The 144,179-nt window shown below is 40.4% G+C and overlaps 2 protein-coding genes across 2 annotated transcripts in view; both read left to right on the top strand.

The window, feature by feature from the left end:
• LOC141009653 (collagen alpha-1(XIII) chain-like) overlaps positions 1-2,088 on the top strand; it is a 22,106-nt gene extending 20,018 nt beyond the window's left edge. The window contains exon 3 of the mRNA XM_073482340.1: positions 2,015-2,088. Coding sequence (XP_073338441.1) covers positions 2,015-2,088 — 74 coding nt within the window. The remainder of the gene's footprint in view (positions 1-2,014) is intronic.
• Positions 2,089-51,668: 49,580 nt separating this feature from the next.
• Positions 51,669-128,665, top strand: col13a1 (collagen, type XIII, alpha 1). Its single transcript, XM_073482212.1, has 37 exons — positions 51,669-51,673; positions 57,018-57,044; positions 62,761-62,796; positions 64,670-64,696; positions 69,987-70,037; positions 71,624-71,659; positions 73,369-73,395; positions 73,633-73,659; positions 75,063-75,089; positions 75,196-75,222; positions 76,293-76,319; positions 77,708-77,779; positions 82,595-82,675; positions 85,867-85,908; positions 86,016-86,033; positions 86,489-86,515; positions 86,944-86,988; positions 89,132-89,158; positions 99,389-99,475; positions 99,586-99,612; positions 99,735-99,770; positions 99,860-99,916; positions 100,011-100,034; positions 100,123-100,167; positions 102,246-102,290; positions 102,461-102,595; positions 104,735-104,806; positions 105,017-105,058; positions 105,178-105,228; positions 106,781-106,807; positions 107,177-107,263; positions 110,673-110,726; positions 110,806-110,859; positions 113,774-113,809; positions 120,683-120,769; positions 125,242-125,280; positions 125,407-128,665. The coding sequence occupies exons 3-37, from the start codon at positions 62,776-62,778 to the stop codon at positions 125,407-125,409; spliced, it is 1,590 nt and encodes a 529-aa protein (XP_073338313.1). The 5' UTR covers positions 51,669-51,673; positions 57,018-57,044; positions 62,761-62,775; the 3' UTR covers positions 125,410-128,665.
• The last annotated feature ends 15,514 nt before the right edge of the window (positions 128,666-144,179 follow it).

The following is a 144,179-nucleotide window of genomic DNA, read 5'->3' as shown; positions in this document are numbered from 1 at the left end:
GACTGGATGAGTAAAGCTATGTTCTGTATGTGTCACCTCTCACTCAGTATCACATGCTGTCCAGCCATACTGCCAAGAATAAAGCTTCTACCCAGAGGATAAGATTATTCCACAGAGCCGTTGTTTTCTTTGGCAGCCAAAGCATGATTTGTCAGGTTTGTTATAATGACCTGCGAACTTTTGTTCTAAACAATAACATACTCCACTTTGAGATGAACTAGGTCATTTGGCACTTGGATATAAATTTGGAGTTAGATTAAAGATCTAGGTATCAACTCACAGTCTGGGGTTAGGATTAGAGTTAGCATGTGTACCGTTTTACCATCACTAGTTTTGCTGCGCCGAGTTGAGCTGAGCAGCGCGGGCAGTGGACCTGCTCTGGGGTAACAAGCACCTGTCTCTCCCTCAAATCAATATTAAACTCCTGTCAGTGGAAACAAGGAAACCTGAGAGAAAGAGATTTTTAAAGTCAGTGTGTTCACCTCTCAGTACGAATCTCTTTAGTTTCTCTCGTCCTGTTTGTTCCTTCAAACATCTGCTGTGTTTTACTGTTTCACGGTGTTCACTTTCAGCTGGTTCAGGAGTCTTGTTTAGTTACTGTTGGTGAAAACACTATGTTTCCTGTGATGCTGCTTCATAAAAAAGCTTTTAAATGACTTCATAATTGGGGGCTTTTATTGTGAAGAAGTTATAGGAATGAAACGTGTTTGTAACTGAATTAGCCAAGCCACTTTTCGCAGTGATTCTGCGATAGCACTGCGGGATAGTACTACTGGTTTAAGACACACCTTCAGGTAGCCCAGTTGGGCTGGAAACGCAAATCCCGGCTACGCCGAGTCAAACTGAGTAGAGCCAGGCTGGCAGATATGATAGAAAAACGTCAATAGACGTCTGATCTGTCTCTGTATCTGCATTACGATAGAAGACTGGAAGTGGGCTTGGTTTTTACCAGAAGTCGGCCAAGTGTTATATTTTCTAACCTAATTTTCATTGTTGTGCCATTATCAAATTGATTTAATATTGGCATACCATTAATTATGAAATATTTTTCCACAGCCTCATACTGTACATTTCATCTCTCTCTCTCTTTTTTTATTTATTTCTATTAATAACTAAACGACCAGCGACCATTTATAGGAACAACATTATTATTGGCTACAAGACAAAAAAGGAAACATTTTGCCATTTTAAATAAGTTTTGTTAGAACTGATCAGAAACTATCAAAGGAAGTTTACCACCTGGTCACATAAACAGTGCGTGAGGATTGTCTGTGTTTCTGTGTTCTGCAATGAGATCAGGCTATTGTTGTGTTTCAGAACTAAGGATACAGTGTGTATACATTACACAGTGATTAATGGGTGTGAACATACGTGAGCAAGAGTTAATCTGCTGCATCCAGGACTAAACAATTGTCATAAACAATGTTTACATTTTATTTAGAACACTGAGAGCCAAAGGATAAATCCCACCAGCGAATGTTTCTGTGAAAACAAGCCCAAGGTCATATCTGTTTAGACAAGCCCAGGAGTACAAGTGAGCACTTCATCAGGTCAAAGTGAAAAGAAGAGGAACGTGGCAGGGATGTGATGGCAGTCTTGATTCCCACATACTGGCCCTGTTCAGACCTGGTGTTACAATCCCATCACAAGTGGATAGCTCTCAGTCTGTTAACATGCGTCTGATGCATTTCACTTCCCTGCTCCACGTATATGCAAATAAACATCAATGGAACAAACAGGAACAATGTATTTACACAAAAAAGAAAGAACTTAACGTAGAACATTTGCAAAATTTACAAGGAGAAAGAAATAATGAAGAATTAGTCAGAGACAGCATTTCATAAAGTGCGCACGTTTTGAAGGGAGTCTGGGGACTTTCTCCACGGGGACAATGAAGTAGCCTCTATTGGTTACTGTTTAGTGTATTTGTAAAATTTGACATGTTTAGCTCAATGTATCTTGTGGCCATTCACACTGTTACTGAGAGCTGTCCACTTGTCATCTGATCACTCAGGACGGATGTTGACACCAGGTCTGAACGGGACCATTGATGTCAGGGAGAGGGTGAGTGGCAGTTCAGCTGGATGAGAGGAAAGAGAAAGAGAAGAGAGAAAAAAGACTGTGAGACACCAATACCCCTCCTCCCTCTCCTGTCAATCACATTTCTGCCTCAGCAGAGAGGCGCTGACTTCCAGGATTTGGTTGCTTTGTGTGTCAAAGAACTTTAATCTATGGAGAAAGGTTCAGTATTGATGTACATAACGAGCCATGCTTAAGTCTGGAAATATGTGAGGTTTTAAGCTTGTTTTTTCTTGTCAGAATTCCATTTGTAACATTGTAATTTCTTACAACTTGGGTCCTTTTTTTCAGTTTTTTTACCCATCATTACAATATTTAATAATAACAATAGAAAATGATTTGATGAAATCTGGGACTGCAGCAGCATTGTTAAAAAAATACAGATGGGGTGAGATACACCAGTAGTCAGACAAGTCAGTCAGTTATTTTGAAGTCAAACTAGTAAAATCCTGACCCGAACTAGCTGTTGTAAACCTCCATCACAGTGTACCAGTCAACTTATGATTCCAGATCTTAGCAATTACTTTGGTAAGTGAGTACCATTTTATGGTAATTGATAGAAATTATGCCCACAACTCTGGGAATGAGACCTGAGTTGTCAAATTTCTCCTTCAACACCTCCACGGGATACTTAGTATAGTTTTCAGTCAAACTCAAACTAGTGGAACTATTCTATTAGTTTATGACCTCACATCTTCAGAAAAGCATACCATGAGCCCTCTACCCACACTTGCATGACAGGGCTGAGAGGGTGGATTAGTCCTGGGTACAGTCAGGAGGAGACAGAGTTCAGCAGGAAAGAGACAGGAGGGCCTTTTAAAGCCTCACACTTCTGAGGAAGGAAGTGGGCTTTGACAGTTTACCTGGCTATGATCCCAGAGGAAGCCATGACGGGATACCAGAGGCATGTCATCTGACCCCTCCACCCTGACCCTCTATCCCCCGCCAGCCGCGTGTCTTGGCAGCCTGGCATGGTTGGCATAATTCAGCCCTCACCCCATTCAGACCTGTTACTCACACACACACACACACACACACACACACACACACACACACACACACACACACACACACACACACACACACTCATGCCACAGTTGTTTATTGTGGTTATAGTTTCAGGTTACTAACATTCACGTTGATGTTCGCTGGTGTTCATTAGGTTATTGGCGCTGCAGCAGGGAAAAGTATTTCTTTCCCACCAAGTAAGATGCTACTGATTTTTTTCTCAGTTTGAATCCTGATAGTATCTGAAATGGATTATCAATCACGCAACTTGGGCACCTGACTCAAAGCCCCAAAAGCCTCAGGCTCACTTGTCAATTGTCTAGTGGGTATTTGATTAATTCAAAGGTGCAATGTGTAAGATTTTTCATTTAAAACATTCAAGGATTGTCAACAGAATGTGAAGAAATGACAGTTTTGAAGTTATTTTAAAGATATATTGTGTTGCAGAGGTGTCTGCTGAAGTTAGCATGCTAACCAGCTCGCCCCGGCTAGTCCCTGTCTTTTAACACCACTTGTATGTCAAGAGGCGACAGTCGGATAGTGTAGCTCAGGCCTCCTGAGGTGAGCACTGACTGATGCCCAACCTCCCTCTCTGTCACCCCCCTCTCGCCGCAAGCCTCTTCTGTCCCCGTCTGCTGTGTCTTCTCGTCCCCGGAATTATAGTCCTGGTCAGAGCCGCTGTGCCGTACCCCTGTCATCAAACGGGCCTCTGTCAGCCTCGGGGCTGTGCTGCTGAGCCTGGTTCCACTGCCTGCTTGCCCTGCTCTGATTCTGTTGCCTATTCCGGTGCCGAACCCTGTCAGCATTCCCTGCTGGGTCCCCCCTGTTCCAGACCTGAAAATGTCCTCCTTCATGTGGCCCAAAGCTCCTGTGCCAGCGTTGTAAACACCAACTCTCCACTGGTACTCGGAGCTCCCAATCCAGATCAGTAGCTGCACGGCTCGCTTAGCTAACTAGCTAACAGCAGCTACAGTTAGCAGCAGTTAGCGGTTACTCCGGTAATTTGCTGCTTTGACAGGTAACAAATTCTTACATTATGCCCCTTTAATATCTCCTGAAATATGGGCAAACAGAAGGTATGTTGTCTCTAGAGAATAGGAGATGTGGCTACCCCTAAACATCAATGATTCAAACTTCAAAATATACATCATATTATCAGTGAGAAATCACACTGTTTGTTTTGCTATGTCACTGTATCCAGAGCAACATAGAATCACAGAGTGTTTTGTCTCCAAACAGCAATCCTAATGAAGCCCCAGCCTGACTCTTCACAATGGGAAAAATCATATGTTGACATTCAGACTCAGGTTCGGCCCTCGTGCCCCGTTTAGGTGACTCACTTTACTGAATTCAAAAATGTGCTGTCCACAGCACTTCTGCCACAAGTTTCATCAAAACAACTATCCATCTGTCATGTCACCAGCAGAACTCGCTGTACGCTGTAAATAGCAAACTGGTTAGGACAGAAGGGCAACTTGGGTAGACAGTGCTATGCAGGAACAATGTGACTTTTTATAGGCCAAAGATACAAACCCTGGACTGAAGGGCTGCCAGCGTGGTGGTACATCGAGAGGGCAACTGGATCTCCGGCACTAAGAGTATTCCTAGCAGTCTGCTTGCTGACAGACCACTGGGTCTGGGATCAAAGAGAGCTGCAAGCTCAAGTGTGTGTGTGTGTGTGTGTGTGTGTGTGTGTGTGTGTGTGTGCGTGTGTGCGTGCGTGTGTGTGTGTGTGTGTGCTTGCGCGTGTGTATGTGTTGTATTTGATGGGTAAGTTAGAGTAGCAGCACAGAAAGAGAAACATGTTGGACTGTCGATCCATACTGCAGTTGAGAACTCTTGAGCTGCGCTCTACTGCTGCCTGGTTCTGTTCCACCATCACATCGTTGAGTTATCTGCTTCCTAAAAAAATGCTACACTGAAGAAAATGTCAGACATGTCCAAAGCTGCCTTAGATCTTTACACTGCATTTGTAATGTTAAAAATGCATGTGAAATAGTTAAAGTAAAGGCCAAGTACCAACAGTTAAGTTACCCACAGGAACCTTCCAGTCACACCAAATAATGAACCTCTTGTAGCTGATTGATGCTGTGTTAGTGTTTGGCCTCATTCAGACCACATCGAAGTTGTGGTAGTGTCATCCCATGGCCCAGTGGTGTGACAGAATGTTGTGAACTTTGCTTGAGTCAAATTATCTTTCACCATCATCTCATTGTCGGTTGTCTTTGAATCGTATCATGGGCCGTGGAGATGAGTATATACACACCCCTTCTGATCTGTGATGATAGCTTTTAGATCTCTTTTACTTTTCATGCAGGGACTAAAGTGATATTATCCATCCAGGTAATCTACAGGCCTTCCTTTTTGTTCTGTTTAAATGTTCTCTTTGCTGTAGATAAGGTTGCAACTAAAAAAGAAACCCCGCCTCCCTAGTAAACAAGAGGCTTCCTCTAATCTGTGCAGCTGACAGGGGGGCCGCGAGGGTCCCAGGGTCGCCAAGCCAGTTATTTAAGTCCCCCAAGTTCACCTTGACATCTGTGCTGACAGGAAGCGAGAACGGCAGATCCCCTTTCTTAGCTCGAGATACAGTAAGTTCACAGTGCAGCTGCCAGTGTGTGGCCATACTTGGAGGAATGTGGCAGCCGGAGGCAGGGAGAGGGAAAACACAGGATACTGACAGTAATACAGATGACAGAGGAGGAGGAATGGGTGAAAGAAGATAGAGAGGCATTGAAGACGTAATGTCTTTTTAGCTTAACAAAGTTTTAGTAAATAAAACACATTAGTGATGGTGTTAATATTGATATTTTTAACACATTTATACAAATTGGCATTTCATTGGTTTGAAAACACACAAGACCAGTTCTGACATAGAATCAACCGTTTGGGACTTTGTTACATCAGGAGATTTGTATAAGAAATAAAATGTTAACGCCCTCTAAGCAAAGGTGGGCAGCCCTCAGGCCCCATCCTGTAAAATGGGAGTCTGTCAAACCACGTGCATTTTCTAATATATGCTGATCAAGACCTATTGGTCAAAGGAATTCATGCTATTGTTTTTGCTCAACCTTTACTCTTTATTTGTCCGTTTTGGCGTTAAGGTTCATAATGCATGATCTCATGATAAAGAGCAGGGCTACAGCTATGCACTGACGCCACTCCACAGATGCTGACAGACTGGATAGCCTTTCTGAGCCGCCAGCTCAGCTACAACACTGATGCCTCACAGAACCTTTACAAAGGCACATGAATGCGCTCCTGTCAGAGCTCTAGCAGACTCCGAGTGTTTCCAGCGCAGACACAGAGGCCCGAATCCAAACCGGCTGACACACTTTCACTCCATTTGCATGTTTGTGTGGAGAGAGCGCCACATTGAGTGTTGTTCCAAACCAGTTTGTCTTATGGGCGAGTGGGTTATAAAGCCGTCCAACAGCGAGTCTGCATTGATGCAGGCTGACAAACCACAGTCCTCTCAGGTGCAGCGGCGGTTTGTGTCCATTTGATAGACTATTTTCATGCACACATGATGGAATTCAAGTTACATCATATGAATATGCTGTTAAGAAAACGTTACACATGTTGATACGATTTGATTGGAAAAAAACAACGACCTAATCAGATTGAAAATGTCTGATGAAAAAACTAAAGAAATAGGCTACTTTATTGATCCAAGGGGAGAATAGAGTCTATTCTGCATAGACAATGAGATCAGTAAAATAAATAAAAATAAGACTAAAAGAATTAAATAGAATACAATAGAAATGTGTTTTATAATATTGATAATGATATATAGAGAGAATAAGAAATAAAAATGTGTAACAATATGTGCATTGTATTCAGTCAGAGCAGCCAGTGAATTTATACCCTTCCCTTTAATGTAAAGACCCTCCGCAGCCGCGAGTCGCACTGCGTCCGAAGTGGGACTGGCTGAGGGTTTGGACTGGAAGTGGTTCAGAATCTGACAGCAGCTGCTCATGGCTGCTCAGCTCTGACTACTGGCTGTCTCAGCTACAAGTCTGTCAGTCACACACAAGGCCATGCCCCCTACAGTGAGTGTCCTGCATTTAAATATGCTGGGGGGCAGTTACACTGTAAGTGACTTTTATTAGCTGCTATCTTTGATTTGTAGGAACTGTGTCATTGACACATTAGTGAGGCACACCTGTACAATCTAATGCAGTCCAATACAGCTCAGGTATAAACACTGTCCTTACAGCTTTCTCATCCACCTGCATCTACATACTCTCAGTGTAATCCCTACAAAAAGTGTGCTTTCATTTGAATTTTTAAGTACTTATCAGAGATAAACTTAACAAAACTATACTTTAGTATACTGAGTTTATACTGACAAGTATACAGAAAAGTCCAACTATATTTGGCTAATACTTAAACTTGATCTTCTGCTCAAGATCTACTTAAGAAAAAGTATATATTTATATGTGTCCATTGGTATATGAGTTAACATGAAGTCTGCTTAGGTACAGTTAAAGGTATATTTCAAGTATGAAAAATTCTATCTAAATAGTAACCTAGTGGTAAGTACAAAATAATATATAATTATTCAAAATAAGTGATGATGTTAGGTTCACTATTGTAATAAAAACACACACAAAAAAACTAATAAAACCATAGATGTAAACTATTTGTGTACTTGAAGTGTACTTCTCTTTCACCTGAAGAATACTTCAGTTATCCTTCCATAAACTAGAAAGTGGACTAGAATTACATTACTAATAATATAACAGTACAGTTGTGGTCAAAAGTTTACATGCACTCATAAAGAACATGTATATGATGGCAGTCTTCACTTCCAATGATTTCTACAGCTGTCATGTTGCTGTGATGTAATGAGAGGAACACAAACTTCTTTGTCACAAAAATATTCATGAAGTTTGGTTCAATAATAAATGTATTATAGGTCTTCTGAAAATGTGACAAAATCTGCTGGATCAAAAATATACATACAGTCACTTGAACGATCATTATTAATTATAGAAAGTTGTGTGAATCAAATTATTATTGTAGCATGGCCTCTTAAATTCTTTCTGGGACTATTTTAATAGGGCTTGTTTGATACAGCCATTAGACTCAGCCACAAACACTACAATGGGAAAGTCTAAGGAGCTCAGCGTTGATCTGAAAGAGCACATTATTGAGTATTATGCTGTGGGGCTGTTCTGTTCTGCTGCTCTAAAGAAAGTAAATGGAATAATGAAGGAGGATTATCTCCAAATTCTTCAGGAAAACCTAAAATCATCAGCAGAAGATTGGCTCTTGGGTGCAGTTGGGTGTTCCAACAGGAACAATTACAGTCACACTACAATAACATTACAAACAACCATTATTTTAATCACAAATAATGAATTTTCAGTGTAATGAATATTTTTTGCATGTTTTTCCAACTACGCACCATATTCTCTCGTGACAGTGACCATGTGAGTCTCTCTCTGGGGTGAGCGCTGTCTTGCCTTTTCATATTTAAATTTCATATCTGTTGTTGTGATCTACTTGATACAGATGTTGCTATAGAAGTGGGCTGCTGTGTGTGGTCACACACTTGGACCGTGGACTTCCCACAGTCTCACCAGACTCCATTCATTTTAAGAGTTGTTGAATGAGGAGAAACCGGTTTCCTGTTTAAAGTGCATCCTGTCTGCTTCTGTGTGTAAAGTGCATCGTACCTCCCAGCAGCTGTTGGAACACACTGTTTCAGCATTTACATCACATTTACGTCAAATTTATTAAAGAATATAATATACTGATGATGAGAGTGGAGAAGGTCACCAGGCTCCCTTAAAAAATCCCCTCAATTTTGAGACTTGTGTAAGGACAAACTCTGTAAACTTTGTGAAAGCTGTCTACAACTATTTGAGCCTACTTGTTAATTTGGCAATCCTAATGCATATCTCTCTCTCTCTCTCTCTCTCTCCACCCTGACGTCAGTTAAGGGGTTAATTATTTACGGACCCTCATGAAGCTCTGATTATAACTCCAACCCTGTATAAGTTTACTTGTGGTTTACTTTCATAAACTAAAGAAGTGGGCAAGTATCTAACCAGCACCTTTAAGTCGATGTAAAATAGTTTATTACTCTTACACTTGAAGTGAATTTAGGAGTAGGCTTATACTTATATAAACTAAAATGTGGGCCAATGTAGTACCAAGAGGTATGGAAGAACACTTACTACTACTTTGATACTATACATAAAGTAGACATGGGAAATGTACATAAAGTATAACTTTACTTAATAAAATGAGCTTAGAAAGTATACTTCTTTTTTTGTAAGGGATGCACTGCAATAAAGCACCCAACTACAGAAACTAACATTACACACTGTTGGAGATTAGGAGCTAGTACGGGTGTGCATCGTGATGATTTAGAACAGCATGAAGCCATGAGGATTGATGATTTAAGCTATTTGTTTACATTCTGTCCAAATGTTGTAAAGTGTGGGCTGACTGACTGAAACATGATGAAACATGAAAGTCCATCATTTAGAGCATTACAGTGCAGTCAACAATACCTCTTCAGACTTTCCATCCAATGAACTTTGCAGCACTGACAACAAGCTTCAACAGTAAAACATTGGTTTTCATAGTCTTTTCAATAGGCAGCACCAGGCTCAGGCTAATAATAATAGTTAATAATGATGTTATGAACCGGATGTCTGTCTGTCTCCTTTCCAGATGCTGGCTGTGGTGCATTGTTGTTATTTACCAGCTGAAGAGGGAGTAAAGAATATGAGATGTTGTCCAGGTGTTTACAGTGGTGTCTGGTTAACCTGTTGAACTAGCCTCTATTTAGTGTCTCTGCTCGATTATTAACAGAGTGTATCTCTGCAACTACAAGGTCTATGTGAATAATTAAGAGCTCGTAATAAAGGGAACACTTGAAATATTTGTTCAGATGTGTAAGTATAAGTAAATATGTCACTGGGTCAGAGTATAGATGAAAGATTTATTTTTTTCAATTACAATTTTAGAATGAATATCCCAGAGGAATTATGCAGCTGCAGCTAGCAAACCATAGAAAAACATCTGAACATGACCTCTGCCAACTTTTATGCTAATTAAGTGAATCAGAACAAAATTCGAGAGGTTTTAGGACAGAGTACTCGGGCAGAATTGCCATTTTGGAGCATTTTGGTAGCATCTGTGCCATTTTCACCTATATGTTACCATAGGTGCTCAAAAAAATAGCCCAATTGTGCTCTGTTCGGGCTTAACAGGTTAAAACACTGATGTGGATGCAAATTGTTTTTACACACAAACCGTGTTTTATAATATAATGGCTTAATGGAAGCGTGGTCACACTAAGATATGCACTGACAGATGTAATATCCAGTGATATCCAGACCCTAGCAATGTGGCACTAACAGTTTGGCCGTTCGAATTCATTAATATGACAGAACATGAAATGGTTTATTGTCTTCATCACACATGTGGTAAATAGAAAGTAAGTGTGAGGCAGTGATTGCAGTAGATGAGTGAGGGGAACACACCATCTGGTTTCCTCATAATAAATGTTGCAGTGAGCTTTTGGCCACCTGATCTCCTCTCTCTCCCACTGTTCCAGCTTGATCACAACACACACACCAAGCACACCACGCACGGCCTGAACTTGTTAGCATCTTGTTTGGAAAGTGTTCAAAGCCACCTCAGAGAGAAATGTCTTTATGGCCCATTGGGCCTCCTCAAGCTTGAATTTGAGAAAAACAAAGACGATGTAGTGTGTGTTTGTGAGTGGAAGGCAATAATTACGCACAATGTTTAGATTTAGAAATCAGTTTATGGATCTCTGAAAATGAGGAGAATTTAAAACAAATCTTTTATTTCAAATCTGAACCACAAAAATACCTTTTAAAATAAAAGTAATTGCATGATACTGCACAATTAAAGAAATGAAAGATCCTCAGCACCAAAGACACTTTGATATGTTTGTTTTGTATTATTTCCTTAAATTATGTTATTTTATTGTGCACTTGAGGGAATATCATCAAACTAATGTTGGTTTATCCATTTTAAGAATGGCGCTCATCTGGTTTAGCAAATTCACTCTTCAGGAGCAAGATCCCACTTTATCTTGTTTTATGTTGGCCCATTCACTGCATGTGTGTGTGATTAAGGAAATACGCAGTTGTTGAGCAGGAGCTGACCACATTTCTGCTGCTGTTCCAAACCGAAGCATGCTAGTGAATACAGCAAGGTGAAATTAGATGGAATTGAATCTGACCTTGCCCCAGTGCTCCCCAACCCCCTGAAGTACAATTACTTTGCTGCCGCCTCTTAGGGGAAAAAAGCTTCCAAATGGAGTCTGGCTGTCCTGGCACGGTGCTGCAGTCCCACACCGGTTAAAATGTAATGTTGTGACTTTTCTATGTGTGTCCTGCTTTAATGCATAGGCTGCGGCAGATGGCACAGTGGTTTATAGAAAAGCTCAGGTTGAGGATGTGATACTCCAAAAGTTTAAAGCTTTTCTTGTTTTGATTCTGTCAGTTATGGTTTGTTGCATATAATCAGAGTTTTTGTTATTCCATTCTTTTGTCTGACATTTTCTGTTTGGGTTATTTTGTCATCATGATTAATTAGAGACAAGAGTGCACTGATCCAATCCACTAAATCAGTATCAGCCCCAACTCTGTCCTCATTAATTGGATTGAGTGTCGGCCGTGAGGTGTCCAATCCACATTGAATTTCACCTCAAACTGACCAATTTTGCAATTAAAGTCTGTTTCCAAGTATTGTGAAGCATTACTGCAAATGTAAACAAAGTCGTATAAAGTCTTTACTGCCTGCAGAGGGAGCTGTGGGAAGTTTGATATACAGTCATGGAAAAAATTATTAGACCATCCTTGTTTTCTTCAATTTCTTGTTCATTTTAATGCCTGGTTCAACTAAAGGTACATTTGTTTGGACAAATATAATGATAACAACAAAAATAGCTTGTAAGAGTTCAATTTAAGAGCTGATATCTAGCCATTTTCCATGGTTTTCTTGATAGTAACCAAAATCACTTAAGTTCTTACATCAATAGCTATGGCACTGTACTGCCAAAAACACTGCTTTTAAGCATTCCATGTTTTCTTTTCTGTTTGCTTTAAACACATGATACACACAGGAGTTAGTACTTGATTGCGTAACCATTGTTTTTGATGACTGAAGCCATGCGTCTTGGCATGCTCTCCACCAGCTTCTGACATTGTTCTGCTGTCACAGCAGCCCATTCCTGTTGCACAAATTCAAACAAATTTGCTTTGTTTTTGGGCTTGTGGTTCTCCATTTTGAGTTTGATGATTTTCCATAGGTTTTCAACTGGATTCAGATCTGGTGATTGAGCAGGCCAAGGCATGGTGCGAATGTTGTGGTTCTTCATCCAGGCTTTAACTGACCTTGCTGTGTGGCAAGGGACATTGTCTTGTTGGAAAATCCAGTCATTCGAGGCAGGAAAGAGTTTTCCAGCTGATGGAAGAAGACTGTTTTCAAGAGTAGCCCTGTACATGACCTGGTTCATTCGCCCTTCACACAATTGCATTTGCCCTGTTCCACTCATACTGAAACAACCCCAGATCATCACTGATCCACCCCCATGTTTTACTGTAGGGGCAAGACAGTCTGGTTTGTAGGCTTCTCCAGGCCTCCTCCTAACCAGTAAGTTAGCTGGAGTGGGCATCAACTCAAAATTGGATTCATCACTGAAGAGAACCTTAGCCCAATCATCAACAGTCCAATCCTTGTGATCCCTAGCAAAGAGTAACCGGGCCTTCCTGTGCCTTTCGTTGATGAAGGGCTTCTTCCGTGCTCTGTGTGACTTCAGACCAGCTTCAACAAGTCGGTTTCGAACTGTCCTTGCCGAACAAGTCACATTTCTCGACAGTGCCCACTCATTTTTAAGGTCCCTGGAGGTCTGACGACGATTCCTGACACAGGAACGGACGAGTGCACGGTCATCTCGTGGGGTAGAGAGACGTTTCCTGCCGCGGCCAGGTAGCAATTTGGTAGTGCCGTGTTCGGCTTGTTTTTTCTTGTTGTAATGAACAGCTGTCTTGGAGATCTTTAGTTTTTTTGCTACCTGTCTCTCACTCATGCCAATTTCCAGCAGTGCCAAGATGGCTGCCTTTGTGGCTTCACATAATTCTTTTGTTTTAGGCATTATGTGAGAGCTGACAACTTCTGAGTTGTGCTATGGCTTGAATGTAAGCAGGAAACCACTCTAAGCCTTTGCATGTGCAGTGCTGCTTATGACATGAAATGGCCTCTTATATACCCTGGGAATACAATTAAGCTTAAGAATGTCAAATAGGACATAAAGTATTATGTGATCAGCTGCATTTTTTGTCGTGTTCATTGTATTATACCTTTAGTGGTACCAGGTATTAAAATGAACAAGAAATTGAAGAAAATAAGGGTGGTCTAATAATTTTTTCCATGACTGTATGTCCTTGAGTGATGTCACTTGAGTCAGTGTCTGTTGGAGCTGAAGGCTTTGAGTTTGAGAATGAAGAAAATCTGGGTGTGTGGAGTCAAAAAGAAGTGAGCTGAGCAGAGCTCTGTAGCTGCTCCTCTCTGACCCAGCTGCATTTGCTCAATGTATTTTGATCCTTTTTGTCTTAAACTCTTTTAAACCATTTCCAACAACAGCAACAAGAACAATAACCTGTACAGCTGCATCAATCTAATGCGGGCTTGTTACCATTTGTGTTTGCAGCTCTGGCACAAGAAGATAGTGTCCCCGATCCTAAGCTCACGTACAAACCTCTGGTTGGCTCGGTGGTTTTAAACAGCTGTCACTGAGCATAAAACCATGTGGGTGGCGGTTATATATGGAAACATTTTTAAAGTGAAGTCCGAAAACGCTACATTTGGAGGTAAAACCAAAAGCAAACACATGAATGTTGATATTTAATCCTAATTCAACAGACAGCACAACTACAGTAGTGCAGCAGGTCAAAGCTGAAGCATGAAGTGAATGTGTAACCTGTGACACACACTTTGACCTGTCATTTTACCGATTGCCCTAATTTTTTCTTCCAAATAAGTTTGTTTGTTGTTCACCTGGAGGGTTGATTCTGCTTATGTTTCTTCTTCTCTCAGAATTCTCAGACCTCAACCAGTAACTTGGTGCATACATGATTACAGATAGAGACCATGGCCAAAACTACAACAGAGCCAAGTTGTAATAAATCCTAATGATCCTTTAATAAGAAGGGGAAAAAAAGTCAAGTCAAGTCTATCTCATGTTTTGTGATATTTGGCTGAAATCTACCTCACAAACGTGCAGCCAAGGAAGTGAGAGTAAAAAACTCAAATATGTGAATGCACAACAGTGTTTGTTTGCATTGGATGAAGACCACCAAACACACATGTACCTCAGCTTCATTTCCAAAGTCAGATGTTATTCACAGGGACAGCTGAGTTCTTTTCCAGATGCTCCTGAAATTCCCAACAAAACAACTTACAGGTTTCAGTAGTAACATCAGTGCTGGTTGATCTGATAGTTCACCTTATGGTATGAAGTCAATTTTACAATTAGCACAACTCTGCAGCCTGAGAGTGGAAAGTTAACAGCTTTGTAAGACAAATTGACCCACTGCAAACAAAATATGTTTGTTGAATTCACAGTCACAGCCAGCATTCAGAGTCGCAATGTTTATCACCTGGAATGCACATATTTGATTGGCTGAGTAGCATCGCTTGGGATGGCTTAACTCGCATGCAATTGGTCAGTGGATTTCCTGATCCGCTAAACCCATACCGTAAAGTCTAGAAAAGCTGCACTGGCCAAAATAGAAGCGCCCCGTCAAAATTTAAAATGCTTTTTTGAATATAGGTCCAGGTCCGTATATGTTGTGAAATTGTTTAATGTTGTTAAAAGCAAATTGTAATGCAGTTTGATACTGTGTCCTGTGTTAACAGGAAGTGACCCCTTTAAAAGCGCTTTTATTTTGAAGTGACAGGAAGTAATGAGTTTTTTTTTGTGTAACGTAAGTCTAAGAAGAAAATATGTCTGCCTTTCTTTTTGTTAACTGCAGTATGTTTATCAGTAAAGTGTTCAGTTTCAACATCATCTGTCTGGCTGGTTTATGAGGCTTCCACGACATAACAGTATAGGAGGGTGTCTGGTTCTGGACTTGGGCCGCGGTCTGCCTGTTAGTGACCTATGGCATATATTTGACTTGATAATATAATAATATAATAATTGACTTGACTGTAAGAAGTGGAGAAAAAATGGACTTTGTTAATTTGATAAAAGCCTGGCTTCTATACAGTATGTAATTAAGTAAGTAAACAAATTATGCATGGAATGAAGAATAATTAAGTAAGAGATTTGATTGTCTCTTTTCAGAAGCTAGCTCTGTTAAACCCTAATGGCTTGAAGAAAATGTGCTGCATCACAATATAAAGGTATTAATATTCTATATCTCAACATAAATTACACATACTATGATAGAGAACTGATTTCATTCACCTTCTCTCAATGACTCAGTGCCTGATGATGTCGTCCCTTTTTCTCTGTTTGTTTTCAAATGTTTGGATGGCTGATTAATCGACTTCAGAAGAAGTGCTGAAAACACACAATTAGTGTCTTATTTTGTATGACAATTTGCTTGAGAGATGTAAACATGTGGAAACACAAAATGTGTAGAGACCAACACTGAGTTCTTTCTTTGGCATCTACCCACTGTACAGAAAAACACTGCTGCTGTGTCACCACATCAGCTCTGTCAGCTAATGGCAGTCATTAAGATACGTTCATGCACTCATTACTACACGCAGCAACACCGAGCCAAAATCACTTTACTGTAAGCTGTCAAGAGAGTAAGTTATCCACAGCACACACACACACACTAACACACACATGCACGCACGCACGCACACAAACTCCCAGTCTGGTATACAGTGAGTGAGGCCTGTGTTGTTGTGCTCCAGACATCCTGTGGGTATCAGAGCGATTTAGCAAACCCAGAGGGAGCGTGCTCTTATGTTAACAGACCTGGGCAGCCTGCCAACAACAGCACGTTTCACAGGCATTTTTAGGAATCAAGTTGAGAGTCGAAGGGTTTTTTTCTTCACAAGGAATGGTAGTTAAAATTGCAGTAGCTCATTTGCAAAAGGTCATGTATCACTGCCAAAGTTCACTTGTAATTAGGAGCACTTGAAAGACTGAACACACACACTCACACACACACACACACACACACACACACACACACACACACACACACACACATACACACACACACACACACTGGCCTCTTCAACATATGGTGTTGAGCCACTGACCAAAGAGGGAATCACCATCTTCCAGTAGTTTTTAAAATGTATGATAGAAAATCTAAAATGATGACAGTCACAGGTCACAGTGAGGAATTTCTTAAGTTAACTTCTTACCCCCACAATACACAAAATACACACTACACAAAATATATGCTGAATACACATAAATACACATTTATGTACTGATGGTGATGGTATTATATATTTTACAGATGAACAGTAAACATTATTGTCCAAAATGACACTGAACTTAACTCAAGCACATATCAGACAGCATATATGGGTACATATACAGCAAATATAGTCTGACTAAAATATTGAAAACTTTATTTCAATATTTATAATTTAGTCATTATTTGAGAAAATAATCATTGCAGTGCTGCTATCAGTTGCAGGGTTCTACCAGCATATGCTCCCTATTTAAGTAAGGTTGTACACTGATTGGTCTATCTTTCTGTCAATCAGCATGTCATCCGTCCTTTACTTCATGAATACAATGAGCCATCAAATGGATCATGTAATGCTTTCCTTTATAGACTGATAACTTCAGTCTTTGGTGCAGACAGTCCTGCAGGCTGCAGATACTGTTCTATATACTGTAGTGTTACTGTGTCACTGATAGATGGTCCAAATGAAAACACTGAATGCTAAATGTGAACCTGATGGATGTTCCCCTCTATATGGAACATAAGAGCTGTTTTTCACGAGATCTGTCAGCTTCTTGAACACCCTTCAGCTGATGGGATGAATCTCACCCGAGGCCTGTGTGCCCAATCAAAGCTTCACTCTGTGATGTCTCTATTCATTCTGTGGCCGAGGATCATAGATGTTATTGGGATTCTGCTTCGCATTTTAAGTTGGTTGCTGGAGAACCAGTCGACATACTTGGGTTTGAAAAAGAGTGCAGGAATGTGGAAAGATGAAACCTCCAACCTGGAATACAGGAAAAGGAGCTGCACCAAACATGGCTTTAATGTTCGGCTACAGAGCTTCAGAAGCAGCAAACTGGTGACAAGTGATATTCTTCTGGATTCCATGGACTCTCCGTCTTTTTGTCTGGACTAAACAGCACCCACTGCACCATCAGACTGTAAATCAGTTAAGCAGCTTATGAGCACGGCGTTTCCTTTTCTTTTTTTAAGCATTTATGTGTTCTCACCTTCCATTGTGTCATTTAATTCAAATAGCAAAGGCATTTAAAGCAACACCAAGCAAGAATAGGTTGTCATAAAACCAAACATGGTAGTTTAAATATAACATTTTGCTTGTGGTCATCCCAGCAGACATCTCCAACTCTGACACCAGAAACAACCCTAGATTCTGTCTGTTTCACTTTTTACAATGTCTGTGTGTGATGACAACATTATGGTTAAGGTAAGGTAGATTTAGGTTAGGCAACTTGGTCACAGGTCTGTGACAGAATTTGAATTTTGGTCTCCTGCATGAAAGTCAGACACATTACGGGGCAATCCACCACTGCAGCCTTTATACCCTTCCTTACGTAAAGGGCCTCATGCTGAATTGTCCAATAGGGATGTCATTCCTATGGAAACTTCACTTGAAGTTCCACATCTGAGTCAGTTCCATATGCTGATAAAGACCCGAGATGCAGTTAAAGCTTCAAATAGCTGATACATTTAGATAAACTGGCAAAAGAAAAGTTTTTAGCTTGAACATATCATTATGAAGTAAATGGCATCAGAATCAGCATGAAGATTGGTTTCATATTGTGGGTAATGCTTTGTGGGTAATGCTGAGGCCCGCGGATAGAAAGTTTGCTGTGTGAGTTGTCCGCTGTGATATCAGCTTTTTGACTACTGTCTGGACTTTTTGGCTTACGATCTTGGATTCTGGACTTTGGCTAACTTTGGTTAGACCCCTGACTTAAAACATTTGGCATTTGGAATACGGACAAATTCAAAGGAACGGAGGAGAAGCAGGTCAGTACTGGTGAGTTGGAACAACTGATCAAGCTGTCAGCTGTCGCCGATCAAATGGCGCATAATGGGGCCGAAATAAATCCTGACCTTGACCACGGAGGAGGCTGATGACATAAAAAAGTCACTTGACTTCCTATCGGAGGAAGTTTCTGCTGTGAGGACGCAGCAGGAAAAACTTTGTGAAGGTGCTCCGTATGCAAAATGCAGAGAAGGACAAGCGGCTTGCCTACCTTGAAAATCAGGTCGCGGACCTCGAACAATACACCAGAATGAATGATATTGTCATCACTGGACTACCAATTAAACCAAGGTCCTATGCGAGGGCGGTGACTGCAAGCAGCGAGGGAGAACCTGGATGTGAGCTGGATGCGAGCTCAACCGAGCAACAGGTGGCTGCATTTCTGCAGTCAAAAGGGATTGCTCTGGACTTCAACCAGGTTGAAGCTTGCCACCCGCTACCCAGAGGAAACAACGATAAGCCAGTTGTCATACTGAGATTTGTTAACAGGAAGCACAAAGTTGCACTCCTTAAAAAGGGCAAGATGCTCAAAGGCACAGATGTTTACATTAATGAACATCTGACGAAGACCAACACTGACATTGCAAAGAAAGCACGTTACCTGAGGAGAATGAAAAAAATCCAGAGCACATGGTCGAGAAACTGCAAAATATTCATCAAGCTTAACGGATCACCAGAAGAGGCCAAGGTACTGATGGTGAGGAGCATAGAGGAACTGGAAAAGCTGGAATGAGTATCCTCATTATAAAAATAGACTGGAGTGGACTGGTAACAGCACAAACACAAACATAATGCTCAGTGATAGAGCTCAACCTACATTAAGTGACAATGGACACGTAATGCAGTGGATACAGGAACATGAACAACTGGAACTAACAACATTTGAATACAGTGAAAGCAGTACATTAGACATAGAACAGGATATCGATCCAGACAATAACTTCTTCTCCACCATAAACAACACATGCTATTACTACAACAATGATCAGTATAATGGTAATATTATAGCAACGGATAAACTATCTATAATTCACTTCAATAGCCCAAGTTTATATACAAACTTTAAAAGCATCAGGGATTATCTGCATACTTTCCAACAGCCATTTAACATAATCGCTATTTCTGAAACCTGGATTACCACTGAAAAGGGAATGAATTTTGAGATGGAGGGCTATGAATTTATATATAACAACAGACAGAGCAAAGAGGGGGTGGTGTTGCTATATATGTTGATCTGAACTTGAATTTCAAGATGGTAGAGGCTATGACGCAGGTGGTTGACAGCCTTCTTGAATGTCTCACAATACAGATTTGTATTGAAAAGAAAAAAGATATTATTATCAGTTGTATATATAGAGCTCCGGGTTCTAGCATTGATAATTTCAGGGAATGGATGGAAAGCATGGTAATAAAAATGGGTAACAAAAATATCTTCATTTGTGGGGATTATAATATTGATATACTAAACCCCAACAATCAGAAAAGTATTGAAGATTTTTTAAATTCAATGCATAGTTTGAGTCTCTTTCCTACAATCACTAGACCCAGTAGAATAACGTCTCATAGTGCAACGCTGATAGATCACATATTCACCAATGTAATAGAAAACAAGACAATAAGTGGGTTATTAATTAGCGATATCACCGACCACCTTCCAGTATTCACAGTATATGACAATAATTGTAGAATTGAAATAGAGGAACATAAACAACATAGACAAATTAGGACAGAGGAGGCAATAGCTACTCTAAAACATGAATTAATGGCACAGGACTGGGATGCAATATATAATGAAGCAGATGTAAATAATGCATACAACAAATTATTGACTACATTTACTTCATTATATGATAAGCACTGTCCCATTAAGGAATATAATAAAACACTAACATATAAGAGCAGTCCATGGTTGACTAAAGGTTTAAGAAATGCCTGTAAAAAGAAAAATTTACTCTACAGGAACTTAATAAAGCAGAGAACAGAAGAAGCAGAAGATAAATACAAAAGATATAAGAATAAGTTAACTAATATTATGAGATTAAGCAAAAAAGAATACTATAAAAAGGAATTAGAGGATAATAGAAACAATATGAGAGGGATATGGAATATACTAAACAATATTATTAGAGATGGTGCTAAACAAAACAATTTACCTAAATATTTTGTTATAAATGATATTGAAAATTATAATATGGATGAGGTGGCAAGCAGTTTTAATCGGTTCTTTGTAGATGTTGGTGTATTCATCGATCTCAAAAAAGTGTTTGATACAATTAATCATAACATACTATTCAATAATCTGGAAAAATATGGGATAAGGGGACTGGTACTAGACTGGGTAAAGAATTATTTGAAAGGACGGCAACAGTTTGTAAAGTTGGGTAATCGCTGCTCTGGATATTTGGACATTGCTTGTGGTGTCCCCCAGGGGTCAGTATTGGGCCCCAAATTGTTTATCCTGTATATCAATGATATGTGTAAAGTATCTAGGTGGTTAAAATTGGTCAATTTCGCAGATAACACAAATATTTTTGGTTCAGGAGAAAACATTAAACAAGTGGAAACAGTTATAAACGAGGAAATGAAAAAACTAAAAATATGGTTTGACTGGAATAAATTATCATTAAATGTAAGTAAGACTAAGTTTATGTTGTTTGGCAAATGCACAGTGAACACAAAGGTGCGAATAGAATTAGATGGGGTTGAAATTGAAAGGGTGCATGAAAACAAATTTCTTGGGGTTACAGTAGATGACAGGCTGAGTTGGAAACTACACATCAAACATGTACAGTCCAAAGTTTCAAGAAGCATTGCAGTCATACACAAAGCTTAACATTTACTGGATCATAATTCTCTTCGAACACTTTACAGTTCACTGGTCTTGCCATATTTACATTACTGTGCTGAGGTTTGGGGAAATACTTACAAAACTTTATTACAGTCACTTACCAATAAGGACTATTCACAAGGTCAGCTACTTGGAACATACAAATCCACTTTTTATACAATTAAAACTACTGAAATTCACTGACATTATATCTTATCAAACAGCAATCATCATGTATAAGGCAAAAAACAGACAATTACCAGAAAATATCCAAAATTTATTTAGGAATCGGGAGGGAGGTTATCAATTAAGAGGGGAACATAACTTCAAAATCTTAAACATGTGAACAACCTTGAAAAGTTTCTGTATATCTATTTCTGGTGTTAAGCTATGGAACAATTTAAGTGAGGAACTCAAGCAAAGTCCAAATATCAACCAGTTCAAGAAAATGTACAAAAATATGTTGTTTAGCGGGTACAATGGATAATGATCATTAATGATTATTGGTAATTATCATTTATTAATTGATATGGCATGGTGATGAGAGGCAGAGAAGCCTATGTGAATATGTGTATGTATGTATGTGTATGTGTATATGTTTATGTAAGTGTATGGGTGTATGCATGTATATATATATATAATTATATATATATATATATGTATATATATATATATATATTATTTTTTATCTAGACAAAGGGGTGAGAGCTAACAAGCTATGCTTCTTCTCACTCCTTTTCGAATATGTCATTTATTTATTTTTTTTCTGTGTTTTATTATTATTTTGCTTCCTCAAATTTTCATTTCTATATTATGTTGTGCAAAGAATTTGCTAAGTAGCAATCAGGAAGCCTTGCACTATTTGCATATTCGGAATAAATAAGAAAAAAATAAATAAAAATATTAACCTCACTTTCACGTTGCTATTTGTCTGCCACTGTGTGTGAAATCTCCCGGATAAATGCAGGCTGACTGGTGATCCAGGAGCAGTTGTCTGCTTCCACTTGAAGACAATTTAGTCACAATACTGACCTGAACATAAAGAACAGACCCCCATGCTCCAGACCTCTTATTTTTCTATGTGGTTTAGTAGAAAGTTGCAGAGGCCGAGGAGTTAGAGGTATGGTGTTTTGACACATGGTGGTGAAGTCCTGTCTGTTATTACAAAGGCCAAATCAATGCACAGATCAGTCACTGTAAATAAAACCTGCTTTCACGCTGCCTTTATACCAACAACGACTTCTCCAGATGCACTCAGTATGAGAGGCTTCACCAATGGATGGGTTACCTTTTGTGTCGGACATACGGCTCTGATTTGTCTTGAGGCTGAGCTTATTCCATTTCCCCTCACGCTCAATGGACTTTTCATATGAGGCCATAAGCCACAGGGTTTGTGGGGCCACTTCATATAGTGATTTGCCTTCAGATTGACTGGCAGAACTGAAGATTTTTACAATAATGGTGCTTAATTGTTTCTTTATTGGATGACCTTATTTGACTGGTATGAGTATCAGCTATCCATAGTCCTTTTACTGTCCATGCAACTGTGTTACTTCCACATTTTCATGCACAAATAGATCCAACTTTTGCTTCTTTTTCTAGAAAGACAATGTGTTTGTTTCGTGCAAAAAAAAAATGTTCTTCAACAGTCAATCTTTATAGATCTCCATACAAATTCCATATTTTAGATATGAGGCTGAATGTGTGAATTATATCTTGGGTCATATTGAAAGGTAAATCTGTCCTGGCTGTGATTTTAACGTCTCTTTGTTCTCTTTATACACTCTGCTCCACACTCAGTCAGCCAGTAAAATCACATTAAAATATAATTTGCTAGTCAACAGCTTAGCCTGTCATTATTTGTTTTATCCAAACCAGACACAGTTAGCAGACAGAACATTGGGTATTCTTCAAACCCTTTTCCCTCCTCACGTCGACCTTACCCCCATCATGCTCTCCTGCCTCATCACGGCCTACAAGGTTAGGCCTCTATCCTTTTATAGGCCTCCCCGAGGACCCAGGGCTTTTTCAGTGCTATTAGCATTGGCTATTGATAGAGCGGTGTGGGAGGTGAGGATAAAAAGGGTCACATCAGAAGCGGCTCAGTCGTGTAAAGGGGATCAGTTGCAGGCTCCACAGACTCTGCAAGGGGTCATTTTGACCTCTGACCCCCCACACACCCACCCACCCACTCTGGCCTTAAAAATGCTTGTGATAATCTGGGAGTATACTCGAGACATGATGATGGACATGCACACACTTTACTGTCTCTGTCCCTGTCTCTATTAAGATGGAGGTCTTGTCTGGTGCCACTGCAGTAATTTGGCATTAATGAGTTTCAAAGAGGTATCCGCTATAGTGTAAATGTATTTACCCTAAAAACAGAGACACACAGGTCTTATATTAAAAGTAGGCCCTTACTTCTAATGTATTTTTATGCCTCCATGCCAGTAGTAGCCATGGCTGAAGGCTTCATGTTTTTGGGTGGTCCATTCCTCCGTCTGTCCCGTTCTTGTGAACATGATATCTCAGGAACATCTCAAGGGAAATTAGCACATTTGGCACAAACGTCCACTTGGACTAAAGAATGAACTGATTACATTTTGGTCACTGTGACCACACAAAACATTTACAATTTATATGCTAATTACGACAAAATTTCACTCAAATGTGTTAGAAGATGAAATGATGAAGTGATGACATTTTATAAGGTCGATGGTCAACTTCACTGTGACATAATAATGTTCTTCAAAAACACTTTTACTTTTGGACATTATTCAACGCCATAACTAAGGGAATATAAGAGGAGGCCGTGAGCACATTTCATATTTGGTCAGATACTGAACTGATGACACTAATCTTGCCCTATGCTGATTGTATGAGATCTTGTGTGCTGCCAGGATGGACGTGTGTGTGAAGCATCCATGTTTTACAATTAATAGCAATTTGACTGTTTTTTGTTTCTCTCATGAACTCCACAGACATACGGCAGCAGTCCAATACAAGCTCGTTGGTTTTGCTGATATTGAGCGTCAGGTATTGAGCCTATGCACATCTTAGATTTTGGATAGTGTTATATCGTGATATAGATAAAGGCTGCTATATAGTAAAGTCATTATATCCACATTATTGATGATTATTGATCAGAAATGTCATCGTGTTCATATTTTGTGAAAGAACCAACATCTATATTGAAGTAGAGTCTGTTTGGTCAAAAATATTGTGACATTTGATTTTGTTGCCCAGTCCTAACATTTATGAAGGGCTTTTGAGAAGATTTAAAAATATTGAGGTATAGTTCATATGTCGTGATATGGCCTAAAAATATGGTGATATTATTTTAAGGCCATGCTGCCCAGGACTAGCTTCAGGTGATTGTTGTTGCACCATGTGATGAAGCTCCCTATCAAGCACTGTTATATTTCTATGAGATGTATTTTTCTTAATCAGTCTTATCTCAGCTGCTTCACTTGGAGGTTTTTCTTGGATGAGAGACAGGAAGGAAAAGCACTGTCCCATTGTGAGTTTATGATGAACACAGTGATTATTAATGGCATGAATGCTCTCCCTCCTGAAGATACAGTGATGTATAAGTCCTGTATTACACCACCCTGGTTAAAAACGCACAGAAAAGGCTCTACTTCCTACGGACTCTTAGGAAGGCTATGGTCCGGAGCCAGAGTCTGGTCAACTTTTAAAGAGGAGCAATAGAAAGCATCCTGACTGGAAACATCACAAACTGGCATGATTCATCATGGCCCAGGACAGGAAGGCTCTACAGCCGGTGATTAAAACCACCAGAACATCACTGGTACCATCTACAGAGCATCAATCAGTATGTTTCCATGCACACTTAAGTCGAGCTACGGTCCTAGCTCGATCAGGCCGTTTAATTGGACTGCTGCCATTATCCCAGTATACAGGCACCAGGGGAGAATTGATTAATTGATGGAAGTATGTCCGACCGTTTCAGCTAGTTGTTACTGGAGCTTCATCCGGTTGACCTATTATGTCACATACCAAACAAGTTTAGAAGCGGGCTGCACAGTGAATGGTGAAAACATGGATGACTGTTTGGTGCTGTACATTACATAATATATATTGTATAAATACCTTCGCCGTTGTCTTCTTTTGTTTTTTCCGGCTTCCTACTACAGATTTGTGCCATGGACAACTTCGTCAATGCCCGACGCGGGGACTTTGGTGCATGCACAGAACGCCGAGGCCAGTTCAGGCCTACTAAGGCATATATATGGAAAGTAAAGCGACTTCCAACCACATTATCTTCAATTTAGTACGATTTCAGTCTTTAAAAGTCCGGTTTCAGTCGGACTAATACAATAGTACAACTTTTTCTAGCATCATGTAAATATAGTGAGTGACATCAGTAAAGTGAGATGTCTGCACAGACCCCAAAGATACTCAAAGGCAACACCCACCCAGCCACAGTCTGTTCACCCTGCTGCCGTACCACCAGTCTACAGAGCAGCTTCACTCCCCAGGATGTGAGACTCATGAACCCATCCTCAACACTCCATTGCCAAAACACAAGGGCTTAAAACATTTAAAACATTTTAAACAACATCTTTCTCTCGGATGCTGTGCTTCATTTTTGTTTTTCTTCATAAGGTTTGATTTTATTTGACAGGTACAATGTCATTTCAATTTTTCTTTGCAATACAGAGCATGAAACAGATGTGCCGCACAGAGAATGTAAAGCTATTGCTAATTTTCAGCTCATGTCCCTAGCTGGGCTTTTACATGTAGAGTTGAATTACAACATACAGCATTCAGTATTCTAACACCATATTACACTACAGATATGGAAGTACGATAAAATACACACACACCATTATTATACCAACGTAAATACAGTACCTTGAATAGATTTAGAGGAGAATTAGCTAAAAATGGGTAGGGCTGTTATTTCCTTTTAGCCAACACTTAACCTTGGTTGTTAAGGATATCAGCTGGCAATGTGTTCCTTTATGGAGAAAGCTGATTGGCCAAATTGAGACCTAAAATGTGCTATTTTACAGTATTTTGCATTCAGCATGCTCCTAGTTACTCTGTTACTGTCTTGTCTACGGTTGCACACTTGTGACAAAGATATGTACCAGAGGCACGATATTTTACTCTTTAAAAATAATTTATCATCTAATCATCATTTATCATCTCTTTATTATCTAAAATGACATCAGTGACAGTAGACTTCACTGGGAATTTAATCATCATAAACTGGGTACGCTGCAGCGGTCATGATGTTTTGGTGACATATGTCGTTTTGTGAGTCACTGGCAATCGACCTCTTCAGTCATTTTGATATATATATATATATATATCTATATATCAAAATGACTATATATATATATATATATATATATATATATATATATATATATATATATATATATATATATATACTATGACTATAAATATTTATATAGTATGTGTGCTTTAATTCTATTTCTGTGCATTTGTGCACAAATCCAACAGAGAAACACTCATCAGGGCTATTTGTCTATTCAACTTCCCATTCATTTCTCTTATGCCATCCACTCTAATCCCCCCTTTTTCACACCCTTGCTGTCATGTGAATTTGGACATGGACCCAAAGTGCCTAAGATTCCTCTCAGTAGCACAAGAATGTACCGTACTCCCACGTAGGGGCTACTTCTGTGCTTCTTGTTGTCTTGTAAAGACGTTAGCACATCAGGTCTCTGAGGTGAGTTGAAGAATGCAACAGAAGTTCTATGGGTTTACCAGAGACACCAGTCAGCGAGAAGCTAAAAACTTGCAGCCATGGAACTGTGGAGGACCGGAGCATTTTATTGTGAAGGACTGAGAAGTGAAATAGGCTCTATGTGAGTACTCAGATTGCATTGTTATGTGACACTCCAATAACTGCACCGATTTGATCCAGGAATGGCTAAAGATGGAAAGTTTAGCCTGACTCGTACACATGTGAATAGTCTTGTCAATCCATTATTCAAAGGCCTTGGAAAAGCTCGCTCTAGTGTGGACCTCCACACACCAGTTCATCCATCTCTCTCTCTGTTCTCCTGGTCACAAACACTAAAGAGAGCCATCTGAAAAGCTACCAGCAAGGTTTGGGAACACAAATCGCTGGAGACTAATGATGCAGTCAGGTTAAGTCTTTCTCCAGAACTGACGCTAACCTCTCCCAAGCTTCGACACACACTCATCAATTGCCATGTCTCTTGCAGCCCTCCATCCAAGAGTAGTTACGTGTTTGCTCAGCAGTGCGTCAGTTAGACTGGAGCTGTCAGCTGACCTAGGCCTTCCCAGAGACTGGGCCTTTTCATACATTTGCAGGAAGAGTTCATTATTTTTCAAAACCACATGAAAGCCATTCCTCAAAAAAATTAACCCCCGAAAACGATGAAACGCACCCTGAGCTGCTCCACCATGCAAATAGTGTCTCTGTGCTCTGGTGCTATTTGCACGTAGTTAAATTTGATAATTTGCATACAGTTGGGGCAAATTGACACTTTTCTATGGAAATGAACCTAAAAAAATCTGATCCACATACACAAACAGGTCAGAGGTCAAACCTGTTGCTGCACCACCCCCGGACTGTCTGTGTGTGTTTGCGTGTGAAGGCAGATGATGACACCATGCGTCTGTTCACGATGACTTCCCCAGCTGTGAAATGAGAGAGTGTGTGCCAGTAGAGGGGGGAAGGAGGAACAGTTGGTTTGCTCATCTAGCTGTTAACCAGCCTTTTGATGTCCCCAACATAAACAGGGTTATTTACAGTGCAGGAGGAGGTAGTGATGAGCTGGAGGTGACGGGCACTCTCTCGCTCTTAGCTCAACGACCCCCCCATCAGTCATGTGTGTTTTTGTTGTTTGCCAGTTGTTTACTGAGAGGGAAAGTCGAATGTTTTTACACAGACTGCTGTCCAGTTCAACCACAGTGCTCAGCCACTTGAATTTAGAAAGTGAGGCCACATACACAAAAAATCTGTTTTCATTTTAAAACCCATAACTTTTGCTATGTTTACGCCTAGTGTCCACACTACTCCAACATTTTTAAACCCCTAAAACTGAGACTTTTGGAATTCTGCGGAGTATGTCTTTAAATCTGCATTTTATAATGCTACTAATTCCTATATGCACAGCAGGCAAGATACAATTCAAGCGCTTTGCGTCAGCTGCGTTTTCAGCCATACGTGGGTTTGGTTGCGTTGTGGTTCCCAACACAGGTTGACTGAAGTATAAGAAGGGCCCCAGCATACTACATACAGACAGAAGACTCGGTCCAGGAATAGGCCTGCAAATCGGTTAAGTGACTGTGCTAAAATTGTTGCTTTTCTGGAGTCATCATGTCAGGTTTGTGCCGCCACCTGGGCCTTTGTTTTTAATGTTGCTGGGTAATCTGCTGCCTGTGGTCACAGTTTGGCTGCTGTCAGAGTGTCCCTGCTGCTGGAATGGCATGGACTATGGAGAGCAGATAAACACAACCACCTGTGTTCAGCAACAGGTTCATTTCATTGTGTGTGTGTGTGTTTGTGTGTGTGCGCGCACGCGCGCGTGCGCACATACGTGTGTGCGTGTGTTTAGGTCACTGTGACTTTGACACATGGAAAGTACAAACTGCTGGACCATAACCTGAATATAACCAGGAGTATCACGCAAAGGATTTCACAGGTTATTCTGTCCTGCGCTAACTTAAAGCTGTTGCACGTTGACTTCAAAGTTAAATTCAGATGTTTGGCAGCATCAGTCAATGGACACATTTTTCAGCAGAAGTTTAATAAGAAACAACAATCTACGATTTCATTGCACAAATGTCTTTAGTGTGCAAGAAGCCATACAGACACAAGCATTTCATTACCTGCTTGGTGAAAGAATTGCTTTGGAGCTGCTGCTTTCAGGCTGCCTCCACACTGTTGGGTCACAGACATTTGAGAGACACATGCCTTGCTTCTGTTGGATAAAATACGTCTGTTTGATGGATTTACTCCATCATCAGATGGAGTAAATCCATCACCTCCAACCAGTTCAGTCTGTTCAAACAGACGTATTGGACACAGATCAGCTGGAGTTGGATTCATCATCAACCCTGCACAGGGAAGGGACGGTTCACACTGAAAAACAATTCCAAACAAACTGAGATAGACAGACACACCTTAACAGTTAACTGATGAGATCATAGACATCTATGTGTCCCCAGCTGATCATTCAGTGGCCCAGGATGCTGTCATCAAGTCCAACATCTCCTCACATCCTGAAGTACACATTCCACACTCACTCTGTTTTCCAGGTTGTCCACTTCTGACAATCAAAAAACAACTCACACCCTCTATGATAGATACCAGATTTGCTGGTTTATTTATTATTTTGTGAGTATTGTGACTCTTGACCTTTTATTACACATGTAAACAATAAATTAAAATCTAACAGGCCGATGGGTGTGTTATCCATTGAGCTCACTCATGCTCCCAGAAGATGAACCCTCCATGAGCTTTCCTGTACCCTCTGGATTCACTTTACTTTATAGCTTAAATTCTTTGCAAGGCTTTGTGAACCCTAACCCTAAGTCATACGTATGTGGCTGAACGTCTGGACTTTGCTGCATTTAAAGAATTACAGACTTTTTCAGAAGTTCAAGAGTGCAGAGGGATATCCACATGTACAGTTATTCAGGTCCAGAACAGTGCTCAAGCAACATTTTTGCAATCTCAAGGATAAAGTTAAATCATAATTTCTTTAGTTTTGAAGTTCAAATGTATTCATGGTATGAGGTTTGATGTAGCACATATACAGACCAGTAAAACACTGCAGACCATAGACCTAAATATCAGGATGTGTGAGATCATGTGATGGGTCAGACAGGCATGGCATTCAAATCTATGCAACCAAGTGAGGTTTGAAGTCCCCACTCATAGCACATTTTAATCCCTCATGCCTGCACCCTCACAACAACATGTTAAAGGTGAACACAGACATTGATGTGGACTGAGTCGTTGCTAATGGTTACACAAGCTCAGGGAGCTGTTAGTCTTATTGTTGGGTTGATGGCTTGCTGCCTCAAGCTGAACAGTAGATCTTTTTTTATTGTCATTATAGTGGACACGAGTACCTCGCTCTGGAGCACTTGAAATGTTAATATATCTGTGGGAGTTAAGATCAGTAACCCTGTGATGCCAGAGGAGTCCTCTACTGACCCGCTGCTCTGTCAAAGCAGACCCCAACCACACACCTTTACCCTCCACCGCAGTGGCCCCAGTGTTTGCTGTCACGGTTGACCCTCTTGTGCCAATTCACACCTGATGACATAGATATCCCAGCTTATGAGGCCTGATGACACTAAAGGGGGTTCAGACAACCAGTGTGTCCACCGTAGTGGTTCAGTCTCGCTCCAGCAAGCCAAAATGGACACATAGCTCCCCTGCCTGCAGCACAGTGTCAGTGTCCCACAGGGCACCAGAGGCCTGTTTGCTCAGATGTTCTACTCTGCTGACCTGAGACTCAGAGACACAACAGTGGCCTCCGTTTTTTGTTCTTCAGGTAACAATTGAATAGCAGATGGTTGATCTGAACTAACATGGTCAGCACTGAGCAGAGGCCCAGTGCTCATGTGTCTGAGCCTCCCCCTTCCGGAAACCCTGGAGTCATTTTTTTATCATCACCCTAAGAAGTCGGCAGCAATTTGGGATTGTTTGATTTGATTTTGTGGCAGGACTGAGGTCTGTGTTTTGGAGTCTGTACCTCTTGGAAGTGCATCAGCAGTGACTACCTCCAAGTCTAAATCACTCATCCAGATCTACATGGCCACATGAATCTCAAGAAGAAGAAGAAGAAGAAGAAGAAAAGGAAGAAGAAGAAGGAGAAGAAAGAGAAAAAGAAGAAAGGGAAGAAGAAGAAGAAGAAGAAAAAGAAGAGGAAGAAGAAAAAGAAGAAGAAAGACAAGAAGAAAGACAAGAAGGAGAAAAAGAAGTAGAAAGAGAAGAAGAAAGAGAAGAAGAAGAAGAAGAAGAAGGAGAAGAAGAAGAAGAAGAGTGTATTTTTTATATGTTGTTGGACCATCCCCTGAAACCCCCACAATCACAATCACACACAGACAGAGTTTGTGTGAGTTTGTAGAATGCCCTGGGGCAAGTGCTGCAGCACTAGGGGAGTGGTGAGGGGGGCGTCATGGTTAATTTCTGTGACTGTCTGTGAAAGTCCACATGCCCCTCTCTGAAATGGGATTGAGGAAACCCAACACCTGTCTCTTGTTTGGTAATGTAGGATAATGATTCTGATTGTTTTTCAGGCTTGTTTTTGTCCTTAAAGGTCACAATCCCTGGAGACAATCATGTTCTTTGCACTGAACTCTTTGTATGCATGGTGTATGAAGGGATTTAAACTAATGCTGACATGTAACAGACCAATAGTACCACATGTGTGCTACTCAGATGCAGTTTGTGCATGTGGGTTTAAAGTATATGGCCCAGGTTTGACCTCTGCTCATCTGCACTTTTTAAATTGGCACTTGAATGAATGATGTTTAGAGATGGTTTGTAAAAAAGATGCAGGTCACCTTTCAGCATCTTCTCAACATCTTAATATATGCTGAAACACTTCATGAGACCACAGAATCTCAGCCAAACCAATCATTGTCAGTGTCACACTCAGTTCACTATTGCAAGGACAGAAGACTCCAGATAAAAATACTGTTCAATCCAAATAGTGTTTACAGTGCTAGAGGGATTTTTGGCCCAGTATGGGCTGGGGCTAGCTGGTTAGCATGCTAACTTTGGTAGATATATCTGCAACACAATAGACATCATGATGTGACATTGCTATTTCTTCACGGTCTGTTAACTTTAGTTAATTTGTGAATCTTGTGTTATTGAAACATAATTTAATTTTAAGTTTATATCAACATGTCAAACATGATCATAACATGATTGTCTCCGTCATTCAGTGTCATCCCAGACTCAGTCCTCTCTGCTATGAGAGAGATAAGTCCCAGAACAGAAAAAAGATAACCAGATCTCAGGTTAGATACAAATATTTACACCACAAAACTTCAGAATGTAGTAGGGAAAAAAATGGCAAAAACATATGTACAGTCCTGCTCACCATTATTGGCACCCATGAAGTTTAAGTACATAATGTGGAATATTTTCTGAAAAAAATGAATCAAGTGAAACATTTTTTTTCTATAGAGAACTCGTGTTTGATACAAAAGAGCAAATGATAAACAACAATATAAAACAATTAACAATGGGAGGAAAAAATAGAAAAACTTAAAGCTTGCTGTGTCACTGGTATTGGCACCCTTTGCTGTAAATCAGTATGGAAACACATTGTGACTCACCTGTGGTAAATCACAAATGAGAATCATCTGTGATAAATTGTCTGTGCCCATGTGACATGAATTAGCCAATGAATGATGACTTCCCTGTTTTAAAAAGCCATCTGTTATCCCCTGTTCCTTTGTCACAATGGTGAAGACAAAGGAGCTGTCTGAGGACATCAGAAGTGCGATAATTGGCAAACACAAGACCTCCAAAGGGTATAAGGCCATCTCCAAAGACCTTGGTGTCCCTGTTTCAACAGTGCGTAATGTTATTAAGAAGTTTGCCAAGCATGGAACTGTCAAGAACCTCCCTGGGCATGGGGGGAAGAGAAAAATTGATGAGAGAAGTCTTCGAAAGTTGGTGCGAATGGTGGAAAAAACACCACGTCAAACATCCAAAGACCTGAAGGCCAACCTGGAACAGTCTGGAGTCATGGTTTCAACAAGTACCATACGCCGCACACTAAACCAAACAGGGCTTCATGGGCGAAGGCCAAGGAAGACATCACTGCTGAGGAAAAGACATAAAAAGGAACAACTAATCTTTGCCAAAGAATACCTGGACAAACCACAATCCTTCTGGGAAAATGTTCTGTGGACAGATGAAACAAAAATAGAGCTTTTTGGCAATGCACACCAACAGTTTTTTTATAGACGACGCAATGAAGCCTACAAGGAAAAGAACACCCTACCAACAGTTAAGCATGGTGGAGGATCCATAATGCTGTGGGGCTGCTTTGCTGCATCTGGTACTGGAGGCCTTGACCGTATCACAGGAATCATGAAATCAGAGAATTATCAAGAGATTTTAGAGCGAAATGTCCTACCCAGTGTAAGAAAACTTGGTTTGAGTCGAAGATCATGGGTCCTCCAGCAAGACAAAGACCCAAAGCACACATCCAAAAGCACGCAGGAATGGTTGAAAAGGAAAAAATGGACTGTTTTAAAATGGCCAGCCATGAGTCCTAATCTCAATCCGATTGAAAATCTTTGGTATGAGCTGAAATCTGCCATTGGGGAAAAGAAACCTGCAAACGTTCAAGAGCTTGAACAATTTGCAAAGACAGAGTGGGAGAAAATACCAGCTGAGAAGTGCAAGAAGCTTATAGAAGCGTATAAGAAACGTTTGGAGGCTGTCATCACTGCCAAAGGGTGTGCAACCAGATATTAAAGAGGGGTGCCATTATTGCTGCACATGCTGTTTTTTCTGTTTCTTCTTTGAAATTACAATATGTAAGTTGAAAAAACAATTTTCTTTGTTAAATTACTTTGGACCTCCAATTAAAAGATCCTGATGATATAAATTTGGTACATTTCCATTTATTTCTGACGATACTGTAGAGGTTATGCAAAAAATGAAGGGGTGCCAATAATGGTGAGCAGGACTGTATATGTTATAATTCCCTCCATTGATTTATAACATTTTAAAATGAATACCCCGAACTTGATTCCTAGTTGTAGCTTTACCTGGGTTATCTCTGTAGTTTAGGTACAGAACTTAGGTGGCATGCAGAGCTCCTCAATAGTGTGTGTGTGTGTGTGTGTGTGTGTGTGTGTGTGTGTGTGTGTGTGTGTGTGTGTGTGTGTGTGTGTGTGTGTGTGTGTGTGTGTGCTTGACTCTAGATCAGATAGGCAGATGTGTAGGAAATCCCATGAAGATCATACAGCAGACCTGTGTGTCGATGGGCAGAAGACATCTGGAAAGAGATGCACATAGAACTCACATGTTTATGTGACAGGAAGAGAAAGGTAGAGAGGAAGAAAGACAAACAGGTAGTTGAGACTGGATATTTAGAGGAAAAAGAGCCACAGAAAGAAAGTCCAGAGCATTCTCTGGGTTTAACATCACCAGGACAGAGACAGTCAGCTGGTGACTGTAGTTCCATTTCTCTTTTCTCTGATTTCTTGTCACATCTTTACTATCGAATCAAAGAAAAAATATGAAACAAGTATCAGAACAGATTGTGGAAACCGCTACTGTTAATTGTGGTTCAACTGTCAATGGTTTATCATGGCCAATATTGATATTTCAGTCTTTTCAAAAGTTTGCTTAGAGTCAATGTGTCGTTTAGATTTTAACAGGGCCAGCACGGTGGATGTATGGATGGCAACGTCTGCTGGTTTGTCAACCACTTTCATCAAGACTGAGGCGGCACCTTGCATGGCAGCCTCTGCCATCAGTGTATGAATTTGTGTGTGAATGGCTGAATGTGACAGTGTTGTACAGCACATTGAGCGGTCAGTAGACTGGAAAATCCTGATAGAAATGCAAGTCCATTTACCATTTAGCAACAATGGATGGCTTGCGACTTTGCAAAAGCTCCATCATGAAGTCGACATATTTGGTTTTGGGTGAAACTCAGATAGGGAATGGATTACCGTGGAATTTGGTACAGGCAAGGTGCCAAGAGGATGAATCCTAAGGATGTTGTTGATCCCCTGGTTTGTACTCACTCATAGATACCAGTCACCTAAAATCCATGCACTTCTCTACTCTGGGCTGAGACCCATCCTCCATGCAAGGTTGGTGGAAACCCGTTCAGTGTTTTTTGTGTAATCCTGCTGACAAACCAACCAACAAACTGACAGGTGTGAAAAAGCTTTCACTGGTGGAGCGACTGTAAACACAGTCAGTGTATCACTATAAGGCACGATACACGATCACTATAAGGCACGATACAGAATGATCAGATACAACACATGCGTCAAGCCTTGCAGAGGTGATTTTAACTAGTGCTGCACGATTAATCGAATCGCAATCGCAATCGCGATGTCATTTTGTGCAATTATGTAATGGCATAAAAGACTGCGATTTGCGATTTAATGTAAACAAATGTGCATGTGTGTGCCTGTGAACAGGACTCTCTCTCTCTCTTTTTTAATGAAAATCTTTATCTAACATTTTGAAAAATACAGACATTCAACATGTAGCCTACATGAAAATAGAGTTATATCAGTACAAATATTACAATGAACGGGACTATCTCCCGTGCGGTGTGGAGCACGGTGATGCCACATCCACATTGTGTGCAGCTGCAGCTGCAGGTATAGTCACGTGACTATCCGGCTTTCAGCAGAGCAGAGCAGCCGACATGGACGCCGAAGAGGAACTCGAGGAGGGACAAGCTCAGTTGGTGGCGAAAAAAAATGCAACTTCTATTATATGGCGATGCTTTGGATTCAGGTACGACAACACTGAACAGCAAGATGTGCTGTGTAAAACATGCAAAGCTAAAGTCACTACGTCCCGCGGCAATACGACCAATCTATATCAACACTTGAAACACCACAAAGAAAAATACGAAGAATGCATTCAAATGAAAGCCCAACAAAGTAACGTGAAAGATACAACTGAAAAACGCCTGAAACGATGCACAATTACGGATACATTTGCTTACTGTAAACTTCAGGTTTTGTATTTTTTGAGAAATATACAATCTATTGTAATTCTCTGTGTTGTCCTTGATATTCAAGCAAGTAGACTCATGACACCATTCATTTATAATATCGTAATCGCAATCGCAAATCGCAATATAGTCCAGAATAATCGCAATCGCATATTTTCATCAAATCGTGCAGCACTAATTTTAACCAGAATCACAGCACCGGAGCTATCGATGACGTGACTCCAGTTAACAAAGAATATTTAACAGCTACTGGACAGATTACCATGAATTTGCTAAGGACATTCATCGTCCCCAGTAGATGGTTCCTTGTGTTTCTGGTGACTCCCGTGACGTTTCCTTTAGCAACCCTGTCAGGTCCACTTGACCAACACATGACAAGGTACTGTAGGTATCCATGCCTACTGTATGTAGCATCAATAGTGCATGTACAGTGTGTGGTGTCATAGGGCAGTGAAATGTTTGTGGTGTCCCAAACTGCTTAGCATGGGTTTTCACATATTATCAATGCTCTACTTTAAGAGCCAAACATGCGTGGTCCACATGAGAAAGTTAGTTTGTTGTTAGATTATTTCCTCCCTGGACGGTAGAGGGGTGGGAGAGAAGAAAGTGCAGAAGGGGTCGCTGGTGGTGCGACGAAGGAATGCGAGAATGTCTTGTCAGTCATAACTCTGCCAAGCTGGAGGTAAACTGCCGTTTTTGTGGCCAGGCCTGTTTTTCTCATTTGGGGCTGCTCCGTATGAAACCTGAGTCCATGGTGTGATTGAGCTTTTCATTTTGTTTGTCTTTGCAGCGGACGTGCCATCCCTCATCAGTCGTTACTATTTATTTTGATAGGCTGTTTGGGAAGCCAAGTGAGACAGTCCACTGAGAACTGCCCCAAAAGTTTACCACGGGAATTACAATGTGTCTCTGTGTGGGCATTAACTAGCCTGCTGGTGATACTCTGTCAGGCTAAATAGCAACAAATAGATTTTGTGCAGTCCATAAGCACATATAGGTGATGAAACACAGTATAATGATCAGTTTGATTATTATTTCAGCTTGAAGTTTTCCAGCTGTCTTCATTTCATTTGATCATCTTCCATCATTTGTGCTCCATACTTAAATGATAACATGCCGTGTACAGTACATGTCCGGGTGTGTAGTTATACCCTTACCCTTACAGTCTTACCCTGGTTTAGAGTTATGTCATGGATTACTGTAATGTGGTATTTAGGGCCTCAACACATTTAAATGATTCATTAATGATAATTATTATTATATGTATAGTAATAACTTATTTTCAATTCGTTGATTACTCATTTAGTCTTTAAAAATGTTGCTGAAAAATACCATTCAAAATGTCCCAGAGTCAAAGGTGATGTCTTCAAAAGTCTTGTTTTAAATATTTACTTTGAACTGACAAAGCAGCATATCCTCACATCTAAGCACATTTAGCATTTGTGCTTTACAAATGACTTCAGCTATAAAAAGATGAATTGAAACTGATCAACCCATGTGCTCGTTTCATTGGTGCTCATGTGACATAATTTAAATTTAAAATTTCCATAATAAATAAAGCATCATTCTCATATCTCCCTCTATCATGGAGACCTGCTGGAGCATTGGCTGTGCGAAAATACACATTAGAGAGATATTTGGAGAGAAACCTTAGAGATGTGTTGATATTGATGTCTCAGGCATGGACGGATTCACCTGCAAAACTGAGCTGCTAGACCCACTTTAACCCAACTCAATAAAGTACCCAACACATCCTCAGACCAAACCACTGGATAGGTTGATTACCAGTGACTCCCAAAAAACAACATGACCGTATAGCTTACGACATACAGCAGACAGATGTACTGGACCTTTGTTGTATGCTCACAGTTTAGACGCATACACTCAAAACATTGTGGTTCGGCTTAAAATAACTACATTACTTATGTAACTTCCATAACTCCAGCCCATATCTCCAGCTCTGCATTTTGTGTCTTCGCATGTGTAACTCTTATGTATATTTGTCTTGTCAACTGTCAGCTTTCTGACCACAGGGTAATTATTTGGTCTAAGAAGTCTATCAAGCCGAATCACCCTCCTGGCTCCACAGGAACACACGCCCATCCGTGTGAATGGAGTGACCTTTAAGCATGTTGCATTTCCTGTGTCCCACAAACATTTTCTGCTCATTTGTCTTTGCTCTGACATTATGTTCAGTGTAAATATGGGTTTTGCTTTTCACCTGAAGATACATGTAGAGTTGCTATGGGCTATTTTGAAGTGATGTTTACACCCATCATGTCTCCATGTGTGCTGACTAATGCCTGTGATGACAGCTCCCATTCTGAGCCTGGCCTTATGACATTCAACTGTCCCTGCTAATGGCAAACAGCACACTTAAATATGGATAGATGATTGAAGCTGTTTCTCCAGCACAAACATTGCGGCGTGACTTTTTGTCTGGTCAGGGCCAGTTTCTTGGCTACTCAAACTTAAGTGGAGGATTGATATCAAAGCATCTTTCATGGCATATAGATTCAACCAAGGTGAGCAAGAAAATGGGAGCTTCACTTTCCCATGGTCTAATAAGCTGTTTCAGTGGTAAGGGGTCAATAGATATCAAGATACATGTTCCATGATCTGATACAAAAACAATAGAGACAATTTGTAATGACAAGGTGCCAATAACCCGTTACTCGCCACTACCTTTAATAACTCTACCATTACTGCCCATGTTGCCCTCTTAATTTTGTATCGAGGTGTACATTTAAAGACATTACATGATGTAACGTTTTGACCTTAAACTAACAGCTTCAGTCATGTTGATGGTACAGTGTGTTGTAACAGGGTGAATGGTGTCTCTGTCTCTTGTTTCTGCTCTGTGTTCTAACTTCAGTGAGAGGGGAGGATCACAGCGTTACATACATGTTTACTTCAACATACAAGTTTTCAACACATCACATTGTTATGATGTCATGAGTTCTGTTGTAGTCAGCACCTACATTACACCTGACAAACTGTTACACACCTGGGATTTGTATTTACATTCAGGAACTGTGGGGGGCGCCAAATCACATAAAATGACCATTTCTACATAATGTTGCTTTAATTATATAAGGCTACTCAATATTCTAAACTTGAACTTTCATGCATACATATGTTCATATGTTGGTCCAGACATAGGTGAGCTGATCAGAAAATATTCACATGGATGCAGAAAGTATAATTTGGGATGTATTTCACAGCCATTTTGACAGTTTTTGATTTGTTGGTTGTGTATTCATGTAGCTGTATGGTAATCTTCTCATTATAACTTATTAAAAGTATCAGTTATCAGCAGCTTTGGTCTAAATGTATATGAGATTGGTTTTGCTTTTTCAGAACCTATTCTTGCCGGAAATGCAATTCTCAGTGCTGGCTTCACTCCAGATTTACTGGCAACCGCATCGGGCTTCAGACACCCAGAGCGCTGCTCTGTGTAAGGTTTTAGAAAGAAGGGTGGGTAGCGGGTGTTGGGGGGGAGGCTGCACGGTTTCTTGCCTGGGTGTTCAGAGAAACTGAAATCCAAGCTTTGCTGTGGTCCCACCATCAGACTACACGAGGGGGGCTTAGCAGAATCTCAAGCTCATCTTTCAGCTTGGTGGAGCCACAGAAACACTTCAAGGACGTGGGTGTACAGTGGCCAACTATTAATAAAATGCACAGGGAAGGCCTGGAGAGATGCTGTGGCCTCTCACTTTATAAAGTCAGGACCAAATCTAATCCGCATATCCACATTCCATTCACATACAAAATTATTAGAAATATAATTTTTTGTGTATTTTCTTTCACTTCCTCCTTCACAGTTTGGTTTAACCCTCTGTGATTAGAGTCAGACCCCTTTGGTCCCCTCGAACCCATCAGACTTGTTATGTTTATGTTGGTGGTTCTGCTTTTGTTATTAGCCTGACAGACGAGAGCTATTAGAGCGAGAGCCTTCGTTTAACACTAAGAGTAGTATAGAGCGTGAAGCTGGACAAATGCCAAACTCCTTCAGCACACATGGTAAAAGCATCAACTTAACCTCCATTATTTCAGCAGTCTCTCTCCCTCTCTCTCTGTCTTAGCTTCTGTTTTAATAGCTTGCATAGCGTACTGTGCCAGCTACCATTTCTTATGGCTGGTGATTCGATTTAAGAATGAATTGCCACTTTAAATCCTCACAGCACCTCATTCTTAACGTTGGCAGAAGACTGATTTATAAAGTCACATGGGGGATGAGTGTTCCAGCCCCACTGGTCCTCAGGGACATCTGATGTTGGTGATATTAGCGACGTGACAAAGCTGAACTAGAAGTATGGGCCTCACTCAGCACAGTAAGATGACAGAACAAAGTACACATGGGAGTGATTCGGTTGTGTTAAGACCGCAGAGTGTCAGGGAAGCGACTAATTGACATGTTGAATCCATCCTGTGATTACATTCCTCAAAACTATGATGTATGTCTGCAGTCCTGCAGTGAATAACTTTGAAAAACTGACATGAATTCCTGAGGCTCACAGTTCCTCTTAATGTTTTAATGAAATGTAGATTTAAGGATAATTCATAGATCCTTTGGAGTTTTAAATGCATCCAAACTAGGCCTACCTGTGTGTCGCATTTTCTGGCTTTTTTGACAGTTTTCCCTACAAATCATGCTCGCCTATTGTGTACATCACAAAGAAGTTTCTGGGTGTACTTCCTGGTTCTCAGCCCATTGCATATGCTTGGTAGAGTTTATACCTAGAGTTCCTGCTCAGCCCATGGACTTTACATTGTGATGATATCACTGATTTTTAAATTGCTTTTCTCAGCTAAAGGAGCTTTTAAAACATATGAAACCTCCATGGATCAGAAATTCAGGAGATAAAGAGTCTTAATTGATTGCAGTTGGATGTGTCCCGTCCACAATCTTTCAGATATCTTGTGTATAATGGCAGTCTGTGGGGAAAATGCTTTTAAGGCTGCACAGGGAATTTTTTGCTGCAATGCTGCGAGTGGCCACCGGGCAAAACTGGAAGAAAGGCTGAGGTCCACTGAGGTCTTCAGAAGAGCTTCATGGTAAAACACTAAGAAGGAAGCTTTACCTGTAAACAGCTGAGGTAAAAAGCCACTGCCACAAAGTATTTTGATTTGACTTGATTTGAACTAAACACTGCTACAGCTGCTTTAATGTGGCAAAAACACAAGTTCAGTAACCAGCAGAGCAGACAGACCACAGCAGCAACACTATCTAAACCCTTTATTATTAAAGACAAAACTCAAAGTGAATGCACCTGAAATATGTTGGTGATGATTATGACAAGTAGGATGTGGTCTTAGATGTAAGCTGTGATGGAGGTTTGTTTGCCTGTTAATGAAGTTGAACTAACCTGCAGACATCTTAGAAACTTGTCCTGTTGGATAACTGATCATGTTTCTAGCCCTGTCACCAAAAGAAAGGTTTTTCTTGAGAAAAATCACCACATTTATAACTGATTTAAACGATTGCTAAATTATGAAATTAAGACCCAAGTTAAAATAAAGCAGAATTAAGAAGGCAGTGTTATGAATGACTAAAAGACATCATAACTGCTGCTGCTTCTTGTTGATGTTATTTACTGCCTTCACTTCTTGTTTTATTTAATAGAGCTGTTTTTGTAAGACTTCACTGATAACTTATTAATCAGCTTCTAAAAACAATCATACTGTTTTGATAATGTCTCAGAGGACTCTCTTCATGAAAAATGTGGATATACACACATTAAGCATCAAAAGACAGAGTAAGTATGCAATCTGCACAATGCACATGCTGTTGTCTTAACCCTTACATAAAGCATGGGTGGGTTTACCTCAGTGAATTTGTTGTTTTAACCTTTGCTGTGATGCCATTTGTCTGGGCTAAGTGATGGGCTGCAGGGTCAGGCAGAGGTGGGGTTTCCCTCCCATGACAGGCTCTTGTAAATGTGAGGCTGAGAGGAAGAGAGTGGCGCCTGCTCATATCAGATCTGCCACGTGCTCAGCATATTATTAGAGATTGCCTTCAATAGATGATTGAGAATGATGCTATCATGTGCTTAAGATAGAGGGCGGGATTCCTGCACAGCGAAAGTATGGAAATCTAAGTAAGACAAAGCAGTTTGTAACACTGGTATTTCACATTATACATCATTTGTGGGTGTGACATGAGTCAGTGGGGACAGGACTGTGAGAATCAGTCATTACTAAACACAGTTAAATCTATCAATCAAACAATTGGGAAAATCTGGAGTGTGGGTTGTGACACTGATACTCCAGGAAACCTGCAAGGGTTTGTGATTGACTTCCTTATTTGCATTTGTTAAAGACATTGTTTTTTGACTGAGATAAAAAGATTGATACCACCTCCATGTGGCTGCATTATTGATGGAGTAAGAACCAGGAAATTTAAATCAGCATAAAGACTGCAGGGGAAACAGCTTGCCTGGCACTGTCCACAGTTCAAAAGTACACAACACCTCTGAAGCTCACTGATTTAAACTACACATAGCCAAACAACTGAGTAGGTCCTTTCCCAGTGATTCCAAAAACACCATATAGTGTATCACCGTTCCCATGACAACATGACTGTAGCAGCGCACCGGTGACAGGTGTCCCGGGCCGTCATGGTACACTCAGTCTGGTTTGGCTTAAATTAACTATCAATTAACTCTAATTAACTTCAGTTATGAATGAGCCAACGTTACATATTACTTTAGTTCTTTAACATATGTGACGTAACTTTACTATGTTAGTAAATAAAAAAATAATCACCATTGACACAAGCAGCAGTCTGCAGTCTCTCTTTATTTACCCTTTACACAAACAGAAATGTAAATCTGACTATTTGTGGATTGAGGGGAATTTAAGTGCTGCAACTAGTTTGCTAACCGTCTCCTGGATCTTGCGCCATACTTAACACACAGGCATGGAAGTGGTTTTCTTCTGTTTCTCCAGCCCTCAGAAAGAAAGCTAATGAGCGTAAACTGTACTCCTTTCCAAACTGTTCCTTTACTAGATGTCTTCAGTGTGTTCATTCTTTCATCTGGCTTTCTGTTTTGGGAGAGAAGTCATCAAAACATCAGATTATCTGGATTATCCATTTAGAGAAGGATGCATTACAAATAATCTGAACATATTAATCAGAGCAAAGAGAAAATGAAGACACTTGACATCATGGACTGACAGATAATCTGAATCACATCCCTTTCTCTTTAGTAGATCTTCCTTTGGTGCAGTGTGTGAAGTCCCTCATCTCCCCCCTCAGACATCCACCTGCCCCACCCACAGCCTCAGGGGAACACTTCCAGAAACCACAAAATCCATTTGACTGAATCTTGGTGATTTTAAAACCCCAAAGCAGATGAATTGTAACTGCTATCTTTTTATTTCCTCACACTGTCTCTCTGACTTCCCATAGCTCTGCTGCTTCCTTAGCTGGTGACATCCAGCAAAGGAAGTGGGAGCTGGATGACATATTGGTTTTCACGACAGAGGCTGCTGGACTTTTGAAGGTTATTTAACAGCAAAGGGGCCCCTCTTGGGTTACAGTGTGGGAGCTGGGCTCATCCCAGCCAAAGGCATTTAGAAGGAGATTTTTCCGGTGGCTCTGTTGATGAAATTCTTTACATCTTTCTTTTTTCCACTTGGTGAATTTCCTGAACATAATCACTGTATAAAGACAGTCTGTCTCAATCTCTTGAGCACCTCTAAATGTCTAAATTCCTACTTTTGCTTATTCGGCAACCTGAATTATCGGCATTTGTTTCTTCGCTGCTTGTCAGTGAGGTTTTGCTGTGAATCAGTTCACCTCTGTCTGTTTCATAAACCTCTGACCTCACCACATGGACAGTCAAACTCATTCCTTCTGCTTCCACAGATCTTTAGTCTCTTAATACCTGCCCTAAGGTCTAGCAACAATTCACTGTGTACAAAAGCAAAACTTGAAAAAACCCTCAGTGTGCCTGAATGCAACCCCACAATTAAGTCAATGAAAGAGGAGCAGGGACCCTGACTGTGCATATCTGTTGGTTAGATGAATTAGCGAGTGTGTCCTGGGGCACTGATGTTCAGCCTAATTTCCTAATGATAAACTTTGAACTTTGGTAACTTCCCAGGCTCTAGGTAAAGTGTTTGTTGCATGAGAACTAGAAACTAATGCAGTCAAATATAATTTAAAGGACCTGTGTATATGTAGTAAAATTTAGTATGCCTTTCATCACCCAACAGGTTAGTCCACAGAGCTGTTCTCGTAGCAGCACATTGCTCTGAAAGCTTTCAAACTCTCCAACTTTGGAACTTAGCCTCTACTTTTTACCTGGGCGTAAAAATAATGAGGGGAACAAAGGACAAGCCAGAAATTCCCTGTCAGGGGGAAGTCAGGAATGGCTTGGATCAACAGTAGGGTTGGGTACCATTCACATTTGAACCAATACCGGTTTTGAACCGATTGAGAAATTTGAGTTTGAAGTTTGACCTCTTGAGCTTGCTGTAACGGCTCAGTGTTGAAGCCACACTGCAGCAGACTGACTTCAGTCAGCAGTTATGAATTCATTTCCAGAGCATATAGAATGCTGCATATGTCTGCAAATATAAGCACACGTGTGGTTTTATGTTCAGTAAGTGAATTAAATATACTTTTATCACGGTCATGATGCTAACCATAGCGCGCTAGCTCCATGCTAACAAATGATGGGAATTCCCCCATCATACGTTAGCATCAAGCTTAGCGCTCCTTTTATAAAATCAATTAGGGAATCAAAGAATGCATACTGTAATATTTCCTCATAGATAGTATGCAGTTGGTTTCATACCGAGGTGTCAGACATACTGTTTTAAATTAACAGCTGGTTGGTAAGAAACTTCAGACGCAGCCAGTGGCTGACTTATAGGAAGACATCTCACTCTGTCTCTCTCTATGACCTTACTGTAAAGATGCACACTCAGTTACCACTCAGACAGTCAGTCAGTCAGTCAGACAGTCAGTCAGACAGTCAGTCAGTCAGGGCTTTGACATTTATATCGCTGTAGTCCAGTTAAAAACTTCTTGGACTCATCAGACATGACTGTTGGAATGCTATTCTGTGAAACTTTACATGGTGATCATATGTCAAATGTTGTATTTTCAGCTTGTTCTGCTGCCCCCAAGTGGCCAAAGGAATGTATTATTGCAGCTATAAGTGTGTGATTTAAGTTGAGGAAAGAAAAGTGAGAGGGTAAATAAAGGTATGATTCAACCCCAGTCCCACTCATTGGCATGAATTGCTTAAGGAAGCTTGACTTCTCTCCAGAAGTGGAGCAGTGGGGGGTTTAATAGATGCCTTTTCCTTCTACAGAGAGCAATTTCAGAGAATAATCGTTGAGTTAGGTTAATGGTGGCTTTTTTGGCATCGGTACAATGTCGTCATTGTGGCGGTCTGCTGTAAGGACTGCTGTGTAATTATTTAATCCCAGGCTTACTGTTGTTTTTTGTGCTCCAAGGCCCTGTGGAAAATATTCCAGGACCCCTACAACAGGATTGGGCTTTAAGGGAAAAACAAGTTGACCTACTCAATTGTCCAATTGATGGATTGACAAGAATGGCATGAAATTAAACAGCTGGAGAGGGTTTAATGACATTAGATGCTGTTTGTATGAGACAGCGTAGGTAATTTTGCCTCCAATTGATTTGATGCATCAGATATTTTGCAGAACTTCCAGTGGCAATAAATGGTACTTTTACGGTCTACACATGGATATTCCATCAGTACGCACAGCATACTGTTCCCAACCTTAAGCATATTGGCTCCGCAGTCTGGGCTCCGAAGGTGTCACATCCCGAAGAGGCTATAGATGCGAAATTCTTCTCTGTTTGAGACCTTTTGTTGTTATGACATCAGGTTAGCATGGAGCCAAAGAAATCACAGTCAGCAACTATGACTTCATGTTTTACAGGGCAACAAAGCTATAAGGGCTCCATGAGAATGGCTGTGCTGTCTTGTATATACTAGGCAGAGGATGGGGATGAAGAATGGGAGCCTTTGTCTTAACTCCATCTGCTAAGCTGTGTGCTGCTCAGGACATTTCATCTTTTTACTGGACAGGCTGGAAATGAACAGTGATGAGCTGATAGTTTGTCTCAATGAGATATTTTGTAGAGGGCTCTGAACCTAATATTGATTCATCTGGGTTTTATTAATTCCCCTGTGGATTTAGAAAGGACATTTTTTAAATAGTCAATTAAATCCCCAAGCCTATCCACATTTTAAATGTTTCATTTGGAAACTGAAGGCCTTCGTGTGAGAGGGGAGATCTTTACAACAAATGGTGAAAACTCATGAAATTTAAAAAATGATTTTTCCAGGACTCAATAAGAGGTGGAGGCGTTTTTCCTCCCCTTGACAGAGAGAAGTGCAAAAGTTCACATAGTTTTATCCTTTGATAGAAACACACCCTTCAGTAAATCCCCTCAACTGTTTGCACAACCGCAGCTAAAAATCCTTTAAGTGTGAAAGTTAATTTACATAGCGTAGTATTCTTTTCCTCTGGAAATCTGCACATTTGAATAGTTCTGGCTTCACAGCCAGGTGATTAATGCATGGCTGTGGAGTAGATTGGACATGCTCTGCTGACAATGCAAACAGGCCTTTCACTTTCCTGTCACCATATCTTTAAATGAAACCTTTGACGTCAGAGTGGATTGAGTTTTTGCATAACGTGGACTAAGATCTCAAACACAACTCACACCACCTGCACAATCCATCAGGCTACTTATTGGTCCAAGCTGTTTGATTTACAATGAGACATCTCACATATCCAAATGCAGCACAGGTTATATCTGCACCAGGGCTTTATAAAGGTCGAAGTGTCCCCTATTTCACTTAGTTAATAGCTTTTGTGTTGTTGTGAGGCTGGTCAGACTGTGTTGCTATGTTCTAGGTTGCAAGTTGTATAGACATCATGAATGTGACAAATCATTATCATTTCACCGCCTACCGATTAATCACCAGCTACAAAGATGCTGGATAGTGAACGCAGGGCCATATTTCAAGGTAAAACAACATTTGACTAGCTAATGGGTTAGCTAGCTACAGTTAGACTAAAAGCTTTCAAGCATTTCCCAATTACTGTTTGATAGTGTTACACTAGACTGAATCATGTCATCATGATGCTGCACCAACAACAGTCACCAACAGTCACTTCCATGTAGACAGCTGGTGGTGGATTTGCATTGTGCAGATATGTGAAATTAGCACATCTATGGATCTAACAGAGACGCCGTGATCTAACTGGGTAAACCCAGACTGTCATTTTCTTTAGTCTGTGGCCCAACGGATTCATGTTCCTGGGGGCTTGCCCTGAGAGTGACATCAGAGGAAAGTGGCCCCGCGTGTGTCTGGTCTATAGTCAGTTCAACATCCAACACTCAGTCCTTAAAGCATGTCATATGGCCTTCATGTTTATCTTCCAGGACTAAAACTGTCCATGTCTGCTTTCTGATGTTTTATCTTTCAATCATCATATTTCCTCGGAGTCTCTGTTGTACTCAGAACAGAATCCTGACAGCCAAAACATTTGCACCGGCTGCTGCTGTGTGTTTACAGGGGCAACTGGAGAAGCCGGGAATCTGAGAGAGCAGGGCGGTGGGTTTTTGGGTTTGGATATTTTCAGAACTGAATTCCACAGCTTATTCCTGGTTGCATATGCTGGACAGAGATAGTTTCATGATGGCAGCCCACCAGTTTACTTTTTGTGACACAAAAGGTTAAGTGAGCTAAGAGGGGACACTTGGGTTGATTTAAGGTTAAGAATTATTATTACAGATGCAGAGGTGAAAGCCATTATATGTTGCAGTATTCTAGTAGAACACGGGGGAACTAAAGTTTATTTTTATTGTATATTATTCACTATTACAGCAGAGTATCTCTTTATCTCTGCTTCAAAAACATGCCAAAGCCAGTCTTGAGTAATTGACTGACTCTCTTAGGAGAAGAAAAGGGAGAACACCGATGACTTTGCATGTTGGCACGCAATATTAGATCTCCATTTCCACCACATCTAACCAGAACCCTTACATAAGCAGAAACAACAGGTGTTAGCAATAGTTACACAGCATTAAGCCCAGCAGAGGAGAGGAGAGGGCTCGGAATAAATGATATCAATGCAGTCCAGCAGATTCCCTTTTAGTGTGTGTGTGTGTGTGTGTGTGTTTATGAGTGTAAAGTTTGTTTCATGTTGTGCCCACTGCTATTTTGCATGTAAAGCTGTTGCCTCAGTGCCCCCATGTCAGGCGCCACTTGCCGTGCTATATTTGAAGCGCCTTTCCCCAGGCCTTCCAAAGTGCCTTTGGATCAAGGTGCTCTACAGTCTGTCCCTTGGGTGAGAGGCTCCAGCCAACAGGAAATGATGGCAGGCCCAGAATGCAACAAGAATCTTGCTTTCATGTTGGCCTTCCTCACACTTGCATGCAGAGGTTTAAGCTTACCCTTTAGAGTGGATTGCAACTGCAGGAACGAGAGGAACAGCCATACCCTGCTGTAACTGAGACTTCATGATCTTATAACAGAAACCTCACAGACTAGAAGATTGTGCGTGCTTTTATTTTTTAGCAAGTAAGGTAGCAATTTAAAGTTATAGTCCCTAAGAGTGGTGGTGGTGTGTTAAAGTTCAGTTCAGTTCATTATCTACCGCTTTTCCGTGAGGGTCGCGGAGATGTTGCCGCTTTATCGCCCCTTTCAGGGGATTGCGGGTTGCGGGTTACTGGGGCCAAATCCAGTTCACATAGGGCGGAGGCCAGGGTATATCCCTGGATTAGTCGCCAGCTCATCGTAGGGCCCTCTGACGGCAGAGGCTGCCACACAAGGTGCCAACTGCGCGCCAGGAGCAGTTTTGGGGTTCAGTATCTTGCTCAAGGATACTTCGGCATGTAGCTCAGTTCCGCCCAGGGGAGCCGGGGTTTGAACCAGCGACCTTCTGGTCACTGGTCACCTGCTCTACCCACTGAGCTACAGCCGCCCCTGTGTGTTAAAGTGAACTTGTTTATTTCTCTTTCAGTTTAAGTCTAACTGTAACGTTTAAAGATGCTGCTGTGCTTGCTTCATGTCGTGTGTTGCGTTGCAGCGTCTTTGATATCTACACAACAGCGACATCTCAGACTAACTGCTAGTTTTGGGAAAACTCAAGCTGTAATTTGTCTGTGGCCCAACAGGTGAATTAGGTCTCCAAACTATGTAAGTGAAAGAGCTGTTATTAATGAGGTATTAATGCAGCAAACATGCATTTTAGATGAATAAGATGTATGTAATTTGTATTACAGGGAGCAACATGCCTCGTCCCATTCCATAAGGTCGCTTTGACAAGGTCACTAGCACACAAAGGGCGAGAGAGGTGACTAAAAAATGTACTGCATTATGTATGCATTATTGGTTATGATTACTGCAGCACTGGTTTGGGGGCCATCGCTGGCAGTCAGTGATATCTGCTCCTGTCTGTTTTAGTCAAATTGATTGGATTCTGTCACGTGGAAGTTTGACCGAGGGTTGTATTGTAACGCTTAAATGCAGTTAAACCTCACCTTTGGCTTTGCCATTTGTTTGGCCTGAGGTCTGTGTGATAAAAACAACACTTTCCCAGTCAGCAAACAACTCAACTGCTTAAATAAGCACAAGAACCACACCTATAAAAACAACAGGAAAAGGGGAGAAAAATGTTCAGGTCCAGAGCGGAACATTCGTCACCCTGACTGCATCGTGGCTAACTCCTGAATGTTTCTGCTTGTCTCAGAACTGTCCTTGGGGCTGAAGGACTGACCAAAGGTTCTGCACTCCCTCTGGTCAGTTGTATGAAATCATTCATGCTGAGCCTTTGTTTTTTTCTCTCTTTGAGGAAACTGAAGTCAACTGTATGACCCAGCATTTGACCCTTTGCTACCCTTGCGACGACACTTAAACTCTAAACACCTACTTCATTCCTCTCCTCACCTATTTGACTTATCCATAAAATCCCCTATCCCCATATTTTATGCGTGTATAAAGTGTATACATTGAGCTGATAGCAGGCTTCCAGGCGAAGGATCAGACAAAATAAACCTGCTTCGAAGTAAAACAGGGGATTTTATTTGACATTTCACAGAAGAGATTTGTCTTTAGTGATTTTGCCCACCTTGCTGTGATTGACGTCACATGTTAAGTGATCCCTGTCTGGATTCAGCAGTAATTGATTTTTTTGGATGACTCCCCGCTCTCTCTTTGTGCTTTTGAAAAGGTCAACAGGAAGAATATTGGTTCTTGTGAAAGGTCTATTTCACGGGGCTGCGTGTGCTTCAAGAGCAGGGCCATATGTGTTGGATGAGAGTTGCTGAGCCAGGTACAATCTGAACCACCAAAGAGGGCAGAACTGTGATCAGGTTTTACATACTCAAAGAGTTTCACATTTTTTTTCCACATACGAGAAAACAAGTTTGTTTGTTGGACAGTCCACTGTGGATTATCAATGCCAAAAAACAAAAAAAGAAAAATGTTGTAAAATTTACAAAATGATAATATTAACATACTAATATAGCACAGTCAAACATGTGAGACGCAGATACTTTTAATGGACATAACCCATCCTGTATTCCAGATTGAACCTTTGACAATAGCTGTTGATGTACAGAACTTTTGTCCCCTCCTTCTGGCAGTGAGAGTCATTACACACACACCACAACATTGTTATGACGCCATAGGCTCCACCTAGAGTTAACTTAAACAGTTGACCAGTAACAGTGAACATAATAAACAGGTAACATAGAGCGCTGTGTGCTGGCGAGGCTCTGTAAGTCCAGAGGGAGTTTAATTATGTCAAACTGACAAACAAACAAGAAAACATGACTTCATTTGACGGGTGTTCAATAACAAAAGTTGGGTGCCACTGATTTAAACCTGTGGAAACATATTAAGTAAGGAATGATAAAATATACATTTATGTAGTCAATGTAGTACAGGTGGATTCTCAGAAGAGTATCTCATTGTCACATCTACATATATGCAGTGACTGACAATGATTTATTATATCCCATCTCCTATAAAAGGAGCAGAAGACAGGCAGAGTGATGAATCAGTTTAACCCTGCTTCTTACTGGGAGTTGGACCCTGTGCCTGAATGACAAAGGCCTTGCTGCTAGGGCCAAGGGCCTTGCATTAGTTTGTACTGGGCGTGGTGGAAATTGTTTGAGCAGCGATGCTGCTCTTCTGTTTGTCCCCAGGTCAGGCTGCAGATGATGATGTATCATCTGGCATCTCCCTCACTTTCTCTTTCCTTCCATCAGTCCCAGGATTGATTGGTAGGCAGAATATTTCCAACGCTGCCAGGGTAGTGAAATGTTTTCAGGTTTCAGGGTTCACTGTGGCAGTCCAAGGGGACCACACATGCAGCTTTTCAGATGCACAACGATCGAGAACCCTGAAACTGATACTGGGTTAATACTTTAATGATTCAACTTGGCATGTCATTGAAAACACGGCCTGGCTGTGTCTGGGGAAGAATTCCTAGTGAGGAGAGTAGACATTAGTAATGCCCTGTTGTTGTACTGTCATTTTTGAGTGTTCTTAAAGTTTACGTCTCTGCTTTTGTCTTGGAAAAAGAAAAAAAAAAAGGCTGCAGAGAATATTTCTAAAACATTATAGTAACAGCCGACTGTTATGGGGGGAATTGCAGGTTAATATGTCCAGTTTATAGTATTTGAGGTATTCATACTGCCTGTATTTAATATATGTTGTCATGAACTATAAATCTAAGTATTCTCTCTCTCTCTCTCTCTCTCTCTCTCTCTCGTTGTCTTACAGGACCTCCAGTAAGTAGACCAGACGCCTTGTGTGACCTGCATGTGGTAAAGTGAATGGTTATTTTTGCACTTTGATGTGTAGTAGATAAACTGCAGAGTCTGCTCCAACATATCTGATGTCAGTGTATGGCCTTGTCTGGATGCAGTGATAATCACCACCAGCTCCATGACAGGGGGCGTAGCACAGATTTTAGGCTATTGGCTACTGTTAACACCAACCGATCAACCAATTTCTGCAACAAGTTCCTCCAGTTGCCTGTTTTTATAGGGAACGCCTAACTGTGCCAAAGCAACTTCTTGACATCTTGTTAAACTAGAGTGTATTCAGTTCAACTTCATAATTCTTACTTCACATTCCTAAAATAATAGCAGTCATCTAAAAAGACTACTTATGCAATTAGCATGAAAGCCTAACAGAGTAAAGGATTTAGGGCACAGATTTTTACAGATGGGTCCTGACGCTACAGAAGCATAAAGGTTTGCAATGACTCCCAAACTGCTTTGGCTTAGTTTGTGTAGGGAGTGAAGGCAGGACTCAGGCTATTTCATGGATGAGTTAAAGCGAAGCTGGCAGAATGATAAAGCATCTAATCTAATCTAAGAATAATAAAGCTAGACAACAAGAGTCAACAGAGTCAAAGCAGCTTTCATGCCCAGTCACACCAGAAATGCAGAAACAATGCAAAGGCAAACATTTGTGTAGATGTTCTGGTGAAAGAGGTGGAGCTCAAAGCTTGGTGATAATTATCGCTAACCTGGTCATCCAAGCTAATTTAGTCTTACTGCCTACGGCAAACCAGCTGGAATAGCTTTTGTGGAGCAGTAGTTGTATAAAATTGGACCAACACAGTAATAAAGTACTGTTCTCTCAAATGTCTGCAATGTTTGCACATGGTCAACAGTATAAATTCTCAAGTCAAGCTTTACAGAAGAAGCACTGTGTGAATTAACCTCCAGTGAATCCAGCGGTTGCAGCAATTCTATTGAAATGAAACCATTGTAGGACCAAAATGCAGCTGTTATAAATCCTGCTCTGACCTGCCCATTACTTCTGCTTCTGTTCGTCAGATTAAGAATATTTCCAATGTGTGTGTGTGTGTGTGTGTGTCAGAGAGATAAAGAGAGAGAGTGAGAGAGAGAGAGAGAGAGAGAGAGAGAGAGAGTAAATAAAATAAAGTGAAATAAGAAGGGACTCTTTAGGGAGATTCACATACTCCTCAGCTCTTGGGTCTAGCGTAGTAGACTATGCAATCACTGACATGGACCCCTCCACTATCAGTGCATTCACTGTCAGACAGCAATCCCCCTTTTCAGACCACAACCAAATAAATGTGTTCTTTAAACTCTCAGATCAAATGAGTGACACAAAAAGGGAACCCAGCAAGCTGTTTCAATTAAATCCTACTTACAGATGGGCCCCAGACAGTGGTGACAAATTCATCATGGCCTTGAAGTCACCTGATCTGATGAATGACATATCAATATATGACCAAAACCAATATGTCTCTACCAGAAATGGTGTAAACAAGGCCATTGATGATATCAATATGATATTTCATAAGGCAGCTATTAAAGCTGACCTCATCAAACAAAAGCGGAAGCCTGTTAAAAGGCAAAACGCTGACAAATGGTTTGATCAAGAATGCAAGACCATCAGAAAAGAATTTGAATTTGAATTTTGAATTTGAATTTGAGAGAGAGAGAAAGAGAGAGAGAGCCAAGATGGCCGACACAATCTCTTAGGAGATGATGTCCCGGAGGGTTAGGGTGTGGGTTAGTAGAGAGAGAGAGAAAGAGCTAACGCTGGGATCGCAGCAAGGAGGGAGAGACAATACTTGCCTTCATATCACTCAGCAGCCGGTGAACGAACTCAGGCTTAAATCACCTTCAGCTGGTCCTTGATAGAAGCGTGGCTTATTGTACGCACAGCGGCAAAGCTAACACTTTAGCTCCACAGAGTGGAGATGCTCAAATCAGCTCGTGATGGCACAAAGAAAAGCAAGCAAGCACAAAGTTTTACAGTGTAAAACCAGCAGCAGATAGGACTCGACAGTGTAGCTAGAAAGCATACAGTACACAGTAGTCTCTAGTATCTGCCCAGACACTGAATAAGCCTCATTTGTGACCGCACTCCTGGTGGCTAGCGTGTGTGTCCGTCTCCTCCTTAATCCAGTTTGTTTCCTCGGTGTGGATAAAAGGCGTTGGCTGGCTGCAGCGCCCTGCGACCGGGCTGACGGTGGCTGTTCTCCGCGTTGTAGCGGAGGAAACAGCAGAGTCGTTTTTCTGAGGGGAATTTTTTCTGCAGGGATGAGGGAGGCTGGTTGCACAGCTCTTCTCTGGATCCAGAACGTGTTCGGTAAACATGGGACAGTCTTGGCTCATCCAGCAAGATGAAAGAGTGCGGCCCAGGCGGGTAAAATCCAAACGTTTGTGTGCGCAGACGAAAGCTGATGCTTCCTGCAACATGTTACAATGGGACTGCGGTGAAATGGGCGTGCAGCTGTTTTTATCTTCTTGTATCCGGTCGCTGCGAGGAACTAACGATGCGTTGATGTGCGCTCTCAAACAATGGGAGATGGGAGTTTTCAAACGTAGGGGGACTGTGACAATCGGCGCCACCTACTGGACATTAGGCTCGGTGCACTTTCCTTTGTTTACCAGGCTTTGTAAAGGGAGGGAGGCCACATTTAGGCTTCGGTCTACATGCAGGCAGCTACATTGTTAGAACCATGTGGTTAGGTCCCAACACTAACACAGCTGTAAGGTGATATGAAATACCTCTTATTTGCACATCCATTGAAACTGGCTTGTTGCTGTTCTGTAGAAAACATAAAATATCTGGACTCTTCACAGGTCTCATCGCAGCCTCTTACTGTGATTAAGCTGAAGCAGATAGCGACAGGGTCATACACGAGCTGTCATACACAATGTGCATACAATGTGCAACAAATGAAACAGATATTCAATCTAACACAAGAAAGTAAGTGGTCTTATTCACTGACCATCAGCAGGTGATGTTTTCATATTCAGGTGTGAAGTTCAGTTGTAGGGTAACACCAAAGTCAGCTATTGGGTAAAATAACACCAATAAGAAAGCAGTAAATCAACCCTCTCTCTTATACATCCCAACTCACTTCTTATTAAGCAGAGGAGGGGACCCAGGGGACCATATATCCCACCCCACCCCCTCGTCTTGCTATTCATTCAGCAGCACTTTGCCAAATGGAAGCCACGTGTTTTATAAGGTTGCTGTGTAATTCAAGTGAAGGGTTCCTTCCTGAAGAGGGTGACCTCTGCCCCCAGCAGACAGCCCCTAAAGACCCAGTAGCTCACGGGCAGGCATCTACGTGCAGCATGTTCACGCTGGGCAGACTGACTGACAGACTGAAGGACATCTCTGTCACATGGAAGAGGACAGAGTATACAATTAAAAGCCTACAAAAAGAGAAGAGAAGATTGTGGCTTTGGTTCATAAACCAATCAAGTTTTACTTGTTCTCACCTGGCTGTTATATTCAGTCTACACCAGTGAAGGAATGTAACTACGTGTACTAAATGTACTTAAGTACATTTTTGAGATACTTGTACTTTACTTGAGCATTTGCATTTTCTGCTACTTTATACCTCCACAAGTACACTACTCATACTTTTTACTCCATTACATTTGATAACTTTTTACCAGTTACTTTGCTTGCCCATCAGAGACAAAGTACAGTAGTGCACTTAGATAGAAAAGAACTGTTAAGTGCACACCTCTGCCAAGGCCCAACTCTCTTTTAATTCAATCAGGTCTAATTCAGCATCCTATTAGTTAAAGATACCCTCTATGAAAACATAATTAAATCCACTTGATCCACATTAGAAGCATCAAACTGTACTCACTCACAGATACCAGCCACCTAAATGTGCCTGATTGTTTTTCCTCAAGATCCATGCATTATCACCTGAGAAATGAATGACTGTGAGTCTCACAATGTTAAAGAAAGTGAGAAAAATATTTCTGGATCGGTCCGTTTGTCTGAATCCATACCAAAACTTAATGAGGTTTATTCTGGGCTGAGACCATCCTCCATCCAAGTCAAACTGTCAAGCAGTTTGGCAGTTTTTGTGCAATCCTGCTAACAACCGGACGTAAGGACACAGGTGAAGACAATACCTGCTTGGCAGAAACACTACACATAAAACAAAAGCTTGCAATAAAAACAAAAGCAGAATTGTCAAAAACATAAGCAGCATAGTGGATTGTACTGTAGGAGTGGTATGAGAAGCATTGATGGATGTTTTGATATGTCAGTAATCTGATGGCTGCTCTCTTTTCAGAGATGCATTTTGGTGCTCACTCAGCAGAGATGTTCAGTTTGGTGTGTCACAATGCACCTTTGAGCCTCCAACTATTTCAATTCAATACACGTGAACAGTATATTCATTCATCAGAGCCAATAAACAAGAACTCACATCATTATTATACGTTCTTTCCATCCAGGATTACTGATGAAATGACTTCCCCTCTCCTGCTGTCAGCCAGCAGTCGCCCACACACACACACACACACACACACACACACACACACACACACACACACACACACACACACACACACACACACACACACACTTCCTCTCTCTCTGGGAAGTGCAACACTCTCACTGGCCTCCTCATGGAGAAATATTGGTGACATGCCAGTATTCAAGAGCAGGCAGTTATCATTCTCCTCAGCAAAGTCTCAACATCTCAGCAGCTTTTTGGAAAATGTCAAGAGTTCCTGTGAGTTCCTGATGTGACTTCCAACCAATTAGCATTCCATCCTTTCCGTAAGTGCTGCTCACACAAGGAGCATTGATTTGTGTTTCCCTCTCAATGAAGACAAAACACACTTGACTGTTGACAGTGTTCCCGTTCTTGTTCTTAGAACCTGAACATTACTGAAAGCCATTGTATTCTAGCTCCTTGTGTTTTGCTTTCGATGGAGGCCACCATCCTAACATGTTGTCATATCCGCATTAGCAAGGTGCTTGAGATGAGTGAGGTCAGGTAGGAGGTTTGAATAGCAGAAACAGAAGGACTTTCAGCATGTGTTCTCTTTGCATGAGTCTTTGTGGTGAAATGAAGAAACTGTTCTTAAATGTTCGGAAACATCTTGTGTCATGTCGTCATTTGATTCACTGACTGTTTACCATTTTTAAAGAGGCATGCTCTCTCTGTGTCACTGAGCTGTAAAGGCCAAAAAAAAGCATGTTCATACAAAATAATTTTATTCTGGCCTGGTTCAGTGCAGGTTGCTTTCATTATGTGGACTTTACCTGTAAAATGTTCTCTTTCCTTTTTGTACCAATTCTCTCTCACCCCTTTTTCAGGGTCCTCCTGGACGAGCAGGCTTTCCGGTAACTGTCTTTTAACTTGTGTCTTTGTGTGTCTCTATATACAGTATTTGCATGTGTAATTAGTCATCACTGCAGTAATGATCTCTCCACCTGAGTTCTTGTTGTCTTTATTTGGATTTTCTAATATTTTCAATGATTGTTGATATAGTGGAATTAAATATATACAGCTATTGTTATCAGATGATAGCCATAGCTGGTTCTTTGTTTCATTGTACAAATATCTTTAAATAACTCTGGCTCCAACAAAATATCCTACTAATTTGCTTCGCTAAATTTGTTTTGGAGGAAACATACTTGCTCTGTCTCAGTGAGGCTGTGGAATAACACAAAGTTCGTCTGACCTGGTCCTGCTTGGTAGCTCATGTATTTCATTAGTATTGACCAATGGTAGCCAACTTATTTTCAAAATCAAGGATTTTTTGTCCCCTTTAAGTAGCCTGATATAAGTGTATGTAAATGCACTGCATATGTGAGTCTCAATCATTTTATAAATAGCACAAAATAATGAGTGTTTGTTACATTCAATGTGTTAAGCTACTGACGTTCTCTCTGAGTAGTTTGGTAGCATAGCTTAACGCTTTAAATAAAATGAAGTGTTGCTGTAGTTCCATCTTTTTTTATTGACACCATTATTGTAACAAACAAAACAGTTACAGCAACAATAACAACAGAGGAAGGGGGATAGTACACATACATGTGTGCACATGCACAATTATCTACATAGCGCATGTATATTATCGAGAGCTGCAGGGATGATGTATTTTTGTAGGCCAAACCTGAAGGTAGCATCGCCCTGGTTCTCTCTATGGGATTATTGAACTGTATACTGGATTATTACAGAAAATAATCTGTGTGTCAAACACAAGTGTATGATACTTACACATTTTGTTCATCATCATAATACCTCTTTGTGATGTTTGAAGCGTAAATTAAATGTGTAGCAGTAAAAAGCTAATGTTAGGGCTACAAACAGATGACATCACGGTCACATGACTCACCACCACTAAGCGTCTTACTACACAATTACTATACAGGTTTTCTATAAAGTGATCAATGTACAAGTTGTAAAGTCAGAGTTAGAATAGTTTGTAATTAAAGTGGGCCTGTAAAAACGGACTATTGAGTAGATGAGTCTCCGTGTTCGCTGTGAGGAAGTTAATGTCCCCGACAACCTCTGTAGTCTCATTTAGACACTTGTTAGCAACCGCTAACCGTTTTTAACACACGGAAGAGCTTTATAATGAAACTGTGGGACATTTAATAATGGATTTAATGATGGAGAACAAAACGAACAAAGCACACCGTAATTCAGACATTTAACTGAAAACACATTGACTTTGAGACGAGGAGACTGGAAGTGCAAAAATGATGACTCTGATTTCTGGGTTTTAGGACTGATTACTACAGCTCTCATTCCACCCCCCCACCCCCCCACAATATATCTCTCTCTATCTATATACACACACACACACACATACTGTATATATGTATACACACACGTATACTCAGCCTACCAACCCAGTTTCCATAGTTGATGACCTGTAAATGAAAGTCAACAATCAACTGTCATTCTCCTGAATAGCTTCAACAGGCAGTGGCATGATAACATTTTGTAGATTTGTCCAGTAAAAGTTTCCTCTTTATGTAAATAAAAATGTAATCTGGGCAGGATTATGTTTCCTACAAAACACATTTGCTGATGCAAACTATTACTTTTGTAATAATGTATTTTTTATTTGACTTGAACTCTCTGCACTTTAAATCCAGCAAACCATTGTGATTCATTCAACACTGTAAGATGTCAATACAGCAGTGGAGTGCTTATAGCTTTACAACCTCAACACTGTCTTTTCATAACACCTTGAGCTGTTGGCTGGATTGTACCATGGCCTCTTGGTTGTTTCATTAAAATTCATTGCCTATTTCTGCTACACCCTGAATATAACGCTTCTATAACCTCTCAATCTGCTTCTGTTTGGTTTCTCTTCAATTTGCCACTCCCTTCCTCTTTCTGCTGAAGCAGCGCTGTCAACATGTCAAACCGACATGGTTCCTATCATGACAACAGGTGGCAATCTAGTATCTGACCTTTGTCCTAGGTTGCCAGTTACAACCAGAAAACCCTTCATATGTTTCTGACAAGCAGTCAGAAAACAGTCTCAAGCAGCGACCGGCCCCATGTTTGGTCCCTTTGCAGGAGTTTCACTGACAGTTTCTGTCAAAGTGAGGAAGAGATTTCTTCCAGGATTTGTGATTGATTACACACGTCAAGCAGTGGGAAATTAAATCAGCAGCGGTCTTTGACTGAATGAGGGCGGGAGGATGTGGTTTTTGGAAAGAGGACCTGTAAGAACTGACAATCAGGGAGCCGTGTTTTCCACTGAATGTGGTTATTTCAGAATGTGACATTATACTGTAGGTCTTTATAACCAGACGGGTTGGACCCCACTGATATGATGGATGGATCATAACACATTCTTCCCCTCTCACCTCACACACACACACACACACACACACACACACACACACACACACACACACACACACACACACACACACACACACACACACACACACACACATTTCCCCACATGCTGGTGGACAAAACTCACAGTGGGCAGTATTCCTAATCCTAATTCCTGCTAACTCTATGGATAGCGACCTGCAATTTAAAAATGAATAATTCCCTCATAAGTAATAAAGTTAATGCCAGATATCTGCCCGTCTGCTCCGATGTAAACAACAAATATGGTGTCATGGCTGTCTATATTACAAGTGGTACTTATACCACCATTGAAACACCGTCTTGAACACTGGTCTTTGGCTCGGCTGTCGTAACTGCCATGATCCCCTCCACCTCCAGACATGAACGTCATGTATGAAATATTGTAGAAATGTCAATATGCTGCGTATAATTAGTAATAATGAGTACAAATGTAAAATGTCAACATATTATTCTGGGGACTGGACTGCTTATACTGGTGGTGTGTGTGTGTTTGGCCTTAGACAAGCTGAGGCTCATTAAGGCTGGAAATATGCCGCAGACAACTCAAGATCGCACCACTAAGGACCTGCGTAAATCCTTTTGACTGTAGTGTGTTTGTCAGCTCAAGGTGTATGTATAGTATATGTGTGTTTTGAGACACCAGTTAATGGGAGACTACCAAGGCCCTAATAAATCTGAAAACCACACAAGAGAGTGACAGCTATGACAATGGACACTGATGGGTGTGTGTGTGTGTGTGTGTGTGTGTGTGTGTGTGTGTGTTTGTTTGTTTTTTGACAAATTTTAGACTAAAGATGAGTTACTTGGGAAAAACGTGTGCAATATGGATAAAAAACAATGTCACTATTTGGGAAAGAACTGATTTGTGGGTCAGAAGATAAGGTTAAGGTAAAGTTTAGGGTTAGGAAAAGTCTTCAGGAAACAAATGCGAGTCTATGTAAAGTCCTCAGAAGTTAAATAAATCAACTTATGTCATCAGCCTTCCTGACGATTGTCTATTCTGGCCAGTAGAAAGTTAGTAGAAACATGTTTGGGACATACAACAGGATGGTTAGTGCAGCAGTGATCAGGTTTCTGTCTGTGGAATGTAGTGCAACACATGAGCTGAGGTTTTACAAAACACTTGATTCATCTCATGGATATTAAACCTACTTTAGTAAAGGTTATATTTTGTGGTTACAGCAAATAATCACATTAAGGACTGTGTAGAGCCCTCAGCTCTGGATCACAACCATTTTTGGTGGTGGCAGATTCTCCCCAAGGCCTGGGTTTAAATCAGGACCTTGGACAGGGCTTCAAAGAGTCTAGTCATAGCCTGATAGTATTTAAAGGCTTTGAAAAATATACCACATACAAATGACAGATATACCAGCACAGCTGATGTAAAGGAGCTGAAAACAGTTGAATCTCTGTCCGGACTCAGTCAACACAGATGAGATGAGTGTTGGTATTAGTTTGACGCAAGTGTGAAATGCAGGCACAATATGGTCAACACAGATGGTTATGTTTCCATTTTGTGAAAGATTTTGTCTTCCAGGCAACACCAGGCTTTAGTCTGGCCATGAGTCTCTCCTGTCCCTGCCTGAATTTTGCTATTGCACAATCTGATATCACAGTGTTGCTATACTGTAACTTAATAATGTTGTTCCAGGGCCACCATTGAAACTGGCTAACCATGTTTCTGTAATGTCAATGGAAGAAGTTATCATTTCAAACACATTTAATGTTGCGAAAAGGTCTATGGTAACTCAAACCATGATTTCCTAAACCTAACCAAGTATTTTAATTCGCTAAACCAAAGCAAACAGTGATAGAAAACTGAAAAGAGACAGAAAATCATTAGTGATCTGTGTAATAATGTGTTCAATGGGATACAAAGCCCGGTCTGCTGAGTGAGAGCATTGTACACAACACAACGGCTTGCTCCTGTTGTTGCTGTTGTTTCATAAGTGGCAATGATGGTCCTGAAGCAACATTAATTATAATGTTCCAGGAACAACACTAACACGAGTCACTTAGCTGTGATATCAGAACAATGTGATTGGTCAGTTTTAATGACGGTCTAGGAAAAACTACAACATGGCAATATCAGATACACCATAAATCACCACTGTACTGTATCCATATCATCAAACTGGCTACTGAGCACAGCTTTGGTGCTAATTCTGGTGCTACTCCTTGCCAGTGTTCCCTGCTGGGTAGCCACGCCTGAAAACCTCATTCACCCAGCAGCCCAAAGCTCCTGTGCTAGTGGTGTGAACAGCAACCCTACCCTGGGATCTGGCTGCTACATGGTTAACATGGTACAATCCACAAAATCAAAGGCACCCTTATTTAAAAAAAATACAGTTCAGCCTGCCTTTATCAACATCAATTTAGTCAGCAGGAGAACATAACAAAAGCTTTGTTTGTGCACAAAATCAAGTTGAACACAGGTGAACACTATGACTTACAGAGCAGGGCTCTACTACGCTCTTTACTTCCATGACCTCCTGCTGCAGTGAGTCTTCAAACAGCTGTTATCACCACAGCATTGCCAGCCCAGATCCTCAGACTCTGGTAGAGCTGCTGTGATCAGAGGGAGGTGCATCAAAAGGCTTCAGAAATAGATAGCCTCATCAGAGTTATTTTAAAAGCTGTCCAGTGTATGGTTATCTGGGTAGTCAAGTGTTCATAATGTTAGGAAGCAGGGCTTTGAATTGTCAGAGTAGAATTTTGGTCATGGCCACTAACCACTTCAAATGATGTATGGAATAGTTGATGTTCACATACATTGGGTTGGGCATCAAAGTGTTTTTTCTTCCTATCACAAAATCATGGCACATCTGTTTCAAGTCTTAACATGAGGCATGTCATGGCATGGTTAACTGACTAAACCATCTCAACACAAATGATTCTCTCCCTTAAATGGATACCATGGCATTAGGGCTTTTACAAATTCTGTGTACCCGGTCTTTCTCAGCAGTGGCATCCATAAGGCCCACTAATCTTTTCTAACAGTGCTAACAAATCAATGTTATTGATGTGTAGCAACTGCTCTTCTTATAATGTTTCATTCTTTTGAATTGGTTGAGATTAGATTCATGCAGTGTCTTGACCTATACTGACCTATAAGTCTGCATGTCGAGGTATCCCTTTAAGAGTTCAGTTCAGTCTTCAGTCTAACCTTCTTGTTGATCCTGTTCCTTCTGAATTTGCATTGGTCAATAGGGTGACAAAGGAAGTATGGGAATTCCTGGGAGAATGGTGAGTGACTTGACTTTGTCCATCAAGCACACTAAAGTATTTGGTAAAATCATCATGACATGGCAGGTGACATTAGCTACATCTCAGTTCTAATGGAAGCACAGACTTCAACCTGCAGTTTTAACATTAGCCGGGAGAACTTGTTGAACTTCATCAAGTGTTACAAAATGAGAGTGTAGGACCAGCCTAACAGAAAGAAACTGCACCTGTTCAAAGACAGGCAGGCAGATGTGACTCATAAGAGGTAGGACATCAGTAGAGAATGCATAAACTCATATTTTAGTAAGTACAGTGATACTGACAACGTGCCATATTCTCATATGCACACAAACAACATCAACCCCCAAATGCTTCCTTACAACTGATAGTTGTGTATCTAATCTATTCTTTAGGTGTAGATGTTGTTATGTATTGGCTCAGCCCATCCAGACTCTAGTATGTGATGTAACCACTTATTACAAAATCTGTTTTACTTTGCTATTACTTCCAATCATTACTGTGCCGTTAACAGCCTGTAATTTACAGGTTTACCACATAATTCATTTGGTGAGTGTTGAACAGTTGGATATGGCCATATTTCAAGCAATTTGAGCCCTGCCACGTGTGGATAATATTTAACACCAGATGTATTTTTTACTCATATGACACTATGGCCTCCCTAGCTCACAGGCCTCTCACATAGCTAGCCTCTCACTCCAATGCATCAAATACAGCAGCCTAATCGGTGGCCCTATACACTTCTACGTATGACTCTCATTTCTGGAGACACCCCTCTGGTGCAGTGATATAAAGAGCCAGAAAAGTCAGAGTCACAGGGACGTCAGGGTGTTGGGATGAGTCATAAACAAGACTATCCCCTTGGAGAGCAGAAGTAGCTAAGGAGTGAGACATCTTGCCTCTTTGTAATGACAGGCACTAATGGTGGTTATTTTTTAAATATCTTTTACTTCAGTCTCTTTTTCAAACTCATTGCCGACTCAATGATATTTGAGTGCTGCTTGAACAGATATAGATGGAGAAGTGTTAACAAGCCAGTGTCCTTAACTTCTTTGTGTGTCATGGCGTAGCGCCTGAAAAGGGGAGAATATTAGCGTGTTTACCTTAGTGTCGATCTGAGCTGAAGCTGATAAACACCTGTGACTACCGCAGAGTCATTTGATGCAGAACTGAATGCAAATTGTACACATTCACATTAAAGCCAGATGTTCAGACAGCTCAAGGCCACTGACCAAGCTGCTGTATTTTGCAAGGTGGGAGTGAGAACTCTCTTTTAAAAGACAAGCCAGCATTGGCGAAGTGACATGTCAGTTTAACTCTACCCCCAACATAAAGCTGTGTTTCCTTTATGCTCCTTCTCAACCGTAGTGAGGTGAAGTGACATGTTTAGCCCTTGATCAAAATGTTGAATCACAATGTCTGTTAGAAGAGTCCATCTTGATGCTGCATTTACTGTATCTCAACATGGTTATACGAAATGCCATCAGACCACATCTTAAGTCTATACAAGAGCTATCTTATGCATGAAACTGCCATGAATGTGAAATGATCTGTTTTGAAAAGGTACAAAACTAGCTGAGTTGAATAGTTGGACTCTTGATTGCACCATCAGAAAAGATTTTTCAGACACTGTAAGATGATCTGACGAGCACTTTGTTTGAAGCACACTGAGACCTTTAGCTTCCACTTAGTTCCATTTAACTTCCACATACAGTAGCTCCCCTTAGCTCTTTCACCACCTCCCCATCACTAGTCCTGAGGATGCTGCATGCCCTGAACCCCCTCCATGTCTCTAACACTGGTTCCTCTCTCTCTTGTGTCTCTCTCCTCTTCACACCTTTTTGCATGCAACTGTGTCTGCTGTGACTGATCCCAGGGCTTAAAAGGACAAGCTGGGGAGAAGGTAAGTTTAGGAGCATGTGCCATTAGCAGGATTATTGTACATACAAAATGTAGCTATTTAGAACCACTTGATAACTATAATAACTCTGGCTTCTGTTTGGTGTCCGATGTTACTTTGATCATCTGTGGTCAAACCTGTCTGCTTGTGTCCATGTATGCTGCTTGTGTCAGTGCAAGGGAGAAGAGTCTCAGAATCAACAGCTAAATATAAATAGGTTGTGATTTGAGACATTGCTTTAAAGTGACTTTGTGGGTGGTGTTGGTGGTTAGACGTGCAGAGCTGTGCAGTGCATTGTGCGTACAGGTAGCATGTGATTTATATCAGAGACTCAGGTCTGTATTTTCAAACAGCATGAGGGTCACATTCTGTAAATGGTTTCCCACCCTGGTTGGATTACCTGAACTTTTTAAACCATGAAACACAATAGTAACAATTTGTCACATAAGCGTCTGAAAGGTCTAATTTAAGACTCCCCAAAGAAAGTGGAGAGACATTTATGGAGGCCACCACAGAGTACATGAGGAGATTCTCAAAGAGAACTCAGAATGAGTCAAGTTATATATTCAGATAAGTAAATGTTGTTACTGGTGCATGGTGCAACAGTTAAATCTTAGCTCTCTGTCATGTTGAAGTTACCATAAATATGAGCTGCCAGCTGGGAGAGGAAAGATTGATATTGGCCTCATGGTGGAAATTACATGTAAGACAAATTTTATTTGAGGCTGTGATATCTCCCAGTTGGCTTCATGAATTGCTAAAGTGCGTCAACAGAGACGGTAAACATGCAGTAGACCTGCCAATGTCAGCAGTACAGGAACATAAAAATCAAAATGATCACTTTTACTCACATCAACGTAATGAACTGTACTCACAAAGAGGATGTGATGTCTGCTGCAGGTTGTTGAAGGTTGATTTTGAGTTCATCAAAGAAAATGAACTCAGTAAAACTGAAGGGTGTAGTGTGTAGGATTTAGTGGCATCTGAAGTGTGGTTGCACATTGCAACCACACTTCCCCTCCCTCACCCTCCCCTTTTAAGTGTGTATAGGAGATCCTAGTGCTGCCTTTAAAGCTAGGTTAATTATTTAAATAAGTTATTAGTTAAAAAAAAGTTAAACAAGTGATCTTAATAAATTAAAAACATGAGAAACATTTGACGTATATCCATTAGTTCAGATTGTGTCCTGCTACCTACTGCTCACTGCTAATTCTTCAGTTTTACTTGCAAGATCAATGTGTTTGTTAACTTGCATTTATGTCAAACCATTTTAATTCAGTTCATCCATCACTAATGTTTTGCACTTGCTGGGTTTTTGATTTCCCTGTAACACCAGTAGCTACTGACACTCTGACTTCATCAGACTCACTACAGCTCAAGTTATGCTTCCTCTGACAGCCTTTTTTCAGGACATTTCTACAATTGTTGGGCATGTGCCAGAATATATGCACAAAGCACAACACCTGCCCTCTTATAGTGTGCAGGAGGCATGACCTATGCTTATCAGCCACACCGCTCCAATTTATGCTGAAGTGGGATTTATCGTTCAGCACAGCGGGGTGACAGCAGATTTGAATGGGTTAACTTTTCTTATTTTTTCTATGAACATAAAATTAAGATGGATATAAGATTAGTTTAAGAGAATGTTGCTGTGAGAGGCCCACTGAATATAAACTGAAACTGTGTTTACACGATCCACAGGGCACCTTTTAAGAACTAGCTGAATATTTCTCTGTCTTTTGTTCTAGCTGACCATATTTCCCAAAATATTGAGAAATTTCGAGTCAGTTGCACCAGTAACATTTTTCATATTAACACTGACTAAACTGACCACACACAGCATGTAGCTTATTGTGTAATCTGCAGCGACCTCCACAGAGCTTTTTCGCCTCTTTTACCTCAATGTTTTGGTTTTCCAACCAGCAAATTTCATTCCTATGAGGTGTTCTTCCCAGCAGTAGCACCTGCCCAGCCCTTGGCAGACAGACAAGAGAGGAAATAATTGGTGCAGAAAGTGTAACATTCAGCAGCTAATGAGCCAGTTACTTTTTTCAGCAGTTGGTGGAGACCAAAGCAGAGCTAAAAGGATGACACATGTTAGACATACATTTATATGCTGGACAGAAACAGCTCTCTCCTATGAGATGATGATGTTGGTTGATGTCTGCAGGATGTGTACAGAGACGAGTGTTTGCTAAGATAAAGATTCCCCATAACAATATGTGTGTGCTCACAGTGTTCCGCTGCCCTCAGGTGGGCAAAAAAAAAAGGTCTGTTGGATTTGAAGTCGAAGCATTTGGTAAAGCAATCACAACATCTACATCTATCAGCTGCATCAAAGCCACAAACAGCAGATTTACAGGTTTGTTCTCATGAAATACAATGTGATTTGTGATGTGTGGCGCCTGCAGTGAAAGAGGAAACACTCCACACATTTTTGACTGTCATACCACAATGATAAGTGCGGTCATTGTTTAGTTTGAACAGAAATAGTAACTTCACCACCTAGACAGGAAGCAGAGAAGCAGACAATGCAGTGGCAGGATCACTCTACAGATCACCATCCAAAAATAATCTGTTGGCTTCCTTTTCCTTTCTAGGCAGGGAACATATAGTAATAGTGGGATTGGGATTTGTCTCATGTGTGGTTAGTCTCTCACAGTGGCTTCCAGGACGGACTATCAAGAAATCCAGGAATTTTATACTCAGCAGACTTGGCTGTAGATCGTGTCTTAAGAGGAAGCATCTTCTCCACTGAATTCTTCAAACAAATGGCTCCTGTGGTCTTTTTGTGGGAGAGCAACTGGCAAACTGAGCCAGTCTGAAAGAAAAAAACAGAATGACATGATGGACTGGTTTTTCAAACACAAAAAATAGCAAAAGAACCACAGCAGACAGATGCTCCACTCTTTACAGGCTCAAGAAAATGTCATTTAGAAGGAAATGAGATCTACATAGTTTTGTCTGCTTGTGATTCCACAGCAGTTGATTTGATGTGTGTGTAATTGCTCTGAGTGGGTTCTGGTTTTAGTTGTGATTATAACTCCGCCTTGTTACCTTGACCTCGTACAACCCAAGTAATCTAATCTGTGCACAAGTGTATCTGTAGATTTTTACTTGTCTAATCCACTCCAATATGTAGAAAACCAAGGAAGTAAGTGAAAACTGCCTCACATGACATGAGCCTCCCTTTCCATCATTACCTTTGCCTTTTTGTCCGAGTAATGCATCTGCCATTAAACCAACGGTGAGAAAACACATTCTTGGCTTTCCTGAGTATAAATTTGTTCAGAGATATTTAGAATAACCTTTGTCTTGATGGATGACTTGGACTAAGATATGTCATTTTACCTTCAGGAGGAAACAAACTAATATGGGAAAGTGCTAGAAACCTGAGTTGGGCCAGTATGGCCACAGTGGTTTGTGGGATTGGGTCAGAGAGTCTGCACAGGTCGCTGCTGTCACAGTGCAGATTAGTTATTTTGAGCCGAATCTAAAGCCCAGAAAACCTCCACTGTTTGTACAGCACTGCTGACCTTCTGAGTCACACTGTCGAGTTATGAAGAACAATCCTGACATCAGATTCAATTTGTCTGGGATGGAAGTGATATGAGCATTTTTAACAGCAAAAATTCAAAGCAATATTACGTAACAAAATAAAAAAAATATGGAAAGGTGGCAATCAGAGATCTTCCACACAGTGGCAAATCTTTCGTTTTGAGTTAAACTTTGGTTGAGATTGAACACATCAGTGTGTGCCATTGATTAACAGCAAATTGTCTTGGGAGTCAAACAGAGGAAGGCTATCAGCTATGTCGCACTCCTTTTGTAGCCTATGTCCTCACTGTACTGGCATGTAGACAGCCAGAGAGGGCAGGAGGAGTTGATACACAAATATGTCAAATAAGATTTCTGCATGACAATGTCTGCAAACGACAAGACCTTTGTAATATACTATGTTGACTTATGTACTTACATTATCCTAAATGTTGATGAAGGTTCTCAGTCATCCAGGTCATGATAATTCTAAGTGCTGTATCGGAGGCAACTGAAACATGTCCAGTTGCCTACGATACAGCACTTAGTATTATCCAAAATGTGCAGACCATAGAAATCCACAGGTTTTCTCAAAGTAACGGAGTGTTTCATTAGGTCACCTGTCACTATAACTTCTAGGAGAGAGTCAGAGAGTGAGGAAGGAAGTAGGCGAACAAGTAAACAACTAAAAATGACGTGAATAAAACTGAAACATTACCTGAGTCATGTCAGATTTCTTTAATTTATCAACATTGGTGGTTGTTTAACGGTGTATTCACCAGTTTTGACCTCATTTTATGCAAGTTTGAATGCAGGATCATTTGTCTTAAACCATGTTACTCATACGTGTTGATTTGCCCAAACAGCCAGATGTCTGTATTTAGCCATAAGCTAGTGAGCAACTGCAAGGAGCACGGGTGTGTGTGTGTGTGTGTGTGTGTGTGTGTGTGTTTCAAATCAATTTTATTTCTATAGCCCAAATCACAACATTGCTTCAGTGGGCTTTCCCCTGTCCTTAGACCCTCGATTCAATTTAGGGAAAAAATCCCAGAATTCAAGTCAGCCTCTCACAGTACTCAGCACTCACCAGAGACTATATTGTCTCTCTTCTTTTTCCCACACAACACTCTGCAAAGGTCTCTAGTTTTGTTTCCAAAGGGGAGAGCCCTAGCGGCAGAAATTGGATATTTTTCATTTAAACAAAATCCTTCAGTGAATCAGGATGCTTTCAGAAAGTCTGGGGACTTGATAAACAAAGAACCGGTGTAGCAGAGGCTAAGATATCTTCACTTTTACCCGATGTGTGGATCAGTTCACGGTTCTACATTTCCCCTAATGCCACTCGAGCATGAAATACAGTGGACTCTACGTATCATACTAATGTCGACTAATATCGTCCAGTTTGTAATGCAGGCTGATACATCTGAAGTGTAATAATGACATGGTGATATCACCATGACATCATCAGGGTTGCTCTCTTCAGCTTGGAGCCACAGAGGGCTGAGCAGTACTCCACAAGACATCTGACACTTTATTGCATGTCCACTACAGTGCAGGAGGTATTTACTGTATGTGTTGGAAATAAACAGTGTATGCTGAAGTGGCTAGTGGATGTATTTGCTCCTGCTATTACCTTCAGCTGACTGCATCAATGTGCTGAACTGCTCTAATAACATCTGTAGAGGTGACTGGGAGAGTAAGTGAGTCCTCTGTCTGAACTTTTGGTCATGTTTTCATCTTATCTGTCTGTCTGTAGGGAGCACCGGGCGAGCCAGGTCTGTCTATCATTGGACCAAGAGGACCTCCTGTAAGTGTCTTCACTTCAACCTACGCTCCATAAAAGTCTTATCTTGAATCAGTGCTGCTTACCTGCATGCCAAGAACTTCTATTAGCTGCTATTTTAGCAGACCTCTGCTTCACACATCAGGTTCTTAACAGACTTCTCTGTTTAGTTGATGACTAGACAGTTTGAGAGAACTGCTCTTTCCAGGCTTTTGTAGGGTACTGGGCTAAGGTTTATGTTAGCCCAGCCAAAGAGAATCATAATCACGACTGGGTGAATGAACCCCAAATGACTGAATAATGCTGTAGATTTACAGACTATGGAAAAGCAACAATTGTTCAAGAGGACTTGAACTGTGATTTGGCCATAAACTGGATCATTAATCATGTTGGTTTTATCAGGAAGCAAAGTGAGAAACCTATCCTGGTCCAACTTGGGTCAACGTTAGTCATCCAGACACCAGGTTTTAATGGATCCTCTTGTTATAAACCGAATTTCTTGGGAAGCTGAATGAAAGTGTTTCCTTTTTTTCCTCTTTCTTGTTTTCAGGAGTACAATATGGTCTCATAAGTTACATAGTATTCAGTTTTTCTTTTAAAAAGAGGCATAGCAAAAGTCTAGTCAACCTTAGTTGAGCACACATCTGTTCAGCTAATTGATGGTTATACAATCTATACATGACGGTCCACTCCTCCTGGATGGTATTGGCATTTTTGATAAATAACAGGGTTTGGAGGAAGCTCTGTGAAGTAGGAGCCAAGTCCTGGACTGAGTGGGCCAGTCAGTCAGAAACACTAAGAAGCTAGCTTACCACAGCAGGTGAGATTGACATGGAGACTCCTGTCATGACCTCCGAGGATGTTAATTCTACAGAGAGGTGAGGAGGAGGAGAGGAAATGACAGCTCAGACTAGCCAAGCCCTTTGACTTCTGCGCAACATTGTCAATTTGTTGGTTGGATGAATATTTTGCATTTCAAGAAAGGTTTTCAATGTAACAGCTTGACTATTGGCTGCAAAGGAGTAATATCCTAGTGATATGTAAATGATGTTTTATATCACATGACCAGGGACTTCTTAAATGCATGCAGATCTTTAAAATCTTGATCTTGAAAAGCACTGCTTCCAGACAATCTGTTTCATTAGTCACCCTCATCTTTTCATTGTCTTCCCCTACATCTTTATGTTCCCCTCACTCCTTTTCTGTCTTGTACTAGTGTGAGAAGCAGGGTAGAACAGCTCAAACAAGCCACCATCAGACTACGGTGGCTAACTGTTATTGACAGACACTCACGCTCACATTTACAGGTCACCTTCTCTCCTCAGTCATACATCTTTATCAGATTAGAGCTCTTTGTTCTTTTCTTTCAGTACTCAATACCAGTGTCTAATTTCCTCCTGTTCACTCACACATACTTCATGTACTCCCCAGAGTCCTCAGTATCAGTCCTTGTGTCAAAATCAATTTCAGTACTCAATGAATACCTGTGTGCAGTGGAGGCATTGGGGAGGAGAAGTGTATATTCTTTCACTGACCTGCTTCCAACTGATTTTTATGTCAGACTTTCAAAGGTAAAACAAACACACTGATTGTTTTCCACTTCTCTTTAGGGACAACCTGGAACAAGAGGCTTTCCAGGCTTTCCAGTAAGTCATGACCCTGCTGTCTGTCTGTATACTGTAAATGATGTGTTGGTGATATGTGTAAAAGCTGAGAATTTTCAGATTTTACCTTTAAAAAAAATACTGCAAAATGTATAATTATTCATGTGAAAAACTCTTGGCTGGATATATAGTGAAAGGAGATTGTAAATTACTGAGAACTGATAGATAATATATTAATAATTCTGAATTCTGATTACCTCCTAAATGAACTGTTCCTAATTATTGCTGACTCAGCTCCCCAATGACAGATAACCAATGACTAATTAATATTTCTTTATGACATACTTAGTCAGATAGTAGTAATATCTTCGTAAAACAGAAAATAATTACCTTTTGTTCATTTTTGTGTCCCATTGTGTGAATTGGTCTTAGAAAATCCATCATTTCTTCACAATCACTTATCAACTTTTGTTCTTTTTATCACATAGATTCTGCTGAACAATATTTTCATCTAAACATAAGATTTTATAATTTTATTATGTTTAAGTTTTTCTGTCTTGCTGACCATTGTGTCATGATGTGCACATAGCCTACTGACAAAGATCAGATTCTGTTTTGGAGCAGAGCTACAAGGCTAAAGACAAGACATTCTTAATGTAGCCTGGTCCAGGACTGTCCTGGATAGCCATTACATAGTTACTAAACATTTCCGTCACTCGGGTACTCATAGAATGTGTTACAGCCAGAAGTGGAAATAGACAACTTTGTCTCCGCTGTGGTATTCCTGTGGAATTATTGTTGGTGCTTCTTTCGCCGCCTACTGTCCAAAGCAAAAACCGACCATAAGAAATCCAGTTTGAGCTAGAACCCCTGATTTCAGAGCTGTGAAAAGTCAGAGTAGAACAGAGTTTCCACAGTTCTTCCAATTGTTCCACTGTTACCTGGATATAGTGACTGGGGAAAACAATGTCTCTTCCTGTTTTGGTTTTGTAATAGCAGATGTGCCTACTTTTTACTAGAATTCAACCTTCATTTTCCAAATACAACAGCTTGGTGGCAGACTGAATAACAATGAAACCAATCTTCACGTGGATGGTTTCATTTTCTACAGCCATTACACTGTGACATCATTGTTTACTTCAGAATGAGAAGTTACAGCAAACAAGTTGTCTATTGCCAGTTTAGGGTAAAGTGGACATTATAAAGTCACAAAATCATTATGTTTTCTATCAAAGTCATTACAAGCCATGCAAAATCAGAAGTGGCCTCAGAGTTCATCTTTGCTAACTCCCTCACTGTAGTGCTGCTCAGTCATACTGGACTGCCAAGCAATACTCAACTCAAGAGGGTGAAGAATACTTACATTTTACATTTTTTTACTTTACACCCACCTAATGTCTTTTTTTCAACTCAAAAGTTGCTCAGAACTATTCCCAATATTCCACTTGTAACTAAATTTAAGAGATCCTGATGACTGACATTTCTAAACCCTGTGAGAAGCCTCCCATGATAGTGTGATAATTCTGAATCAGAGCTAAATGAACCTAAATGTCACTTTCCTGACATTTTTGAATTGTTGACAAACAAACACACACACACACACACACACACACACACACACACAAACTTTACCTTGTCATGTATTCAGGCAACTTCTGTTGTGAAAGAGCCAGCTGTTGGTGCAAACATTTATAATGCAATGGCTGGTTTTCATATGTGCTCTAACATCTCCTTCTCTTCCTTTATCCTAGGGTCCAATTGGGTTGGATGGCAAGGCTGTGAGTTTCCCCAATGCCTGTCAATGAAATAACTGAGAAAATTTGTGTTCCTGCAGTTCCCAGAACTGTGATTATCAGTGATAATGAGCATAATTAAGCTAAGAATGATTACAGTCTAATAAAAATATCTATTAGTGTCGTGACTGTTGGGGTGGGGTTTGACATGCTGTAGAAGTTTAACCAAGAAATCAGGTGAAGTGTGTTTAGGTTGATTCAACTGTTTTAATGTTCACACAGGGACAGAGCGGGCTGAAGGGAGACATGGTGAGCATTCCTTACATTTTCATAAACATAGTTAAACCATTAGCACTTGTTTGAGCCCATATATAAATTCTGTGCATGTTACATGAAATTGAACAACCAAGGCAAAGACAGTCACGTACAGTCATTGTGTTGAACCTTGTTTTGCTCTTATGGTCACTTTAGCTGCAAGTTTATTTTGGACACACAAAGAATGAAGGAAAACAGAGTGAGGCCAGTTTTTTATGCAGCACAGTAATAAGCCAACAGTCAGATGGGAGCTGTTAGCCACACACTGGCTGTCAGACGCTGTACCGTAAAACTCTAACCAACTGAAATGGGCACTAAAGGATTTAAGACTGTGCTTACTGAGGCATGAAAACATTTAACGCCTCAACATTTTCTTCAGCATCAACATTTTGAATCTCATTCACATTATATTTTCTCTGCTGATGGATAGCTGTGTAGCATGATTGAAGTGTTTTAGTTGCCTAACCTGAAGCTTACCCTAACCAAAGTTTATTTCCCTAACAATGATTGTGATGAACTCTTAACCATACTGCTGATACCACATGCACTTATTGTAGGTCACAACAACTTTGATATTGAATAGAACTCAATATCAGAGTTGTTGTCTGGCCATAGGGTTGACAAAAACCCTCACACTGTTCGATCTCCTTAACTGGCCTTTTCTCACACCAATTTGCATCATGCTGTGGAATTATTTCTAGCTTCCATACATGTTTGCAGAATAACAGAGCTCTGTTCTTCCTCATGATGTGACTGCAGAGGTCATTTCAGTGTTGATGGTGATGCTCTGTCCCACAGCTGAATTCAGTAGATCGCATGCCTCTGCAGCTTGAGGACAATTACTCTGGGTCAGACAGGGGGACCTCATCATGCCAGAATTTGTTTTTCGAAGTGGGGGACTTTCAGCTTCTGCATCCAGCTCCAGTGAACTCAATGCCAGTACAAATGACAAAATTTCCAGGAGGCCAAGTGGGGTTGGATACTGTTGAAATGATGTTTAATGTTGATAAACGGCCCTATTGGAAAGGGCTTTGAGAGCTTGTCTGGTAAATGTATAATGATGCTGTTGCCTTCACAAAGTGGCTTTGAGCTCCTGGGCCTGTGGGGTCACCGGCTTGGGGTGCACTGGATATGTCCTACTGGGCCTTCTCCCTCAGTTCATTAATCAACCAGTCACTGAGCCCTGACAGCTACTTACACTGGGCACACCCCAGGGCCTGATGGGAAGACAAACTAAGTGCTTTGCCTACAGCAAGTAATTGGGAAAGACACATGTAACAGCTGATTCATCAGTTTGTTTGAAGTTTTTACTGATTTCAGTTTGTCTTCAGTCATGTTGGATTCTTTCTAAGCTGCAAATCACATTGGAGACTGAATGTGTTGCGGTTGTTTTTCAGGGTCAGCGTGGTCCTAAAGGACTCCCAGTAAGTGTCTGAAGTCTGTTATGAGATCATAACTTGCTAATCTTTTAACTGCCAGCCACTCATCTGTTTCATTCACTTCTGTGTTGTGTCTTGTTTTGCTCTCTAGGGAGAACCTGGACCCAAAGGGGAGAAGGTGAGACCTGGTTTGCCCTATAGTTTAACAGCCAGCAGTGGTGGAAGAAGTATAAAGATCCTTTACTCAAATAATGTTTAGAGGAACAGTTCAGCCAAAAATGAAAATCCAGTCATTTTCTCCTCCCCCCATGCCAATGGAAAGTCTGATGGAAGAAGTTGAAGTTTCACAAAACACTTCTGGAGAAAAAACAGCGTTGCAGCATTCTCTAAAACATCTGAAGTAGCTGGGAACTTGTTTTAAAATGTAAAAAATAAGATCGCAAAACAGATTTGAAAAGATGTTAATTAAACCCTTTTTCTAGCAGAAATCTTCACTGTAGCTGAAGCTCAGCTTAAAGTGTCTGAAGTGGGTGAACAAGCTTGACTGTGCTCCAAGGGTTATCTCGGGGCTTTGCTGGACGAGCTGTATGGAGCCATTTTATGTTGTTTTTTTCAGTCCTCAGCTAAGTCAGTTGTTTGGAGAATGATGCAACGCTGTTTCTCCAGAAATGTTTTGCGGACTACAAAACTTCACCTGATTTTACATCAGCATGAAGGTGAGAAGATAATGACTGAATTTTCATTTTGGGGTGAACTGTTCCTTTAAAGTTACTCCAGAAAATAAGTATTGCACTTCTATAAAGTTGTGGCTCTCACAGAAGAGGAAGTTGACTGCAAAAAGAGTTGAGTTTTTTTCACTAGTACGAGTCAAACTCCAAAAACATTGATCCTACATTTCCCATAATGCAACATGACAGCTTCTGTTCATTAAAAACTCCATGCCTGGTAAACATCGAAGTCTGCCCACAGTTTGAAACAAGATTTTCTCGTTGAAATTTGTCTCCTAGCACAAGATGAACATAAGACTGAAGACATGTTCAGGGAGTTTTCTCAGAATTGCAGCACAGAACACATTAAACGTTTTCACAGGCTGAACTGCTTCACATCACGTGAAGTAAATTGATCTTCGTGTGTAAAATCAGTGGACTTAAATTTGAAGCTGATTATAAGTAATTAATGTAAAAACATGTGAAAACTTCGACCATGTGTGGTCTTACTTCTGATTGGACTTGTGTGTGTTCTCTCCAGGGTGTATGTGGAGACTACACACACAGGGTAAGTAAACAACCGATTCTTTCTCATCACTGTTTCATCATCAATGTTTGTGCCTAAATTCAGAAATCATTTGAATCTGCCTTTTGTATTGCAATGTAAATGTTATGATTACATCAAACTGAACCTGTACTGTTGTCCATCCCACAGTGTCTAACATTATCTCTTACAGGTCCAGTCATATGTACAATTTTGTGACGTCAGAGCAGAATAGAAAAGTAATGCTGGACAGACAAACGGCGGGTTGCACAGAAATGGGTAGCACATGTGGAGCTCTGCACTTCTTTGAACTGGCTGTCTCTGGGGTTTGGCTAGTTGAGAGAAAACAAGGCAATTACTGGAGGCCTGCTGGAGCATACAGTCGGACGTGATAAGAGCCTGTGTGTGGGGGTGCCAAGAATAAGAGTCTCCTGTGTAAAGGGGGATTTTTTAGATAGCTAAGTCTATTTTCAGTGTAATTCAACCTTTCAGTTGTTGCACCGCTTCTGCTAGGATTATCAAAGTCAGGGTATTCAGAAGCCCAACCCCCTCTGTCCATTAAATTCATTTTTCTTACCCTTCTCAGAGCCTCCTGTAGCAGTCTGTACGGGAGGTCCCTCCCCAGTGTCTGCTGCCCAAGGCCTCAATACTATACTGAGACCATTTTGGGTTACTGTAGATGGACATAACAGAGCTGACACAGCCAGCAAGATCAGCAAATATTTATTATGTTTTGTATAATATGTAGTTCATCAGCAGCCTCATTGTTCAAAGAAAAGTTGAACATGTTTGAAAATGTGCTTTCTTCATGACAGTGAGATACGATGATTGGTATCAATCACATATGTGTGCGTAAGAACAAATGACTCAATTAGCCTAGCTTAGCATAAAAACTTAGTGAAAAACAGCTTGCCCCACTGTGGTCAAAGTGAAAAAATACACATTCAATCAACTACAAACCTCCCTATTTAACAGACTGTAACTCTTTTGTTTAGCTCATACAAAAAGTATGCATACCTCCGCCAAGACCCAACAGTCCCCTTTAATTCAGTTAAGACTAATCCCATGAATCCCTAATTCTGCTACTGTTACTGTTAATAACCAGAAGTTAAACTCCCTTTGCGGAGGTAATTACAATTTTTGATTGTATAGGTAGTCACATTTTGTAACTATTTCTTGACGAACCATACTTTATTTCTTCTATAGTGCATGTAGTAATAGCCCCAGCATGTCCATATCATAAACATATCGCTGTTTTCTCTTGCTTCCAGTGGAAATGCAAAGCTAGGCTAATCACATCCTGAATTTAGAGCTACAGTGATGTAAAGTCAGGCTGTACAAGGCCGAACTCAGTAATGGCTCGATACCACCGTTCCCAGCACTGACTAAATAACCACTTCCCTGGTGTGTAGGGCCTCTTTGTGCAGGATCTTCCTCTGAAAACCCTGGCTGCCTTACGCTCCAGTCAGGCTCTGATGTTGAAGGTTTGTGGGTGCCTCCAAACACCCCGGTAGATAACCTCAGCAGGGGTGTCACAAAGTCGTGCCGCAAAGAGAGCCAGTGCCCAAGAGCCAAGGCACTCATCAACCCTCTGCTCTCCACCCAAAAGAAAAAAAAGATCAGTGTGGTGACGAGGTCACTACTGTTTTGGTTCATGCAGTTAGTTAGTTGAATTGTTACTGGAACCACCAAGGGGAAGATGTCAATATTAAAGTTAAATCATTGATGTGAATTAAAAATGTCATTTTCCATGTGTGTGAACATGCAGTAAACATAATAAATGACAAAATTACATTTCCAGAATTTTTAATTTTAAAGCTACTTAAAGGAACTTTTATTTTCTGTTGATTCTGAAGACCCCTGTGGACAAAATATAACTCTAAAGAAACAGCTGATGGTCTCATTTGATGTCGGTCATATCACAGGATCAGTATTAAATTGAGACTGTCTCATAAACTGTTAAACGTTCTTTCGGTACATTTAATTATTCAACTCCTACATATTTTTTAAATATGAAAATAATTTAATTGAATAAATTAAATAATAAAATTTTAATTTTAATGTTAGTTTTCTCATACATACATAACTTAAACACAACTGCAAATTAAAAAATGAGTGTAATGAATTGATTTCACTTTAATATTGGCAACCCTTGACTTTTATACTTTGAAACCTGTCTCCAGTTGTGGTGGATAGCTGGTGAGGGACAAAGCAGCACACTTGCCTACTTTTACTACAATTATACCCCTACTTATATTTACTTATACCATGCTGTATATATTTCCATAGAAATAGTACTATTGTCAATTTTGGCTCTCAACTGCTGGACTTAAAAGTAGTGTGAGTGAACACAATGAAATGAAGATCATTTCAAAACTACAAATATGTAGTTTAAAGTAGGCGTTAATACTTCTTTGGGGTTTGAGGTATCGGGTGAAGCTAGTCATTGTCTTACTTTTGCACAATAAAAATGGTGGAAATATGTACCCTTTGTAAAAGTGGGCAAGTTGCATGCAGCTGGTTCTTCTTGGTGTGAGTGGGGAAACCAGTGGGATCATCCCTGTCCCGCCCTCAACTAAACATGTGCATGCTGGTCATCTCAACAGAAGCGGCGTATTGTACAGCCCTGTGTTGGACAGTTGGCCACAGTAAGTCTGGATGTGCACTGTAACTGTACTGCTGTACTCTCTTTGTGGCAAGACTGGCACCCACCTCTGCCTCACTGCAATCTAGGGGCCTGGCTTGTTGTTAACGGGGACCTTGATGCACACAAATCCTGAATAGTTGCTGCTTGATGATATGCAACCAACAGACTCTTACAGCATCAAAGAAATTTGAACACTTTCACATTCTTTGAAAATAAAAAAGTACACAGTACATCAACACTCCCCTTTGCTACTCCAGGCCAATAGTTTGCTGTGCTGGTGCCTCTTTTTGTATTTCTTTTTTTCCCCTTTTTCTCTCCTTTGCTGTCCCATTTCCTTGCTTTTCATGTTCTATTTCTCTTTTTCCTCCATATCCCTCCCCATTTCTTCCCTCCCTTTCCTGGTTCTGCCTTGTTTCCTTTCTCTGGCCTCCTGGTGACCTTTGCCCTGTGACCTTTTTGCACCGCTGGCCACCTGTGCTTTGTGACTGCCCCCGGCAGATGTTGCCCATCACCGTGCGCAACATGCCCTCAATAAGCCCTCTAATCCTAAAACGCCTCAAGGTACAATTCTCTCTGCACCCTACTTGTCCCCTCCTCTCTGCCCGCCCTGTGGATGCCAACCGCCGCCATCCGTCATCAAAACCTCCCCAAACTTCCTCTGCCGTCATGCTGTAATTAACCAACTTTTGGCTGCTGCTGCTTCTGAATGTTTAGTGAGAGTCAAGGCTAAAGGTCTTTCCTACCAGGAAATCAAACAAAAATGCTGAATGTTTTTAGGTATCAAGCGATCCACAAAGTCGTTCGATGTATTGAAATTGAAAGACAATTACATTTATATAATCTTAAATAAAAATAGCTGTAGTTGAAACTATTTATTAGCTGCGCCATCAGTGTATTATTTAAATGCGCAATAGAGAGCGTTGATGGAGACCACAAAAGTTTTTACGTTCACCTGATGTGCTTTTTGCCTTTTTCAAAGAGAGTTAATGCGTTTCATGGGAGATGACAACATCTTCCGAATAAGTTCTGATATAACAAACAAGAAGGAGCTGTCTCTGCTGCCGGTCTTCCTGGATATATAACAAAGATCTCCCTCCATTTTTCTCTTGTCAGTGCAACAGTTACTGTTTTTTTTCTTCTTCTTCTTGGAAGACAACTGGTTTTACTTCTGGTTTGTGACGTCTACGTCTTCCACTCTGTTTATCACAGCACATTGTGTTTGCTGCCAACTTCTGAAAAAACTGCACTTTGTGTTGTCTCGTTTATTTATTGTTGATGAAAGCATGCCTGAGGGGCATTTTCTTTGCAACATTTAAAAAGATGCCAGTTTGCTTGACTGCTACATGGAGACACGGCTGTGAAAACAGACAAATACATGCTAACTAAATCCTACTAATAGTGTTAACCTCACCTAATCAAGACGAAAGTATGTCTATAAAAACATGAATGAATTATGTAAAAATTTAAATAGAATAAAATGTTGTAATAGATGGTATCGATGGTAATGGAGAGAAATCTCCAAACTGTAAATAGGTGCTATAATGTTTAAATACTTTTTTTTAAAAATCTAATGAAATTCATGAACAAGCTCACAGAAAATACAAAGTACATGTTGATCTGCAGCTGGTCACATTACAATCACATATAAAGTTATCACATTGTCCTGCAGCCTTTACTCTAAAGGAGCCTCAGTGTGCTGCCTGTGGGTCAGTTGGTGCTCAGCTACCTTGTTTGGAGAGCAGAACCATTCACTTCCATACATTGAAAACACAAGCTGGACTAACAAACTGTCTCCCTATGACAGATCAGATACCAGCCAGTCAGTCATCCCATTATATGAGACATTTTCATCATCTATTTAATTATCAGTGCTGCAGTGCACCAATAACAGTTTGTGGATAACCCCTAACAAAAGCCAGACATGCCCAGAGACATGAGTCATGTGGACACATTCTGCACTGCAGTGCAGAGGAGGAATGATAAAATACGGATGTAACATGGATGGATGTTCTCCATTATCCCAGACTAGAAGCTTGACAGCACTCTCTGGTCATGAGCTTCTGTACATGGGTGCTCTCCTACAGTCACACAGAGATTGTTGAGTGGCTGAAGTAAGGCCAGGGCTTTGTGTCGGGAACTTCTCTAGCTGACCACGTTTGCATATAAATCATGTACTGTCATTATTTCCCTCTATGATTATGGGTATTTCCATACAGCGCTGTCTTTTCTATGAAATATTGACCTGTAGCAATCAGGAAATTGGTTTTATGAGTTCCACAAGACGAGAAGCTGGAATGATGTCAGTATGAAACACAGCAGATTCAAGACATGCATCATGTATTTCCGCTGTCGACGTGTATTTATTCTCCTCATATCGTGTGCTCATTGTAATTTTCTGTTGTTTTTTTATCTTGGCTTTGAGGTAATGTTCCAAGAATCTGGCTGTCAGTGAGCAGTCTTCAAAATAACCACACACACAGATTTATTGAAAGAGCTTGAAGGAAAGACAACCCTGTATCACGCCAAACCGTGTTATAGACCTGCCGGTCCACCATGTCCCTGTGGACTTTGGCCTCTCCAACTTTGATTAACAGAGTCATTGTATGAAAGTTAGAAATAAATAACATGCAACGTCTGCTTAGACTTAAGAAATAAGGCTCCAAAACTACTCACTATGTGTACTTTTTGTACCTAGGCGATGCAAACCAGCACTCTCATATTCTGTCCTCTAGTGGTCTCTTACATGCTTTGCCATGAGACTGGGCTGGTAAAGATCAGGGTCAAAGCAGCATTTATTCATTTGAAAAATCAACAATAATAGTTTATGCAACCAATCTTCTGTGTTCTCCAATTCTAACTGCTACTTACCCAATGAAAATTAAAGCTAAACTTTAAAAAAAAAAAGTTGGAGTATCTGACAAGAAGTCACTAAAACAGAAGAGATCCAGGACCATTAGCCTGCTTTCTGCGTGACTACATCAGTGCCACTCATTTCCCTGTGCCATGCTCTCCAAACAAAGGTAATAACAGCCTTATCCTCACATCTGTGATGAAATATTAACTTAAGGTGCACTTACCAGCTTTCTCCAGAGCTCCTATAATCAAATAATCATAGAATTATAACTGCTGTCTCTGTTCAAAGAATGACTCTGGCGTCAGGTGAGAATGACCTCCTTGATCTTTCTCTAGCAGGCCACTGTCCAGGGTCAATGACTCTGATCACTTCCCAGTTTCTGCTGTTTTCGGTTTGGTCACAGAAAGCTCATATTGCACTTTCAGTTGGTCCTCAGTGTTTTGACTGCTTTCCAGTTTCTTACCCAGAGTCCGGGGTACCTGGAGTACTCTGGATACTTTGACCCAATGTATAGAGATGGGCTCAAAGTTAGCAGGTGATTGGAGAAAGCCCTGGAAAAGCTATTAAGTGAACCTTGAGTTTAGATTATTTGATCCCAGATAGGAGTTCCCCATGTCAAGAATGGAGCGTCATGCTCAAGCATCATAACCACTTGCCGTGCTCCCCAGCTAACCTCCCTCTCTGCACCCCTCCCTGCTGCAGTTATTTGCGGTGTAGTGTGAGGTTGTTGTGTTGCCATGGCCAGTGAGGAGAGGCTGGCTTTAGCATGGCAGGTTGTAACTCAAGGTCTCTCAGCAGGGCGAGCCTGGAGTACAGGGACCTCCAGGGCCACCCGGACCTCCAGGGACTGCAGGTCTGAATGGAGCCAGTGGCCCACCAGTGAGTTCACCCAGAAATTTAAATTCAACTGTTAAGTAATAATTTCAGCTTTCACACAAACAACAGAAGTTGTTGGACAGGGACCGGTGTTAACTTCATTTGATGTCAACTCAGAATCAGCCCATTTGTTTGCATCAGTGGCCGTTTAATGTTTGGGTCTTTCTGACTTCCCTACCCTGGCCACCACAAATCTTAACAAGATGGTATTAATCAAAAACAAAAGAAAATGATCTGTGTGATTTTGTTCCATTTGTCAATTTTAATTTCCTGTGACCGGCCATTAGCCAGGAGCAGCCTTAAGTTAAAGCTGGATTGGCATGGCTCGTATCCCGGGCGTTCTGGCAGGTCATGTTGGATGGTCAAAAGATGCCGTGGGTGGTGATCTGCTGCTCTTAATCCAAAACCCCATGCTTTCTTCTTCAATTGTGATGAATGTATTTGTGTCATATATAATACTTGTTTCAGCAACAGAGTCAGAAAAAATAACAGTTAAAAATTGAAGTTTGAAGGAACTATTGGCCGCTGCACACAACGGCAAGATTGAAAGAAACACACAAACAGTTACCTGTAGAAACACCGCTGCCACCAATGTGACAGTGTTGGAAGTCTGATTGGGCAAAAAACAAAAGTGCACTGACTGTGTGTATATGTGTATATATATATATATATATATATATATATATATATATATATATATATATATATATATATATATATATATATATATATATATACATATATATATATACATATACATATATATTTGTTTTTCCTTCTTTGTAGTATTATTATTATTATATATTTATGTATTTATTGATTGTTATATACTATATATACTATAACCTATAGTCTATTATACAACAAAATTGCTTCAGCATATAGTGTTGGGGTTAGCAATGGCCGAGGGCTCAGTGGTGGATGAGGCCCGGCCCTATGCATGAGTTACTAAATTTTTACAGTGATAAGGACATCAACAGAGCATACATCCCTCAAAGATGGATTTACTTTTAAATACTTTTTCTAACAGGTTGTGGGCTTTGATTCCTCCCTGTACATTACCATACATTCATGTCATACAGGAATTACCATAATAACCAGTTAATATCTTGTAAACTGGCATCAGAACAAAGTTGCTCTACATCTGATTGACAGCCTAATAATCCAGAAGTACTTGAAAGGCAAACACATGGATGGTCAGGTCAGCTAAAACCTGTTGTTCACAGGAACTAAACCGAAATTTAATGAAAGTTGTGAAAACTGTGCATGCATAGTATTTTAAAGCAACACTAGGTAGTTTTTCGACCTTAAAATAATGTTTCTAAACTCAGTCAAGTGGTAGAAAAACCGTTAATAAGATGAATGGTGACGTCTCTGCAGCCTGAGGGGGGTCGCGCCGGCAGAAACCGCACTGTGTAACTTCTCAGAGCGGGTAGGAACCTATCTGACGTAAAGAAGTCTAGTGCGACCTGCTTTACGGCATACGTCAAACGTTTATTCATCGGTGGATTTAGCCAGCAGCTACTTGGATTTTTCGTAAACCAACGCCATGGCCGAGCCAGCTAAAAAAGCCTAGAAGGTATTGTCTGAGGAGGCGAAGAAAAGAAAAAGAGAAAGAGATAGAACACGAGCCTGGACGCAGATAAATATTAGACCAGCTTACACTCGGTGGCGCGAGCTGACTAAGAAATGGGTTTCAAGACTGATGGCGACCTAGCCTTGATGCTACTGGATTTGTAAGTCATATATTACATATATACATATTTATTATCTTACCGACTTTTACTTTGAGTTGATTTGTTGTTATGTGGTGTTCATTGGGGCACTATCTGACCACAGTTTATAACCGTAATAAAGCCGGGAGAGAATCTAATGCTGTCGGTTTCGATAGTTTGCACGTTTTCATGTAGTGACTGTAAACGATGACTAACTTACTAAAACACTATGAACGTCTTGTCTCGAAAAGTTGCAGATTCCTAAGTTCATGCAGATAATCAACGTAATTGTTGAACAGTGTGGTCGGGAGGTAACGTTAGGCTATTGTTGTTATCGGTAACGTTAGCATGCTACTTACTGTTGTCGTACCGAGTTGGTTGTAGTTATTACACCAAACACAACGTCAACTTGCGATTGTATTTAGTAACTCCCGAAAACATAGTTATATTTTCAGACGTTACTAAACACATTCACACCCAAGCGTCGTGTTTTGGAAGTAACTTAGTCGGTGCAATCACTATAACCAACTCAGTATGAGAATAATTCTAGCATGCTAATGTGCTGTGTAGCCTATATGCTAACAAACTACCAACTGCTATCTCTGAATCTAGCTTGTTGTTGGCACTCGACTGAGGTTTTTTCAGACGATTTCGTGATTCGCCGGCTCCGTCAACAAATTCACGTGTATTCATTTTCCCCAGGGATGCTCATACAGCGACAGTATTTACGACACTGGTAACAGATGTCGCTTCTCAACCAGCTGGGGGTAGTAATGAGTCCAAACTACCTAGTGTTGCTTTAACCCTCACCAGCCAACTCTACAACAGATTTGAGCTGCCCAATGTCCAATCAAGTCAAGTCAGTTTTATTTATAGAGCTATCACAATTAACAGTTTGCCTCCAGGGGGTTTAAAATCTGCACAACGTACGACACCCTTTGTCCTTAGACCCTCGATTCAAGGTTCGATTTAAGGGAAAACTCCCCCCAAATAACCTTTAATGGGGAGAAAATAAGGAAACCTCAGGAAGGGTGACAGAATGCAGGAGAGTCTTTTCCGACCTGACATGTTGTATACACACTATTTGTGCTTTATAAGCTCAGGCAGCTCAACAGTAAACAGAAAAAAATTACAAATATTACCCTGGACTGCAAATAGAGTCACAAGTTCACTTTGCTCAGGGACACCATTAAAATGTGGACATGCTGCTCTCCATAACTCAGCTAGTTCAAAACTGACATCACTTCCAAGTTGCAGCCTAACAATATAAAACTATGACAAGTTTAAGGTGTAAAGTTCAAGCACGATTCATGTTCACTTTACTATTGTGTTACTTAAATATTGTAGTGGGAAAAATGAAAAATACCAACAAAAGGCATGGTTTCAAATCCAAATGTCACGGAGCTGGTGTTGTAGATGCAGTTCTGTACATTCTGTGTAATGATTGTGAGATGATAATTGTGTGCTGTTTTCACACAGGGAAAGCCTGGTGAACCGGGTAAACCAGGAAAAGACCCTCGGGTAAGCTGTCCTGAGTCCTCCGCCTTTATTTTTCCAGAACTTCCTCATTAGTGAAAGTTTGTTGGTGTGACTTTAACCTTCTTGTGATTTCTACTTTGCTTCTGCAGCTTTTACCAGGACTGAAGGTAAACACATTTCTCTCCTTGTCCAAACAGCAAAATCACAATTCTGAAAACTTGATTAGCATCACTGTGGCCTCTCAACATGACTCTATAGAGTTATTACAGACAAACACCCTCAGGCCCAAATAAAACAAGCCACATGAAACAGGGATCAAGTCAAGATGTTTCCACTTGGTCTTCATGCAGCTGCTCTGCCCCACCGACACACACTACACATCTCGTTTGGGCTGGAAGACCATTTCTCCACATGATGAAAGTAGTGATGATTCAAAGTAATGTAGATTGAGATGTCAGAGAAACATACAGAGTCCTGTAAACACCTCTCGCTATGTAAAACAAGCTGACAGAAGTAGTTCTTACTTGTGATTGTTCTTCTGTACATCTGTCAATGTCAAATACACTGACTGGATAACTGCAATGTATGTACACACTTTGTCTCTCTCTCTCTCTCTCTCCAGGGTGAGCCAGGTGTGCCAGGACAAAAGGTGAACTCTCTTCTGTATTTCACTTATGAAAGAGAATATGGGCTGTAGAATCCAGGATGTGATTAGATTGGCTGGGAAATAACTATTCAGAAATCAATTGATTTATTTACCCCAGGAATGGTGGACGCTTCTCTATCATGTTCTTTCAGATGGAGGCAGGAGGAAGTTGTATTTTGTATCTTGTTGCTTTGCTTTGGATGAAAACATACAGTTTTATTGTTTTCAAAAGTCAAAGGGTTAACCTATTTCTGTAGCTGAAGTTGGTGCCTGGTGAAAGAAAGTAGACACAATGGAGAAGATGGTAGCGGGACCCCTAAAGAACCCACGGGCAGAATACTTTCAACAGATGTCTGTCCCTTTGCTTGTGTTGCGTGTTCACTCACAGTCTGTTTGCTGTGAGTCATCTGTGTCTCTCTGTCTCTCCACAGGGTGATCGAGGTGATGTCGGCCCACCAGGGACTGAAGGCCCAAAGGTATTTCACTCTCTACTTGTTTTATGACTTTTCCCGTTAACTGTGGTGTTTTACTGAAAGGTTCATGACGAAAATGTTTCAAATTAAAGCCCCACTCCAGTGTATATTGGTATGTTTATGATATACGGTATGGTGACTAGGGCTTTACACTCAAAAAGATGTGCTCAGATTTCTTAAAATGTATCTTAATACAACAGTCACATTGGAATGGATCACTGTTATCATTCTCCTCCTCAATAATGGCTGTGACTGATCCTTTTCTAATGCCATTACACTGTAAGAAATAGGGTCAAAATCCACATGTTCCATGTTTCATACAAAAAATTTACTTATTTTATTTAATTTAACACTTCACAATACCTCGAGAGAGTGGCTGACACATACGCAACACTAAGTCCCAATAACGGTGCCAAACAAGAGGAAAGACTGAAGCACTGTACAAAACTGGTCCAGTACAAATCAAAACACAAAGATTCAAATCTTCAGAAGGGTTGGGACGCTGTGTGAAACATAAATAAAACACAATGTGATCATTTGCTAATCCGTTTTGACATAAACTCAACTGAAAACGGTACAAAGACAATATATTTTATGATTGATCTCATCAACTTCATTGATTTTTTTATCTGCTTAATCTGAATTTGAGGGCTTCCAAAAGAGTTGTGTCCAAAAACACCTGTAACTTGTCGACTAGTCATCATAGTTGTCATCTGGTCCTTCCTAGCAAGCCCCACAATACAAACAAAGTATTAAGTGAAGCTTTGGGAGTTGTTTAGAACTGGTATCATAAAAATACACAGGCCCTGACCTCACAAAATGATACAGCTAACATCTGCTGCCACATTTATGGTTTTGACATTTACTCAATGGAAAGTGTTTGTTTGGTTATTTCATAATAGTCTTCCTACTATTGAATAAACAGGGATGAATAAAACACACAGACACACACACACACTCACACACACACACACACACACACACGCTGTGGATGGCAGCTTAAAGGATCTAACCTTGGCTTTGAAGCTGTGAGGGGGCAGATCGAGCTATGCCCGCCACACTCTCCACATGCCTGTCCTCCTCCACTTTTTCATGGCTTAACACACTTCCTCTAGAGGACACACACACACACACACACACACACACACAGAGAGACACACACACAGCAACTGTTCTACACTAATCCAAGTCATTATATGGCATTATGACCTCATATACACAAAACATTCCAAGCGCAAACACTAGGAAACAACATCATTCAAACTACGACGCTCTGCCTACCCCTGTAGTGTCACTTTTGCACGTGAGGGGCTCTGCCCAACACTTTGGTGTGAGACTGGGCTGCCGGGGTCAGAGTGATCAGGTCACCACTTTAAGGTTGGTGATGATCCTCTGCGGTTTTGTATTTTGCAGATACATTTTTAATGTCAGACAAGATTCAAGAGCTCGCCTGATGCTAAGTAGTGCCTTCAAACTGTGTTCAGTTTTTCAGACTCAGTAATTCATAAAGAGAGATGACTTTGTTCAATGAATCATGTGTTCATAACCTTTACTCTTACCCTTCCACTAAACTCCACAGAGCTAAAGCCAAGCATCTCAGTCCTCTGGCTATCATCAGCAGTTTGTTGTCTGCTGTCAACAACATGACTCTCTGTGAAAGGGATTTTGTCTGAAGCCACTGTGTTTTCATTGAAGGTCACAGTGAAAACATAATGTCTCTCTGAAGTTTTTACCTCAGCTTCTTTGAGGCAGGGACCGCTGGAAGAACCTTGTTGCTGTGAGCTTCTGTGCAGATAATTGCCTTGTAAACTTCAACTTCCACCATTTTTCCATCTCGCTTTGTTTTCCCTTGAAACCAGCCCAGAATCCTGTTTCTGTTTTCTGCTTTATGAGCACGTCAGGGCAGTGAGTTAAAGGTCACGAAGAGGACAGAGGAAAGGGCTGTTATCTGGCTTTTTTTCTAGGGGTTGAACAAAAGGGTTTAGATAAAGTCTCAGATGAAAAGCAAACTGCTACTGCACATCATGAGGACTTGTATATAGTCTTCAGTGGTCATAGTAATGCTTATAGAGGATTTGTGCTCCATCTAGTGGGCTGCTGTGATTGTTGTTACATTTACAGTATTTGTTTTTGCTTTGATTTACAGGGAGTTGTTGGAGACCAAGGAATTCAGGTAAGATTTATTTTACCTTTCAATATTCCGAAGTGTCACAAAAGTCTAAGATCTGTCAGAGATGTGTACCAAATCTCTGACTTATGTACTGTGTGATATGGTTTAAAGATCAAGAAAAGCTTGATAATTAGTTGGAAATGTTTTAGTTTTTCTTTTCTTAGTTTTAGAAAGTAAAGTGCACTACACCATGGGACCAAAACCTTCAAATTTCCATCCATAAACACAAAAGACACGACCTCTGTGTTGTCAGTAATAGATGCAGCCCTATTATGTGTCAGCTTTGGCTTCTGTTTTCGACTCATGCGGATGAAACAAGGAGAGTAATCTTGTATCTTTATTAACTAGTTAGTCAGTTTTTTGGAAAGAATAGAAGTCAACAACAGACAGAATCTTCTTTCCAACTTAAAGTTAGTGAAGGTTTGGGAGTTTTGCCATATAGTTCAATATAAAGACAGAGTTCATTCAGTAAAGACAGGGTTCAGGTTATCACAACCCTAACACTAGAGTTGGGGTTAGGGTTGCCCTACTACGGTGTAAGCTCATTTTTGTGCATGGCCAGTTTCTTTCCTATATGCCTTTCACTCAAAACATGATCACTGAGTATGGATCTGTATCCAGAATAAACTTTTGGTCTTCGTGTTAATCAAAGGACATTTACGTTGAGTCAACTTACTTGCTTGGCCTGGATGAGAAATCAGCTCTCCGTTGGCTACTGTTTAATTGCTTTAGCAGGCAACCACTTGGCATGTCTGTGCAGGGACCAACATGATGGAAAGCCCCTGATGTCGTCTCAAAACATGTAGATCTCCTCCTGTCAGGTCCATGTCGTGGAGCACTCCCTTTTCCCCCGAGCCTTTGCTCGTCTTTTGATTTTGCCCTGGTTGAAAGGGTGTGTCTGTTTTTACTGCCCCGCTGCTTCTTTGAGCTGATGTCCTCTGTAGGGAGATGAAGGAAAGGAGGGTTTCCCGGGAGAGAAGGTAGAGTGAGAGTCATGCATGGAGCTGTGTGTGTGTGTGTGTGTGTGTGTGTGTGTGTGTGTGTGTGTGTGTGTGTGTGTGTGTGTGTGTGTGTGTGTGTGTGTGTGTATGTGTGACATGTTGAGGTCTATTCATGCATGGCACGATCATAGACATTGCAGCTGGGGTCTGGATGAAGTGGAGCGGCACTTTAAAACTTTGTATTTTATTGAAAGAGCTGCTGTCCGTCTTTGAACACAAATAACCTCAAATCCTTCATGAATTTAAATCCATCTGTGAGGACATGGAGTTAAAAACTAATATAAGTCAGCATTATACGGCTATCTTAGAAGCTTTATCTGGCAGGAATGATCATTTAGCAGTTGTAGCTATTCTTAGTTCAGGGTGTCCGTGCATCCTTAAAAAGTCTTAAATTCATGTATCTAAAATTAAGGCCTTAAAAAGTCTTAAATACGTCCATATTTTGCATATAGGTCTTAAATTACATTTAGTCAGGTCTTAAATATGAACGTTCATTTACCGCTTCCGTCATCGCCTTTTTTGTTTTTTGTTTTTCGTTTTTGGGTTAGTAGTTAGCTCCGTGTGTTGTACTTCTTTCTGAAGTATCCAGGAACGTAAGTGGCATTTAGCCAACAGTCCGGTCGGAATTTATCGCCATACACTTCGCCAGTTCCAGAAAGACTTCGGAATCTGCTACAACTATGGGAAAGTGTAAATTTAGTGTGTTGGCTTGAACAACCAGAATTCAGTTGGTTAAAAGCCGCATAATAATGAATCTGAAGCGCAGTGTACACTCTGCAAGAGGGGGTTATTAGCGTTAAATAAATTAGGTTCAATTCCTAGATAAAAACTAAACTAAAACTATTAATCACTTCTTAAATTAATTAAAACTCAACTGAAATAAAAAGCAAACTGAAAAAACAAATTAAAATAAAAACTAATGAAATTTAAAAACTATAATAATCTTGACACACACTCACTCCATTCTTCATTGTTTGAGCTTCTCTGTGAATGGCAATAAATTTAGTTATTTTTGAAAGTAATTCTGTGACTATTTTTCCTTACTGTTTCATACTTGGTGTAGGTCTTAAATTTAGTTCAAAAAGGTGTTAAAAAGGTCTTAAAAAGTCTTGAATTTGACTTGTCCAAACCTGCAGAAACCCTGTAGTTATCGATCTATTTATTTTTTGTCAAGATGGTTCATTCAGCTGTTTCTTTCAACTCTTGATTGATTTGGATCCTGTTTATCTAACAGGAGTGTTTCAGTGGTACGAAGATGTCTGGTGGTGCTGTATATGGAGGCTCTGTTTTCTGAATACTTTCACTGGGCTCTATAATTCATCAATATACTACACCTTTTTAAATGCATTTAAATATGCAGATACCCAGCGAACACCACTTCATATATATCCTATGATTTTCTATATATATATGTCACATGCTATGAGAAGTAACAGCCAAAGCCAGTGTAGTACAATACTGCATTTCTTCAAATGGAGAATATGCTTCCACCTATTTCTTTTCGGTTGAGTTTTCAGAGATTAACTTGTTTGGATGTGGTAACTTTGAAATGTCCTCTCAGTTTATGTTTTAACTGTGAATCTGATCTGAGAGGAATGATCTATTCCACTCAGTCAGGAGTATTTAACTCAGTGTAACTCAACGACGTCTATGTCACTAAATCAATTAGTGAACTTATTTCTCTGACATATGTTCTCCTTCTCTCAGGGAATGCAGCACTTACAGCAGCTCTTTTGTCCCCAGTAGCATGGCAGTAACTGTCGCAGCCGTGTGTGTGTGTGTGTTTTCTCCATTAAGCCTCACAAATGGACAGATAGGGGGAAGAGGAAGAAAAAGTAAAAAGCAGGAAACTTCAGTATCGCTGGTCTCCAAAAAAAAAACAGCAATCTGGAAAGGCTTTTATTTTTTAGTAATGAAGAAAAAGTGCTTTTACAGGCTGATCTTTCAGTGTAAGATACCTTAATATGTGAGGTCGCTTAAGGAGTTGAGGCTTTCATCAACCCAGGGGATGTCTGTTCTATATGGAATCTCAGAGAGCTGGCTGCTTTGTGCCAGAGTGAAATATATGGGCCAGGTGGAGGTTTTGTGGTATACTCAATAACCATTAATATCTGCGTGGTGCCGACCACAATGATGACTTCTCTAGACTCAACCTCCTCCGTTCCAAAGCTCTCAGCAGGCAACAGGCCCATGTCTAGTCATGAAGGAAGCAGACACAACTACCACCTCAGGACCTGGTCCCATCTGTCAATGTGCTGAAATATCCTCCTGCTTTGCTTTAGGTTGATCTAATAAGCTTTGTCATTGAAGGCAGCTTTGATTTAACTTTCCCTGTGGGAACTGAGAGCAGCAACAGATGACGCTAGATGGAGTGGATTACATGACAAAGGAGAGTGTGTGCCAACACTCGCACTTCTTTGACTGATTGAAAATGTATCTGTGCCTTTTTCCTTTCATTACAAATGAGAAATAATGAGCCCTCCAGCTGGAGGAAATATTATGAGCAGAGGGAAGACAGCAATTACGTTCTTGAATCACCCACCTCATTTTGTTATTCCTCACAGTGACCATACATCTGGATGCACAACTTCTTCTGGCTCTAATAAGCAAATTGAAAAGAAAAATGAACCAAAGTATATCCTTATCTTGAACGGGTCCATATCCATTCTAACAGTTAGTTTAGCCAATTATAAAAAATCCTAGCCTTCTTTGAAACACAGAATCTCCTGTACTGATCAGAACACATCAGAAATAAGTTTGTGTTACATTTATCCATCTTAAATTTGTTCCAGAGCAGGATACCATACCAATATTTTGTTATATATAGTATATAGTATATATAGTTTATTATATATAGTCCCCTGAGGATTACTCCTTGATGAGTCCATTTCTCTTTGGGACACCCCATGAGCCTTCCTCTACTGGCACTCTCAGACCAACATATATCAACTTTACACATAATAAAGAAAATAATCTGATTTGCAATGTAATACTCATTCTGGTCATTCCTGGTCCCAAGAGGATGTAACCTTTTGGATGTTAAGTGAATTTACAAATTCAGAATGAAGAATACAATTCTCATAGTTAAAGCAACACTAGGTAGTTTGGACTCATTACTACCCCCAGCTGGTTGAGAAGCGCAATTATCTGTTACCAGTGTCGTAAATACTGTCGCTGTATGAGCATCCCTGGGTATTTGTTGAGGGAGCCGGCGAATCACGGAACACGACGCTTGGGCGTGAATGTGTTTTGTAACGTCTGAAAATATAACTATGTTTTTGGGAGTTACTAAATACAATCGCAAGTTGACATGTTTGGTGTAATAACTACAACCAACTCGGTACGACAACAGTAAGTAGCATGCTAACGTTACCGATAACAACAATAGCCTAACGTTACCTCCCGACCACACTGTTCAACAATTACGTTGATTATCTGCATGAACTAAGGAATCTGCAACTTTTCAAGAGAAGACGTTCATAGTGTTTTAGTAAGGTAGTCATCATTTACACTCACTACATGAAAACGTGCAAGCTATCGAAATGGACAGCATTAGATTATCTCCCGGCTTTATTACAGTTATAAACTGTGGACAAATAGTGCCCCAGTGAACACCACATAACAACAAATCAAATCAAAGTAAAAGTCGATAAGATAATAAATATGTATATATGTAATATATGACTTACAAATCCAGTAGCATCAAGGCTAGGTCGCCATCAGTCTTGAAACCCATTTCTTCTTTCAGCTCGCGCCACCGAGTGTAAGCTGGTCCAATATTGATCCATGTCCGGGCTCGTGTTCTATCACTTTCTCTTTTTCTTTTCTTCGCCTCCTCAGACAATACCTTCTTGGCTTTTTTAGCTGGCTCGGCCATGGCGTTGGTTTACGAAAAATCCAAGTAGCTGCTGGCTAAATCCACCAATGAATAAACGCGTGACGTATGCCGTAAAGCAGGTCGCACTAGACGCCTTTACGTCAGATAGGTTCCTACCCGCTCTGGGAAGATACACAGTGCGGTTTCTGCTGGCGTGACCCCCCTCAGGCTGCAGAGACGTCACCATTCATCCTATTAACCGTTTTTCTACCACTTAACTGAGTTTAGAAAAATTATTTTAAGGTCGAAAAACTACCTAGTGTTGCTTTAAAGTAGAAAAAAAAAGTAATTGCACAAATTAGGAAAAACTAATTACACCCAATACATGCCTGGCTCTACACAGACCATTGTTGGGCAGAGGATTTTGGAGGAGCAAGCAGAAATCCAATGTAGCAGTTAATCCACATGCAAAAGGAAAGGGGCCCCAAATGCAGACACCAAGGCAAAACAGAATGACTGAAGGGACACGGCTGAAGAAAGACAGGAATGGACCCAAGTGATGTGCAGACAGTCGAGGCATTGTCTACATTTAGGTCCCCACCAAGATGCCCCTCCAGGACAGTCAGGATGCAGGACAGTGCAGGTGACACCAAGCTGGGTGGGTTGAGGGGAAATCAGGGTGAAGATAGGAAGATGAGTTGCCTAGGGACTGAAGAGAAGTGGAGCAGGAAATCTAAGGTGGACGGCCTAGGGTCAAGACAGATGAGCGGATGAAGGCCTGGATGCCTGTGACACAGATGGAGCAACTCTGGAGGCTGGAGGAACTTGACCTATTGAGGAAGGTCTAGCGGACGACTAGACATGCAAAGTTGCTCAGGAGGATGACCATACGGGAGGAGCTGCTCAGCAGAAAGGGGAGAAGGACTACTAAATGGGTGGAGCCATTCTGGAGGATGCCTTGGAGGCCTTGGAGGCTGAGGATACAGGGGGGACCGCTCTGGAGGTTGGCAACTAAGGCTGGACCACCATGGAGGTCGCAGATGGGGATGGAGGTCAGGATCACCAGCGGGCACCAGAGGATTCAGCTGTAGGTCGGGAGTTCAAATGTCTTATTGCAGTGGGGAAAAAGCTTTTGCAGAACCTGGATGTTCTGCTGTGTATGGACCGGTACCTTCTCCTTCTCTTCGTATCAGCACACTGATCTGTTAGTGAAAGCCTAATCCTGTCCATCTGTTACCAAGTAAACTATTTCACTGGTTATTGTATACATGGGAAGTGTTCTTGTACTTTAAGTCATTACAGCAAACCTGGCAATGAGGAGTAGTTTCTCCATGGCCTTCCTGTGAACGGGAGAGTGACAGAACGACTTGGCTGCAGCACAAACAGAATGACAACAAGTGATCCTGCAGCATCATTGCATTGTGATTACAGCTCTTTTCTGTTTGATTGTGACCAACTGGTTTGAACTCATCCCTCTCTGTACCTCTCCTCTGAAGTGGAAAGCCTGTGGCTGCATGGCTTTAATAAAGAGATTACATTTTGATAAATCAGGGCATGGCACTGCAGTGTGACACATCAACTCCCACTGTATGTCACAGAGAGAGAGAGATTTTAAAATAGAAGACTGGTGGACAGAGTAGAAGGTTTTGAAGCGACCAGAGGAATCGATGAGCAGTCATAGGTCAAAGGTAGATGCTGCTTCCTGCTTCTTTCTTGTCGGGCAGTTGTTGAAGAGCATCTCTAGTGAACCCCATCACCACCCACACCCTCTTAGCCGGGATGATGGAGGTCCAACAATTCTTTCATTTGACCGCAAACTCATGTATGCATGCAGACTTTGTCCTCATGTTGTCTGTTCCATCTCCACCTTAGTAGTGACATGAGTGTAAAAAATGCATCCCTAATGACACCGCACTTTGAAAATGTGTGATTGGAACTTCAGTGTCTCACAGTAATATCAGAGAAGGCAATATCAGAGAAGGGATGCTTGTCATATGGGCTCACCTGGCAACTAATCAGAGGCTGTGCTTCTGACCGAGAGCCTTCATTAGGTTATACAATATCGCCCACCATTGGATTTGCAAAGAATTGCAATCGACTTGAGCTTCAGTACTTTGATCACTAGATATGAAACATTACCCTCTTCCATTTTATAATGCTAAATTGTACTTATGAGCAGGGGGGGCAGCAGTTCCATCAGGATGGCTGTGGCCATCCTTTAGACGGTGCCAGCCTTGACACAGATGAAATAGCAATTACCAAACTGACAACTGTTACTCGAAATGGAAGCGTTACAACCTTGAGCAGTGTCTCTGCTCTGTAGTGGCCTGCAGGGTGCACAGTTTCTACTCCAGGACCTTGAATATTCCCCAAACTCAAACGTTTGATACATATGGGGTACAAATCAACAAAAGATTTGAACTTCTGCCACCTAAACTAACCAGCCAGTGAGACAATTTGAAGGTTAGTTGAAATAACTGAATTATTTTAATGCTGATGTGAAAGAGCTTGTTGAAATGATTCCTGTTTTCCATTTTCATGTTGCATTTCAGAGTCCTCTGTGACTACACTTGTAGTCTTTATTTGTTATCCTCTGTCTACATCTATGAGAAAGTATCTAAAGCATCAACAGACACACAGTTGACAGCATACCAATTCAACTGGGGCCAGACTGTAGGAACTCCCTCTACCAGCCAGCTATGTTGGCTTGTGTGGTCACAGCTGTGACTGTACATCATCTTTAAACCATCTATTCATTAATGTGAAACACTAAATGACTCAAACTTGTTTATCTTTCTATTTTTAACAACCAATTTCAGAGGATTCGACATGCTGTGGTTGGCACTTGACAAATTCTGATCAGTCACAGTTTTTCATTTCATTGTATACTTTTTATGTATACTTTGCTTTCTAGATCTATCTGCATGCATTTTTACCATCTTGAAGAAAAAAAACTGTTTCTCTTTTCTTCCTTTCCTCCATTTTTGGCCTGTATGCCTTGTTGGCCCATGTAGGGAGAACCAGGTTTCCCTGGCGCTCCTGGGTTAAAGGTAACGTTGTTTTCTGGTCATTGTGTGTGTGGCAGTTAATACATACACAATCAGATCAGTCTGTCATGAATGTCTTTCTTCCACTGCAAAGGGCCAGACTGGCATCCCTGGTACCCCTGGTATCCCTGGCAAGAGGGGCTACAGGGTAGGCCTGGAATGGAATGAGCATCCTAACTGTCTTGTGTCTGTCATCATTATCAGTAACTGGGCGTCTGTAAAGTCACATATTCGTCACTACAGAGTTTTGTGTTTGTGACTGACCAAACCTCAAGTTTTAATGTTGTGTTTTAGCTGACTGTGCTGTTAGCTGTGTGCTGTGGTCTTTATAAAGGATGGTATACTAAGCCAGCATTAATGCTGGTTCAGGATTAGTCTGGCTAAGTCCCTTTTTGTTGCACTGTACAAAACTTATTATACTATTTGTCAGTCATTTTTAACAGCGCTCATACATGCATTCTTCAATTGATTCTGAATCAAAGAAGATAGCATCATCACAAACCACTCTTTAATGTGCTGTGATCTGTGGTAATGTAGAGAAATGGGTAGCACTTTATAATAACCATCAATAAAAGGAGAATTTATATGAAATGCTTTGTCAACCATTTATTAAACAATTGTAAAGCTTCATAAACATCAACTTTATGATCTTTACAGATGAACTACACAGTATTTATTAACCATGTATTAAGTATTATAAAGTTCAGTTGCCACTTTACAATAAATAGTGTTAATAAATGGTGTATAAAACATTTCATTGTTTGTTAACAATTAACTATTAACTATAGTTATCATAAAGAGTTATTGAGAAGTCCACTTCCTGGCCTACTAACTCCCTACAACTACATCTCACAGTCTCCATTAGCAGATTTAGTGTGCTCAGTTGTCATGGAGATGACATGATTCATAGAACAAAACATCCAATCCCTGTTGAGGAGGAGGAGGAGGATAGAAAATAGGAGGTACAGCAGATCAGGGGGTCACTTCAGGCCAACCAGAAGAAGTGAATAATGAGAATTATTTACGCCTGAATATTTTATTTTGAAAAGGGACAGTGTGCAGTAATCAACATTCAAACAAAAGTAAATGCACCTGAGTTAGCTGAATGGGAGTCCCTCTGCCGGATGTTAATGGGCATCCCTAGAATACATAAAATTATACCACAGGTACAATAATTAAAAAGCATATTATGTTGTCATAAAAAGCATAATGCAGTTAAACAACGTGAACGCAAAAAATCCTATAACTTCCTACCATGACGTAAGACATGGACAGACCAACAGAAGCATCCCAGCGAGTCCTGCATTACATGTCTGGACTGTCAGAACTGCTAGAGTCACAAGGAGTCATCACACAAACCATTACTTGTGATCTAGTGGGACAGTTTTTCATCAGCCTTCAGTCTGTACAGGAAGTCAGATAAACACCCACATCGTGTTAGATCTGATTCTGATTGATTTATAAATGTTATCAGACACATTTATCGGTCTGTACAAAGTCTTCAGTTGTTGGTAATTATGACACCACAGCCTATTAAAACTCTGCCATTTTACATACATTGTCATGTAAATCAGCTTCATATGAATTTGAGCTGAGCTAAATCATCTGAGCAGACCCATCCCTCTTAGACTACAATAATGAATGGAATACATTAACAGTCAAACACAAAGGAAAGATTGGGCATGAGTGCACAGTGAAGACAGACAACAGTGACAGGAGTTACCATCTCTCCCCTGTAATTAACATGTACAGCCACCTAACCAAAATGTCAACTAAGCAAATAAATCACTGATGAAGAAGTGAGATGCAGATGTGAGATGTCGACACTGAGTCAAGATGTCTTTATTTACAAGGTGGAAATGAACTTTTCTGCTCTAATCATGCTGCATCTGTCTTTCAAAAGAAGTAACAATCTGTGTTCCATGTAAATAACTTTGCTACATTTCATTGTATAAATGTGTTATTCATATCACCAGCTTCACTGTGTACACTTAAGAGGCTCCCAATGGCCTTGTATTGAATAGCTTTTATTTGTAAAAAAAACTACCATGTTGATTGTTTTCCTCGTGTATTCCATCCATTCATTTGATTATTCAGTAATTGTTGTCAGTAAATACTTGATTTAAAGTTTCATTCATCAAAATTGTATCCAGGATCACAATGTTAGTGTCCTGTAAGGATTTTTATGATAGGAATGAAACATTTAGAAATACAGAATACTGAACAAAATCATCCCTGACTGGCAACATTGAAAACATCAGTATTCAACGCATGAACAGTATTGATATTGGAAATGTTGTTTTTGTACTGGTCTGATTAAAAGTAATAAGTTGTACTGTACTAAGTTAAGACTCTCTATGTACGGCAGGGTGAAAAAGGAGAGCCAAGTATTACAGCCCAGGGAATTAAGGGAGAGCCAGGCTCACCTGGACTGCCAGGCCTAATGGGACCCAAGGTAAAGGCAACAATAAAATTTGATAAGAGGATTGATACCTGCACAAACAGTATGTGGATTAACACTCCATCAAAAGCTCATGGAAGTCTCTGATGCTATTACTCTTCCAGGGTGACAAAGGTGACCAGGGAGAGATGGTAAGAAAAGACGACATCATTAAAGAACTTTAAAAGAACATTTTAATAAGAACTGTTTTCCAAAACACAAGTTGAGAGTGTTTATGGAGAATCTGAGTGTCATATCTTCATTTAACCTTTAGGGGGATGCAGGCCCTGAAGGCCCAGCTGGACCAAGAGTAAGTCAGACTCTTAACAACATGTTGCAGATATTGACACACATGTATAGTATCATTATATTGATGCTAAGGTCTTTTTCTCCTTATAGGGTCCACCAGGCCCAACTGGGGAGCCAGGAAAAGCTGAAATCCACAACAATGAAAATGTATGTCATTCTTATTGAGCTGCACTTTTCTTTCATGTAGAAAAATTAAGGAATACAATAAAGAGTAGTGTTAACTGTAAATATTCCTCCACAGGATATTCGCAACTTACCCCTGATGGTCAGTAATTTCTACAGTTTTTTTGTGGCACGTACAAACACATCACTACCATAATTCAATCAAATGAAATGATCTCTTCTCCTCCTAGGGCCCCCCTGGATTACCTGGATCTCCAGGACTACCTGGTGCCAAGGTAGGAGACATTTTAGAACATGGTTGAGGGGTGGGGTCCACATGGCCAAATTTGGCCTATCATAATGCCAACAATGACTGGTCGAGGCAGATGGCCTCCCACCACTGAGTCCGGTTCTGCTCCGAGGTTTCTGCCTTCTAAAAGGCATTTTTTTCTCACCACTGTCACCAAGTGCTTGCTCATGGGTGAAATGTTGGGTCTCTGTAAATAAATTAATCAAGCAGTATGATCTAGACCTGCTCAATCTGGAAAGTGTCATGAGATGACTTTTGTTGTGAATTGCCGCTAAACAAATAAAGATTGATTGATTGGTTGTTTGGTTGTAGGCCTGTCACGATAACAAATTTTGCTGGACGATAAATTGTCCTAGAAATTAATGCGATAAACGATAATATTGTCGCTTTGAGACCATTTTTCAACTAATATAATGATAATGGCATAATAATGCAAGTACACCCTTTCAAAGATCAATAAACCTTTATTTCTAAAGAATATTTAACATTGGAATGTGAAAAAGACATTTTAAATATCCAAAATAAATAAAGATGGAGGCTGTGGCCAAAGCAATTGAGCCATGGCCAGCCACGGTTCCTTACTGCAGCAACAATGTTAGCACCATTGTCTGTAGTGATGCGGAGGCGTGATGGTACACGTGATGATGATGACGTATGTGTTTTTTTTCAAGGTGTTTCCCCGGTGTCCTCCTGTTAATCTAAACATGTACCAGCTGTCTGTTTATAATCATATGGATGCTGTTATAATGTGTTGTAATTGAGATCCTGACACACCATACATCCTGGAAAGTGACAAAGTTACGTTTTTCTATAATTTACATAATTACATAATCACCATCAGTAAACTGGACGCTGTCTGACTATTTCACTCGCGGGGTTCACTAAGTTCACTGAGTCTTGTCGGGAGGGCTGACCGTCACCATGACAACAGTAACTGACCGTCGCGCGACAGACACTTGTTTTTCGGGCAGAAATGTGACGAAGAGTCGGTCAGACCGACAGGCTGACAAACACTTGGTGAGTTAAAGTTTTTTGCCGGGGACAGACGCTGTTTTTCGGGCAGAAATGTGACGAAGAGTCGGTCAGACCGACAGGCTGACAGACACTTCTCCACGAATAACTGCGGTATTTTTTTCCTCACATAAGTTGCCAAAGACACGACCAGTTACTACGTTCCTGTTGTTTGGTCCTGTAACGTTGCTTTGTGGGACATTTATTTTTAAATATTACATATTATTTTTTTGTTGAGTGAATGATCTGTAGAGTTATCAGACACCAACACCATCAGATCAACACGCCCTCGCTCCGCGCCGCCGGCTCGGTTCGCCTCTGATACTACCTCCGGAGGCGCAGCGAAATTTCACCCCTCACCGCATCTGAAACTTTCACACAAAGGCGGATGCGGAGAATTGGCGCAGTATCCCCGCATGCAAACGGCTGCGTGAATGGGGCTAGTGACTGACAAGAGGGTTCTAGTGAGAGACACGAGGAAAACAAACAAGCATGCAAATGGAAATTATCGAGGCCGGCAAAATTATCGAGCTCATTTTAATTTATCGTATGATTAATTGATTTATTGATTATCGTGACAGGCCTAGTTGGTTGGTTGGTTGGTTGATTGATTGCCCAAAACACTGGCAAAAACATTGACCCCAGTTCACTTTGTGACGTCCCCCAGGAAGTGTTGGTCAACACTCATACATGGTAAACACACATTCCTGGTGGATTACTTTGTAATGTGAATGCAGTATTTCCACTGTTTCCAGAGTTGGAATCCTATCTGTACTATGAGCCACTGCCATCTGTGAAGTCTTTGAATTTATGGTTCTGTTCCTCAAACAGGAAATTTAATTGTATTTCATGTCATAGCAGTACCAGAAGCAACACCCCTTTTAGTGTTTAAACGCAGGGTTGATTTTGTTCTGAACAGCCACGAACAAATTTGCAATCAATGAAAGTACTAGAAACTAAATGACATACAGTGAACTGGAGACCCTGGATGAACTTGCCCTGGTGCAGTTGTCTGCTTTTCCTCATGGTAATCCAGCCTTGGTGTGTCCTCAGGGAGAAGTGGGTCTACCAGGTGCACCAGGACTGGACGGAGAGAAGGTAATACTTAGTTATTAGTATCCTTATGAACAGACAGTCACTTTAATTGTTACATCAATATTGTGATAGAAGCCTGTGTAGGAGTAATGATCAAAGCTCCCCATTGTAGATTTAATGTAAAATATATCATAGCTTCCTTCAGGAAAAATTGAGACATCATGTGTTTTCAGGGACCCAGAGGGAAGCCTGGAGAGCCTGGTCCTGCAGGTCTAGCTGGTCCTGAAGGTCCCAGAGGGGAGGGTGGTGTCATGGGCTTCCCAGGACCCAAGGGAGACAAGGGAGACATTGGTCCATCTGGATCACCTGTGAGTGACTGTGTTAAGCACACACCACACCACATGATATCCCAGCCTGGGGTTCCCTGACCACATAGTCCAACATCTGTCATTATCCAGAGGGAATGCCTCGGTTTTCCCAGCTGCACTCTTATTATCTAATTAGAGACTTGCTGGCTTAGAAGAGACCCAAGGAATGACATTGAGTTTAACTTTTAATTCACTGTGGCATGGATCCCAAATGTGCCCCCATGTGAAGGGCTATGCTATGTATAGCTTGGTCTAACTATAGTAAATACTGTTAGTCCTGTGAGGTGAAATGTGATTTTATCTCTCTTATACATCTTGTTGTGTTTGTTTGTTGGCTTGTTCTTGAGGTGGGGTGAGAAGCAAACTACAGCATCAGAAAATGGATGTTTGGGTTGTTCAATAAGGTGCATAGCTAGGTGCTTTATAAGTGTGGTCTATTGTTTTATTCTTTTTACTCTTTGAAATAAAATTCAGAAAACCCAGCAGGCAGTTAAGGAATGCTCTTGAGTAACAAGTAAGATGCTCAGTTTTTATTATTAGTAATGTCATCCCGACCATTTCTATATGGTCCCATCACGTCCTTGTATTGTGCACTTTCCAAGTAATGTTTGCAGACAGCATGTCGTCATGAGTTATCAACTCATCTTACTTGCTGTTCTGCGGGAATATGTGAGTGAGCCTGTGGAAGATGGTCATTGATAGAAAAGCTAATCAACTCAACAATATAAAAATATTCCATTGCAACTAAAAGTCCTGCACTCAAAGTTCAGTAAACTAAACATAAGCAAGTATCACAAGCAGAATTAATCATTATGCATATTAGCCCTTTTAGAGTGTTCCATTTTTTATTCAATGTGTAATATTGGTCACTCACATATTAATGTATAAGAAGCATTATAACATTGATTTTAACCTCTTTATACACTGTTGGGTAGTTTAAAACAGAAACGCTGGAGTAAAGTACAAGTCCCTCAAATAAAATGTTAATGTAGCCTATTTATTTACTTTCCTCATCTGAGTATGGAATTTGAAACATTGTGCTCCAATAGAGTGCCACAGAAAAGATCCAGAAATCAGTCAGACTTTTTGCACCTCAGGGTCCCTCATCTTAAAGTCTGTGGGTTTTTTTAATTAGTTTTTGGTTAAATACCTGAAATAATGTCTGTGCTTAACACAATCTTAAGATATGTTCACCTTTTGTTTAACAGCATAAAAAACATCAGTACATTCCCCATGTTTAAATCGTAAAGGGTTTACGTGTCTTAAAAAACACGGTTGCTAAGTGTCTAAATGAGACTACAGAGATTCATCTACTCACTAGTCCGTCTTTACAGGCCCACTTCAGTTACAAACTATTCTAACTCTGACTTTACAACTGTACATTGATCAGTTTATAGAAAACCTGTATAGTAATTGTGTAGTATGACACTTATTGGTAATGTTGGAGTCGTGCGGCCCCTTTGTTTATAGCCTAACATTAGCTTTTAACTTCCGGCGATTCCATTAAGACTCGTTAAAATTTCATCTGTGAAGATTATCTTGTGAGTATCATAAGCTTCAATCCAATACAATATCCAACTAAAAAATCTCATAGGGCTTTTGTGGGGGGAACCAGGGCGATGCTAACTTCCTGGTTAGCCAACAAAAATAGGTCGTCCCTGCAGCACTCTATAGAACAAGTCCTCATTGATGGAACTTGATAAGTCCTGGTATATAATGGACCACCAGCAGTTGCTGTGAAGGAACTTCACTTTTGGAGTTAGCCACAGCAGTAGTGGCTAACTAAGACTGAGACTTAGCTACCCACACAAGTAAAACACAAAATGGGAACTACACAAGGGCATAAAGGGAGTTTAGGGGATAGGCCCTTGAAAACCGATCGAAATATTAAAATAAAAACATGCAGGGCACGTAAAAATTATGGTCTTTGCTTAACATGGACTGCTTCAACAGCTCTGAAAATTTTAGATTTTCATTTCAAATAGTAAAAAGAAGTGCCCCTGCTGCTGACTGGTGTGGAGAATACAAAGATTGGATCAAAACAAAACTTTCTCATTTGTCTTTAATGCTTTGACTCTAACATGAAGATCAATAGTCCCTGTTATTGTGATGTTTTATCTCCCCTTCCTTGTTCTGTAGGGTTTAGATGGCCCTACGGGTGAAAAGGGGGCTACAGGGGCCCCTGGCCCTATTGGATTACCTGGTGCAATGGTACGCAATGGTGCCCCTCAGGCTGCATCTCTGTGGATGCAGTGTCTGACCTGGCAAACGGGGAACAGTGCGATGCATTTTGTATTCACCCCCAGTGCTGTGTGAAAAGTGTTGTGCTACTTCATTTTTCATTCACTTAATAATTTGTCTAATGAAGGAATATATTGTCAATATTGTGTCCTTCTTTGTCTTTGCCACCTATTGTCACAGGGTCCTAAAGGTGAATCTGGAGAAGGAGGAAGGTCAGAAATGGTAAGGGTCAGCCGTTAGCCCACAGGTCTGATCAGTGCAATGAGAGCACAAATTGTTTTATGAGTAATATTGTCTGAATTAAAAACCTGTCTCTTGTGTTTGTGTGTGTCTGTATTTAGATCTATGGTCCTCCAGGGCCCCCAGGACCTCCAGGACCAGTTGGCCCAGCAGTGAGTCAAATAAGTTATTCAAATCCTAAATCTAAAAACTACCTCATGCCTAAAATTTTCACACACCTCCAAAAAGTTTTCAGTTCATTTGGCTGATTAAGCCTCTGCTCAGGTTGAAGCTGGGCAGATTCATGTTTAGAATTACAGGATATCTCCAAACTTAACAAATTAGCAAGAACGATAAAGATGTCACACTTTGGGATAGATGATAGGTGATAAGATCTAAGTAGAGGTCTAATTAGGTAAAATAAGTGAGAACCTGTTGAGGGGACCCTCAGTGTGTGGGGCCCTTCATACAGAAACTGGTGTAACACATTTTAGTATCTGCATCCAAAGTGACTGACCAACTTCAAGTTTTATCTCCCTTACCGAGCCAAGACTTGCCTTGTTACTTACCAAAATAGCAAAACAGTCTGGTTTCTTCTCTCCATAATCAACAACCACATCTGGTTTGAAATAAATCCTCAAGCAAAATGCAAAATTATTCCAGCTATACACAGAGTTTTTTACTTTTGCTGATGTTCGCCTCTCTCCTTGTCCCACTTCACCTCCAGTGTTGGGGAGACTTAAACTACATGTAGTTGAACTACATAGCTTAACTACAATTTGCTGTAACTTGCTGGTAGTTAAACTACATTCATATTTTGTGCTGCGTCAAGTATTTCAACTACTTTTTGGGTCATTTTTTGTAGTTTAACTACTCAATTTACAAACTACAATTTTGGCCAATAACATGCAATATTTTTTTTTATAAAAAAGACCTATATAATATAAATTTTATTTTATTTTTCTTTGAAAAAAGGCATGAAACATGTCATGACATGCTAAGCCAACACTGCCTCTGACTGGCTTGCCCTGGCAGCACTCAAATGCTTCACAGAGTGGGTGGGTGTTTGTGCCAAGGAAGGCAGTGCTCATATGGCACAAGCACGTCATGGACAACCATCCCGCTACCCCCGATGCGCCCCCGAACACGCCAGCCCAACCATGGCCATTTGAGCATGTACAACTTTGACAGACGGCTAATGTGTCGTGTCAACAAGCGATTCTGCCCTGGCATCTAGTTCTAGTAGTTCAAGTGTTAGTGCCTCTGAAGTTCCTGTGATGTTGACCAAAAATGTCAGCTTTTGTTCTTTAAGAAATAAAACACTGACCAGCGTCACCCTGAGAGGCTGTGTTCAGTCCCAGTCTGCTGTCCAGCTGTGTTCACTGTTTTTAGCTGAGCTCAGTTGCATGCGATGACTCCCTCCGTGAGCCTGTGCCACGGTCCAGACAGACTCCTGTCAGCTAATAGGCCTATTACCTTCACAGCTTACTGAACAAATTAGTTAACAGTAGCTAACTACAGCCAGGTTATCCAGCTAAGAGCAGCAGTTGGTGGTTGCTCTGATGATATCCTGCCCCCTGATGTTTTGGAGCTACATTCAAATTCCATGTTTTACAACTTGGACCTTTACCTGATGCCCCACTCATAGATGTGGCTCAAACATGCCAAACTTGTATGTCTTCTATTCAGTCAGTAATCACACTTTTTTTTATTTGTTCCATCCAGGGATCCCAAGGATCTTCAGGGCCAAAGGTAAGATGTTATTTTCCTCATTATTTTCCTTTATTGAATGTGCCTCCATATATACATATATGTATATATATATATGTATATGTGTGTATATGTGTATATATATGTATATATATGTATATATGTATATGTATATATATATATGTATATATATATATGTATATATATATATATATATATATATATATATATATATATATATACACATACATATGTTAACATGTTGTGTTATATATAACAGAATGGCTGTAATGTGTATATATATAAATACATATATATATATATATATATACACACACACATTACAGCCATTCTGTGCATGAAAATGTAAGAAAATGTAAGAAAGGTTTTTTTTATTACTCTGTCTTTTAGGGAGAGCCAGGCATAGGCATCAGAGGAGAAAAGGGAGCGACAGGTCAGAAGGGTGACAAGGGAGACAGAGGCCATCTTGGACTCCCTGTAAGTACTCCAGACTTGATATTTTAGAATCAATTCACGCCTTTCCTATCATACAGTGTAACACTATAATAGTAATGTTAGCTGGTTGAATGCTGACGTAAGCTATTGTGTAACTTAACAATGACTAATGGGTTATCAAATATCTTGATGAAAGATGGCCTGATATCCCTCCAGATTTTCACTATCCATGGTCTTTGCGGTCGCTGATCAATTAGAAAGTGATTCAATCATAACAATTTGTCAGATTACCTACATTCATACCACTTGCAACCTAGAGAAGAGCAGCATGACATTATCGCAGCATTCAAGCTTCTCACCCTGAGTGACATCCGAGGAAAATGTGAATATGGTCTATAAAGTCATCCCCAGGTAAAAACAGACCTTAAGTCAGACCTTAAAGTGACATTCAAATCCTTCCCTTAAAGTCTGGTGATATTCTTTGTTCTCTATTGCTAACAAATCCTTTTGAAATGACCTGCTCCAACAATCCTAGTGTGTGTATCTGAATCCTGACATATCTTCTTCCTCTGTGCCACAAAGCTCCATTGTTGTCCAAAACACATCAGTAAGCCATACTGTTGCATTGGCTGACATATTCCTAAATTACAATGAGCACACATGCTGTAGTTTATTTTGACTCAGTCCCACATACATTCTCCTGCTGCCCCAAGTACTCACTTAACCAAATGTGGATTCATCCACAGCTGAAAATAGTCCCACATAAATGCACTTTTACCTCCTGTGTGAGCAGCAGAGAGCAGCTGTTTTATGACATTTCTGAGCCGTCATAGATGAAACTATATATTTGTGAGGTGTTTTTAGGTTATTTCTTCAGTAAGAACCAGTGGGCTCAGGGCTGAGAGCCACAGACAGAGTAGAACAGTCTGCAAGTATTTGAGATAGACCAACACATCAGTGGAGTTGGTCTTATCAAGGGATTTGTTGACAATAATATACAGAAAAACACCAGACTGACCCTTTAAAAAAGAGTTGATGTTGTGATGTTGTATCATGACAGTGATGAAGTGTGGTCAAACTAGCACTGCTATGAAGGTGACATGGCTGTAGACTTGATGTCATCATCGACATGACCAGTAGAAGTTACTCACGATTACTGTCACTCACTTTACCTCCACCTCCAGCACTTCATCACCCCTCACTTGTCATCATCTGAATATGTTTTTTATGTCACTTGAGTCACAGCTTCACTCACCCCCCACCTCCCCATCCCAACCCCACCCTCCACCCCACCTTCCTCCCACCATCTCCCCATCATCTCTGCTCTCTAACTATGTACAACGCTACACAGGGGGCTCATGGGTTAGACGGCAGACCGGGTCCAGTGGTGAGTGGTGCAAGTCCTGCTCTGGTCCCCTCACACTTCTCCTCCTCTTCCTCCTCCTCCTCCACCCCTCTGCTACAGCTTGCTAATTGTCTGCCTTGTCTGCTTGTCATGTCTGCTTGCTTTCCTGCTTCCCATGCCTGTCCTGTCTCTTTTTCTTCCTGAAGTAGCTCTGTGAGGACAGGCCTGTTCAGGGTTGGGTTCTGAGGATGTAATGGCACGAAGAATCTACTTTCAAACATGGCAGACACAGTACATATATCACTCTTATGCCCCCATAGTTTATAAAATGTCATGTAAGGGCCAAAAGCCATCATTAAAGTGTGTCTAGAACAGAATTTTGTTTAAAGTCTAACTTCCAAACTAAGCAAAGAAGACACTCTATTAGTACTATCTGGACAGGCCTGGTAGACATAACCAATACTGGCTTACTGAAGAATGTCACACTCACACATATCTCATCATAGAACGTTTTAAATGGATAGACCTGTAGCCTGTTGGCCTAAAAAACTCAAGCTATTGTTCATATGATACACCCTATGATTAAAGGTGTCCAATGTGTAGGATTTTGGAGGATTTAAGGGGCAGAAGTGGGATTTAATATTCATAAATATGTTGTCATTGAAGAACGGTTGCGTTTCCGTTACTTTAGAATGAGCCTTTCAGATCTGCAGTGGGAGCAGTACTCTTTAACGCAGTCCACCATGTTGCACCACCATGTTTCTACAGTAGGCCAGATTGGACAAACCAAACACTGGCTTTAGGGCTGTTGTGTTTTTCTTGTATTTAGCGGCCACCGTAGGGAAGTTTGAGAGGAAGGGTATTGCAAGTTGTGGTTGCAATCTGTAACTATACTGCTAAAAAAAACACTAAATCCTACACACTGTACCTTTAATAGGAATGCATGAATAAATGAATAAATAACTAAATAAATAAATGGCACTCAGTTGAGCACATACCTATGCCAAAGCACAACGTTCCCTTTTCTGCTCACTCACCACCACATAACTACGCCTATCCTGCAATGTTAAAGAAGGTGAGAAAACATTCCTGGATCCCCATCGAAAATTAATGACGTCCACCAACAAAGAAAAGGACACGGGTGAAAACCTGACCCCCTTGGCGGAGGTAAAATTCTAATTCAATGAAACTACAAACTACAAAAGCTTTTGATGGGAAACATCTGTAGAAAGTTAAAAAGAAAAGAAAAGAAAAAAAAACTGTCAAAGTAGAACAGATTGACTCTTGTTACGCTGATGCAATGAATGCTGTGGAAATGTACACTGTGCTAATTGTGCCCTACACTTGCCTCTAATTCAGTTTGCCTGAGACTGGATAGCTTTATTTGAATAGCAGCTTTTATTTTAGTTGTTACTGTTTGAGCACCATAACATTGTAATTTGTTACCTCCAAATAATGATGTAAGCAATTGTAGTTATGAGATAACATTATAATACTGACAGCACAAACATGAGAATCCATGGCCACTCTGGGTTTGTAGTTGGAGGCGTTTCATTACTTCAGAATAATAGTCAGATAGTAATAGTTCATTATCTATCACACTGCCTGGGGCCACATACTGTAACAGTGTAACTCCTCAGTCCTCAATCCTGCCTCAACAGTTTCCTGCCTCATGATCCTGTATCAGCAATGGGTTTTCGTTGCTGAGAACTGTCCAAAAGGAGCATGCAGGGATGCCCATGCTGCATGTTGACATGCCATACAGTGCACTCCACACAGCACTGTATATACTGGATATGCCTGAGATGCAAGGTCTTCCTCTCCAAGACTGCAGCTGTTGACATCTGATTCATTTTCCCTCCTTTTTAACGGTTTGGACAGTAGTTCAACAAGCTTGGTGTGTTAATGATGAAGGTGTCAGGACAGAAACTTATGTCCTGACACTCCAGATTAATTAAAAAGAAGGTCAAAATGGACATATCACCACCACCATAAGGCTTGTTGATGTACTGATTTGAAGTATTTAATGATGATATTTTCTCTAAAACTATTCTGTTTGAATCTGCCACCAGGTATTTATTTTATTCTCTCTTTTCTATTTTAAAGGGTCTAATAGGACCAGCAGGTGTGCCAGGGCCAGCAGGACCAAAGGGAGAGAGAGTGAGTGTCTGAGTGTGTGTGTGTGTGTGTGTGTGTGTTTCTGTTCTTATTCTAATATAAATATATGGTATCATAACAGGGTGAAAAGGGAGATGCAGGATTACCAGGACCAACTGGGCCTCAAGGCATCCCTGTAAGTCTGCAATTCAATTTTTAATGTTCATCTCAGCAGGGAGCATTTCCTCTTTATCTACAGCTCCATGTTTATAACGATGGGGAACATTTAACCAGAGTGTTATTAAATTAACTGCTTTATCAAAATGAAATTAAAATTCCGATTGTTTATGCTTGTCTGTACAACAAAAGCTGTCCAGTCAGGCAAAACAAAAGGAAAAAGAAGAGCAGTGACAAACCATGGCTCACCAGGGGTTTACTGAATGCATGCAAGAAAAAGAACACTATGTACAGGGAATTTATTAAATATAGAGGTAAAGACCAAGAAATCAAATAGGGGAAAGCAGTGCAGAGCTAATTTATGGAAATAGAAATCCAGCGACAATGTTCCTGAGAAAAGTTGACGAGAAAGAGATTATTGAACTTGTTAATAAATTCAAAAATAAAAGATCTACTGACTGGAATGGAATTGATATGATTTTAGTTAAGGAAGTAATTTCGGCCATTGTAGTGCCTCTAACCTACATCTGTAACCTATCCTTCCAGTTGGGCTGCTTCCCAGACAAAATGAACACAGCGAAAGTAATCCCACTGTTCAAAGCAGGAGATAAAAATTCATATACAAATTACAGACCAGTCTCACTTTTATCTCAGTTTTCAAAAATACTTGAAAAACTTTTCGTTGCCAGACTGGACTGCTTTGTTGAAAAACACAAATTTTTAATTGATTGTCAATACAGGTTCAGAGTAGATCAACCTCAATGGCCTTGATGGAGCTTATGGAAGAGCTTTCAAGTGCAGTTGATAAGAAGAAGTTTGCGGTGGGGGTTTTCATAGACCTGAAGAAAGTGTTTGACACGATAGACCATGATATTATGTTGAAGAAAATGGAAAGGTTTGGAGTAAGAGGAGTGGGACTGGAATGGCTAAAGAGCTACATCAGAAATAGGACCCAGTATGTACAGGTGGGTGATGCCATGTCCAAGACAGCAGATATTACATGTGGCGTGCCGCAAGGTTCAATAGTTGGACCAAAATGATTCATTATGTATATAAACAACATCTGTCATGTGTCCAACATTTTAAAATATGTAATTTTTGCTGACGACACCAATATTTTCTGTACAGATGACTGATTACAGAGGTTAATGGAGAAGGTGTCAGTAGAACTAGGTAAACTGAAATTGTGGTTTGATGCAAATAAGCTATCTTTGAATGTGAAAAAAACAAATGTATGATTTTTGAGAATCGCAAAACCCACTTAACAACTCAGGTAAACTTAAGGATAGAGGAGATGGAACTAGAAAGAGTATATGAAAATACATTTTTAGGAGTAAGGATAGACCACAAATTCAGTTGGAAACCACAGGTGAACCAAGTCAGATCCAAAATTTCCAGAAGCATCGGTGTGATGAACAAAGTCAAACACCTTCTAAACTTCAGATCTATGAACCTCCTTTACTGCACCTTGATTCTGCCATATTTAACTTACTGTGTTGAGATATGGGGTAATGCCTGCAAAACTACGCTACAGACAGTATGCACAGTACAAAAAAAGCAATAAGAATAGTAAATAATGTTGGTTTTTATGATCATACCACTTCACTATTCATAAAGAGAAAAGCACTTAAATTCATGGACTTGGAAGGAAGCAGGTTATTTCTGGATTTGTACATGACTAACGCAGTTTTCTGGTCTACCAACATACAATCCATGTTCATAGAGAGAGGGGGGGGTTACGCCCTCAGAAACAAACTAAATTGGAAACAGCCCGTCTACAACACAGATATGAAAAGCAGGTGTATTTCTGTTTGTGGTGTGAAGTTATGGAATGCATTACCTGATGAACTAAAATACAGTAAGAATGTGCTAATATTTTTAAAAAAGTACAAAGATATGATGATAGATAAATACAGACTTGCTCTTGGGTAACCAAACAATGGAGAGCAATGAGTATTATAATTATCACTACTTATGAAAAGATAGATGTATGTATGTATGTATGTGAATGTATAATATACCTACACATGTATGTGTGTGTAGGTGTATTTGTGATGCATATGTTTGTACGTAGGTATGTATATGCTTCTTGTTTTGATTGATATGTAAGAAAAGGGGGGGCTATATATAAGCTGAGGCTTCCGCCCCTATCCTTTGGTTGTGACCAGAGTTTATACTCTCTGAGTGACCAATACATTTCATTCATTCATTCATTCTGAACTTAGAGTTGGTTTCACATGATTTTAGATTAAGATTAATAGATTCAGACAGAAAGTAAACAAAATAATTTGGGGATAAGGATTATAACTCATTGTCCATGACAGCAGCATGCACGCCAATCTCATGTGTTCTCAATGTTACTCTCTTCTGACGACTGCTTGTCGTGAGTTTGATTTAGCTACTGCAGAGTACTTTGCCCACCACTGATGAAAGTCTCATCCTGTGGGAAACATGTTGCACCCAGTAGCTCCAATGCCTGACATGGAAAGTGTTTTACTTAAGGAAGCCCCACAACAAAAAAATAAATGTCCTGTGTTTATAATGTACCAACAGGTGAAAAAAAGTGAAAAGGGTGTCAAAGAAAAAGTTGTGGCAGGATAAAAAATTGTCAGGATGATTTTGATCAGGATCAGGTGTTTGTTTTGGTTATATCGCCTTCAGCCACAAGAGGCTGTATGACTGAAAGCATTCATTCACCTGCAAACCAAACCTTTTCTTCACTTCTCACAGATGGAAAATAAGTTAAAAAAAAAAAAAAATGAAAAAAAAAATTCACTGGTTTTATTAAGTTTTTTACAGCCTCGGTGGTATGAATGAGGGCACTTTTGTTTTTGCTAATGTCAGTTTGAACATGGCCTATGGTGGCAAATTAGCATATTTCCCGAAGTGAGATAAACAAGTACATCATTGTTCTTTCTCATTTCTTTTTGCAGGGTTTAGTAGGACCACAAGGGCTCAAAGGGAACCGGGTAAGATACTACTTATAATGTTTTGTTAGTTATAAAGTTAGCAGGACCAAGGACGTAATTCTGGCTAGTAGACAGATTTCATTTGATTACACACAGACCAGGTCACTTCTATGCTTTTACTCATTAAATTCAGAAACTGAACTAAAACCTGTCTGAATCTTCATGATTCATATTACAACAACACAGGCTAGTATTTGCATCCACAAGAGGGCGCCTGAGGAGAGTTGTGACTTCAAAGAAGCTCTCAAGGAGGAGATGAGGATTAAATAACTGAATATGAATAAATCTCTTTGATGTCATGCATGAAAAGAAAGCCAGATGAGTCAGATAGTTTGCTTTGATTTTTTTTTTAAAGATCCTGAATAATTCTCATGAAGATGTCTTTTGCCTTTCTGAGGCTAATGTATTTGTTCTGCAGTGGCTTTGTTTTGAAACTGAGTGTCATAGATGCATATTATAATAGACTTTAACCCATCAATCATTTTTGTATCAAAGAAAAAAAGATGTAAATGTTGATACTGGAGACAGCCTCCAGGAGCACTCCTGGTTCATTGTCTTTTCTGTGACATCATAATGTGGTGTCAGTTTTGAAACTGAGATGGATATCAGTCTCATGTCTGTGCCTTTAAACAGCTGTAATCAATACTTTTATATAAACGCACCAAATCAGTATGAGTAAGGTGTGAAATCTGTTGCTCCACAGAGAATTATCAAATTCCTCTCAGCTCTACAGAGACAGCACATACTTTATTGATGGAGAGCTAAAAGGAGAGTGAAATTCATCATCAGAAGCATTACTCCAGATGAAAGCTAATGTTGTTCTTTATCTGCTGGATGTATAAACAGGACACTGTTTATTCGCATGTTTGCCATATCAATTTAAAAGATTATAAAGGGTGCGTTAGTAAAGAGTCACTCCAATGCATTCTGGCACAAACTGGACCATTCGTCAATCCAGAGTGCTGTTGAAATAAACACTCTGGAAACTCTGTGAGGGGACAGAGCACAAACAGCAGCCAGTGTTTCATCAAATGGCAGTCTTGGCTGAATGAAGCAACTGTGGACTGATTGGTGGTTTAGCCTAAATAATGAACACAAATGAACGCAATCTTTACACAATTGGCACAGTGCTGTAAACATGACTACCACTAACAAGGATATGGTAGACTGGGAAGAACGTATGGTTCGCCATTCCCTTAAAGGTAAACACATATGTAATTTAAAGTGACAGAACATTAGGCCACCATACACATATCAACTACAGTGGCAAGGGGAACCATTATTAACCATGTTACAGCTGCTAGCAGCCTGTCTGGCGTGTTGTTGCAGTAGTATGTCTCATCATCTCAATCATTGTCATTCTCTTCACTGTTGAAAAGGCTCCAGTTTTTGACAGTTGACCTATTTATTCATTCATACAGAAAACAAACTCACTCATAAGCCCATGTCAATGTTGTGTCAATGCTTTTTTGCGCTCCCACATTGACCAAAGAATCAGATATTGTATAATAATAATAATACTACTAATAATACATTTAATTTATATAGCGCCTTTCAGGGTACCCAAAGACGCTTAACAAAGTGGGACATACAAAACAAAGACTAGATGGATAAACAAAAATATATATAGGATAAAGAACTAGAAAAATTGATTGTTGGGGCCGGACCTTATTGAAGAGATAGGTTTTTAAGTCTTTTTTGAAGTTCTCCAGAGAAGTCTGTTTGCAGATTTCAGCTGGGAGAGTGTTCCAGAGAGTGGGGGCTGTCACACAGAAAGCTCTGTCGCCGAGGGTTTGCAGTCTGGTGTGAGGGATGGAGAGCTGGTGTGTGCCTGATGAGCGCAGCTTCCGAGACTGGGTATAGGGGTGGAGGAGGTCAGACAGGTATTGGGGGGTGAGGGAATGGAGAGATTTATAGGTCAGGAGGAGAATTTTGTAAGTGATGCGTGATTTGACTGGGAGCCAGTGAAGGCGGATGAGAGTGGGGGTGATGTGTTGCCAGGGCTTGGTGCGGGTGAGGACCCTGGCAGCAGAGTTCTGCACATACTGGAGCCTGTCCACGGTTTTGGAAGGGAGCCCAGACAAGACTCCATTACAGTAGTCCAGGTGCCACAGGTTCGGAGAGGCAGGGCAGGAGTCTGGAGATGTTTTTAAGGTGATAAAAAGCTGATTTGGTGATGGATTTTATGTGTGCTTGAAAGGATAGAGTGGAATCGAGGATGACACCCAGGTAGCAGACTTCCGTGGATGGGGGGATAGAGCAGCCGTCCACATCCAGGAGAAGATCTCCAACCTTCGCCTTGGAGGCCACAACCATGAGCTCAGTTTTATTGTTGTTTACTTTGAGTTGATTTGATGTCATCCAGAGTTTTATATCGTGCAGGCAGTTGACGAGTGACTGTGGGGGTAGCTGGGTGGATGGTTTGGTGCAGAGATATAATTGAGTGTCATCAGCATAGGAGTGGAAGTTGAGACCATGTTTGCGAATTATCTGACCAAGGGGGAGCATGTAGATGGTGAAGAGGAGGGGTCCAAGCACAGAGCCTTGAGGCATGCCTTGGTTGACTGGAGGTGGAGTGGAACTGGAGTCTTCAATGGTGACAAACTGTTTTCTGTTTGTTAGATAAGACTGGAACCAAGAGAGTGCTGTACCAGTGAGGCCAAGGTAGTCAGATAGGCGGGTGAGGAGGATGGTGTGGGACATGTGCTGAAGGCTGCAGAGAGGTCCAGGAGGATCAGAATACTGATGTGGCCAGAATCGGCAGCGATGAGGAGGTCGTTGGTGATCTTGATGAGGGCAGTGTCTGTGCTATTGCGTGCCCTGAAACCAGACTGAAGAGGTTCATAGAGCTCATGGTTGGACATGTGCTGATGGAGTTGGGCGGCAACTGCTCTTTCCAGGATTTTGCTTAGGAAAGGAAGGTTGGAGATGGGCTGGTAGTTATGTAAGTCATCTGGATCCAGACCTGGCTTCTTGAGGATGGGGGTGACTGAAGCCATTTTGAAGAAGGATGGTACCATGCCAGATTCTAGGGACGAGGTGATAATGTCCACCATGAGGGGGCAAAGGGCAAGCAGGCTCCAGTATCGGAGCCTCTCACCGATACCGATATATCTGTGAGAGGCTAATATCCACCGATAAATCGGTTGGGCTCTACTATTTTGCACAATGTTCATTTTGTGTCCTTCAAGGAATTTAGATGGTAAAAAATTCCAAGGGGTCATGTAACTTAAAATGACCCTGCTTGTAGTGAATTGTGAGAAACATGAGAAAACCCTGCCTGAATAAACTCAGTCCACTGCCTACAATTTAAAGGTGTATTTACTCATTACTTTAATACAGTTATAAAAAGACAGTTGTAGTAGGGAGAGAAGGAAGATAACTGGATAAAATGGAGTTTTATAGAATTAGAAATGTCACAGTTATGGTTAAGGCATCCTGCAACAATGTCCTTTGGGAGGTGTACATACGTGTGTCGGGGCAGGGTGGTGCTCCCATTGGGTCATCCCCCCTGTTAAAAATTAACAAATCACCTACTGGGTGGGACCTTTAATGATGTTGAAGCAGTCCAGGAGTGACAGGAATTCAGAGGCAAAGGGGCAGCTGGTGGAGTCCACATGGATGTTGAAATCACCAAGCAGGAGTGTAGATGCAGACATGGAGCAGGTGGAGGTGAGAAGCTCAGACAGCTCAGACAGGAAGGTGGTGGAGGCTTTTGGAGGGCAGTAGATGAGAACAATCTGTAGCTGTGTATGCCCAGCCAGAGAGAAGGCTGCACACTCAAATTAAGTGAAATTCAGCACTGGAAGTTGTTTAACCAGGATGTCGGCTCGATGTATGACTGCCAGCCCACCACCACGGCCCTTGGAGCGGGGCTTCTGTATGTAAACATAGCCTGGGGGAGTGGCTTGATTTAGAGTTAACAAGTCCTGCTGATGCTGCCATGTCTCAGTTAGGCAAGGAAAGTCGATTTTCCTGTCTGTGATGATGTCATGGATGAGTAGTGCTTTGTTGTTTAGTGAACGAGGATTCAGCAGCATGCAAAGCTGCAGTGTTACTCACAGATGCTGATGCAGGGGATATGGAGGAAACAGCGCCATTCACACAAGCCAAGGGTCTCAGATTGCTCAGTGTGCGCCCCTGTGGTTGGTTTTGATGACGTTGAGCCGGTGTGATGGAGCGCCTGTCAGTCAGCACGGAGGGAATAGCGTTGTATTGTTGTTTGTTATTGTATTGTATGTTTAAGTACAGAGCTGGAGTCTAGCCTTGCTTGACATAAAGCTTAAAATGGGGGTAAGCAGCTAGGCTGGTCGTGTCCAAAGTCTTAAGCTCACTAATAAACACTTTGTTTAATCTATAGACAGAAATGAATAAAGTCCAGTTTGCAGGGGCAGTTACTTGCTAGAACTAATTTATATCATGGTGAACTACTGTACAGTCAGTACACTGCAGCCTGTGTGTATATTCCTAAGGTTTAGTCATCACTGTGAGTCAGGTTTGGTACCATTGTGCCTATACAGAGAACAATAATATTAGCTCACTGTCTATACACATCCTAACTCCAGCTCTGAACGCTCCACATAAAAGGTACGGAACGGAAGCCTATTGCTGCCACACAAGGAGAAAAACACAAAACACTTTTTTTTATTTGGTGGCAGCAATAGGCTTCCATGAAAATGAGATTGATATCCATACTCTTACTCTTTGAAATAAACCATGCTATTTATTTCCCAAAATGTTGAACAATTCCTTCAGTTGACACTGAAAATCAACAGCCCTGCAAAACAATAAAGACTGTATTTCATCTGCAGGTTCCAGTGTATCAGAGAATCTGTTTCCAATGCCCACATACCCTCCCTCTAAGAGAATGTTTCTGTTTCCTTCCCATTAACCTGTGACTCTTTTAATATTTCCACTCCCATCTTTTTAAGTTTTCACATTTCATAAGGTCTTTCAACACATTCAACAGACCTCAAAATAAACAATATGTTTAATGTACAACTATGAACAAATCCAACTCTGATCAACAGACTTGAATGTGACTGGCCAGTTGAAGGTGTTGAAGACAAAGCTATGTTATAGTGTTGGTGTTTTTACTCTTTGTCCTGTCTTCCTTTGTTTCCGCAGGTCTTCCTATCCCCTTTTACTTCCCTCCACTTTGCTCTGTGGCCATTGGCTGTTTTTATTGCCGGGGTTGCCCTCTCTCCCTCTCACAAACCTTGGCCTCCTGCTCCTCCTCTTCCTCCTGCATTCTAATGTAGTCCTGGGTTAATCTTCCTCTTCTTACACCTCCTCTTTAACTTCTCCTACTCCTACTTAACAGTACCTCCTCCTTACAAGCCCTCATGTACCCCCTCCAAACCCTGACCCCCTGACCTATAAACTAAATTGGCAAGCAGTGCTCTCCCATCACTGTCAAAATGTATGCTACATTTCGCACACCAAAAATGTTGCATGTTTCTAAGCTAATCATTTTTAAGACAGTTTAATTTATTAAAGTTAAAAGTCTGAAACTGTCAACATGTAATCAGTGCCTTGAGCACAGGTTCATTTGCGAATCATTTCAAGACCACAAACAGGGCAAACTATTGAAAGCTCATGCAGTCGGACTGTACAAAGATACGCTTCATGTCACTTACAGTGACTGTGTGAACCTACATCATCTCTCAATATGAGCCTCTGCTACTAGCAACACTCATAGCTGGGCTTTTACATTTCAGTCACAAAAGCCTTAAAGCTGTTGAAAGTCTAAAATATGAGATGGTGATGCTAAGGCAGCACTGGGAGAACTCTGCAGTCAGGCAGCCTCTTATTGTTCTCATAATGATGTCACTTCTTTATTTGATCCCTTACACCCTTCTTGGTGATCAGGTGTTCTATTTATACTATGATTAAGCAATGGTCCAGAATTACCCCGTAATCTGAATACAACTGTGTTACAGCTCTGTAACACTGTTAGACTCGTGGGTCAACAGCTCAAGGTCAAGAGGTTTGATGTTCCAGAGATATTGGGCCCTAATTAAACTGTCTATGGTGCATGGTCTAATGTGCATGGCGCAAGCACATTTAGGGCGCCTTCAACTCTTTTGTTAGTTCATCTGGGTGAAAAGTCAGTCACAACATGTGTTTTGTCTTGTAATTATTCATGACTGTGTTGTCAGTGTAAGAAATTAAACCAGTCAGTGTAATCTCCAGTTCCCTTTAACTGTCAGGTGGGTTAGTGCTAGGTTTGGGGTTAGGGTTAGGGTTGGGTGAGCCTGCATCTGACGCATTTCTGTCAAAATCAACAACTCAGTTAGACTGCAGATGACGCTGCGCGTCCCTCATCGCAGTCTGTGGATTGACCAGACTGGACCATACAAATGATCATTTTGATTAAAAGCGGATTAGATAACAAGACTAAAAACTAAAATAGTGTCATGGCCAAGTGGTCCTTCCTCCACTTCACTACTTCAGCTTTTTGTCTCGCCGTTCAGTAGATAATCGTCTATCATAAAATGAAAACATCGATGTGCATGTAACAGCCTTCTCACTCACAAGTCTTCCAAGATTCGGTAGGTGGTCGTTGATAAAAAGCTTGGATGAAACCTGCTCACCAACAGCACTATCTTTAATCTCTCTTCCCTAACTCCATCTACTTACCTTCCCTTTTCACTAAATGACATGAAAAAATCATATTGTCTTTTGAAATTAGCAAAAATCACACCAAACACATGAATGAATTAAAACACTTAATTTTCCTTATATTGTCTAAAATACATATATTTTTGAAAACCTGACAGATGAAACCTGAAAAATCAGAAAAACATTTGCTTCATGCGTGGATTAATGAGGAGGTCTAAAGTTTGTCTTTTAATACACTGTTGTTTGCAGGGAGAGAGGGGCAAGAAAGGCAACAGGGGGGCCAAAGGGGATAAGGGAGACCAAGGAGCACCTGGATTAGATGCCCCCTGTCCGTTGGTATGTCAGTAGTCCGATGTGTAACCAAGAGGCAAAGGGAAGGCGCACTATCTTAGAATGCAACCTAGAGCTTCAGTTTTTCTGAAGATTTATTCTCATTATTCTCATTATTCTTATTATTCTTATTATTCTTATTTATTTATTCTAGTAGTCAGCTTCCTTTTGGCTCTTGGTATTCAGTGGTTCTAATCAACCTCAGGGAGGGTTTGGTCCAAGGGTCCAATGCAACCTGTCACATATATGGGCAAATGTGACTTGACTTGGTAAGATTAAAATTTGATGTTTTGATCCATTAAAAACATTTTCGATAGAGCAAAGAAAAGGCTGTAGCATAACGATGAAAATAGATTTATCATATGAAAAAAATGACTTGGATGGACCACAGACCACAACACTGCCTGAGGAACCTCTTTTTTCCATTAGACAGACAGGAACCAGGCAACCAATGCTGATGACTATCAACACATAAGTATGTTATCTCGATTTCAGCCTCCATCCTTCAGCCCTGTAAATCTGCCCTACATGTTAAGGAACACAGGAAAGGGGGCAGGTTGGAGATAATCAAACCCAAAGAGCAATGACCCAAACCCAGACTTGACCTGAGCTGAGCCCAATATTACACAAAACAATGGCACGAACCTGTTTTGAAACCCAATAGTTTGTTGGGGTTTGGGTTGACAGCAGAACTCTAAATCAGACCCATTCCTATTAAGTATTACCCTCTACTTTATCAAAAAAACAATTCGCCGTCCCATTCTGCACCTGAAAGCTCACTTCAGTGAGCCCAGTTCCTGCCAGTCCCAGGTTGCCTGCATGTTAAGGAAACCTGCATCCAGTCTCCCAATGGACACAAGTGGAGATCCTCCTGCCGTCAAGCAGTGGAGAACAAACACTCGTCTGCTGCATATAAGCTACAAAACTGGTTTTTAAATGGTTGATTTCACAAACAGGGTTTCCGAGGCTTTAAAGGGGAGAAAGGTGAACCGGGCTTGCCAGGCCTGGATGGGCTGGATGCCCCTTGCCCTGTGGTATGCTCTTTCTTTCCCTTCCTTTCTCCTAGCATGCCTCTATTAATATCTAACCACAGCCCTAACCATGCATTCAGATGTTGCACTTCAAAATTGCACGTTTTCATTGAAGTTTAAATCTACTTACTGTAGTTCACTCACCTAGCCAACCTTTTCAACTGACCTCCATTTGAACTAACATGAACAAGCCTTTCATCTGAACACAAAAACGTGTTTAATTCAGCCTTTCTGTCGCAACTACGAAAACTTTCTATGTTTTAGCTCACATGCAGATCTATGACTGTGAGTAATACAAGCAATAACATAACCAGAATTAATCTTAAATTTAAAGTCTTGAAATTGTTATGCTAAACCATACTAGAGCCTGTCTTCATAGTCCCTTGTGTACTACATCATCTCTTGCATGTTGCACCATTGTTTTCCATCCTAAAGGCAACAGAATACCACAGGTTTTGGAAAAAAGTAAATGTATTTGGCAAAGCCAGCCAGATTTCTGGTATGAACAGGGAAAGCATCATTGCAGCATCGTTATTTTAATAAGGTAACCTACAGACCATATTCACATGGCGGCCATTTTCCTCTGATGTCACACTCAGCATGGAAAGCTCAAATACTGCAATACTTACGCTGCTGTTTTCCAGGTTGCAAGAAGGGAATTTGATAAGCTGTTATCATTTCATCGCTTCCCAATTGATCAGCAACCGAAAAGATAGTGATGGATGGATATTGGGCCATATTTCAAAATACATTTTTGATAACCCATTAGCTACTATTAGAATTCAAGTACCACCTAGCTAACATTACCATTTATTTGCATCCAGTGCTTTTCACTTAAAGGTTTAAACAAATCAGTCAAGATGTGTATGTATATTTTAGAATGAATTTTCCATTTTTTTTTCCAATTTCCATTTTTTAAATGGTAATGTTAGCTATGTTGAATGCTAACAATAGCTGTTGTCTAAAGGAAGCAACAGGCTAGTAAATTTGTTGTTTTTCCTTGAAGTGTGTTCCAATATCCTTCCAGATTTCCCCTAACCAATGTCTTTCAGTTGGTGATCAAGCAGAGATCAGTGAAATGATAATAATTTGTCAAATTCCCCATGTTTATAAAACCTGGAACACAGCAGTATATTTGATCTTCCCTCCCTGAGCGTGACATCAGAGGAAAATGGCCGCTGTGTGAAGATGATCAGTTGTTTTGGTTACTGCTTTTGTCTCCACTGCTCTCTGCCTGCTTTGGGAATACGTTTGTATGATCAAATTCAGACACTGCTCGGAAGGTGACGCTAAATGCAAGTTCCAGGCACTATAAGGAGTTGCTGATAACTGCTTTGGTTTGTGATTGGTAAAGTATCAGTATTGATTTTCTAAAAAAACCCTGTGATCTGCTTATTGGCCCAACATGAATCATGTTACGTACAGTCAATATCCAGGACATCTCCAGAGTTTGTGAGATGTAGTCTAATGGATTTTACGTGGTTCGAGTTACTGTTGAAAGGTACCTTTATCATGGTTCATAAAGCTGGTACAAAGGGGTCTCTTTAATCTTCACAGGTCAGACTATGTCTTCGAATTTTAGCACATTGACATGTCTTTGTGAATCAAAGCATGAAACCTTAGCATAATCAACGAAACAAATATAATCATGTTGGGAAATATTGTAAGTACAAAATTGGCAGCCTGTTATTGACAGAAGAGTCTCCTCTCCTCGAGACCTTTTGTCTTCAAAGACAGGGATAAACATGTTAAAAGTGATTTCCAATTAGTCTATTAAACTTTTCAGTCTGTCTTTCCCAGGAGCAGTAAAACTTCAGACAGCACTATAAGAACAGTGCTCTCCTCCTGCTGTGTGGCATGAAGTACAACCAATGTGTCATAAAGCAATCTCTCTATACAAATCTAACAGTATAGAGCCTGGTAATCTTATTGGTTATGGTCTCATTTGTTTATTATGTTTATACTGAAAAGTAAGAATTCTGAATTTAAAGCTTCCATTGGTAACAAAGTAATACTGACACTTTGCGTTTCCCAACTCTTCAATTACTGACGCTTTGGGATTCTAAGGTCAGTTCGGCTGGCATCTGAAAGTGTTCATATTTGACAAGTTGGGAATGAGACTCAAAAATCGTCTGGCTAACCAACAGGGGCTTTTAAATAAAGTGTACAGCAAAGTTGGGAAAATCTCCAAAACAACAAAACAACAGTTAAAAGCCTATTTATTTACACATTCACCCATTCAGCTTATAAAATGCTCTGCTGTCAGTAGACTGGTCCGTGTTTGTGATTGGTCAGATACTGTAAACACCTCCCCTTTTATGTGAACGTGTTCATAGCTAGATGTGAAATTCCTGGGTTGACCTATCAACTAGAAAACCACCTTCATTTGATTGCTTAGCGTGACTGTTAGTGAAGTCAGACAAGAGAAACATATCCTGGGGATGTTGAACTCATAGTACATCTTCATAGTACAGGCCTCTGATATAGTCAGTAGGACAGTCAGTGGCTCACATTAGAGCTGTAGCTAAATGAGAACTCATTGTCATTGCAATTGAGAACAAAAACATGGAGCCAGAGTTGCCATATTCATCCTTAATTGGTTCAAAATCTGAAAGTAACCTGATATGAACTGATTTCTCCAAATGGATTTTTGCTACACAGTGTTATGATACAAATATTTTTGGACAATCCTTTTTTAATGAAGGAAACAAGACTAAAACTATATTAAACGTAACCCCTGAAAATGAGAACGATGATGACATGTATGACATTTTGCATCAAAGAATTAAAACAAAACAATTATGTTGACGAACAAATAGACAAATAAACTTATTACTGTTTTAATGCAAAGTCTTATCCAGTGATCTCCATGTATGTGCAGAATCACACACTCTGGCTCCTGAGTAGGAGAACATCAAAGTCCACTGCCCAAAATATGTATCTCTTGCTTAGAAGATGATTGAGCTTCTGGACCTGTGCTTTCTTGTAAGAAACAGATTTATGGACTAAATTCTACCAACAACCCCCCAAAATTCTAGGTATATAGCCAAGCAAAGTCATGACCCTCTCCATGTGCATAACCATCATGAATAGCCTGGTTCTAAGACGCTCAGTATAAAATGCAGTGTTGAGTATTAAAACCCTGAAGTATGTATAGATGAGAGGAAAGTGGAACCTCTAGCACATAACTGGGAAATATGTATTGAGTTGAAAATTGGGATTTAGACACAGACCCATGTGCAGAAATGAAAGAAGACTTCTACTTCCAGAACCCTGATGGCCAAGATAACTCCCACACGTTGCTACTCTATGAAACTAAGTTCAACTGTTTTCATATTTATATAATTGTAAAATACTTTTGTATGCCCTGTGTGTTTGCACAATAATATTGTTCATCTCTGTAGCGTACAGTATTTTTAACTTTACATTTGGTGTTTCTGTTTCCAGGGAGACGACGGCTTACCTGTACCAGGATGTTGGAATAAAGTAAGTTGGATAGTTTGCCACCGTGTTGTTTTGTCACTCATCACTGCAGCAGCTCATAACCAGTATGCTAACTTCACCATGAACATTGTGTGAACTAACGTTTGATATTTTGCTTTCTCCTTGCAGTGACGATAACTTTGGAATGGCTTGTGTGATTGTACATAGGATATTTATTTTATTTTTTTTTTTTACTTTTCCCTATTCTGTTATAAATGAAAGACATTGAAAAAATATCCTTAAAAAAAAGACATGGCAAAATGTTTGTACAGATTGTTATTTTAATACATATGATATTGTTTATGTATTGGATTTTTATACCTTTGCATTATTTCAATACGATCGAATAAGTAAAAATTATAATGTGGCTACTTATGCATGATATTTGTGCATAATGTGAAGTGGATAATGCTTATTAACTTATTGTATTATGTTGTTTGGTTCTGTTGTGATAGACCATGCTGCACTGAGTTGTGGGGCTGGAAAGATTGTGTGTTAGCATTTGGAAAGTCTTAGTTGAACTCTCCTCTTTGTGATAGAGTCTGTCTTAAAAACAAACATCTTACATGCACTGCATGTACACTTTTACACAATTACACAGTGACTGTTTAAAGTCTACACTTGAATTTTTGCTCATATTGCTCATATTGTACCAATGAACATGCAGACGTAAAAGATGAAAATCAGTGCTGTCACCAGAGTCAGAGATTTCTTGTTTCTGGATGTACCTAAGTTCAGCTCATTCAAGTATTTTGGTCCAGAGCAACATATCTCTCATTGGCATCAAAACTCCAGCATCAGTCTCTCGTTGCATAGTTTCAGTTTCTGACAGTGTTGGTGGGTGATGGGAAGCCAGAGAGGAATGATGTCCTGGTTTTCCTACTCGGAACTCTAGTTTGGGGAAGGGGTCTTAAAGAGTTGGCACAGAGATTATACATTATTACGCATTACTTATTACATTGATAGCTACTAGTTATTACACTATGCACTCAACATCTTTTCAACTAATGAAGAGGTGTATTGTTTATTACATTAAATGCTATTATTATATTATTATTTGCCTCAAAAATTGATAGATGATGATTCTTAAACTGGCAACAGACAAGTTGTTTGCTTTAACGTTTCATTATTAAGTAAATGTTGATTCCACAATTTAATGACTCATGATGATCCCATCAGAGTTTCGATTAGTTCCCTATAAACCTAGCTTTCACTATGCTATTCTTTCAGCCACCGGGTACAAAATCTCCCTGTAAAATGAAGGCTGACTGCTGATTCAGTCAGGCTGGCAGCCTGGCTCCATCTCTATCTGCTTTCACATCTCCATTATAGACTCAGTTAGTGAATAAACTCACATATTGTCCTGTGTTGTTGGTAGTCACTACTATGAGGAAAACGGAAACGACCTGGTAGTCGCTGCAACAGCAGTGCCATCAATTATACCACTTGGAAACACTAGGAGAGAAGGGAAATTGCTTCTACTTTTATTGAAACTTCCAGATTTCTGGTTTAAAATGACAGTAAAGTCAAAAATTCCCCTGGAGTTTACAGAAACAGTATGCAGATTGCTTTAAATAAACATCATCCCCTGAGGGTGGTCCCAAATGATTAAGAATGGTTCCTTAATTGCTATCACCCCTTCCAACTTTCAGTTTACACACAGAAATATCTCCTAATAAGCAAATTAGAATTATATATGTCATGCTCTTCTGGATCAGCCCAGTCGCCAGGATGAAATGTTGGCATTTAATGTATCTGCCATCTATTGCATTCACATTTGTATGTGTCATAGGCTATGTACCATATTGATACTTCTACAAAACGTGTCAGATCATGTTCACATTACATGCTTATGACCTAACTTTTATATCGGGAGGTGGAAAAGATGGTGGAGCTACAGATCAGAAGGATGGCAAGCCATTGACTGCATTTCAAGATTGTGTTTCAACATCTATAAGGGTGAAAGCCCTAGGCCATTTGTAGTGTTGTGTAGTGTTTCAACATTTGTAAGTGTGACACCGCATTTAGGGCAACAAAAAATTGATGTCAAATATGAATAAGTAATTGAAACCAAAACATGATGTTTTCCTATCCCTAACCAAGTGGTTTTCTTGTCTAAGCCTAACCAAAGCATACGCACAGTGTTGTCACAGCATAAAATAGAAAACTGAACTGAAAGAAATGTGAAGTTGCAACATATCAGTGGTTTTGCAGAAACACAGATTGCCATCATTTAGTCCTGTGATCTGGTTGTCTGGATACTCCATGTATGATCTCTTTTGCCACTCTCAGGACAAACTTTAATTGTAAAAGCTTGGCAGTTGATTGTTCCATCTGTCTCAAGTTGGGTGACTACTGCCGTCACCAGGGTCTGCGAGACTGGTATTGCTTTTTTAATGTTTGTGCCGATAACATTCATTTTGGACTGAAGCTTCTCACAGGCATTTTATCTAAAGCACACCATGTCAAATGGTATGTTAATCAATCATTGTGGGACAGCCTTTAATGTAGTCTCTGTGGTCTCATATTTTAACATTCATGTTGATGTTCATTAAGAATTAAGTATTCCAGACAATGACAGTTTGCTCAACATCTCCAAAGCCAACACTTGTATCCTGGAGGAGGGTTTCAACCAAGGTCTTCTAACCATTTGAAGCTTTGAAGTTCATGCATGAAAGATCCTGAAAACTAAACAGCTCTATGTTTTAGCTTATTGTGTATTCCCACTGCTTTCAGTTCATTGTAAATAGTTTTGCCAAATGTTATGGGCAACTTCTCCCTGCTTGATGGTTTTCAGGCTCTTTGTCTTAATTGTAGTTTTTGTAGAATGTTTGTCTGTCTACTAATCAGAGGCACAGTACACAGCCCATGTTGGATGGAAACATTGCTGCTCACCTTTACGGCATGCTGCTGTAATCATCACATTGCCTCATCCATTTATGAAGAAAGCTTTAACCTGCTTGGACAACGGAGATCTTTTTTGAATCAAGAACTTTAGAACACTTTATCTACAAGCATTTTTATGGAGTAGCTGTGCTCATTAAGCTAACCTCATTAACTCTGACTAAGTATTGAAGAAATTGATGGACAGGATGGTAGAGTGGAGCTCGGTCCAGTATATGCTGCTGCTCTTTGACAAAGCTTTGTGTGTGTTTTCCTTTGCCTGGATTTGATGTCGCCGTGAGAGATTTTTACTGGATCCTTGCCAGCAATAAAGTTTTCATTGTGTCCTGTCTCTGCACAGTACCTCACATTAACTCATGACTTCGTCACTATGGCCCTAATTTTTCTGTCATATTGATCGCTTATGTCCAAATGTGTTCTGAAATGTTCAAAATGTTGATTGTGTTCAAATAGACAATCTTAATTAAATAAACTTTTCTGATGATTTTGGTTTTGTTCTCAAAAAATGTATATAAAAAAAAAAAACTCATATATGGAGGCCATAGAGAGACATTTTCTCTGTTATTAATTATTGTTTAATATACTGTTTGCAGAAACAGTTGTCACATTGTGTTGAAAAGTAGTGTGGACGTAAAGGCTGAGATGTAAAAAACAACTTTTAATGGTCTGATTTGAGGCTATGAAGGGGGGATCGTGTGTTAATTACGAAAGAAATTGGATCGCACCTTCATATGATAAGTTAAATGGTACAGAAACAAAGTTCACAAGAGTTCATGAGTCAAGTTCACTTCCCTACTCTAGGTCATTATCGTATTATGAAGTCCTACTGTAGGTCATTATCTTATTATGAAGGCCTACTGTAGGTCATTATCTTATTATGAAGGCCTACTGTAGATCATTATCTTATTATGAAGGCCTACTGTAGGTCATTATCGTATTATGAAGGCCTACTGTAGATCATTATCCTATTATGAAGGCCTACTATAGGTCATTATCTTATTACGAAGGCCTACTGTAGCTCAGTTTTTCTGCACATGTTGTATGCTGTTGCTCAGACCAAAGATGTACTTGCTTTTAACAACGTGTGTGGGTACACGAGGGCTGGCTTGCGTATCCTGTGTCCACCTGGAGCGTCAGTTGTGCCCATCCTCAGAAATTAACGAGAGACAACAAGCTAACATATGCCACCCAGTGATATCCTCCGGTAACACGCCTAGTATACAGGCAAGTAAGCGAACAACTATGTTCACAACGCAACTGGCTGTCTACTATAGTATATCTCCGGTCTCAACCTTAGTCTACTGCGCACTGTACATATCAGGTCCTGAGTTATAATCTTACAGCAGAATCAGCAGCAGCCAATTTCAACTGCAGATCCTCATGAAAGGGTTCTCACTTCTTGGGTGCAAGCTATTTTTCATTTATTATTAAGTATGCTTTTAAAAAGTGATGGAGACAAAATCTGCCATTTCAAAAAGTGATGGGAATATTTTGCACAATTGTGTATGCGCTCATAAGGATAACACCATTTGTAGTTTCAAACTGATGTTAATTGTGCAGTCAAAGGTGCAACAATAACTGATAAAACATTAGTTATATTGTCCCAGTGCTGTTTCTAAATTATTTACTCAATTCTTCTCAATTTGTGAGACATACAGTATAGTTTTGAGGTGCTCCTGGTTTAGTTTACTCAGTGTGCAGCTGTAACCCCATCTACCTCCAGTGACACAGGAAAGGAGTCTTTTTGATTCTTAATGATATTTGAAAAACAGCAAATATATAAATATTGGTTTAACAACAAAAGCAACAATAATCAGTTTAGATGGAAATGTTTGTACTTCCTGGATGAAGTCTAAAGAGTAAAATAGCTCCACACACAGTAGTTTACACTACCTGTGAGTACACCTCATCCGGTCTGTACATGGCTTTGATCACTTATATTGGTTTGCTGATTGTCTCTGAAGAATGTTAACTCTCACTGATTTAAAGATTCATTTGTGTGTGCCTCACAGCATGGAGTGAAATACTTGATTTTGTTTGAGCTTTCTAATGAGGTTCAACACTATATTTGTGGTTGGAAGACAGTATCACAAGGAAATATCACTCAACATACAACTGCTGCCATGATGTCCTGTGCAATACAGAGTCCTATTGTAGTTGGGTGGGCCATAATCATCAAAAAAATAAAAACATAAAAACACCCAAGCAGGTTGATAAGTTAAATATCATCCTCATGACTCGTTCATCGGATCAGGGCCATCAGCTGGTGGAAATAGCCAGGGTGTAATATTATTATTATTATTATTATTATTATCATTATTATTATTATAGATCTGGATGAAGGGATGGGAGTTTTTCTCACTTTCTTTAACATGGTGAGCTAGGGCATTTTACAACATTTTTGTTAATTTCTCAGTGAACAATGCATGGATCTTTGGGCGTATTTAGCTGGCTGCTACCTATGAGTAAGTACTATTTGATGCTGATCCTAGATCTGGGGATCTTATATTATGGTTAAGCAGTCATGGGTGGTTTAAAAGTTTTGAGTGACAGAGTTATCGAGTTTGATACTGGATTAGGCTTGATTGAATAAAAGAGGACTGGCAGTCTTCTGGAATGATTAAACTATATTCACATCTATTTTTCAAGGGTCAACATCCTTTCCAACTGGCTAAGAAGTAGGCTATCAGAGACGTTCTCCATGAAGCCACAAAGAGGAAACTTGAAGACATTTGGAGATATCTTTGAGTTTTTATCCAAACCTGGAGTTGTTATTTCAACGGTTTTCCAGGCGGCTGGACACAGGGTCAGTAACGTGTGAGGCTCTGGTGACAGCGGTGAGCACAGTAACTTCATAAGACTGGCAAGTATAGACATTGTACCATCCTTTAGTTAGTCACTGAAGGCTCTCTGGACAGGACAACCACCTCGGCCACAGGGAGATGCTGAACTTACTCATGTGTTTCTTCTTTGATCTATTTAACTCTGAGTGGAAGCGATGCATGGACACTTTAGCACATGCTATTTGTTGTGTTTGATGTGACATCAAATCTGAAACTGTGATAAAGAATTCAGAGCAGCTCACAGAGCAGATAGATGTCATGTGTTTCCATGAAAAAACAAAGACCCTCTTGATGATTCCTTCTTGATATTATCTGACTAATGCCTTTTCAAAAATCCCTTCTTTGCCTGCAGCTATGACATTTTGTTTGAATGATTGTGCTGTACAGGAAATACTTTGAAACTAGCATCAGACATCATGTCTGGTCACATTTATGGTTTCCTTTACTTTTTGTATTGAGGTGTTGAAGGACACCATGATTCAATGCTGTTATTGTAAGTATTGTACAATATAAGACACAGGATTGTATGTATAAAAGTACTCAGTCTTTGTAAATAGATTTCATTAATGAAACATGATTTTACATCAAAATTCTCAAAGGGCATATGCTGATTGTGTACAGATGATTGATATTTTTTTCTTCATACACGTATAATTTAAAATATATATATATATATATATATATATATATTGGCCTCTTGTTCACAAACATTTTGGAAGGCTTTACTCTTTTCTCATTTGTATGCTCCATATATCCAGTCTGTGTCACATGCAGTGCGATATACTGCATGCAAAAACAGGATTTCAGTTTTTTTGACTCAGCAGACAAAGTGGTTTTGATTTTATGTTTTGCTTTGTCATTCTGAGTAGAAATGTATATGTGTCACAGAAACAAGCAAAAAAGAACAACTAGAAAATCACACAGTATGAATATTTATCAGCTGTTACTGTACATTCAAATAATCTGAAAAATGCCCTTTGTCAGTGTGTTACTCAACAAAACCTTGGTAACACTTCACATTAACAATCAATAATAAATGATAAAGATATTAAACTTTAGTTGATAGTTATTTACTGTTAACACTGACATGTTTTATAAACCATTAATTAAACAGCTGTAAATGTTTATAAACATCAGCTTTATGATGGCCATCCAAATAATATTTATAGATGAACTACATAGTATTTATCCAACAGTAATATAAACATCAGTTGTAACTTTACAAAAAACAATTATTAAATGTTTTATAAAGTATTTCATTGTTTGTTAACATTGAAATAACGATTAACTGAAGTGTAATTAACTATTAATTTACCATTTATTAACGATGGTTATTATAAAGCGTTACCAAAACCGTTCCTGTTTCATTGAAAATCAAATGTACAGAAGCATTCCTTATGTCATTTTGACAGCTGCCTTGTAAACAGACCTGGTTCAAAATGTTGTTTCATTTTTATTTATTTGTCGTTTTTCCAGTTTTTGAGTTCAGTAGTTTGAAGGTGAAAGTAATTTAATGTAGTTTCATTGTTTCAACAGGTGCAGAAATCTATTTAGTGGGTGAGATGTACCTCTGGTTAACATTTACATTTCTGACAAAAGTTGTATGTATGAATGAAAATAGCCTGAAAATCACGTGATTTATAATTAGGGCCCGAGCACGAATCTCGTGCGAGGACCTATTGTATCTGTAAGGATTCTTTATTATTATACTTCTTTGTCCTTCCAAACGAGCGCATATTTGGCGGCCTGAACATACCCCAAAACTCACCAAACTCGGAACATACGACACGTGCGCGCCCACATCAGAATTCAAAATGATTGGGGGTGGGTGTGGCCAGGGGACTCCATACCGCCACCTAACGTTGGGTCAGGCCGCGAAAACATTCTCGGATTGTCTTGAAATTTACAGTAGTCATGGGTCTCAAGGATTTAGGCAGAAATGATTTTTGTCGGAATTTTTGCCGCAACAGGAAGTCAGCCATCTCAAATAGTGCGCGGCGATTTATATTTTTCCGATACTGTTTTCGGGACTTTAGGATGATCGCAGAGTCACCAAATTTGTCCCGTAGCTCCCTATCCATGAGTACGTTAATTCAATACCACAACTGCCCTCATGCACGGCACAACAGCTCAGTAGCACCCCCTAACGCCCCCCTTATGGGTTTTCCCATTCATTTTTTTTTCATTTCTATGCCTCATACATTGTTTAACTTGGCCTACAGATTTTACGCCACAGACTTCCCTGTCACTAAGTGTCATCCTCATGCCTTGATAATGAAAAGTTGTGAAAAGCTTTTGCCTATGTTATTCCTGGTGGGTGTGGCAGTGCGGTCAATTTCGATGACCCCCTTATGGCTTTTCCCATTCTGTACGGACCTGCTTTCTATGCCTCGTACTTTAACTAACTCGTCCTACAGATTTAACACCACAGACTTCACATTCACTCAGTAGCATCCTCATACCTTCAACAGCCTGCGTTGTGCCTGGTGGGCGTGGCGGTACGGTCAATTTCAATCCTTCGCCATCGCGCAGGAAGTCCTTATAACTTCAACATACAATTTCCCATCTACACCAAATTGGTCACACATGTAGAGGGGCTCACCCTGAATACGTCTCTGCATCAATACTGTGTCATATCTATAGCGCCACCCACTGGACACAAGAAGTCACTGAATATGTCACTGTTGTGTTTTGTGTGACATGGATCCCATTTAGGTAGGAACCTTTCCACAGACAACAGACGAGCACACATCTGGCTGCACACCCTACGACAGGGCCACAGCCCGACGTATGTGGGGCAAGGGCCCGTTCATTGCTGCTTGCAGCTTTAATTGTAATTTTGAATCAATTTTCTTTGAAAAGAAACCATTCGAAAGCAACAGTACAGTGGCTGAGAGCATTTCAAAGCACCGTAAAAGACAAAACATGATCAAAGAGAGAAAATATCATCACCTTTTTCACTGTCTGTGTTTCCTCTATATGATTATGTTTTGTTGCTCTCTCAGCCATCACACAAAAGGGACTATAACCACAATTCACAATGTTTTGCTTTTGTTGAATTTTGTTTGAACATTTAAAGGAGACATATTATACGCATTTTCAGGTTCATACTTTCACTTTGGGTTACTGCTGGAGTAGGTTTTTATGTTCTCGGTTCAAAAAAACACAAACACATCAGTTTTCTGTGCAGTGCTGCAGCACTGTGTTCACCCAAAGTCTGCTCTATTTTAGCTCCTGTCTATTTAAAGGAATAGTTCACTCTAAAACAAAATTCAGTCATTATCAACTCACCCACATGCTGATGAGAAGTCCGATGTAGTTTCTTATTCCTCAAAGTGCAGCTGGAGACCCGCGGGGGTACCCTCCAGCAACAATAATCCATAAAACGAGGGTAAGTGGCGACCGAGATGAAAAGGTCCATAAAACTACACAAAAACTTTTTAATATTCCTCCATACTGCTTGTCCGCTGCAATCCAAGTGTCCTGAAGTGGCGACATCCACAGTTTACTCGAAACAACGTCATTTAGTACATTTTTCTAGCCTAAACAGTCACTATGCTATATCTGCCTGGAGGCACGCTCCGTGTCACGCGAGTCTCCCTCACAGCCGATTGCACTACGGAAGCCACGCCGGACAAGATGAACGAGACTCGCGATAGATACACACCGGTATTTACTTCCTGCTTTGAGCGACCGAGCAACACACAAACACAAGAGGGATCTGCCTGCACTAGTGATTTGAAACTTTGACACTCACAGCAGGATGTAAATACCAGTGTGTATCTATCGCGAGTCTCGTTGATCTTGTCTGGCGCGGCTTCCGCAGTGCAAATGCTGTGAGGGAGACTCACGTGAACGCGGAGCGTGCCTCCAGGCAGATATAGCATAGTGACTGTTTAGGCTAGAAAAATGTACTAAATGATGTCGTTTCGAGTAAACTCTGGATGCCGCCACTTCAGGACACTTGGATTGCAGCGGACGAGCAGTATGGAGGAATATTAAGTTTTTGTGTAGTTTTATGGACCTTTTCCTCTCGGGCACAATTGACGCTCGTTATATGAATTATTGTTGATGGAGGGTAGCCCCGCGGGTCTCCAGCTGCACCAGACTTATCATCAGCATGAGGGTGAGTCGATAATGACTGAATTTCATTCTAGAGTGAACTGTTCCTTTAAGGCCCCCCTTCTGAAAAGCTCAGTCTGCTCTGATTGGTCAGCCCACACAGAACTGAGCCAGCAACGCTCCCTGTATCTCGTGTGTGCACTGCTGGTGTTTTTAGTTTCTAGTTAGGTACTTCTCACTGTATGAAATAGTGGACAGAGGTTTCTGAAGAGCCAAAATGAAGGCTAACAAGCGAATTTCACTATTTCTTGAAAACGTTTCACCTCTCATCCAAGAGGCTTCTTCAGTTCTAACTAACTGGAGGAGCTGCAGGGTTTTAAACTCTGTGTGGGAGTGTCCTTACAGAGTCATTAAGGACAAGTGTGAGCTCTGAGTTTCAGAGTCGTTAGGGCCACCTGTGAGTGATCTAAGGATCCGAGAGCAAAACAGGCTTCATATAACAACAAAGCTAACACTAGCCAAGTAAGCTCTGCAGTATAAATACACATAAAGCAACAAAAAAAATATTTAGTTGGCCTCAATGAGGCTTAACGTTTAAACATTGCCTCTTGAGTGTCCCTAAATATTACATTAGTCCAATGTCACGGGGAAACTGGGGAAAAGTTAGAAGTGAAGTCACAGAAATGGACAGAGAGACACAGTCAGTAGCCATCTGTTCTGCAGCTTGTGCAATTACTTGTCCTCATTGATAATGCGGTCTGAAGTAAAAATTCACACACACAATTTAATAGTTTTCCCTTCATTATGAGGACTTTTCCGTCATATTTCCATCAAAACAAAGCTAATCCACTGGGTCTTAACATCCTTAAAGGGGAGTAGATGAGGACGCCTGTGTAGATTCTTGCAGCCAGCAACAGAGCAGCTCCCGTGCTTGGCTCTTACCTTTGTACTGGTCCTCATCTTGTTAAAAATATCACGCTTACACGTGTTGAAACTCTGAGGTCCCTTATTAAAAATGTGCTGGTCTGTACAGCCAGCAGCAGAGCAGCTGTGCTTAATTTTTACGTTCAACATAATGCGGCTTGTACGAGAAAAACAATGGCGGACCTTTGCAGAGGTAGCTCTCAAGCTGTTACCGGGGATAATGAGATCAGGGACAGTATTATTCCACTGTACGTAAGGAGGAGACCAAAATCTGAATGCTTGATGAATGTGAACTAGGCAGCCCACAAAAAACTGATGCAGATGTCCATTTTCAGTTTATGGGTTGGTAGGCACTCCAGATATCCAAATGTCTTTGTCCAAGCACTGTTTTCCATAATATGTACCCTTTGAGTAGAATTTGGTCATTTATTATGTTGATTAAAGTTATCATTCAATAACAACTTTCCTGACAATTAATGTAGCATTCACCAAACAACATATTCTAAAAATACACTACCTGATTTTTTACGACATTAACATTTTATATCGGACAGTTTCTTCTGCTTTAAACTAAACATTTCTATTTTGCACAAATATGGAACTAACACAGTTTTATATATGTATATATATATGTATATATATATATATATATATATATCTATATATATATATATATATATATATATATATATATATATATATATATGTATATATATATATATATGTACACACACACACACACTCACACACATAAATAGTTGTTCATTTGCTTTATTTAGTTGGTTTGCTCTGTCATAATATTTCTATATCTTTAACCAATGGAGCTGTTAAAGTGTACTCTTCATGTAATACACTGCAAACAAAGCAGCAATTACAATATTAGTGTACATGAATTTGGGTGACAGAATACAAGGTTTATCAAAGTATTTAAGTAAAAATGCTGAATCCAAGTAAATGTCTTATTTGACTCATTTTACATGCAGAGTACACATATGTTTTTTGGTTTTGTATCAAAGCTGTAACTTTGCTGTAACATGTGGTTGGTGTGGCAGACTTGTTAATGCCAGTCTGTGCACTATGTATTATTTACTTCACTTGATGAGCTCTTCAGGGACAACATAATGCATTCTGATACAAAAAAAAGAGAGGTGAAGGCTCACACTGCCTTTTGTTTCACTCTGCCTGACATCAACTTTACGTTAGCTGATTTTTGTTTTGATGTGTCCCAACCAGTGGAGTTGTATTCTACGCCCTCCTTCGCCTACTTTCAGTCACCTTTAAGTCACTTTAGCAGGTCCTTAGGGAATTACTTTAGTTATAGTTTTCCATAAATTGACTTTCAACAAACTGTCAATCATTCTCATCCACACATCATTGCATCACTCTTTTTCATATTACATATTAAGATATAATAAAACAGCTGCTTTCTGTTCAAGGCAGCTTGTATGCTTCTGCTTAGATTATAAAGTGTAGTGGGGCTGAATTCGTTCATCGCTCCCTAACCAACAAATTTTCACTCCGAACTTGTCTAATTCAGCTACTTGGTCAGTGCCCTAAAGCTTTAAACTATGCGATCTTCCTGCCCCTCTGGTGTCAGTTTTAGCAGTAATACACATGCAATCAGAGCCGGCCCAAGCCTTCTGGGGGCCCTAAGCAGAATTTGATTTGGGGCCCCCCTCCCACCACAGCGGAGTCACCTGTGCTTGACAATTATTGACACAAATGTCACACTATAATGTTACATTATAAATTGTATTAATACAGTGACGGATTATGAACTACTGTCCCCCTGGGCACAGATGCATAAGGAACCCCCTATCTTATTTGTATGAAAGTGGGTGCAAATGGGGGAAGGGGGGTTTGGGGGTCCTCCCTCAGAAAATTCTGAATTTGGTAGATGTGATTTCCTGTATTCTGGTGCATTTTTGGGATGGCCAGCTGGAGAAGGGCAATACCTAAATTCGTTCAGATTCATAGCCTTTTGCTTTTTGACTTATGAGGTAGTTACTTCACACAACGACTTGGGCTTCAGGGCCCCTTGACCTCTTGGGCCCGGTAGGCTCATTCAGTAATCCATCCTTGCTCACATGCCACAAATGTTTTGGGGCTCCTGGCCCCTCTAGACCTCTGCCCCCCTGGGCTTGGTAGACCCCTGTATTAATATATTTGTTATTTACACCAAATCAGTCACCTTTTAACTTTAGAGGGTACTAAAATCACAAATGTATTTTAAACTTTCATTTTCAAAGTGAAGCACTAAGTGTGGTTTACCGAACTTGAATTGAAAAAAAACAAAATGCAGCAGCAGAGATTGCATTTGTTGTAAACAAGTGTGGCCAGGTCATAAATGAGGAGACTGGACACAGTAGAATAATTATTGTGGGTCTTTTTTCCCCGACTGCAATTTATAAAAGAAACAGCATTAACGCTGCAATTTTGAGGATTTGAGGTAATCAGTATTAAACAAACAAAATATTTTTCCTCACTGTACGTCACACTGACGGTAAACCTCAGTTAGCTTATGAACTTCAAACACTTATCTCTGTGTCCTAGACATTTGCTCTAGTTAAAAGTGACTCTAGACTTGACTAGACACTCTAGACTTGACTAGACAACAGTAGTGGCTCTTTCTGAATAAATAAAATAAAAACAGAAAAACAAATAAATACATATTCCCAGCCACATAACTCATAACAAAATACATTTTCAAGTAAACATTCTTGCATGAGCTTAAAACACATTTTGTGAATAGTCTTAAACTCACTCCACTCCTGTGTGCAGCTCGCGCGCCAAGTCACACACCTTGACCTCAATGCGCTCTATCTCCCCTCTAAATTCATCAAACACATCAAAATGGACAGTTTATGCAAACAGTTATTCTTGTGCTTTATCGATGTTAATAGGGATATTTTTCACACGCGACATCAAAATACACATCTCAGCAGTCCGTCTTTCACTCCCTACTTCCCTGTAACTAACTCTGCACAGGAACGCCGTGATTTCCCATGATCTCCCGCGATCTCGCGCAACCTACGCTGCGCTGCTCTTAAAGTGACAATGTCACCTAAATAAAAAGAAACTGCTAACACAGTAATAATTCCCTACAGAATAATAAAACACTGTCTTAACAGTCTGAGAACAGTCTTGATCTCTTGTTCACCTGGCTACACAAGTAAAAAATAAATAAAAAAAAAAAAAAATTGAATTTTTTTTCTCGATTGGGGGCCCCCTGGTGGCCAGGGGGCCCCAAACAGCCGCTTAGTTCGCTTATGCCTCGGGCCGGTTCTTTGGTCAGGTTTAGGTACAAAAAGTGCTTGATTAGGTTCAGGCAAAAAATCCTAGTTTGGGTTAAAATAACTACGTTCAGTCATGTAACTGATGTAACATCAAGTCAAGTATATTAAGTTACTTCTGTAACATAACTTCAAAAACAGATCAGTCTTGACTTTTGGTCACACACAGGACGTGACTCACCAAACCACCCTGTCCATCCCGACTCCCTTTTTTGGTCTTTATACTACTGCTCCAGTAGGGCGCTTCAAGAAGAGATGCTAGACAGGTACCTACAATGTCAAACTCAGGAGCATAGGGTCACTGACCAGACTGCTGTTTTTGGTCACTGATGCTCTGTAGATGGTACCAGTGATGTTCCTGTCCTGGGCCGTGATGAATCATGTCAGTTTGAGATGTTTCCAGTCAGGATGCTTTCTATTGGTCCTCTGTAAAAGTAGAGCATTTTCTGTGCTTTTTAACCAGGGTGGTGACATGTGATGACCAAGATAGGTTCTCAGTGATGGTAATTCCAAGGAACCTCAGCTCCACTGATTTAGACAGAGGTGTGTGTCTTTGCCTCCTGCTTTCTAAAATCAACAATCAGCTCCTTGGTTTCACTGACGTTGAGCAGTAGATTGTTCTCTGTGCACCACTCTGCAAGATTGTTGATTTCACAGCCCTGGGGAGCTCCGGTGTTGAGCACTAACATAGAAGAGGTGTGACTGCCAATCCTCTCTAGGGTCTGCTTGCGAGGAAGTCCGATATCCAGCAGAGTGTTGTAATGAAGCCCAGAGTGTTTAGTTTTCTAATCAGCTTCATGGTGAGATTGTGGTGAATGCTAAGCTCAACAAACAGCATCCTGATGTAGCTGTTCTTATTCTCCAGGTGTGTGAAGACAGTGTAAGGCAGTAGATATGACACCCTCTGTGGATCTGTTGGTTCTGAAAGCATACTGGTGAGGATCCAGGCTGGCAGGGATGTTGTCTTTGATGTGCTGGAGAACCAGTGTCTCAAAACACTTCATCAGGATGGGGGTGAGAGCCACATGGCAGCAGTCATTAAGACTAGACACAGCAGACTTTTTAGGATAATAGGAATAGGAACGATGATGGCTGTCTTGAAGCGAGAGGGAACAGTCTCCTGTGGGAGTGAGATGTTAAAAATGTCAGTAATAACATCAGCTAGCTGATCAGCACGTTTTTAGTACACAGCCAGGTATATTATCTGGCCAGCAGCCTTATTTATATTCACTCTCAGCAGGATTTTTCTCACATCCGCTGTGGTTACTGACAGTGGCCGGTCCTCTGTAGACTTCACAGCTCAGTCTTTGTTGAGGAGATCGAAGCGAGCAGAAAATGTGTTCAGCTTATCCGGCAGTGTGGCCTCACACATGAAAGGGGCAATTCTGCTTTTGTAGCCTGTGACATTTTGAATCTCCTGCCATAGATCTTTATTGCTGTTTACTATACATAGTAAAGGGCTCAGATTCTTTGCTGGAGGTAATGTACTAATGCCTCAGAGTGCTCATCAAGTGAAGCATGAACACACGGTATATACAACAGTCTTTTCTTTTGGTCACACTGTTTAGAACATTAGAAGATTGGTGAATTGATGAAACTGGTCATAAACACTGTTTTATTTTAATCAATGTAGAAATCTTGTTGTATAATTTGCTTTGGTTTAAAATTATGTACTTGTCAGATCAGAATAATATCTGAGAACGGATAAGAGGGCATTATACAGAATTTGCATGCTATTGATAAGCCTGTATGAAGCACTATTTACATTTGTTTTTATCTTTTCTTCCTATATTGGTAATGGAACATTAGATATTCTGTACATTTGATGTTTTTTCCTGCACATTTAACAGAAATCTGCCATCTGAGTGACCTTTGTGCAGATGTGTGTGCTACCACAACATTGAATTGAGATGTATAAGTTTGTTTCCAAGATTCAATGTGACTTTCAACCCCAGGTGAGGTATTCATTGCAGTCCACATGTCGAGTACCTCTGAGTTTAGTGTAGTGTCAGAACTGAATGTTTATAAGGTAATTATATTGTTTTTTTCCAAAAGAATTTATTTTTACTTTTTATAATCCAAATATGGCAGCTGTCCTCCCTGATTGCCAAACAGATTCACTGTTCGGCACAAGTAAAATTTTTAAGCAATTTGCCACTGACTCAGAATAAAGACAACTGTTTTCAATGGAATTAGTTTGTTGTGTGATTGTGTGTGTGTATGCATGCCTTTTGTTCTTTTGGGCTTTTTTAAAAAGATTTTGGGGCATTTTTGCCTTTACTTGATATTGACAGGAGAAGAGATAGAGAGCAGTATGACATGCGACAAAGGTCCCTGGCTGGAATCGAACTAAAGATGGTTGCAACCATGTGGCCATGTGGCCATGCGGCCATGCGGTCATGCAGCATGCGCTGCAACCATGTGGCTACAAAGGCACTCTAGGCCAGGGTGGCTGGTAATGTAGTCTTAAGAAGGCTAAACCCTCCCTAAAGTTACTGCTTTAGTCTATCATTCCGATGTTGTGATGCATGGATCCCAATTATATCTTTTTATATATAAGATAATCCACAGATTGGGTGACGTGGTCATAAAATTAACATGACTATGACTATGACTCATGACTAATAGCAGATGGGAAGTGGGTAGGTGAAATACATCTTTAATGGATATCATATTAATTATAAAATCATAAAATAGCCACCCTCCTGATAAATATTGAGGTCCATCAGAGATGTCAACAAATATTTATTTCCAAAGGTGAAAGTGTAATTCTGTTTCCTCTGGAGAGTTATCTCTGTCCTGTCAAGTTTATAACTACAGCTTTCAGTTTTGCTTCTTAGATATTCTGTGATATTGCAGTGGCACATGGAAGTGTTTAAAATACTGAAAGCCTCTCTAATCATTAAAGTACATTGTCGTTCTGTAAAAGGTTTAATTGGTGCCAGACCCTTCCTTCCTATTGAGGTTAGACTATTCTTAAGTCACTTATTTTCCTATTATGGATGCATGTGAAAATTATTTTAAAGAGGAGAGGGACAAAGAGAAAGCTGTGAGATTGTGCGCATGAGCTCTGCATGTGGCCTAATACCTTCTGGTTTTGGCATATGATTACTGCTAAGAAGGTGGGCATTTGTGCTGAGAAATGGTGTAGGTGCAGCACTGTCCATAATAATTAAACGGAGCGGAGGAGATCAATCCATAGACCGGCAGATAAACAGATGTTCGGTTTCTTAGCCTGCTTGCTTTTAGTGGTTGTAACTAGAATTTTGAGTATGGTGGTAATCTACAGACAGGGAAAAACAACAGCAGAGTGAAGATACAGCTGATTCTACACATCTCTCCTGTTGACTTGGAGCAGATATTGTGAATGCTCCGATGAATAAAAGTAAATGAATAGTTTGTGATGACACTCTATTTATGAACATTATGTGTCCTCTGTGGCTGTTAAAACAAGTATGATCAATGGGCAACTACTAGCCTCACCCTCGACCTATTGTAACAGTCAGAGTTATTGAATGTAGCGCCACTAGGTGGTGCCTCCTTTTGGTCAGCAGGGAATGTAACCTGTACCGAAGAAGAAGAAGAGCAGGTGCACTTCCGCTCCACCACGAGTAACGATACCGTCCCCTTTTATGGTATTTTATTTTATTTTGTAATGTGTTTGGTGTAGGATCCTCGGCCTGTGTTCGTCCGTGCATGTATGCATAAGATAAATAGAAAAGTGCTGTGCGGAAAACCCCACATGTTGCCTGCCGTGTCCTTGAGTTAACCGGAGCTACCGGCACTAAAGCCGACCATAACCTTCCCCTTCACCAGCCCACATTACATTATGACTCCAGAATTTTTAATGTTTTTTGTTTTGTTTTTTTGCTTTTGATTAACTACAGTGAAGTGTCTGTTTTTACTTATTAATATTTGCACATTGTCAGAAGAATTTACAGGATTCAATGTTGGATACATTTTATGTATTTAAAGAAAAGGACAATGAAAACATGAAACAGTCATCATATTTTGGTAGGTGAATCAGTCTATCAAACACAGTTTGTTGAGGCAGCAATCTCAGAGATGGAGAGACACTACTGGAGGTAGTTTAGAATGTTTTATAAGGAAACAGTTGGTGAACTGAAATCCAAAAACACAATAATCACCCTGAAAATCCTGTCCATGCATAATGACAGGCCTGAAATCTGTCCAATGAGGAAACAGTTTTAAAAGGATGTGTGTGGTATATTAACTGATGCAAATCCACATGCACACAAATGCAACTACCTGAGAGATATTCTGCTAGATATGATGGTCAGTGATGTGGTACATATTTTGACTTGAAAAAACTTGGAATCTCTGTGCTCATTTTTCAGCCCGGTCGGCAAAATAAAATGTTGATATCATTAATTTCTGCAAACCATGTTTACTTTCACTTTGTACATTTCATATGTATCATAACAACATTTCTACAATAGGTGTCATATCATGTTCAGATGGCATTTATGAGCTGACTTTCATGTCAGTAGGAAGGGATGGTGGGGGTGTGAAGGCTCGGTGAGATGGCTGCCAGGTCAGAGACCACTGGTGATTCAATATATTTTTAACAAGACGTCTGAACAATTTCTAGTGTCTTTGTGGCAACAGAGGCAGGTTAGTCATAACATGATCTTTTTCCCAACCCTAACCAAGTCAGTTTTGCGCTTAAACATAAGTAGACCATAAACAGTATTGTCACAACATACATTTGAAAATTGAACATAAAGAAACTGATGACATCATGCTTAAAGTTGGATTGTTTTTAAATTACTTGCAATGCATGTGGTAAATACAAGCCTTCATGTTCTTAATCTATTCTGCTCATACACAAAATATTCCACCAAATCATAAATGC

The sequence above is a fragment of the Pagrus major genome, chromosome 15 (genome assembly GCF_040436345.1).
Source record: "Pagrus major chromosome 15, Pma_NU_1.0".
Taxonomy (NCBI): domain Eukaryota; kingdom Metazoa; phylum Chordata; class Actinopteri; order Spariformes; family Sparidae; genus Pagrus; species Pagrus major.
The sequence above is the reverse complement of the archived record's forward strand: the minus strand, read 5'-3'. Positions and strand labels throughout refer to the sequence as shown.

Excerpts from the sequence above, each read along its gene's own strand:
- col13a1 (XM_073482212.1), top strand. The coding sequence starts at position 62,776 with ATGGGAATTCCTGGGAGAATG. Across the intron at positions 76,320-77,707 it reads GTGGAGACTACACACACAGG|GGCCTCTTTGTGCAGGATCT; the intron begins GTAAGTAAACAA and ends CCTGGTGTGTAG. Across the intron at positions 120,770-125,241 it reads TAGATGCCCCCTGTCCGTTG|GGAGACGACGGCTTACCTGT; the intron begins GTATGTCAGTAG and ends TTCTGTTTCCAG.